The sequence below is a fragment of the Lissotriton helveticus genome, chromosome 1_1 (genome assembly GCF_964261635.1).
Source record: "Lissotriton helveticus chromosome 1_1, aLisHel1.1, whole genome shotgun sequence".
Lineage (NCBI taxonomy): Eukaryota > Metazoa > Chordata > Amphibia > Caudata > Salamandridae > Lissotriton > Lissotriton helveticus.
The window spans coordinates 99,694,331-99,838,509 of record NC_136057.1 but is presented as its reverse complement, the minus strand read 5'-3'; the positions used below and the strand labels follow the sequence as shown (position 1 = coordinate 99,838,509).

At 45.9% G+C, this 144,179-nt stretch overlaps 2 protein-coding genes across 2 annotated transcripts; both read right to left on the bottom strand.

Moving 5' to 3' along the window:
* Positions 1 to 25,042: 25,042 nt before the first annotated feature.
* LOC144758058 (uncharacterized) lies at positions 25,043 to 103,604 on the bottom strand. Its single transcript, XM_078646412.1, has 3 exons — positions 103,431 to 103,604; positions 79,056 to 80,610; positions 25,043 to 25,922 (listed from the first exon to the last, which is right to left on the bottom strand). The coding sequence occupies exons 2-3, from the start codon at positions 80,116 to 80,118 to the stop codon at positions 25,051 to 25,053; spliced, it is 1,935 nt and encodes a 644-aa protein (XP_078502538.1). The 5' UTR covers positions 80,119 to 80,610; positions 103,431 to 103,604; the 3' UTR covers positions 25,043 to 25,050.
* Positions 103,605 to 110,185: 6,581 nt separating this feature from the next.
* On the bottom strand, positions 110,186 to 129,914 carry LOC144757899 (uncharacterized). The gene is made up of 2 exons (XM_078646404.1): positions 129,647 to 129,914; positions 110,186 to 115,023 (listed from the first exon to the last, which is right to left on the bottom strand). Exon 2 carries the CDS (start codon positions 114,321 to 114,323, stop codon positions 112,905 to 112,907), a length of 1,419 nt encoding a protein of 472 aa, XP_078502530.1. The 5' UTR covers positions 114,324 to 115,023; positions 129,647 to 129,914; the 3' UTR covers positions 110,186 to 112,904.
* Positions 129,915 to 144,179: the final 14,265 nt, after the last annotated feature.

The window sequence follows — 144,179 nt, the reverse complement described above, 5'->3', positions numbered from 1 at the left end:
GATGATGAGGCTGCTGTCAGAGTGGAGGTGATTGATGAGGCTGCTGTCAGAGTGGAGGTGATTATGAGGCTGCTGTCAGAGTGGAGGTGATTATGAGGCTGCTGTCAGAGTGGAGGTGATCGATGAAGCTGCTGTCAGAGTGGAGGTGATTGATGAGGCTGCTGTCAGAGTGGAGGTGATTATGAGGCTGCTGTCAGAGTGGAGGTGATTGATGAGGCTGCTGTCCGAGTGGAGGCGATTGATGAGGCTGCAGTCAGAGTGGAGGTGATTGATGAGGCTGCTGTCAGAATGAGGCTGCTGTCAGAGTGGAGGTGATTGATGAGGCTGCTGTCAGAGTGGAAGTGATGATGAGGCTGCTGTCATGATGAGGCTGCTGTCAGAGTGGAGGTGATGATGAGGCTGCTGTTAGAAAGAGGCTGCTGTCAGAGTGGAGGTGATTGATGAGGCAGTTGTCAGAATGAGGCTGCTGTCAGAGTGGAGGTGATTGAGGCTGCTGTCAGAGTGGAGGTGATTGATGAGGCTGCTGTCAGAATGAGACTGCTGTCAGAGTGGAGGTGATGATGAGGCTGCTGTCAGAATGAGGCTGCTGTCAGAGTGGAGGTGATTTATGAGGCTGCTGTCAGAATGAGGCTGCTGTCAGAGTGGAGGTGATGATGAGGCTGCTGTCAGAATGAGGCTGCTGTCAGAGTAGAGGTGATTGAGGCTGCTGTCAGAGTGGAGGTGATTGATGAGGCTGCTGTCAGAATGAGGCTGCTGTCAGAGTGGAGGTGATTGATGAGGCTGCTGTCAGAATGAGGCTGCTGTCAGAGTGGAGGTGATTGATTAGGCTGCTGTCAGAGTGGAGGTGATTAATGAGGCTGCTGTCAGAATGAGGCTGCTGTCAGAGTGGAGGTGATTGATGAGGTTGCTGTCAGAGTGGAGGTGATTGATGAGGCTGCTGTCAGAGTGGAGGTGATTGATGAGGTGGTTGGTGAGGCTGCTGTCAGAGTGGAGGTGATGATGAGGCTGCTGTCAGAATGAGGCTGCTGTCAGAGTGGAGGTGATTGATGAGGCTGCTGTCAGAATGAGGCTGCTGTCAGAGTGGAGGTGATTGATTAGGCTGCTGTCAGAGTTGAGGTGATTAATGAGGCTGCTGTCAGAATGAGGCTGCTGTCAGAGTGGAGGTGATTGATGAGGCTGCTGTCAGAGTGGAGGTGATTGATGAGGCTGCTGTCAGAGTGGAGGTGATGATGAGGCTGCTGTTAGAATGAGGCTGCTGTCAGAGTGGAGGTGATTCATGAGGCTGCTGTCAGAATGAGGCTGCTGTCAGAGTGGAGGTGATTGATGAGGCTGCTGTCAGAATGAGGCTGCTGTCAGAGTGGAGGTGATTGAGGCTGCTGTCAGAGTGGAGGTGATTGATGAGGCTGCTGTCAGAATGAGGCTGCTGTCAGAGTGGAGGTGATTGAGGCTGCTGTCAGAGTGGAGGTGATTGATGAGGCTGCTGTCAGAATGAGGCTGCTGTCAGAGTGGAGGTGATGATGAGGCTGCTGTCCGAATGAGGCTCCTGTCAGAGTGGAGGCGATTGATGAAGCTGCTGTCAGAATGAGTCTGCTGTCAGAGTGGAGGTGATTGATTAGGCTGCTGTCAGAGTGGAGGTGATTGATGAGGCTGATGTCAGAGTGGAGGTGATGATAAGGCTGCTGTCAGAGTGGAGGTGATTGATGAGGCTGCTGTCAGAGTGGAGGTGATGATGAGGCTGCTGTTAGAATGAGGCTGCTGTCAGAGTGGAGGTGATTGATGAGGCAGCTGTCAGAATGAGGCTGCTGTCAGAGTGGAGGTGATTGATGAGGCTGCTGTCAGAATGAGGCTGCTGTCAGAGTGGAGGTGATTGATGACGCTGCTGTCAGAGTGGAGGTGATTGATGAGGCTGCTGTCAGAGTGGAGTTGATGATGAGGCTGCTGTCAGAGTGGAGGTGATTGATGAGGCTGCTGTCAGCCCTCGGGAGTCCCTGACCTCCCGACGTCAGCGACAGACACTGGCTGGATACTCACATTTAGCCGGGTTTTCAGTGAAATGTCTCTTGAGGTAATAGATATTGAAATATTATCAGATTTTCAGACCAAAGCTGCGGACTGTAGAAGTGTGCAATCAGGCTCTAGTCTCGCCGTCGGGTCAGCATCCTGTATTCTGGGTAAATCGCTTCATCTCCCCAAGCCTGCCAAGAATGAATGTGTCCTCGGGCAATGTAATGTAATGTAATGTAATGTAATGCAATGTAATGTAATGTAACTTGTGCTCATTTAAAGCCTTCAATACCTATGGGGAGAGTTCGGGCTAGATGAAACTGCAAATAAATCTATACTGTCTGTAAATTGGGGTTCTTTGTAATGATGCAGGGAGAACCAGTTACATGCATTTCTAATTGAAACACACTTGCTACCAGTAAAGATGGCCGGTGTGGTTGCTGTGTTTCAAAGGCGTCTGTGGCCTAGGGGCGGCCAAGCTTTGAGACTTTGGAACTAGGAACCAGTTTTGCATGATCCCGGGAACGACTCCACATCCTGTGATTCTAGGCAAATCACTCAATATCATTGCGCCTTACGTGTAGCGTCTGGTTCTATCATAAGGTGCTTTAATGCACATGTCAAATTTGCGCAATCAAATAAAGAATTTTAAAGAAACAGGCACTTGACTGGTTCTGAGTTTGAATAACTAAGGGGCACATCATTGAGGAAGAGCGGTAAACATCGCTAAGGGCACTTAGCGTGATTCTGTTTATCGCCGTCTAATGCTGAATTACATTGCGGCGTTAGCAGTGTATTATCAATGCTTTGCGAACAGGCGACGTTATTCCAGCGATAGACGGCAAGAAACAGAAACATCACCTGAAATCCAGCGATGATAATGAAGATGCTTGCTGATAGGTGTGGTCGTAACATGGCAATCCACCTCCCATTATCAGCATAGCTAAGTCGAAGTAAAAGCAGACTTAATATTCATGCGATAACCACGGTTAGCGTGTTTTTTACATCGCTGGGGCCGCATTGTTAATAATCCGAAGGTCTGCCTGCCACCTAAATCATGCAGACATTGTGAGGAACGCCCACTTTGCATGTCATTAGCGATAATAATCGCTGACATGCAAAATGGAGAGAAAACGGCTACTGCATGAAGGAAACAAGCGTTAGCGTGTCCTTGAAAATAGAGAGCTGTTTATGTCGCGGCTTTTAGGCCGAAATCGGCCGCTAAAGCGGCAAAAATGGACTTGTAAATGTGCCCCTTAGGTTTTATGAAAGAATGTGCTATATTTGGGATAGCGGCGTTTTTATTATACTAAAATGCTAACATTTGTTAAATATACTTCACAAGCCTACAATAAACATGTATTTCACAATTATAAACAATCTTATGGGAGGTTTAAAATTGTGTTCTTTCATGAGCTCCATTTTATAGATCAACATAAAAACTGCAGTGAGAGCTAACAATGAGAGTTTGTGGCCTTGTGGCCAACGCTGTTGACTTAGAAGCTGGGGAACCGGTTACGAGTCTTGGCAATGACGCAGAACGTCCGGTGATTCTGGGCAAACCCCTTATCTCCCCGTGCCTACTAAAATGAATGTGTGTCTTTATGTTACGTAACTGGTGAGCGTAGGCAGGGAACTGGCTGGGCAGCAGATTAGGACACTGGGTTCAGCCCAGCCATAAATTTAAGGAAGGAATTTGGCTGGGGTGGTTGGGTATTTAAGCACAAGCGCGGGTCACGACACCCTCTTAGTGAAGGCACCCCCCACCTGTTCGCCCCACCCGGATACCACAAACTTAGACCACACTGGTTTCACGTAATGGCAGAATTGAGGCCGCAGTTTATTAGGCGGTTTAAACTTACAAGCAATCCTTCCACATGCATTACTTCAATTCATTTGAAAGCCTGTGACCTCTGTACTATAGCCAGAAGCACTGGGCCCTACATTCAGTGCCGGCCATCATTCACTTCCCACCGGGTGACCTTTCACTTCCAGTGCAACCACCTTTTGTTCTGGGTAAGCTTCTACTTCCAACCCGACCGGGAGGCCTTTCACTTCCGGTAGGTACCACCATGCCTTTCCTTCCGGGTAAGCGCCTGCTTCCCACCTGACTGGGTGACCTTACATTTCCGGTGCCATGATGCCTCGCAACTTTTTCCAGGCCACAGGCTCCGCCCTTGACTATTTTCCTCCGGTTCAACCCCCCAAGGCCATTGCGGTAGGTTGCCAGTACCCCTTGGGTCTTGACTGCTTCCTGTTTGTGGCCTGTTCTTGTTCAGCAGATGCTAAGTTTAAGTAGGATCCCTTTGTAAGTACCGCCAAGCCTTTCTGGGAGCTTTTGCTCCCCTGCCATAACTGCTCCTCTATTCTTCTAATACACCTCCAACAGTTCGTATGAAATATTGCCCATATGTTCCGTAGAACATGTGGCATGAGGTTGTTTTCTCGTTGTAACTGACCACCGTATGGCTCCCTCCTTGGGATGGAGCCCTTCCAGGGACCTCCAGGGAATAATCTTAGAGTACCCCACTTTGTGTAATACTTGCTCCTTCCAAGTTCAGAAGTATTTCTTTATAACGAGAAAGAAGTTGCCCCTTCCTATAGATGGGAAGTTATTTCTACTGAAGTCGATGATCACAACATTAGCCTTTGTTGACTGGTTACGACACGTTTGAATCTTTAAGCAGTGCACCCTTGACCGTTGAAAAGCAATGCTGAATCCCCCCTTTATTGCCGCCAGCTCTGTCTGTAGCCCTGGAAAAGTCACAGTACTTGATCGCCCAACACCGCTCTGCACTCTGTGACGTCGAACAAAAACACAGCAATGGTGACTAATAATCTCTTAGGAATGGCTTTCATATACCGCTTAAGCATGACATGTTTTCATGACTTCTTGCACCGATGTCCACACCATGTTCCCCTTGAGCTTCTGGCATCCCATATTTCTTAGGATGTATTCTAGTTAAGGACTCCCGCCTGTTATTATCTGTACCCAGCCAGGAGCCTAACTGGGCAATGCTGGCCATCCACCTGTACGCTATATACAGTTCTTCAGTGTTACCTGCTAATTTGCCTGTGAGGGACGGAGGAGGCAGCCTGTGAGGGAGGGTGGAGGCAGCCTCTGAGGGACGGAGGAGGCAGCCTGTGAGGGAGGGAGGAGGCAGCCTGTGAGGGACGGAGGAGGCAGCCTGTGAGGGAAGGAGGCGGCAGCCTGTGAGGGAAGGAGGCGGCAGCCTGTGAGGAAGGGAGGAGGCAGCCTGTGAGGGAAGGAGGCGGCTGGCTGTGAGGGATGGAGAAGGCAGCCTGTGAGGGAGGGCGGAGGCAGCCTGTGAGGGAGGCCAGAGGCAGCCTGTGAGGGGCAGCCTGTGAGGAAGGGAGGAGGCAGCCTGTAAGGGAGGGCGGAGGCAGCCTGTGAGGGAAGGAGGCGGCTGGCTGTGAGGGACGGAGAAGGCAGCCTGTGAAGTAGGGCGGAGGCAGCCTGTGAGGGAGGGCGGAGGCAGCCTGTGAAGGAGGGTGGAGGCAGCCTGTGAGGGAGGGCGGAGGCAGCCTGTGAGGGAGGGCGTCTCAGAAAGGGTTTACCCGGTCTTGACAGGATGCAAAGACAAAATTCTAGTCATAGTCAGCCACAAAGGGTCATAGGCGTCGGTATAACGCCATCTGCGCCAGCTCTCCCGAGAGTTGCAACTCCTTTCATAAGGATGGACAACTTGACATCCTGACTATGCTGGCCAGTTGCGACAGATCCCCTCTGGGACAGGTTCGTTATTGGTCGCATCCATAATAGGTAGACATATTTTTGCTTGTGGTCACATCCTCTGGAATTAGGAGGGTCTTTCACGATGTCGATCCTTGACGGGCTGTTCAGGGATTCCTACTGGCTTTATCAATTTCTGGCCCATCATACTCCACAAATTCTAACATATAGCGTTCTGGAGGGCGTCTAGTGCTTGACACCTTCCTTCCCTTCATTCGCGGCTGTTCCGATGTCAGGCCTGATGGTTGATGATATATTTTCTCACAGGCCCCTTCAGCTCTCTAGTGCTCACCAAGTTGCTAAATAGGCGATTATTTTTCCAAGGGATCAAGGCATCTCATCTTTGTGTTAACGGGATTTATATATAGGTTTATCTTAACTCAGACATGGGCCTTGGCCTCACACCTTCCCGACGTCAGATTCCCTCTTCGGCTACATCATGTGCTGGACTATTCCAGGTATAACCTTGGTTCACTTGTGTCTCTTGGATTAGATTTCCAGGGTTCTCATTCCTAAGCGTATCAGTTACATATTGCACGCTCTAAATTAAAGAGCTACGAGGAGTCTTTTTCCGATGTTATCCATGCAAAGGGTTCCATTTGGGCTACTGCCAAAGTAGTGGCGCTTTAGCATCGTCAATCAAACAGCTTTTCCGACCTTTCAGTTATTCGGGTCCTTTACCGCACAGATTTCTTGACACATACTGCTCAGCATGCGCAATATCTCGGTTGCGAGATCTAGCGGCAAGTATAAGAATACAAGGTCACCTTCCTGGTGGACTTGGCCTGGACCTATGCCATTCCGACAAAATTCTCAGATTTAGGTCATTGCAGAATGCATCCCATAGCAAACAGGACAGTGATGGACTGGTACTTCGGGTATCTCCAGATGGAATTGGGTGGCAACTTCACCGAAAGACAGTCAGTAGTTGTATGCCTTTTTGGGTTCCTGCTCACAGAACGTTTGTGGCAGGACTGATTCGTCAGTTACAGACGTTCCGGTTGGAGGTCAGTACCATTAGAAAAGCATGTTGGTCATGTCTCACTAAAGTATTTCATCAAAATGAAGGAAGAGGAATAGGTGTCCTATCTGTTCCCCATAACTAGGTAAGTTTCATCAAAAAGGATAGGACACTTGTAACCACTTACTCCAAGAGATATATTGAAATATGATGGAAAAACCCTCATAAACGTTGTGTTTTACGAGAAGCGGTATATGTTGTTCTCCGCCCCACACAAACGTTATGGCAACAGTCATTGGGTTTTTGCATTCAGTATCTTGCCAGCCTCACCCGAGGCGATCTCTGGTTTTATCGTGGCAGTGTCCAGAGAAAGTTTGAGTGACCCCACTGAAGCTGAAAAAGTGAGTAAAATAGTTTCCAGGCGATACTGTATTTTATTCAAATCGCTGGTCCACTAATTAAAATGTAAGGGTATGCTCTGGGGATAATTAGGAATCCTTAGCATAGGTCATTAGGACAGAAAAAACGTCAACATGTTTCTGCTCTCTTGGCCCGTGGGTCTAAGAGCATTCGTCAGGACAACAATAAACACACACAGTTAAAAGTATATTGTCACTATTTTGTGACAATAGTGGGTCTATACAACATAATAGTCTTACCCATGTAGGTTCTGAATAGTCACCTAGAGGATTAGAAAGGAAAAAGGGGGGGGTGACAGGTGACATTTTAACAGTTTTCTGTTAAAAAACGTGGTCATTAAGAACATGCATTGTGTTTTTTCAAAAGTTATACGCTCATGTTAGAGACATATGCAAGTTTTAGGAAACAAAACAACATAAATGACATCATGGCGAGTTAAATCAAGGAGTGGTGTATCAGCGGTACGTAGTGCACAAAAAGCTAAATCATTTGTGACATTGTATAACTATTTTTAAATCATACCTCTATTTAGGGTGTACACAGAATGAACCTGGATAGGGAAAACGGAAGTATTATGAAAATACTACTCGTACCGAGTGTTTGGTGCTCAATTACCTCATGTGAGGTCTTACCTTTAGGTAATTGTTACCAGGTCCCGTCAGGGGGACTGAATTATGTTCCCCTCCGTTCCATAATATTTTTGGCGAATGGTGACGCAAATTTCGCGCCGATTATGCGGAAGCGATCTTTGCACTTCTCGCATGCAGGTCTCCATTTTGTATTTCCAGTACTCCTTGAGACGGCGGTGTCCCGTTCGGAGTTCCTCTCTTACCATTACTTTATTTCTGAGGCAGCAGCGCTCATGTAAATTGGGGCAGCTGTCCTTGATAATACACCAGGGAGCTGCAGCTTGCAGGTTAGTCGTGTGCCTTTAGATAGCACAGGGTCAGGGTTCGACACATGGCAATGCGGTAAGTACAGTTTTCCCCAGGTGGTATATTTCACACATTTATTGGTATGTACACCAAGCGTCAGCTCTGTGAGGACTGATTTTTTTGAATTGTGAATTGTTTATCAGATAATGTACTTGGATTTCAGTAGCGTTCACTTCACAGCGGCCATGTCGGCCGTTTCTGCGACTCTCTCTCGGATCGAGGCAAGTTGTTGAATCTGCGCTGGGTTTTTCTTTCGGTTTCTTGTTGGTAGCGTAAAATCCCAGACCAGAATAATTCTCTTGCTTTCCTATTTGAAAAGTGGCTAAATAATAATATGTCGATCAGAGATCAACTATTGTCAGGCTGTGTTACGAGGCCTTCCACCTCTAGGTGTTCCTACGGCGAGACTAGCCCTCGATTTACAGGTACAGTATCTACTCCAGGAAGTTTGCACTAAAAGTAATGGCAAGACTACATATGGTCAGGGTCTGGTCTCATGAAGTCTTCGAAATAATGCTGTTTATGTGTTTTTCTCCATACCTTAGGGTTTACAAGGATGTCCTCGGCTTTACTATCTGAGGTTTTTCGTATAACTGTTCATTTTACGGTTGATTATTACAGATACTTTTACATGTGTGTCTGAGGCTATTAGCCGGTCGTTGAGGGCAAATTTTTTTGCCAGGATATGGTATTCATGACCAAATGTTGAGACGCAGTCTGTTCGAAAGACCATAATTATCAATATTGTTTGATGATTTCCATTGTTCAAGACGTTTCTAATTCTACTGATTGATTTCTCAGTCTATATTTAAACAGTTTATTATGTACCGGTGGGAGATATGCCTGTAGTTGTGTGGATAAGCGTTAAACTAGCATAATCCGAAGCCTCCGGTCCTGTAATAGAATCAAAAATTAGCTAGCATTCACGCCAAGAATTTTCAATTCTATTAAGGACACGGAGGCGAGGATTATCCCACCCGGTTTTATTACTATATTGGTAATAATTGCCTACCCGCATGTACTTGATATTCTGTATCAGCAGAAGTTACGGGTTTTCCCTGTCTCATTCCTTTCAGGTTCAGGAAAAGAAGACGGAGCAGGTGTACTTCTGGTTTGGAAGAAGCAAACTTTCCAGTTTGAATATGGTTCTTCCACATTGGAGGATGATTATTGGGACTCATATTCCTTGGTTTTTGGACTGAAATTATTAATGTTGACTGTTAAGATTCAAGCAAAGAAAGAGGAGGAGAAACAGGATACAGTAGCTCTTATAGGGCTATACAGGATGTGATGTATGGACAAGCATCATGGAAAATATAGTTTTATTTGCATACAAAACGTTTTTCATTGGCTACTGTTAGTAGCAAATAAAAGAAAGAGAAGCATAATCCTCGCCTCCGTGTCCTTAATAGAATTGAAAATTCTTGGCGCGAATGCTAGCTAAGTTTTGATCCTGATTGTAGCCACGACATGCATCCCAATCTGTGACCAATAGCCAGGTGGGGAGAAGGTCAAGTGGCCCGCGTTGTGAATCTCAGGTAGTTCGATCGCAACGTAAGTTTATGTTAATTATGGCATGCCGCTATACGCAGTGAAGACGCCACAATACTTAGAGCGAAAATTAGGTGGGCGTCGCAGGAGAAAGGTATTGTGCGGACAGAGACGCTTTGAGTTAATTGCAGCGGTAAGAATCTTTCTACGTCTGGAGATGGGTTATCTAATTATATATGCTAGCGAAAGCAGTGGGAAAGCCCTTTAGTCAGTGTTATTATCGGACACAAACTTACTCAATGGCAGTCTGACAACACGATTAAAACTGGCAGGGCATCTGTGCAAATGGTTGCAACCATGGGAAACATAGGATTTAGGCTCCCTGTTGATATTGGCATCATAGACAAACTATGAGTGCAAACATTATGTTTTGTCTCTCAGATAAACATACATATGTGGTAGTGTGAATTGATAATGACGTGTCGGAGATAATTAGAATACAAACGTTGTGTGCGTTTTTTGCATGTATACGCACTAGTCCCAGCAAAAATATTTAGTCGTGTGGCGGCGCTTGCAGAGGTGCCGACACCTACTCTGTCACAAGACGCAGTGGACGAGCTTGACGCGGCCCTCACGACGGAGGAGGTGCAAGCGGCCATCAATATGATACATTCCGGGAAGGCACTGGGCCCTAACGGCATACCTATCGAATGGTACAAGGCAATGGCGGACACATTGAGCCCGCCTTTACTGCCATGTATGTGGATAGTCTGGACCGAGAGATCCTGCCCCTTGAGCAGCGGCAGGCGACCATTGTGGCGATCCCAAAGCCGGGTAAACCACCCACTGAATGCGGGTCGTACCGCCCCATCTCGCTCCTTAACGCTGAGGCCAAAATTTTGGCAAAACTGTTAGCCACACGGTTGCAGCCACACCTTGCTCAGCTGATTCACCCAGACCAATCGGGCTTAATGCCACACAGAAGTACGGCATTGAACCTCCGCAGGGTGCACGGAGCAGTGGCCCGGGCGCCCTTGCTTAAGGAGCCGGCGGCCATACTCTCTCTGGACGCCAGAATGGCGTTTGATATGGTGGAGTGGCGGTATCTTTTTGCGGTACTAGCGCATATGGGGTTTGGTCCCAAATTCATCTCCTGGATCAGACTTCTATATAATGCTCCGGTGGCGCGGGCAACAGCAAACGGGCATAGCTCCCGTGAGATCCCATTACATAGAGGGACGAGGCAGGGATGCCTGCTCTCACCGTTATTATTTTCTATAGTCTTAGAGCCTCTAGCCGCGATCCTTAGAACCACCCCATTGCTCAAAGGAATCAAATGGAGGGACGACTGGGAGGACAGAGTGTCCCTCTACGCCGATGATATGTTGATTTATCTGACAGACCCGGAAAAGGGCATTCCAGAACTCCTCGCGCTGTGTGAGAAACACGGACGAGCGTCTGGATATAAGATCAACTGGGCAAAATCTGTGATATATGAGCTGCGGGGGCCCCCACCGATCATTCCGAGCGAGTGCCAACTGGAGATAGCGGACACCTCATTTAAATATCTGGGGATACATATAACGTGTAACGCTGCTGATTTCTACGACAGGAATCTACTGCCACCCCTAAACAGACTGAGGAAGGATGTCGGACATTGGATGACCCTCCCTCTGACACTGCTGGGGAGGGCAGCTTTATATAAAATGATGGCATTGCCCCGACTCTTATACGTGCTTGAGAACGCACCGAGTCTGGTGCCGCCGCGCTATCTACAGAGAATCGCGGCGGTGGTGAATAGCTTGCTATGGGGGCAACGCCCGGCGCGCATAGCACATCTGAAACTCAACAGGAGCTGGTACGATGGGGGGATAGCATTGCCCAATATACAATTGTATTACTGGGCGTCACAACTTAAAGTTATTAACCAGTGGCTACATGCCCCACAGGACGATCCGGCCTACCTAGCAGACAGAACACAGCTGGGCACACACAGCTTACTGGCTCCACTATACCACAAGGGACTAGTAGGGACACTAATAGGTCCAACCAAACACACGGTAACACTGTGGCACAGGGCACAGAAGAGACTTCAATGGGAGGGAGTGATAACAAAAATGACACCTCTGTGGGACACCAGGGCATTGGGCCACTTGCGGCGTACCAAAGGCTTCACCCAATGGGATAATATAAGCCTCTCAATGGTGGGAGACCTATGGTCAAGAGATGGAGTGGTGCCGTTCGCGCAACTTCAACAGACCTACAGCCTGAGTCCTAACGAAACATACAGATATCTCCATATTAGGCATGCATTGCTAGCAGCAATACCAGCCGGAACTCAGATTGCAGAGTCATCTCCACTAGAAGATCGCTTGCTTACTGATTATATGCAAACAAACGCCACCTCCCTAACATACCGTAAACTCCTGAACAACTTGCCAGACCCCCTGGATAAACTGAGGGACACCTGGGTGGGCGAACTGGGGGACATGAGTGAATTGGAATGGAATGCGGCTCAGGCGTCACCGAGAGAGGCTGGCATTTCATCAAGGTTCAGACTAGTGCAGCTTAAGGTCCTGCATAGGGTATACTTCACTAGAACACTACTGCATAGATTACACAGGGCGGCCCACCCGTTATGTTTGAGAGGTTGTAATGAGGAAGGCTCATTTAAACATACACTCTGGGACTGCTCGATTATTACCATATATTGGCGTCAGATCTTTCGCACCATATCCCAAGCATTAGACAAGACGCTACTGCCCGACCCCCGCACATGCCTTCTACATATCTGGGGCCCTATAGACATGACACAACAGGATCGACAATGGGTCATTATAGGCCTAATGGTCGCCAAACGAGACATAGCACAGAAATGGGGGGCGGTGGAGGCCCCGACTTTGGCCCTGTGGTGCAGAAATATGGACATGCTGATGATGACTGAAAGAGCGGTATATAAACTAAGAGCCAACCCACGCAAGTGGAATAAAATCTGGACACCATGGAATAAATACCGGGGTGACCTGTGTGAACCCTTGTCAGAGGACGAAGCGGAAAGTTCAGACGAGGACGAAGGGTAGGGGGAAGAAATAGTAAATGGGGACACACTCCACAATGTCGCCGATAGACCAGCGACCGAGCCAGACATAGCCAGGGGGACAGGGGGGCCCTCGGTAGAGAGTGGGAAGGGTGGGATACCTACATTGGCCTTCAACAAGAACCTATATATTGCAAACGATACTATGTACAGGCTGTCATTCTACAGAGTCAAAAGTTGAGTTAAGTTTTGTTATTACCAAGAAAAAACATAAAAGTAGGATAAAATATGAATGTATGTTGTAAGCCAATATATCCATATGATCATTTTGCCTGAATTGCTGCCGGACCTCAGGTTGTCGGCTGAATAGCTGTGTAACTTACGTACAGTACCTGTTTCTACGACAAAGCAGCCGGCCTCAGGGTTGTAGGCTTATAGCTGTGTGTTATTGAAAATCCTTAATAAAGATCTTACGAACAAAAAAAACAACAAAAAAAATATTTAGTCGTTTCCCTTGAGGTAGCACCATTATAATTGTGATAACCATTATTTGGAAGATGCTGTGTACACCCATTTCATACCTGTTCCTTCGGTTTTCTTTGCCGCCTTACATCTGTCAGATCATATCCGGATCAAGAAAGGACACGTGTTATCATATATGCAAGTGGACAAGATGAGTCCTCTATATATACCAAGGAGGTCAGCATAACCCTGCTTAAAATAAAAGGAATATGTAGCAGATGTGAGAAGGATACAGGATTAGAGGTGAGGAAGTTAATAGGGTTCACTCATGTTTTTACAGTAACTATACAGATTTATTGAACCCTCTAACGTGATTCTCTATGCTGACATGAACATGTACACGTAGGAAGGAACCTGACAATATCGGGTAAGTGAGCATAATCCTGAGACTGTAATAACATAGATAAGTGAGAACCCAGGTATATATGCGAGTAATAAATAGGATAACATCATGTGTATTCTATTCTCAGGCTCAGGTCCTCTATACATGTGGATTCTTTTCGACCAACGGAGGTAGATATACATCTTTATTAGATGAAACCAGTTATAATTAAGATTGGCAATAAATAAAAAATAATAATAGAGCATAGATGAATAAAATAGAAAGTAATAAGTACTGATCAGGGCATGTGCTCCTGTTAATAGAAAGTACTTGACGTGAACAACAGAATTAATATAGGTTGTGTACTAGAGTTTAACTAAAATACTATTTGTTATGGTAAGATTTGCCGAGTATTATTAGAAAACAGTAAGATTCAACTATAAGGACAGGTTGTCCATGGGTCATGCACTAAGCATGAAAGAAGTGACACTACATAAGTGAGGTCAACTCCTTAGGGTGCCACAAAGCTTCAGAAGCCATTTTGATAGATGGAGTATTTAGAGGAGGAGAGCATAGAACTCTGATAATACAATACAGAAACCTAAATTTCATGATATCTATGTGTTTATACAATAAATGCACATCGATGATGTGTAGAGTGGATGTTGTTAAGTTTTCATGGAACACAGTAGTATTGGTCAGTGTTGGCGGCTCACTGTAAGGTTCTAACATTTGAATTGGCAGACTACATGGCCATAAGGGGAACAATACACCGTAAATTAGGCGTTGTTTAGTTATCATTGTACTTTGCACATTGACTTCAGGCCACAATTGTAATATTAAATACAGCAATGCTCTTTTTTTGTATTGTAGTAAACCACTGGTATGGAATAAAAGCCTGAGGAAGGCTCTGCCGAAACGCTTTGGTAGTTAACATCTGCAACCAGTGCATTCAGGAACCAACACAATTGTTATGGCATATTTGAGAAGTGTCAATTAAATCTTTTCAGACTGGCTTTGCCATTCTATTTCTAGACACTAGTATTTTTGAGGTGGCTATATACATTATAACATCAGGTGGTTAAAATGTATTTTTGAAATATGAATACAAAATTCTTTTATAAAATGAACAATTTATTATGTATGTATTTATGTATGTTTTCCTAATTAAATACATTTTTGATAAAAGAGTAAAATAAGTAAAATAAAAACAAGCCAAAATATTTTTCAAAAATAACATTAGCTTTGTTTGTATCATTTTGATTTGTGGTCCTAAGGTTTGAGTGCGAGACGTGTTATTTTTATGCACTGAGCCCGGTGCAAAATCTTCTTTCCAAATCAGAAGAAGAGCTCACCACTTTTCCCCTCCAACTACAGACCCATAAGTTTAGTTGGCGTTAGCCGGGTACTGTTGGATCGTCTCCAGACCTGCTTGGACGAATTTAAAATATTGAGCTCATTCCAAGCTGGCTTTAGGAAAAACACGTCCACTATAGACCAAATATTCAGGCTCTAACTCTTGTCCTGGAAAACAGTGACCATAGAGGCCTCTATCTGATCTTTGTGGACCTAAAATCCGCGTTCGATCTGGTACCACAAGATAAACTGTGGGCTGTCTTAAGTGATCTGGGAATGCAGTCCTATCTTTGCTATATGCTTAGGAGTTTGCACGAAGGCAAGTATGCCCAAATCAGGTCTAGCAAACACGGTGAACTTACCACTCCCATAGCTATAGATGGAGGGGTAAGACAGAGATGTGTGCTAGCACCCAACATTTTTTGTCTCTTTATAAATGCACTAGTAGATCCATTGAATGCGGGGAAGAATAATGATGCACCCCATACAGCGAACTACAAAGTACCTTCCATGATGTTTGCTGACGCCACTCTCCTGCTCTCAAAGTCACCGATGGGTATACAGATTCCTCGACAACTTCAAGGCTTTCTGTGACAGTAGAGGTCTTGTGATTAACTGCCAAAAGACCAAATATATGGTCTTTAATCCAACTAGCTCAACTTGCCCTAATCCCAGCTTGCATGGTATCCCACTGGATAGGGTCTCTGTATTTGAGTACCTTGGGGTCACTTTAACAGAAACAATATACTGGGGGGCCCTAATCGATAAAAGAAGTCTGAAGCTAGCGCAGAACACAGGAGGGTTGATGTATATATTCAGGAACTCCTTCCATAAACCACTTTTGGAAATCTATGACGTGAAAACAAGAGGCGCTGCAATGTACAGGATGAACTCTGGGGATACATATTAGCAAGAAACTCGTTAAAATTATCGCCCCATAGTTCTCTCAGAAATATCACCAAGTCCGAGAACACTTTTACCCGGCACTTATTTGGTATACCCCTCAGCTCTCCCATTACACCGCTTCGTTTGGACTTGGGGGTGAAGCCAATTGCAGACGAAATTGCCCTTAGACCCCTGATTTATTAGGGCCACACATGGGTAACCCCGGAACTGGCTGTGTATAGGGACGAGTTAAAGGAGATACTGGGCCTGCAGGGTGCAGGGAAACTACAGTGGCTAGCGTATGTCAGGAACTCATTTTTGGAGCTGGGCAGAGCTAGTTTATGGCATAACTCTGAGGAACCTTGTACTACAATTGCTAGAAAAGAATCGGTTTGGAGCTACAGGGAGGGCAAACTTGCCCGTTTACAGGGCTGCGCAGCAACAGGTTCACTAACAGTTGCGTTTCTGAGAATAAAAGACCAGTACATCTTAGAGTCTGTCCTGGATGAGATACAACCTGCGCTAGCAAGGAAACTGTATATTCAGTTTAGACATGAGGTTCTCCCGCTGCGCGCTTTCTCTACAAATGGGCATGTAAACTCTCTCCTGGTTGTCCGTCCTGTAACAATGCAGTGGAGTCAGAGCTGCATGTATTCTTTTTCTGCCATGCCTAAAGAAAATCCAGAAGCCGTTGGCTGATCCAAATATGTAGAAACCTCGGGACCAAACACTGTGAAGAGCTTTTAGATTGCTGAAATACAACACTTTATCCCCTATAGTATTTGCAGTGTCACGCTTCCTACTCTTTATGTGGTGTATGCGCACGTCGCTTCTGAAAATTAATGCACAAGATTAAGCTGACAAGACGCTCTTTTTCTATTTTTAATCGGGCTCCCTCTATCTTTCTTAAAGTAGTTTTTATATGTGATTTTAAAGAGTGCTTTTAAGGTTTTATTATTCTGAGATGTATCAGATCTATTTCTGTGTATTAACTGTATATTTTATTAATACGGCACTATGTATGTGTTGTACCTTGCTTATTTATTGGGGTGCGGGATAATAACTTGCAATAGGAATATAGGACCCTGGGGCTTTGAGTTTAGGCCCTGGTGGATGCTTGTATTATCATTTGTATGCACTTGCATTTTTATGGTCTAATGACTGCAATAAAGTATTTGGATTGAATTGAATATCAAGTCTTTCTACAAGTTCTGATCGTTTCACCATTTTTCTGGGTTTCTTGCCTGAAAATATTTTGCTCATAATAAAAATTTGCCATTGGATTGAATTTTATATTGAGCACTTCTTTGCTTTGATGGTAAGAAGCCTCATTCGCTTGTGGAATTTTCTTTATCAGTTGCTTCACTCCTCCACCTGCAAGGTTCTTGAGGTATTGGATTATCTTTTTGTTATCTACATCTTCCAGCGCATCAATGAAATCATCAAACGTTTCAATGCAGGCAGTCCACAATGTGCCAATATTTTGTTTCTTGGCTGTATGAAATGGAAGCGGTGGTTTTAGGAATGCATATGCTGTTCAGTGTAATGTGGGACTGCCGGATAAACTAATAATAAACATCGACGTTGGAGGTAGACGGATATGGAACCAAGATGATGAAAATCACACAAGTACCAGTCAAAATGACAATGTATGGTCGTGGTTACCAAACAACTTAAATGGAAACAAACATGAAAAGACTGACAAGCTTCCTTTTTGGCAACAGCTTCACTATCGTCTCGTGGAACATAGCGGGTTTAAACCTTGATAAAATATCTTGGTTGCTAGGTATCCAACCTTCAATAGTATACCTAGAGGAAACTTGGTTAGTCGATAATTTTGACCAAAAAAATCACTTTGTCTACAAAACTCCAGCAACAAGGAGCAGACGAGGACATGCAAAGGGAGGCCTGGCTATCCTGTTATCAGACGAATTAAGCTGGGACCTTGAAATAATTCACCTAACTAGCCCACAATGTCTTAACCTAAAGCACTTAGATAAAAATGCTCGTACTAAGTCACTATTTCTGTTTCACAAGTAATGTTCCTCCTGGGTTTGAACAAGATAGAATACTCTTAAACATATTCTCCAAATAAATATCACCCTAGGTTCAAATGAGAATGCACAGATACTCCTAACAGGTGATTTTAATGCAAAGATATCTAATTCTTTACTTGTTGCATTTCGGAATTCCGTCATGCTCCATCCCAGCGGTAGTTTTCGCAGACCATATCAAAACTAATAAAAGAGGGAAAATCATATTGGAACGAATCAATGAAATCTACAGGATAACTTTAAACGGGAAAACGAGAGGAGATGTGCCAGGTTCATATAAGCGGAAGGGTCCATCAGGGCGATCTAAACTGGACTATATTATCAGCAGTTATGACTTATTCAAGACGTGTTGCAGTTTATCTACTCAATTTGTCCAAAGCAGTGACCACGCAATACTTCGTCTAGAAACAGACCTCCGTCTTCAGCCAGTTTCTATACGGTCTCTATCACATAGTAGGGGAGAGGTATTAGTCAAACAAAAGCCAGCCTGAATATTTTGGAGCAGAGAGAATAAGAAGCAAATTAACAAAAAAAATAATAGGATAATTGAGTTCCTGTCGCTTCAGCAAACCAACAAGAGAGCCAATCCAACCTCCTAGTTTGAAAGCACTAAAATCTTGATATCGAGTACTATGCGGAGTAAGTCTCTTCCCATTAAAAATAGTCCCTTAAAATAGTAAAATTCCTTTCTGGGAAATTAAACAATTTACAAACTCCTCTCTCGCTAGGAAGGCCGAAATTTCCACCCTGAAGAAAAGACAAAAAAGGCTCTGCATGAAAGAAAATAGAAGAATGGACAGATACTGGGTAGACCTGCAAGAAGCAGTGCGACAAAAAAACACCAAGGCCTTCTGGGGCATAATTGCAGAAGCCAGTGTAAATAAAATATCCCTGACAGCAACTCCAGTCACACAAAAAGAATGGGTTGCTAACTTATCCAAACTGTATGGAAAAAACCTATCAACTATCGACATTGAAATCTCTATGGGATGGAACCTGCAGCAAGATCGATCAGCAGATAAAGTTGCCTACTGAACACCAAATTGCGGTATATATAAGGAAAGCGAGAGATACAGCAGCAATGGGACCAGGCAGGATCCCGGGGAAGGGCCTAAAGGAAAACATCGAAGGATAGAGTCAATTCTTGGCCCCTCGTTTTATGTACTGCTACCAAACTGTCCAAATTCCGAGCTCATCGACGGGCCGAATAGTGGTCCCTCTTCTGAAAAGAGGTTCCCATTTTCCCCCGAATAATTATTGCCAAATTGCCCTCCTAGATGCTACAGGGAAAATATTTGCGGCCAGCATTTTGGAACATCAGAACGACTGGGCCACAGCCAGGGGGGTAATTCCTATGGTCCAAGCCGACTTCTGTCAAAATCACTCTGAGATTGATAATATCGCTAGCATGAAAACTATTATTGATAAATATGTAGTTAGTAAAGCTCAGGTAGTCTACAGTTTATTTGTGGATTTATCTGCAGCTTTTGACAAGGTGGATAGGCCTTCCCTGTGGAGAAAAATGTTGAAGCTAGGTGTTCCTTATTTAGACTAATAGTAGCGCTTCAGACATCCACATGGTGTAAGGTACAAATGGGAGGAGATAAGGGTTTAAGTCAAGAGATTTCCATGCAAAACAGCCTTAAACAGGGATGTTTACTTACTCCCCTCCTCTTTTCACTATTTCTTAACGACTTACCTGATTTTGTCCCGGAGGTAAATAATTGTCTACCTCAATTAGAATCACAATAAATCCATCTTTTAATGTACACTGATGATGTGGTTATATTTGATTTAACCCCAATTGGGCTGCAGCGCAATATGAAGGCTCTTTTTAACTACACAGAGAAAATGTACATTTTTTTATAATCCGTTTTATTGATTTTGCGAAAAGACAATAAAAGAACATAAACCGCATAGCACCTTCAGCAGTGTAATAACAGATGATAAAAGGCAAGTAAAACAATATTATGGTGGTTTACATTGCCATATCTCCGCCCTCCGAATGATACATAAGGTAAGGCCCAGAATAGACGGGGAGTCTGATTATCCAACCATTCACCCCAAATTTTGCGATGTTTGGCCGGACATCCCCTGCCCTCATACCGTGGTTGTTCTTGTGTGGCGCACCCATCTACTCCTTTGCGCCATTTGGCTATGTTTGGCGGGACGGGATTCTTCCATGCCATTTGCAATGTCTCGTTTGGTCACCACAAGGGCGGTGCCTAAGAATAATTTGTCTGCTCTAGAACCGCCCAGTCCATCTGTGACTCCCAGTAGTATGTTCAAGGGGTTATGAGGGTCCGCTGATCCCAGCACCTCCATAAGTTCCGCTACCAGTGACTCCCAATAGGAAGCTATGAGGGGACAAGACCATACAAATATGGAAAAAATCTGCGGGTTCTGCCCCAACAGCGTGTACAGGATGCGTGTGGCATTAGGCCTGCCCGATGTAGGCGGGCAGGGGTAAGATAGGAGGTATGAAGGTAGTATAGCTGTACCAAGCGGAGCCTGGCTGAGACAGTGATGGTTTTGGGAGCCATCAAGGTGTCTCTCCAGTCATCGTCCTCCAGAGCACCTAGCCAGGACTCCCAACTAGACCTCAGCGGTTCGAGGGAGGTGGGGCAGTTGTTAGTTAAGGAACGATAAATGCGTGATACCCCCCTCCCTAAGTCCCCCATTGTGATTTGTGCTACTAAGGGGCTGTGTTCAATAAGCGACGTGCATGTTACTATGTGCATGCTGAGGGTGTGGTGGAGTTTTGAGTACTTATAAAACAGTGACGGGTGGAGTGAGTGTCTGACTTGAAGGTCCGAGAAGGAACGTACATGGTCACTGACCCAAACGTCGCAGAGTTGCGAAATACCAATAAGATCCCAGCACTGGAAACCCTCTGGGTTCCCCACTACTCGAAGCCATGTGCTTTGCCAGAGGGGTGTTTGCTGGGTCAGCCTATTCCCCCAGCTGGTATGGAGTAGGGAGTCACGCCAGGCCAGCTAACCTGCACGGGATACTGTGGGTTAGGTCCTGGGAATGGGTCCCCCGTACATCATAGTCTGGATTAGAGAGAGTCCCAGGTCTTTCAACTCGGTCCTGTAGCCAGGGTCAGACCAGCCACCATTAAACCAGTCGTGCAATATTAGGACTCCGGGTTGCTAGGTAATATAGGTACAAGTTTGTCGTACCCATGCCTCCATCAAAGGGTGGAATTTGGAAGCGAGAGAGGGCCATGCGTGGACACGAACCGTTCCAGAGGAACCTCGCAGTCAAGCTGTCTAAACCCCTGAACCAGCACCGGGTAATATGGAATGGGGTGTTTTGAATGATGTAGAGGAATCGGGGAAGAATCATCATTTTAAAAAGTGCCACCCTGTATAGTGGGTAAAGAGACAGGGCTTGCCACTTCTGGCGGTCTTTTTTTAATAGTGGGGTGATGTTAAGTGCTCAAGCCAGTTCAGAGAGCAGAGCAACCAAGATTCTTAAGTATTTCAATGATTGCCGTGTGATGGGGATGGTAAACTGCCAATCAAAGCATTATCTAGATAGATGTAGGGGCACCAGGGTTGATTTTGCAGAGTTCAAGCGTACGCCAGAGACTCGTTCGAAGATACGGAGTATCTGCAGTTATCTGGGGCCGGATTGGGCCGGCTCTGCGAGGAAGAGTAGGACATCTTCTACGTATAAAGCGATTTTGTCCTCATGAGAGCCTCCAGTCCTGGACCCGGTCATCAGCACGAATAAGCCTGGCCAGGGGTTCCATTGGCAGGGTGAAAAGGAGGGGCGAGAGAGGACATCCCTGCCTTGTCCCCCTCCTGATTGGGAATGCATCCGAGAGTGCTCCATTGACAAGCATTCTTGCGGTCGGTATGGAGTAAAAGACTTGAACTAGATGGCGGAAGTCCAGCCCCATGCACATCGTCCAGATATCGCCAGTTGACTGAATCAAAAGCTTTCTTGAAGTTGACTAGGAGAAGAGCCAGATCAGGGGTTAGCGACTGACGGTTGGCCAAGGCCAGATGGAGGCACCTAAGACAGTGTCTGGTACTCTGTGCCAGCATAAAGATACACTGGTCGGGTGGACCAGTTTGTTAAGGTATGGTCTGATACATTGAGCCAGGATGGTGGCATGAATTTTGACCTCTGTATTAATTAGGGATATGGGGCGGTAGTCGGTGCGGGCTGATGAGGGTGATTGGGTTTTGGGAATGATGACTATTGTGACCGTGTCGGTCTCCAAAGCGAAGGAGTCAGTTTCTACGGCCTCTGCATATAGGGCAGTAAGCTGTGGGACCAGTGTTGTGTTTCTATCTAGGACCCTAATTCGATATTTCCGATTTATGCCCTTATGTGGCTATAATAAATAATATCCTTATAGAGGCATTAGAATCATATCCATATTTAGTAATGGCCCTTGCAGTCCAAATACGGCAAGGCTACTCCCCTAGACTCCTAGAAAGTACAACGCGTTCTTTAAACAAACCAAGCCTCCAGCAGCCCGGGAAATCCCCCTGCTCTTGTTTTGATTTGCACAAGTTTCATAGGACCAAGAGGCGCTGGCCACCAATAATCATTCCAGAGGGCAGCCTTCTGTCCCACCAACAAGACCTCAGTTTTGCTCGCATTAAGTTGTAGACAATTTTCTGTCATCCATTGTGCCACTGCTGTCAAACCCTCTCTGAATCTGGTGGCTGCCACTGATGGTCCCTCAGCTAAGGTGATAACAAGCTGGGTATCATCCGCATAGGGCACCCTCGTAAGATCCCATCTTTTCGCTACGGCAGCCAAAGGCTGTACATACAGATTAAACAGAGAAAGGGCTCAATGCTAAGCCCTGTGGGACCCCCTGACCGATGGAATGGGATTGCGAAAGGAATGGAGGGGCTGATACACGGAAAGATCTCTCTGTTAGGAACAATCTGAACCATTCCAACTCCATACCGGTGATCCCTGCTGCCTCCAAACGATGGAGAAGGATGTCATGCGACACCGTATCAAAGGCCGCGCTGAGATCCAGCAGGATCAGCGCTGCACTTTGACCGGCATCCAAGATAGTGCGAAGATGTTCTGTGGTGGCTAGCAGGGCCGTTTCCATGCTATGGCCTGGCCGAAAACCGTTCTGAGATGGGTCCAGAATATTATGGCAGCTCAGGAACTGAGATAGGGTGTTATTGACATGGGTTTCTGCGATCTTGACCACCCAAGGGAGAAGTGAGATTGGTCTAAAATTCTCAGGTTTAGAGGGGTCTAACGTCGGCTTCTTGATACTAGGAGACACCCAGGCCTCTTTCCAGGCAACTGGAACTGTAGCCATGGAGAAGGATAGGTTCAATATTTGGCTAGCGGCTGACGGAGCACCGAAAATGATTCAATAAATTGGGGCGGCCTCATAGGGTCAGAGAGGGAGCCAGATTTTATTTTACCACCCAGTTTGGTAAATTCCTCCTCAGAGATCTCGGGGATTGCTGATAGCGTAGGCCGGACTCCTCTCTAACCGGTAAGGAAGTGGTGTCTAAGACCACATGCGGAAAGGATTGATAGATCTTTTGGACTTTTTCAAGTGTTGTGTGGATATAACACTCGGTGGGGCCACTTTGCTGCTCTTAAGCTCTTTAAAAATTTTAAATATACATTTTGTCGGATTCGGGCTTAAATTTCTTTCTTTCGCATAGAAAGCCGCACGTGCCGCACCAATAGTTTTATGATAAAGCTTGATTTTGGACATATAGATTGCTTTATCTTCCTCCATGTAATCCCTTCTCCATGCACGTTCTGCTTTCTTGCAAGCTTTTCTGAGGGTTCGCAGAGACTCATTGTACCAGGGGCTTGAGTTGGAAGAGCGCCCCATGGTCCATTTTGCGGGAATAAAGGTATCTAAGCCCTTTACTATCCAATCGCAGAGCGCGGTGTAAGCCCTCTCAGGATTCGCCATGTCTCCTAGGGGGTTAGCCAAGAGGAAGGTATGAAAAGCAACAAGTCTCAGTTTATGCCAAGGGCGTCTAAGGACCTTATTCTCAGTGTCAGGTCTAAAAGAATCTGAAATGGATATCCCTATTTCAATCAGGAAATGATCGGTCCATCCCATGGGCTTGGGCTTAGCTATGTTCACGGCTGGGATATTAGAGAAGACCGGGTCTAAAACGTGTCCGGGTATGTGTGTGGCTTCGGACACTAATTGTTCCAACTGCAACGCATCCAGGTCTTCTAGCAGAGTACGTATGACATTATCCTGCAGCATATCAAAATGAAGATTAAGATCGCCCAGGATCGTGAAAATAGCACTCGCCGTATTCACCAATGACTCAATAAATTGGGTGGCCGGCCCTGGGGAGCGGTAAATAAACAGTCCAGAGAAGGTGAAATGCGCACTAATTTCTACCCTAGAACGGGCACTTTCACATTCCTTGATATCATCCTTGGAGAAAGAGCAGGGGTACTGAGATTTATAAATAATTGCAATGCCCCCACCCCTGGCCTCCCGAATAATGGTGCTAATCGAATAGCCCAGGGGGAGGGTAAGATTGGGTATCGCTATCATGTCGTCCTTAAGCCATGTTTCACAAACAAAAAGAATATCCGGGGACTACTCAGAGATAATATCATGGATTTCCATGTGGTGCTTGACCAGAGATCTCACGTTAAGTTGATATATTTTAAGTTGGGCTAGATGGGCTCTTTTCGCTGATACTTAAGCGAGTCCAGGAGCGGGTGTGCTAAATCTGCAAGTAGAGCACTTCAAATCCGTTTCCCCCATCTGAGAGGTAAACTTACAGCAGTCCCCAGCACCTGGATTCAATGACAAGAGAGTCTCTCGTCCGTAGACAAAATAGTCATTAGGTTTTTGCCCAGCGGTTTTGGCGAGAGGCGACGTCCAGGCCCGGACGGGCGCAGACGGGCTTGCCTTTGGCGCGCCCGCTGCGCCATGCCAATGTGTAACATTTATAGAGGCGGAAAGGGGGTGGGACTGACAAACAACTAGTCCGGAATCGAAAATTCGTCCCAGAATGGCGGCTAGCCCTGCCTCGGTCCCGCGGCAGCGCCTAATCGGCTGCGAGGGCTCAGGGTCCGAAATGCGGTAAGTGGCAGGGGAAGTGTGCAAAGTACGGTCTTTTTTTTTAAAAACACTCAAAGGGGGAAAAGTGCAAAATACAATTTTAAAAACGCACTTTGATGCCATACATGGCCTTTCTTTCTGAGAAAAGAGCTTGGAAGACACTTTGCAGTGATAAGGTTTCTCTCCTGTGTGTTTGGTGTTACGAGACTTGACTTGATTTAAGCTCTTCTCGCACACAGTGCAGTGAAAAGGCTTTTCTCATGTGTGTGCGCTTTGATGCCGTACAAGGGATCCCTGATAAGCAAAGCGCTTGGAACACACAGTACAGTGGTGAGGCTTCTCTCCTGTGTGTACACTTTGATGCAGTACAAGGTGTTCCTTACGAGAAAAGTGTTTTGAACACTCAGTGCAGTGATAAAGCTTCTCTCTTGTGTGTACAATTTGATGACGTACAAGGGCCGACTTATCAGCAAAGCGCTTGGAACACAGAGTGCAGTGATAAGGCCTCTCTCCCGTGTGTGTTCTTTGATGCTGTACAAGGGTTGCCTTCTGAGAAAAGGTTTTGGAACACACAGTGCAGTGATAAGGTTTCTCCACTGTGTGTTTTCTTTGGTGCTGTAGTAGACTTGTCTTTTTACTGAAGCTCTTCTCACACAAGGTGCAGCGAAAAGGCTTTTCTCCTGTGTGTATGCGTTGATGCTGAAGAAGAGTTTTCTTTAGAGTGAAGCTCTTGGCACATACAGTACAGTGATGAGGCCTCTCTCCTGTGTGTACGCTTTGATGCTGTACACGGTTTTTCTTATGAGCAAAGCGCTTGGAACACTCTGTGCAGTGATAAGGCCTCTCTCTAGTGTGTGTTCTTTGATGCTGTAAAAAAGTTCCCTTTTGAGTGAAACACTTTTTACACGTTTCGCATGGATATGGCCTGAGGCTGGTGTGTCCTTTTTTGTGCCTCACAAGAAGTGTCTCATTGATAAATCCTTTGTCACACACATTACAAGCAAAGCGTCTCTCCCTCATGTGCATTCTGCGACGTTTCTTTAAGTAGATATTTTGAGTAAAATTCATCTCGCCTCCGGGACCTTTATGGATTTCTTTCCCATTCATACTTTCTAGATGTGATTGTTGTTCTGCAAAATAGAAAAAACATTGAAAATTACATGAAGAAAATATTTCTTGAAAAAGCTGCATTGGTATAATATGGAGAAGTGAACAGTTACAATTCAAGGGAAAAATGTATGTTCTAGGAAAAAGAGTCATACTTCACTTTGAGACACAAATGGAGGCTAGTCCTCCTACATAAAGTACGTTGACCTAGTCCTGCAGAAGGAGCATGCTGGGAATTCAAGTGATTCACAAGAACCACTGTTCGACACGGGCTTTCTGGTTGGCTAGGGTAGGCACCTAAGCCAGGCAGAATCCACCATTCTAGTCAGGGTAAGCCAGATACACACCTGAGATAATCTGCGCTCACCCTCTGGTAGCTTGGCGCAGAGCAGTCAGGCTAGTTTAAAGATGCAACGTGCAGAGCTTTTGTGCAACACACTCGTGCAGCAACACAGTGAGTAAACCACAAAAGAGAATCCACGCAGGAATAGGTGAAAATAAATTCTATATTGTAAATCAAACAAGACCAAAATGACATAAATCACACCGTTAGTGCAAATAATGCAGGTTTGACAGAGAAAAACACAAATTACGTGCCATGGCGTCTAATCAACACAACGTCATTGTTTTCTGTATTTAACCTTACAGATAAACAAATCTCTTTGGCACAAAAAGGAGCAGACTACACGGTGCTGAACATTGAAAAACTGGAAAGATTGCCATTGACAGTTTCTGAGAAGCCTGTCATTGAGTGGATAATCCATGGCACCATAACAATACCAGTGACGATTTTCCAATTTCAGTATTGCCTACAGCATATACCAGCGGGCCTGTATGAAAGGTTGGGTAAAGAATACATTAAGTTAACCTGGACTTTACCTTACACACACAAATGTTGGAATGGGGGAACAGAAGCATTCCTTAGTGCAGTGGTTCCCAAACTGTGCGCCGTTGGGAGTAGCCAGGGGCGCCGCGGCACGATGTGTGAAAGATAGCCTGTGGTTTTGCTAGGGAAGCTTCTATTATAGTTGTGAATGCTGGACAGTCTGCTGTGCATAAATTGAGGCTACTTGAAAGCACATCGTAAACGCGAAGTTGCGCTCTTGGGCCAAAGTGATTACAGATTACACAGGTGGCATTTGTAACACCCCCTGCGCTGCAGGCTGGGTGTTGAATAAGATTCACTTGCTGCTCTAACACCCAGCCGCCTGCAGCGCAGGGGGTGTTACAAATGCCACCTGTGTAATCTGTAATCACTTTGGCCCAAGAGCGCAACTTCGCGTTTACGACGTGCTTTCAAGTAGCCTCCATTTATACACAGCAGACTGTCCAGCATTATTGCTGCCCGTGTTTTGCTGCCCCTCTGAGGACCCTGCACAAACTACACAGGTTGGTTGCACATTAGAATAATACAAAAAAAAGGGGACATGAAAAACCTGTTACCGGCCAAGCCCCTGTAATAATGCTGGCTGCTGATCTGATCCCACTCTTTGTTCCTGTCCGCACCAGAATTTAAAAGACAGAAATTCCAGTGGGCAAACTCGCTTCAGCTGTGGAAATTAGCCGTATTGTAGCCTGGATTCTTTTTCCGGCCCCAGTCTGACCCTCAGCCAAGGCCAGGCACGAAGCATGTCACTATTATTGTAGTAAATAATGTAACCCAGTTTCCTTCTCAGCCTCAGTGAAAGCAATTCCCCCTTCTTCCCTCCATATATTTCTCCCTGTTAGTAACAAGAGTAAGGCCTCCAAAATAAAATTAGCATTTTCAATCCTTATCTCCCATCTCACACGGAGGCGCTGTCAGGAAGAGTATAATTTTGTTACAACAAATATCTAGATGGGCCCTTATTTAGAGGAAAAAAGAATATATGGGATATGCCTTATTTAGAATTCTTTCTTCAATTTATATTCACGCTTAAAGACTGATGGTACTTTTAATAATGGCTGTCACTTAGGATTTTTAGATATTAATTAGCCCTGCATAGCAGAAGGAAATGCTAAAGAATTTTGTAAAATTGAAATGATGAGGAACAGACTACTCTTAAAAAGCGCAGAGAAAAACATTTCCTTAATGAGGATCAGAGATTGATTTTAGATGCTCAACTCAAACTTTTCCTTGAGCAAGAGGATTCCAGTGTTACTAGAGTCCCCGATAGTGAGCAAGGCTGGGGTTAACAGTAGGAGCATGTCTCACACAAAACAGAATATACTAATTTAAGAAAAGATGTAGTAAGTAGCTGTTTGACTTGGAAGGAGCCCTGGCAAGGAGTGATTTTCATTTCACCTGAATACTTTTCTCCTCCTGTTACCCAGTATTTTGAAACACAAAGGAAATAAAAAAAAGTACTTTACACAGAACATGGGAATGCCCTCCACCTTCAGGATAGACTCGAGTCAGAAGCTTTTTAGGTGGCAAATAGAGGGATATGCATCAAAGGCACCTATAGAGCCAGGACAATATCAATGCTATAAGTTGCAGATTGAAGATGAAATGCTAAATATTGGTAAAGTAGACAGCTTGAGGTAATTACTAGAGAGGACCCATTTTTTACACTACAGACAGAGCATATGACCAGAGTGCAAGATGAGGGGGACATACCTGGTAGAAAATATCTTCAAAAAATCTTGGTGTTTCCTAAACCTCTTTCCTTATCAAAGCACTCCTACTGTGTGTGTTTGGGTGGCGCTACACTAAACAAGATTGAGAACATTTCGTGATCAACTTGTGATACACGTGACAGAGACCAGAGTCTGCAGTTCCTGACTGCTCTAATTCAGTGACCAGAGTCTGCAGTTCCTGACTGCTCTAATTCAGTGACCAGAGTCTACAGTTCCTGACTGCTCTAATTCAGTGACCAGAGTCTGCAGTTCCTGACTGCTCTAATTCAGTGACCAGAGTCTACAGTTCCTGACTGCTCTAATTCAGTGACCAGAGTCTGCAGTTCCTGACTGCTCTAGTTCTTGATGCACAGAGTCTGCAGTCCCTGACTGTTCTAGTTCAGTTACCAGAGTCTGCAGTCATCTGACTGCTCTACTTCTGTGACCAGAGTCTGATGTTTCTAACTGCTATAGTCTTGCAAGCACAGAGTCTGCATTCCCTGGCTATTCTAGTTCAGTGACCAGAGTCTGCAGTCACCTGACCTCTCTAGTTCTGTGACCAGAGTCTACACTCACATGACTGATCCAGCTCTTATGTCTGGACTCTTCATTATGTGTGGTTAAAAAAGGTTGTCAAGTCATGGAAACATATTTGGCAAATTAATATTGTATAATTTCTCACTTAACCAATTAAAGTTCTTATTAAACGACTTATCTTTTTATTTTGTTACACATATGATTGTAATACCTTCATCGGCTTCATCCCACTTAATTTCAGGGAGAAAATTGGAAGTACCACCGAGGTCGAGCTTGTATCCTACCACCGGTAAAAAAAAAAGTGACATGATGGGGAGCCACGACCAACTGCTAATTAGGTCAAGGGAGCCACAGGTCGAAAAAGTTTGGGAACCACTGCCTTAGTGGAAAAAATTGTAAGAACTCACTAAGTGGTACACTTTTGTGCAAAGGTATTATTTTACATGGGGCCTGCGAAGGTTCTGCAAATAACCTCTCATGCCACCTGCACGGAACTCCCTCCACAGTGATAGAACCACTTTTCAGACAGCTATCCAATGGCAGCTACGTTATGCTGAATGATCACAGCTGCTGTGGCATGTTGCCAGGAAAACCTTATCTCGTTAGTGTGTCATCCAGGGTTACTTGTTGTATGCAAGTATTGTATCCAAGGAGCAAGACAGACAGAGGGACGGCGTTATGGCCTTCACTGAATATCTCTTCTATACGAATTGATACTTTAAGCAGAATGAAAGCCATTCTTTTGCAAAAAACGGTGCCACTGACCTCGTCTAGAGAAATGTTTAACCTGCAAGTCGCAAGGACTTCGGTAGAGATACATGCCCTATTATCAACAAATTGTCCTACGCATTTTGCAGAAATGTTAAGCCAAATCTTAAACATGTCTGATACCAGCGGAATCGCACATGTATTTAAGACGGTCTTTTCGGGACTGTTAGAACCATTTGAAGCAGTCCTCGGCATTATTCCAAATTTCGTGCACTCTGTGTTCGGCGGACTACCTCTCATCTTGGGACTCGTAGCAGGAATTCTATTTTTATTTCTTCTGCTCCGATATGGCAAGTCCAGCCAACAGCGATACCCAGACATCAATGGAAGAAGCCCTTCGTGCAATAAGGTATCATGAGCGCATAACACAGATTCTTGGCTTGGCTCGTTTAAGAGATCTGAACACCACCTGGTTTCTTTCGTTCAGACTAATCTGGCAAGATTGCATCTTACCTGTTTTGCGTTGCCTGCTTTGCGGAGAGGAATGCGTGTTAGACATCTGTCTTACACTTCCATCAGTACTGCCATCGGATGTCGACGCCTTGCTAGGTCCTGTAACGGCTCATGCATCGTGTTGCCCCCAACGTCTGCCCATTCTAATGACGGCATTCATTGAGGTCTCACCCGTGAGTTTAACTGAGGGTGAGGTACGAGAAACTACAGACACACAGGTACCATCAACTACAGACATTGCTAATGCATCCACCGCTGACAGCAATGATCCACACCTATGCACATTTGATCTGCTTGATCAAGTGGTTCCACTTTCGCCTACTGTGGTAGACCGCTTCTTTGCCAGCCTCGATAATCTGATGTTTTCTCCTGACTCTGAGAATAACTTTTGATAAATTCACACAGCGTTCCCTGAACTCTGAAATTCGGCCTTCACTTTTCAAAACAAACCATCCGGCTTGTACACTTTTCTGCAATGCGATTTTGAACTTTTTCCAAATTAGAACTTTTTTGGCACAGAGTAACCTGCTTGAAGTAGAACTATTCATAGAGAACAAGGTTTCTTTATAGACTTCCTACTGACAATATTTGGCCTAGCCATCATAACAAAACGGTTTCAAATATTATGCTATGGAATGGTCTCGAAAAATTATTTCCTTTCTGTAAAGCTTAAGAAACATTTCATGAATGTATATTTTCATATTGCTTTGAGAATGTTAGAAGGTATGCTTCATTCTTAGCTCATACAGTGTACATAATTTTTTTGTAAACAAGCCTTTTCAAATGCAAATTTGTATTTTGGGTGGGATTGTAAACACTTACTTTAGATATGTTCAGTGCCTATAGGTTTTGCCTTATTGAACTTAAGATCGTGGAGTGGGTGTTGTAAACGAATCTAGGACCCTATTGTAATTTTCCCGATTCATGCCCTTATATAGGTATACTTTACCCTATCCTCATATAGGCATAGAAATCATAATCATATTTAGACTGAGCCTTGCAGCCCAAATACAGCATTCCACTAAGTTCCGAGAATCCACAACGATTTTTCGAAAAACCTGCCTTCAGCAGCTAGGATCTTCCCCCTGCTTGAATACTAAGTTATCCAAGAAATCCTGGAGTTTTCTAGGAATTGAGTCTTGAGTGACGTTATAAAGTCCTATCATACGTCAAACTCGGCACCTTCAAGGTATAAATATGCCTTCATTTGCACAGTAAAACACACAGTGGTTTTGGAGCAGATCGACTAACTACTTGCCCGACGCCCTGCAGCAGCGAGTGCCGCAGGAAACCGACCCTCCAGCTGACGCACTGAGAGACTCTGCCTTTTCTCCTGCTGAGAAATCCAGCTCCAGTGTTTCCGGCTTACCCTTGCGGGTATCTGGGAAATCGAGTCCAAAGAGAGAGATACAAGACCTCCTTCATTCTAAACCAAGGTACGGAGCTGATTAGACTCTTAGAGAATTCTTGATTAGACTCTTGGCAGATTCTCGGAGATTACTAAACTTAAACTACTCCTCACTTACTTCTTCCCTTGTGCTAGGCTTAGGTCAGGTACACCGGGGTAGGCGTATTTTAGAAGCACCAGTTGAGTACCTTTTAGCCATTCTTTTATCACTGTATGTATTTTATGCATTTTATATATTTTAAGCAACTTATGGCTTAGAAACCATATCATGCTTTTACAGTACTACTTTATAATACTGTTCATATTATATGCCTTGTACTTTATAACCAGCATTACTATTATAGCAGTACATTTCTCATGCTTGAGATAGAAGACTATTCAATAAATACCTTTTATTGAAAACGCCCGCCTCTCTACTTTCTCAGCAACTCTGGTGAAACTAAGCATGCATTGACTGAGTAAAATAGTTATCTATTGTTTCCGCGACTCTAGAGATACGTTTCATTCTGGGGAAACAAAGTTGTCATTGTTGGAGAGTAGGGTCTGCTATCCTATGGTCACCCCAAATTTTTGCTTCACTGGTTTCTGACTTAATGTGGCTGTAGGCCTGCTAATCAGACCCACAGCCTGCTGTTCTCTCTCTAAATTAATGCCAATGCACTCTAGGTGCATTACCAATTGGAACTGGTTCACCTTATAGGCCCCTGTAACAGTGTACCCTAGGTACCCAGGGCATAGGTGTATCCCAGGCCTACCAGGGGCTGCAGCATGTATTGTGCCACCCCTGGCCTGGCCTAAGTATTTGACACAACTGGCTGATCACTCAGCTGGGGTAAGTTGGTGTAATCACCTCTTACTTAGGTATAGTATATCTATATCTAGCATATATGGACACATGTTAACCTATGAGTCACTCCTATGGAAGGCCTCGACAATCCTGGAGGCAGAGTGCTTGGTTTCATGTGAGATGGTGCTCTGGCATGAACTGAGCCTGGCTGCAGCTTTCAGAACAACGTCCTTCAGCTGTTTCATGATATTGCCATACCATATACTCTTAAGTGCATTATGAACCTCGGGGTTAAATACTATCTTTGGTTTGGCTTTATCAAAACATGTCGAGTAAGGTGTCATACGAATTGGAATACTACCCACTCGCCAATTCTGGCGACGGGGGTAGCATTCCACCCTTCTAGAGGGACTTGACATGTACCTAACCTGAAACCCGGGTAAAGTTAAACACGAGCCTCAGCATCACAAAATGGTGCTGCCACCACAGACACAAGTCTGACCTCCTGCTGCTGGGAGTCCTTCCAGCTTGGGAGGCTTGGACAAAGGGTTTCCTGTCAGGGGAGGTGCTTGCACCACCCCAGACAGGATTTTGTGTAGTGGGTTAGGGAGGGCTGAATAGAATGAGACATGCCTGGGGCACACAAGGTGTCACTGTGCATATGCCAGTTCAAACCGGTGCTGGGGCTCTCCAGCCCCAGTCCTGGCGCGAAACTGGACAAAGGAAAGGGGGTGTAACTACCCTCCTTCCTGGTCCCACCCAGAGGAGGGACCTAGTAGATGATCCGGCCCCTAGATTTGGTTTAAGAGTAGGAGCTGTGTCCTAAGACTGCAGATCATCCTGAACTCGACTTGAAACTAAGAAGAAAACTGGACTTCGACATTCTGCTGCACGGAAGACTGAAGAGCATCTCCCTTGTGGCCAAGGAGTGACCACCCTGTGAATACAGGCACCATCCAGCAACTCGACGTCTGCTTTGCCACCACCTCCCGCCCGAGCCGGAGCCCAGAGCCCGACAAGACCTGAATTCCCAGACATCTCCAAGCCCGATCCACAGTCCCCGAAAAGAAGAGACCCGTGGAGGCATCGAGAGACGTGGGACCGGCCATCTTAAAAGACCCTCGAGAAGCTGACTGCGCAGCACCCGAGGCATCCTCAACGCTGTGCTTTGGCTTTTGAGAAGCCCCACCACCGAGCAGCATCTGCACCGAAGATCAGCCCCCCAGCATCTCCACAATCTGCGTGGGGCCCTTTTGCATTTTGCCACTCGACGGCTAGTGGCCATCTTGGCAACAAAATCTACAATCAACACCGCTGGTCTCGTTGCTCCAGACTGGCCCTTGCTCCTGTAAAAAGGAGCAGCCCCTCTGACCTTGCTGGTCAGAGTAAGAAGCTTGCATCGTTTCCTGGGTGGCTTGCATTAGCCAAGGCCTGTTTGCTCCAATCAAGAAGCCGACACCGCCATCAGCTAGAGCCGTCGTGGGACAGCTCGTGATCGACTCCTGGATGTCGCTGACCTCTTCGTGTCCACGTGGCTGCAGAGACAATCTTCACTTCTTCACCTGTTGGCACCCGACATCGCCTGGTTCCCTCCTGGTTCCACGGTAGTCACTGGCTAGTGACTTTGAACATTGTCCCCTCTGCTTTCAGGTCTTCACTTCTTCAGATCCACCCTTGGATCCACCGGAACTCTTCTCGACTGGCCGCCTGCAGCATCATCATCTTCAGGCTCCATTGAACTACACGACGAAACCTGACGCACTTTGAACCCTATGCACCCGCTTCCTGTGGGTGAGGTAACGCTGGCACTCCGGTGCTCCTGTTGAGAGAAACATCTCTAGTGTCTAGGTTTTAAGTTGTTAGGTTCTGGTCCATCCGGAAGGTTCCCTTTGCAGTAACTTTGTACTTTTTAAGCACCCATTGAAAGTCTATGGGCGCCCACGTGTAACTTCTAACACTGCACACGCACTCCGTGGGCCTCCTGGTCACTAACTCTTGTTAGCTCCTTGTAGTCCCAGCGATTCTGAAGGCCCTAGGCCTTACCACTGTTCGTATAGCGGTTCTTATACCACTATTTTAGTATATGGTTTTAGGGGCCACCAGGACCTATCCATATTGTGCAACTTTTGTATATTTAAACACTGTTTTGTTTTAACGCATTTTCTTCTGTGTTCATAAATAAGTATAGGGGATACTTGTAGTAAATAAATATATATATATTTTCAATATATATCTGTCTGGGGTCCTTTCATTTGGTATTCAAGGAGAGTGTACATGGTAAAACAGCGTGCTTCACATGCCTTTTCAGAGTTTTGCATAAGACTGTTTTGTCAATGCTACCCCTAGGATAGCTGGTCTATAAGGTTGACTTACAACCAATCATCATAAGGGTTGCTTGGCATGGTACAAGGTCATCACTAGAACTAGTGAGCATCATATACCAGGCCAACTTCTCACAGTCATGTTATACGATTGTCAGAAACTAATCCCTTCTTGTACTTTCGAGAAAGTTTCTAGTGACCTCTGAGCTAGCTGGCACACACAATTAAGTTTAATATATTCGGCAGAGACCTAGTTGACCGCAGTCCTACGTCTAAGCTGCAGTATATATTATTCCAATGCGCAGAGCCTATTGGGAATATATGAACTACACTACAGTTTCAATTGGTAAGATCCTTTATTTAGGTTGAGTCGAGAGAAAAACTCTGCGCCATTCAATTTAGTTATTATATCAGCAATGTGTGGACTGTGAGGTTTCTCTCGCTCAGTTGTCTTGTTGGCCTGACGCATGTCAACACTTATGCGTACAGCTCCTGCCCTGTCTCTTTTAGGCACTGTTACAATGGGAGAAAGCCATGGTGTCGGACCAATGGAGCATTCAATGATGTCATGTATAAATAAAAAATGGAGTTCCTTTTCAACAGCTTCTTGTAAGTGAAACGCAACTTGTCTATGTTTTTGATGAAAATTCTCATTTATGTGTAAACTTACTTTCATTGTTTGAGTTTTCCCGACCCATGAAATAATTAAGGAAATTGACTTACAATTTCATGAGGAGCATTCATAGTGTAGTTCACTGATATCAGTCCCATATCAGCAGCAATATGGAAACTCAGCAAACACTTGAAGCTGTTCCTTGAAGTACATGAATAGGCGCATTCACCACAGTTTTCTTAAGTTTCATTGCGGCTACAAATTTTTTATTTGACTTTTGAAGGGAGTTGATGCAGCCCATGAGTATACTTTAGTCTTTGAATTCGTAAGTTGTGGTACCGGACATAATTTGCGATAAATCTCCAGCAGCATAATATTTATCGACGCATAGCTGTCTTAATGTTGAATTGTCTTCATTTTGTTTTTTTACTCACATTCGACTAGCCCCATATGTGCATGCCTTTTTGAAGTAAACATCAATATTGCACAATTGTCATGGTCCCTTTCGTTGTAAACAGACGCGGAGGAATTCTTTCTCTGTGATTTAGACACGATTATCAACTTCATTTTGCGTCGATTTGCCTCAATTGGTGTGACCGCTTATGCTTGTGGGAGTACGTCGAATGTCACTGATGTAGCGTTTGGTCGGCCATTTTGTCTTCACGCTGCAACACTCTTACTTTTATCTTCGCGTTGCAAGTCGTCACGAAATGATTCGCTTTACCACAGTCTATGCATATCTGTCTAATGGCGGGACATTTACCTTCGTGTGGAAATGACAGTCCGTATCTGTAACATGTTTTGTTTTTCTGTGGAGACAGGACCTTGTGTCCCTCGGCCTTGTACCTTGGCTTACTTTTCGTGCTCATGACCGATGCACTTTGGGCACCTATGGCCTCCATGTCAGTCACTTGGCGATAAGTACGCTTGTCAGCGCAAGCAGCCTTGAGGACTTAATACAAGCTCAGTTTCCATCAGCATTCGTCGTTGAAATGCTTACGACAGACATCCATTGATCACTCTGAGGAGGGTAGCCTCCTCATCATAAATTAATTGAATTTACAGTGCTTTACCAAACATCCAGTCTTTCAACAAACTCATCAATGGTCTTATCTGGTCTCTGGATGAATATATATCTTTTATAATTCACATTTGGCACTGGCTTAAACTTGACATTAAAGGCCTTTTCGATTTGATCATATGTCTTTTCACCTTCTTGTAAATTATTTTTCCTGTTTTTTTTACTCCTTCATCGGCCATGTTTCTCAAGATAGTTGATACTCTTTTTCATCTATTGCATCTATGAACTCTTCAAAAATCTCTATCCATCCATCTATCGCCAATATTCAGTTTTTTTGCAATATCAAACACATTTGGCGGTTTTAAGAATGCAGTAGCCGTATATACATTGCAGGACAGTAATGGTCTCTCAGGTGCTTCCTGTGGAACTTGATCAGACAGATCTTCTCTAGCGCCTCGTGATGTGCTGGCTTCGGGGTCAGCCTTAATGACTTTTGTAGCTTGGATCTCGTCCTGGCTTTCCATCGGAGCTCTGTGTGTCATGGCTGTCTAAGGAGTTGTTATGGGCCCCTTATGCAGCAGCTTTGGTGGTGGGCCGCTTCGTCTGGGGAAACTCAGCAAACCCAACGCAACCCTCTTTCTGGGACTGCTCTCCAGCATGTTGAGAGACAATGATTTGTTGATGGTTTAGAGAAGGAGATAAGTATTTGTACACTACAAGTACATGAAAGCAGATAACACTGGTCGATTTTGTGCTTAAATGTTTCTTCACACACACCTGGTTAATCTCTGCTTCATAGCATGTGAATTTCAGTGTAATGTGTACTGAACTATTTCTGTGAGCTTTCCTTGTCCACCTTTAGTTTTCTTATTCCACATAGCGTAATCGTATTAATTTGCGTAATGGCGCCATATATTCTATTAGAAGCTGTTTCATCCAGTTCCTGTCCAGTGACATGTAGACTTTCATTGTCGCTGTCTTCATCTTTAAGCATTTTATGCAGGCTGGCACTGCGCTGAGACTCCACCAGTGCCAGCATCGATTCTGCACTTCAACTGAGGCACATGTGGCACACATGAGCAGTGTGCTTGACCACGGCAAACTCTCTGGAAGAGCGCTTTTAGTGTACTGGCTTCGTATCCCCTATCTTTTCACCAGTTATAGCTTCCTTCCAGCCCAGGTACTCACCAATAACCAAGCCACACATAGAGAGTAGTTGAACACATCTTGATTACACTGCGTGTACGTCAGAACTCAACGTTCTACACCGGCCTTTAACTCATCTCTCCAGCGCTTACGTCCTTACCGATGATATACCTTGGAAGTCACTCATGAAGGATCAATGCTACTACTGCAAGAATAAGCTTGTTAGTTGCACTGAAGAAAACAGCTACTGAATTTGGTAGACATTGCCCTCTCTACAGGGTCACCCCCAAACTGGTGCCTTCACCCTTCCTATTATTGCTGAATTTGTTTCTGTTGGCCTTAGGACACCCTCCTGTTCTACGCCACTGTGAACCCATGTGGTGCCCTTTGTAAAAGCTCTCAGGACCAACTAGGCTACCCCACTGGTACTTCCTACCTGCCCGCGGCCAGGACCAAGCCTTAGGCCACCCAGATGCCACTGGTCCTTGCCCATCCACAGAGTGGGGGGTAGTTACCCATGGCATATAGTACCCATTCTCCACTCTTCCCCTCATAAGGGCAGTTCTAGACAGCCACTGATCCTCCAGCCTAGGGTCCGCACCCTCAGACTTACCAGAAGTCATGGGTGAGGCTTTCCTCCCCCTACCTCTCCTCCTAGGGTTCAGCACTCTCATCCTTTGAGAGGCCCCCACAGAACACAACTCTCCCACCAGTTCAGGACCTCTCTCCAGCAACTGGTCTCCAAACCTAGGGTCTAAACCCTCAGGTTGCACCGGGGTCAGAGGCAAGGGCTCCCTCCCTCTGCACCCCGTTCCAGATTTCTGCACCCTCCCAACTGGAGCAGTACCCCTGAAAACCAAACTGGTCAAGACACTGGTTACAGATGTCCCTCTCTCCAGGTCAGGCAGATCCTGAACCTGTCCTCCCAACCCAGGGACCAACCCCTGCGGTTGAACACTTGCCTGGTAAGCCAGGACTTCTGGGGGCGCACACAGCCTCAACCCCATGAGGGTAACACATGACTCACGTGTCGTGTGAAAGTCTGCCTGGCGCAGATCTCCCGACCCCTGTTCATCTGACAGCATGCGAAGATCCGCCAGGACAGAAGTGGTGTCACCATTGCCATTCAATGGTGACTCAGTCCTTCTGGCTGGCCCCTGACCCACTGGTTTTTCCACTGGGGAACACATCCTCCTCCCACCCCTCAATCCGGACTTCTGCACCCTCCCAACTGGAGCGGTACTACCAGACACCAGAACCACTGGAGCTCCGTTTACAGATGCTCCAGGGTCTCCTAACACTAGGAGATCCCCCTCAAATGGCTTCCTAGTACAGCCTAGGCCCTCAACCTGGTGTTCCCTTAGGGAACCCTTCAGGCCCTGAGACTGGGTTTCGGGCACCTGGGGACACACAGTCCCACACTCACTCCTACTCCACTGAGACAGGACGAGAGCCCCTACACCCCTCCCACTACACTGGGACCTAGCTGGGCTACACTGAACCTCTTCCCTCACACAGGACGGGAAGATACCCAAGCCGCTACTTTTGGAATCACTCTCCAATGCTTTGGTAGAACTTCGGGCACTTATGTAGAAGTCTGCCTCCTGTGCAAGTTCCCAAGGATTAAAGGACTCGCACTCCAACAGGTGTTGGCACAACCCCGGCAAACAACGACTGAGCATGTGCTCTTTGATAACCATATTGATCAGTCCCTAAAAATCATGTTCTGGGCTAAACGTCACCCAATCAACCAGTGCATCATAACATTCTTCCGCAAACTCCCCCCAAATCTGGTGAGACAGTTTCTTACTGCCCCTGAACTTCAACCTGTACTCCTCTTCTTGGGAACAAGGTACTATACTTTGGGAACTGTGAATGGGACTTCCTACACTGAACTCCATATTTCTGCCGCCACTGGACCCCACTCTCACTGGTGAATCCAGAAAACCACAACTTCACTCAGGGTATAATCTACCCTCCAGAGCTAATTTCTCCCTGGCGAAGGCCCTCTCTGCCTCCGCCATCATCTCCTGCGCTAAGACCCTTTCGGTCTCTAGCTTTTTCTCCTCCACACCCAGCTGCGCGATCTCCTTGGCATGCTCTAACCTGAGCTTCTCCAAAGCTAGTTGATGCTCCCTTTCTTCCCTCCTATCTACCCACTCCTCTGGGAATAGGGAAAGGGATGGGGCACTGCCCCTGACACTGGACCCAGCTAGAGACTCCCTATCTATGGGGTCCTCACTATCTACTTGCGTCCCGGTCCTGTCATTTTCTTCCTCCTCTTCAAACTCCACAGGCCCCCCCTCAGACCCACCATCCTCTTGTCGGGCGGCCAGGGCCCTCATCTCCTCATTGTGCTCACGTTCCCATTCGTCCTTTTGCCATTGGATCAGGTTTTTCCGAAGTTTTGACGTGGTGTCTGACCCACTCACTGCTATGTCTCTCTCCTCACAGAACCCCACCAACTCCCACATACTGTATCTAACAGACCATAGAAATTAAAGGCAGACTCCATTTTGGCAGGACGCTCAGAGACACGAGCAACACAGGAGACCTAGGTGCAAGAGCTGCAACAGGGGTTCGTAATTCAAAAATGACACTTAGGAGAAAAAAATAAAATAAAACTCGTAAACAATAATCCCCAAACACGTGATTATCTAAATGCAGGGTTGTAGAGCAACCAGTTGTCGCTGTGGTACTTGCCAAATGCAAGTCCTATCCTCACAGCTGACCACCAATGTTAGAAATGGGATCTCTTGTTGGCTAAGGCTTGCGCCAAAGCCAATCTGTAAAGTGTTTGTGCAACACACACACACAGCAGCAACACCCTAGGCACACCACAAAAGGAACTCCAAACAATGTTATATAAAAAAATAGCCTTTGTATTGTCATAAACACATTCGAAACATAATTACATAATATACACTGTGCCAACTTGCACTAGGCAATATTCACAGGGGATTATATACAGGACCAGGCCAATCGGGCCCTGGTCATACCCATCAGAACAGGTAAGTAAAACACAAGTAATGAAACAACCAGTAACTACTGGTACCATAATGACCTCAGCATTATCACCTGTAATAAACACATTATGTCTGCATCACTTTGGGCATACACACATTACACTATCTCCTTAGGCATAAACACATTAGGATAGACCTCATACTCATAAATCACCTTAGGGCCTGGCGCCCTACAAACCTATTAGTCCCCCTGGCCAACTGGCCTTCTCAGGGGCTCTAATGCCCTATGTTCCAAATGTCAGGGCTGCTGCCAATGCAGCGGAATTCGCAGTGTGCAATTGCGCTGGGCAGAGGAGTGCATCTCACTCCTACCTCATTCAGAGATGCCCCCAAAGGAATTCTGGCCTAAACGTGGCAGCTTCCCTCTTCTTGCTGGGCAGCTGTAAAATCCAAAAAGATGGGCACTGGCACCCTCTGTCCCCCACTGGAACTCTAACAAAATAAATGGGCCCAAACGTTGCAGCTGCCTGCACTTCGCAGGGCAGCTGTGGGAATGCACCGGCAGTCCTGGCACTCACTGTGCCTCTGGCGCCCAAAACAATGCCCCTCAAGCAATGAGGACAGGCACTGTGCACATGGTAGTCCTGCCCTCGGACTCTGAAAATAAACTCTGACCCAAATGTTGCAGTTGCCCACTGTCACGCGGGGCAACTGTAACAAAATCTTGCCAACACGGGGAAGAGCACGGGAATCTCGTTGGAGATTAGACTGGAGAAGGGCCCAAAACGTTGCAGCTGCCCTCTTCTGCGGTGCAGCGGATAAAATGCTACAAGCACCGACAATGTGCCTCGAGCGGCACCAACACGGCCGTGCATTCAGCCCCCCCTCACTCACTGGGGTGCACTGGCAGAATTCTCTGGGTCCCATGGGTGGGGGCAGGCATTGACAACGTGCCTCGTCTCTCTCCCACCCCTGGCCCCCTCCTCACCTAGTCGGGCGGTATCTCGCTTCTTTTGGTCCAAGGAGCGCGAGGTAGGCTCCCGTCTGCTTCCTTTTTTCTTTTTCCACAGGAGCGCGGGGTAGGCTCCCACCTGCTTCCGGCTTCTTGCGGAGTGCCCCGCCCACAACCAGGCCGCTCTGCCTGGCTTCCGGGTCGCCACAGGCAGCGCAGGGGCCCCTCTTGTAGATCCTCTGTGTTCTCTGCGGCAGCCTCATGCGGGGGGCCAGAACCGGCGTCGTGGGCTCCCCCTTCGTTTTTTAAAAAAGTACTAATCCGTGGAAACAGCGGCAGTGCGAGGTGGGCACCCACTCTTTCAATCAAGATGATTGCAGGGTTGGCACCTGCCAGCAGCACACACAAATGCAAGGTGGGCTCCTGCTTCAATAAGGAGCTCAGGGGGGAATCTCACATGCCGGGATTCCCTTGCAGCCTCGCACTGCAGCAGGGCCTGCTCCTCTTTCCTTAGGCAACCCAAATACAGCACTCACAAGGCGCTAGGCCACAAAAGTCCTCAAAAAGGCAGAAATAAGAGAGTTCTTGGTGCTGGGGTGACCCCAGCAAAGTGCAGCGCGGCAGGCCAGCACGCAGCGGCGGTACCTCCTGGCAGAGTGTCCTCCCAGAACAAGCGTAACACTTCATGGGGTCACAGACCCTACATTTATAGGACAATTTCCCTTGTGTTACAGGATTGGGCTTGGGAAACAAGATGCAATTGGTTTTGGAGCTCCTCTTCCCTATTGTTAGGTGGGGGTTTAGTGATTAGACGCACCACAGGAGGCGGAGCCAGCATTGTGGAGGGAAGGCACAGCCCTATTCAGGTCCCAGGTGCAACTCCTCCCTCCCATCTGCATGCAGATCTCTCTATTCATTACTGGGCTGACTCACCCTGTCTCCTGGAGCCACCCACACCATCCAGCCCATGTCACTCACAAGCCAGACATGCAATTCAAATCAGGCAGGCAGGCACACAACAATGCCAACTTCTAAAAGTGGCATTTCTCCACCACTCACCATAAATCTGTGCACACCATTGCGCAGCATTTATTCTCACGGGTTCATACATACTAAACTCGACCCTGTACTCCTCTCATACCAGGAATTACCATGGACACACATATCCCCCATGCATTCCTATGGCAGGGCAGGCCAATCTCACTACAGCACTCAGAGAGCGCAGGCAGTCTACACTGGGCCACAGTGCTAAAGTGCACAGAGGTCTAAAATCAATACCACCATGTCAGAGCTTAAGGCAAAAAGTTCAGGGGTGAAATTGCCAAAAGGGCTAAGTCCAACACAGATGAAAAGTGGGTGGAGTCTAAGGAAGAGCGAGTGATGCACTCAGCTTTAAAGTTACAAAATAAACCTTAAACGGCACAGCTGAAGAGGCGAAAGGAGAGGGGGTTGTTTGTAGTGTTGCTTCTGGTATATGCAGCAGAAGGGAGGTAGGGTTGATGAAACAATAAGATAAAAATGTGAGTAGACTGACAGCAACATACTGGTTACCTTGGACTTCTGCGCATTATATACTAATATCTCCAAATCTGGGGATATTGCCGTCATACAGCATTTTTGGGAAATCGGAGACGCCATTCTACTTGAGTATTCTGGAATGCTAATAGATTTGATTACTGTTGTTTTGGCTAACAATGACTTTATCCGGGGAGTAGTATGATTTTACAGCAAGTTGCAATAACTTAGCATGGCCAGATTATCAGGCACAATCTGTTTTAGGATTTCACCCGATGCACTTGGCTCTTCACAGGGTATCCTTCAGGATCAAAACGGTGTTCTTCTTGTTCTATCTGCTGGTGGTGACTTAACAGCTGCATTTCTTATCCCTATGACATTGTTACAATTGTGTAAGATACTTTCTATATCCTATTGCAGCCTTGAAAAAGTCTCTATGACGAAACACGTGACGGCTGCCTGTCTGTAATGGATTTTACGTCTCCAACGCAAGAAAGGTGAATAATTGTGGAAACAATAAATCACAACAAACATCTCTGATCTTGCAGTAATTCTTTACGGGCCACAAGGCATGGCCATTGGACATCGCTGAGTGCTTCGGTATTCCTCTGCTCATTTGGAAGCGAGGTGTTGGCAGGATAGGCCTCTTTGACTTAACGAGGGGGAGCAGCTGTCACTTATCACAGTTGCACATCACAAAGGCTCTGCATGAGCACTCTCACAAAGGAGTTATCACTGGTCTTTTGTGACTCCAGACAAACTGGACCCAGGGCAAGGAGGAAGGGGATGCCTGACATGTCATGGTGGCGGAAGCCTCTAGAAACTCCTACTAGTGGGCGCCAGGTATAAATATTGGATTCCATACCGCAAAAGAATACGTGAGGTCCCATTGCCACCCACTGTCCCTTCTAATACTTCATGCCAGTAAAAACAACTCTCAACAAAGTCCCACAAAATTATAGTGTCAGAGACAATTTACATCAATGACACCTAGAGACCCCTCCTAACATATCTCACCGTTAAAACTCTCAACGAAGTTCCACAATGCTAAAGTGCAAGATGTTCTCTTGCGAGTATACTGTGTTTTTATATCTACACTGTTATTCTAAGCCTACATGGGGATTGTTTTGCCCATCTTATTCCAATATTATCTCGTGCATATACTGTTACCTCAAGTTGATGCGGCTTCCTATCCTACCATGTGCCTATAGCAGTGACCCATCCTTTGTGATGTCTACTAGTCTATGCTGATATTGATATACTACCTATGATGTGGGTGTATAACTTGCATATATGCCCTCGAATATAAAGGACGTTTCTGCAGACTGACCAATAAACTCCATCACAACCAACAGCTCCTAGATACCATGGCCACTAAGAACCCAGTGACATCTACAGGCCCTCTGGCGCTATCGGCATTCAAGGCCCCCTTTTCCTCAAAGGGATCCTACCAGATCGCCTTAGTGTTCTTTTTCACATGCCTCTGACACTTGCATCCCAATCTTCCAAAGAAGTGCCCACCAACCGTCCACTGAAGAGCCAATGTTACAATCAGGCAGCCATCTCAGCTGTCGGAGGCTGCCTCTTGACCACTATGCACACGTCTGAATGCTTCTCCTGAAGTCTAACTTTGGTTATCCCCAGAAACAACTTCTGAGTATCACTTCAACTTCAGGAGAGTGGAAAGATACGCACCCAACTCATTTCTGCAAAACCTCTCCAAACATGCTGCTAAAAAGTACAAACACAATATGCTTAAAGAACACCCAGAGACACTAATAACAGATATCTTCTACAATCCAACACACGGAAGTCTTAAAATGGACTTCATCTTCTACACTACGAAACCCGCCACAAGGAGAGAAAAAGTCATTCAACACCTTCATGTAACTAATGCTACCAATGTCCCTTATGGATCTAAATAAACTATATTCCTATCCCAGAACTTTAGTGGAGATAGCTCCATAACTATATACAGAAATGGGAACATCCTAACCCAAGCCACTGAACAAAATTATCTATTTTCCACTTTCCGCCTCTCTGTGCTGCCATGCCATTCGCTCCCACCACCACCCCTCCACCCTCTCCCATGCACGCCATCATCTACTAGCTGAACCTTCTACTCCCAAACCCCCTTGCACTGCCCCCACCTCTACCCCCCCTACAGCCTCTCTGATCCCCAGACGGACTGAAGCTTCTGTTTCGATACCAAAACTACTTGCCCCCTCTGCATGGCACACCTCCACTGCCCAGCTTGACTTATCTATCCCACCGGAATCCTCTCAGTCCTCCAACCACAGCAGGCTGGATACTACATTAGCCCAGGAGCGGCCTGTGCAGGTAAGAGCAGTGGGGGGCCGGGGGAATGCGACAGACGACGACAAGGGAAATTTAAATAAATCATTTCCTCCCTCGTTGTCGTCTATTGAATCCCTCCACCCGGCCCCACCGCTCTTACCTTCACGGGCCGCTCCTGCATTAGCCTCTGCCCTGAACTCTGCCGAGCTCCATCACACTCCACTTCCTACCACTGACCCAAACGCCACTCAACTGATCCCTACAACAGCCCAGCTTGAACTCTATTCTGGATGAAATCTCGTAAGAACGCAAAGATTACCTACTTCCTGCCCCAGCTTCACGCATCTATAGCGAACACTGATCCTGACACAAACATACACTCTGATCCCCTATCCTTTACCCATAGACAAACTATCCCCTATATCCATCACCAACTCAAACATAGATGTACCACGACTGAAATCACACAACGGGAAGCTGAAATGCTGAGTAACACGTATGACAATGTCCCGAGCAAGCCTTGTCGCTGCCAGATCCCGGTCATCCTTGGCACGAGTAGAACCCTGAACACAACTCGCCCTCCTAGGCGGCCTACTCAAATAACAACCATCCAACCCTGTCAGCCTGGTCCAAGATCACTACCTACGCGTTGCTGCATGTTACTAAACTGTCAGTCAGCAGTTAAGCATGCCACTCAAATAGCCGAAACCATCTTAGGACACAAAATTGACTTCCGCTTTCCAACTGAAACACGGCTGAATGACCACTCATCCTCTTTTATCAATTTCCTCAACCCACAGGGCTTCTCAATCATCCGTACGACCGCTAAGATCGTATTGCCGGTGGATTAACCATTATACACAACAAGCATTTGCAATGCAATAGGTCTCGCATTAGGAAAGTTTGAGCTATTGGTATTGTAAATGACACATTTTTTATTTATGTGTTGGTTTTGAATATAGCTAAATGAATAGCTTTGTCATTTACAATGCCAATAGTTTTAACTTTCACAAATGTGACACCTATAGCATTTGTAATGCAATATGTGTTGTATTTACGTGACTTAGGTGTATTGATATTACAAATAACAATGGCTTTTATTTTTTTTAATAATTAATACTTAAATAAAAGCTATTGTAATTTATAATAAGTTAAACGAAAGCAATGCCTATGGTAAACTTTAAAAAAAAAAATATAACTTAATTATAGAAAAGACACCACTAATTGTCCTTTCCTAACCTAGAATCATGGTCATAAAGAAATAAATCTCAATTGAATCAAAAACGCTTGTTTTCCTATATAAGCTAAAGTTACATTAATCACTCATAAAAGAAATATTAAAGCTGTTTATTATTTCTTAAAGCTTATTTTTTTCTTTTTAGTAACACATATTTTTACAAAAAACATATATACAAACACAAATATACACAATTTACCATAGGCATTGCTTTCGTTTAAGTTGCTTTACTCCCAGATGCCTTTGGGTTATTCGGGTCCCCCTGTGTGAGAAGTTGGCCTGATAGGTGATGTTTCCAATTCTGGAACCACCTATTATCAGACCAAACAATCCCTTATGGTGTCAGGTTGTAAGTCAACCTTGTTAGACAAGCTATCCTAGGGGTAGCATGGACTAAGCAGCCTAAAGGCTTAACTTAAGAGGTCGTGTTAAGCGAGCTGTTTTACCACATACAATCCTGTAATATCAAATGAAAGGACACCACACAAGTATATATTATAAAAATATATGTATTTATTACTAAAAACAATCCCCAGTATTCTTTATGAATAAAGGGGCACAAGCGTTAAATCAAAAGCACAGTTTAAACATACAAGTTGCAAAATTATGGATGAGGGCGGGTGGCCACTCAAACCATATACTAAACAAGTGGTATAAGAGATACCAATCGAACAGTGGTTAGGCCTAGGGCCTAGGGAATCGCTGGGAGCAGTCGGGACAAGCAATGCTGAAGTCGGGAGAGGCCCACGGGATTCGGGAGCAGTGCGGCAAGCGCACGCATGCACCAATGTTAACCAATGGTGCGTAAAAGTTGCAAAGTTAAAGTTTAAGGACACTTCCGCTGAACCTAGAGGAACAAAACTTAAGACACAGACCCTAGAGATGTGTACCAGTGTGGGAACACCGGCGGAGCAAAGTTACCTCACCCACAGGAAGCGGGTGCACAGGGTCGAAGTTGAGTCGGGTTTCGTCACGCAGGCTCTTGGTGCTTGAAGATGAAAGGGCTGCAGGCGGGGTGAAAGAGAAGTGTCCGGTGGAGTCCAAGGGTGGACTCGAGTCGAAAAGTACCTGAAAGCAGAGGGGACAGAGTCTGGGTCACTCAGCAGTGAGCAGTGACCAGGGTGGAACCAGGATGGAACCAGGCAATGTCGGGCGCAATCAGGTCGTTGTCGAGGAGCATCTACGACGTCCAGGAGCAGGTCACGATCTGTCCCACGCAGGCTCTCGCCGTCGGCTTCAGGATTGGAGCAAACAACACTTGGCAAAAGCAATCCACGCGGAACCGGGAGATTGCTTCTCACTCGAACCAGGAGGGTCAGAGTGGGGGCTCCTTTTCAGGAGAGCTGGTGCAGATCTGGAGCAACCAGATTCGCAGGTCAATTTCAAGTTTTCGTCGGCACCGGGGCCACTAACCGGCTGGCAAGTGACCGGGCCAACGCGTTGAGCCAAAAGTAGCAGAAGGGCCCCACGCAGCACTCGATGAGTGTAGAGGGGTGAGCTTCAGTGCAAGAGTGGCTCAGGGTTGGGGCTTCTCAAACCCCGGTGTACAGCTTCGAGGGTCACTCGTGGGCTGCACGGTCAGCGTCTCGTGGTCAATTCAAGATGGCGTGCCCCACGCTTCCGGTCGCCTCCACGGGTCTCAGCTCTGCAGGGACTGTGGATCGGGCTGTTGGAAAGCAGGCAAGCTTGATCTCGTCGATCTCTGTCGCTCGAGTTCCGGCGGGAACTGCAACAAAGTAGACGTCGAGGGCTGGATGGTGCCTGTTTGCACAGGGTGGTCACTCCTTGACCACAAGGGAGATTCTTCGGGCTTCTACGTCGAGTAGGATGTCGAAGGGTCCAGAGTTTTGTTTCTTATGTTTCATCAAGATAATCTGAAGTGCATTGGCACTGCTCCCAGTCTTATACTAATTTTGGGGGCTGGATTACCTGCTAGGTCCCCTCCTATGGGTGGGACCCAGGAAGTGGGTGGATACACCCCCTTCCTTTGATCCAGGCCGCCCTGGCACGAGGGCTGGAGTGCCCCAGAACCGGTTTGGCCGGATTATGCAAGGGGCAGCCTTGTGCGCCCCAAGCAGTGTCTGGTTTCTTTCAAACCTCCCTGCTACAATCCACTATCTCCTGTCTGGAGGGTGGTAACACCCCCCTGCGACAGGAAACCCTTTGTCCAGGCCCCATTTGGCTGAGTTTCGGTCAGCTGCAGGGGGTCAGACTCTTGTCTGTGGCAGAGGCATCCATTTTGTGGATCTAAGGTCCTTTTAGAAATTAACCGCATTTAAGTAAAGTAACATGTCTTACCCCTCTAGAGGGGTGGAATGCTATCCCCGTCGCCAGAACTGGCGAGGGGATAGTATTCCAAATCGTATGACACCTTACACGACATGTTTTGATAAAGCCAAACCAAAGTTGCTATATAACCGCGAGGATTATAAGGCACTTAAGAGTATATGGTATGGCATTATCCTGAAACAGCCTAGGGAGTTGTTCCCGGCAGCTGCAGACAGGCTCAGCTCATGCTAGAGCTCCATCTCACATTAAACCACGCACTCTACCTCCAGGATTGATGAGGCCTTCCATAGGAGTGGCTCACAGGTTTATATGTGTCCAGATATAGGTTTAGATATAGGTATACTATATCTAAGTAAGGGGTGATTACACCACCTTACCCCAGCTGAGTTATCAGCCAGTTGTGTCAATTTAAGAACCAGCCAGGGGTGGCAAAAGATATGCTGCGCCCCCTGGTAGGCCTTGGTGGCCCCTATGCCCTGGGCACCTATAGTGCATTATACAGGGGCTGACAAGGAGTCCATTTCCAATTGTGGTATGTACCTAGGGTACATGGAATCCATTTTACAGAGAGAGCAGATGGCCTGGGGCCCTGATTAGCAGGGAACCAGGTCAACTAAGTCAAAAAACCAGCTAAACACAGGCAAAAAATCTGGGGTAACCATAGTCAGGTAGCCACCTTCCTACACAACCCCCCCCCCAAACGAAAGGAGATAAGGCTATCCTTGGCCAGGTAAGCCTATATTGCCTGAGTGGCCATATAAGGAAGTACCTGCACTAGCATGGGTACCCCCTGTCTCATGGTCCACTAAGCAGTCCCTCACCCTTGGGGTATTAGAGGGTCTCCACCATAGGGAATCACTACCTTGGGTGTGTTTATGCAAAGTTAAAGGCTGGTTTGGATATGGAGTATTGAATAGGCTCTACTAATTTAGGGCTTAGCTTCCTCCCATTATCTTCCACCATGTGTGCCTTTCTTTCTTTAACTGAGTTGCACTGTGCTCTCAGGGTCAGCCTCTGGCTACCTAAAGCTGGAGGCTGGGTCCCTCTGTTTGGCTTGCTGGAGGGACAGTTCAGGTTTGGGCCCTTTGGGTCCCAGGTTCGGCTGTGCCCAACAGAATCCATCTGGGGGAGGTCCCTAACTGTTTTTAAGGGGGCTCCCTCTGGAGTTTTTAAAGTTTTCACCTCACTAGGGCTACTAGTTTTGGTGCACCTAATCTTTTGATGGGGGTGCTTTATTTGACAGGGGGCCCTCTGGGTCTCACTGTCCTTCTTGTCCTCTGCAGCCCTGGGCTGGCTAAGGCAAGGTAGAGAGGGGCAGGTTACCTGCTCCAGACTGGGTCCCACCTGAGAAGGGTCCACTGACATCAGAGGCTTTGTCAGGCTAGGCCTAACCACCTCTGGGGCAGTTCCTTCATCAGGGGTAAGATCAGTTCCCTGAGGAGGCTGATCCTTTCCTAAAGTCTGGTGAGGGGGAGATTTCTCGTCCTCCTCTGTGCTCTCAGTTTGTGTGGAGTTATCCATCATTTCAGGCTTCACAACACACATATCAGTTTGAGTTTGGGCTGTGGCCATCACAGCCCCACCAACCTTTTCAGGAGGAGACTCAGTTTGGGTTTCTGCTGTTATCATAACAGCTTTGCTATTCTGCTCAGGAAGAGCTTTTGCTAAAGATGGGGCAGAGAGTTTCTCAGCCCTACCAACCTTTTCAGGAAGGACATCTTGAATTGGGGCTGTAGCCATTACAGCCCCACTAACCTTTCCATTGGAATTTACCATTCTAGAATGGGTTTCCTGTTCAACCTCAGCCCAGGCTGAGATCTCCAAATCATTACCAAGTAGGCAGTCTACAGGCAAGTTTGATGACACTGCCACTCTCTTTGGGCCAATGACACCTCCCCAGCTGAGACTTACTACTGCCATGGGATGATTTGTTTGGATTCCATCAATGTTTGTAACCTGGTATGTGGCACCAGGTAAAAGTTGCTTAGAGGGGACTATGCCATCAGCCACCATGGTGATGCTAGCCCCTGTGTCTCTAAAAGCTTCAACTTTCAAACCATTGATGATGGGTTCTTGTCTATATTTGCTCAAAGTATTTGGGCAATCAGAGAAGTTGGCAAACCCCATGCCAGTCTCATAAACAAGATTATTTGGGGAGGGGGACCTGGATAGGCCAGGGTCCTCCTGGGCTCCAAAAGTAAACCCACCCAGATTCCTGGGTGTGCTCCCACTTCCTGGGGGATTACTGCTGACAGTAACAGGAGGTGTTGGAGCTGGCTTTGGAGGTATATTCTCTTTATTGTTATTCTTGGGACAACAGTTGTCTGTTTTGTAATGCCCAACCTGTTTACAGGCATAACAATAAGGCTTTTTCTCAGTTGAAGAAGTGTCTTGGGACCCACCCCCATTCTTGGAGTTTTGGGGCCCTGGGGAAGTCTTTTCTTTATTTTTATCCCCACCCTTATCTTGAGGCTTGGTAGACTCCTTCTTCTGGTTACTGTCCTGATTCTTAGGCCTAATCCTGGTTCTGACCCACTTGTCTGCCTTCTTTCCCAATTCTTGGGGAGAGGTCAGATCAGAGTCCACCAGGTGCTGGTGTAAGAGCTGGTTCTGACAATTACTTAGGATCTGCTCCCTCATAATCAAATTATACAATCCTGTAAAGTCATGTACTTTGCTGCCATGTAGCCAACCCTCCAGAGCCTTAGTAGCACAATCTACAAAATCAGTCCAGTCCTGTGTCTGTGTCTTCTGGGTGTCTCTGAACTTCAACCTGTACTGTTCAGTGGTTAAGCCAAACCCATCTATTAGGACACTCCTCAGGACTTTGTAATTGTTTGCATCCTCATGTCTGACAGTGAGGAGCTTATCTCTCCCTTTCTCTGAAAAGGAGTACCATAGGGTTGCTGCCCACTGTTCCTCAGGAACCTGCTGTACCATGCAGGCTCTCTCAAGAGCAGTTATCCACTTGTGGATGTCATCCCCTTCCTTGTAGGGGGGCACAATCTTTGTCAGGTTTCTACTATCATAGGACCTGGGTTTCTCTTTAGGAATATTGCTGCCACCAGTGCCATCTAAGCCACACAATTTCTGCTCTCTTGCCAAGGCAAGTCTAGCTTGAGCCAAGGCTACCTCCTCCCTCTCTATTTGGAGTTTGACAGCCCTCATTCTGGCCCTATGCTCTATCTTCTGAGAGGCAGTCATACCTCTCTGAGATTCTCTTGAGGCACTAGAAATATGAGAGTCCCCTGAGGGAGATCTCACTCTTCTGTTGCCTGGGAGAATGATATGGTTGGATCTGGGGAGGTGCTGGCCCTCTCCATTTCCCAGTAGGTCTAAGTTGGCCTGGTTAAGCCTGGCAACTAGGACCTGGCTACCTCTCTGATCCTGATCTTCTGGGTCCTCTACATCTGAGTCCTCCTCCTCCTCCTCTTCCTCCTCTTCTTCTTCCTCTGGAGTGGTATCAGTTACAGGGGGGTTCCCTCCATCTCCTGATTCTAAGGGAGCTTCATTTCCCTTCTCTAAGTCATCCTGCTCTAGAATGGCTATCAGGATACGACATGTGGGACTTCTGCCCCTTTTTAACCCTCTTGATATGCACAGGGCAATCAAGTCCTTTCTGGTTAACTTGTCATAGCTGGAAGTTGCCTTGGTAAGGGCAACTGTCACAGGAGCAGACCCTGAGGCTTTTCCTGTGTCAGACATGACTGCTAGTGAGGTATAAGTGGTGCACTTACCTACACTAAGTGTTTTCCTACTGTACCTTGCTAGTGAGTTGTAGTCAGGGTGTGCTAATCCCTTTAACCTACAACTACTAAGTTCAGTAGAACTTAATATGCTAAGCTTTTGATTTATATGTACCTAGAGGTACTTGATGTGATCTTTCAATTTGATAAACGATTGCAATGGTAAAACAACAGCAAGCTCAAATCCGCACCGCTGCTCACCAATGTGAGAAGTTGGCCTGATAGGTGATGTTTCCAATTCTGGAACCACCTATTATCAGACCAAACAATCCCTTATGGTGTCAGGTTGTAAGTCAACCTTGTTAGACAAGCTATCCTAGGGGTAGCATGGACTAAGCAGCCTTAAAGGCTTAACTTAAGAGGTCGTGTTAAGCGAGCTGTTTTACCACATACAATCCTGTAATATCAAATGAAAGGACACCACACAAGTATATATTATAAAAAATATATGTATTTATTACTAAAAACAATCCCCAGTATTCTTTATGAATAAAGGGGCACAAGCGTTAAATCAAAAGCACAGTTTAAACATACAAGTTGCACAATTATGGATGAGGGCGGGTGGCCACTCAAACCATATACTAAACAAGTGGTATAAGAGATACCAATCGAACAGTGGTTAGGCCTAGGGCCTAGGGAATCGCTGGGAGCAGTCGGGACAAGCAATGCTGAAGTCGGGAGAGGCCCACGGGATTCGGGAGCAGTGCGGAAAGCGCACGCATGCACCAATGTTAACCAATGGTGCGTAAAAGTTGCAAAGTTAAAGTTTAAGGACACTTCCGCTGAACCTAGAGGAACAAAACTTAAGACACAGACCCTAGAGATGTGTACCAGTGTGGGAACACCGGCGGAGCAAAGTTACCTCACCCACAGGAAGCGGATGCACAGGGTCGAAGTTGAGTCGGGTTTCGTCACGCAGGCTCTTGGTGCTTGAAGCTGAAAGGGCTGCAGGCGGGGTGAAAGAGAAGTGTCCGGTGGAGTCCAAGGGTGGACTCGAGTCGAAAAGTACCTGAAAGCAGAGGGGACAGAGTCTGGGTCACTCAGCAGTGACCAGGGTGGAACCAGGATGGAACCAGGCAATGTCGGGCGCAATCAGGTCGTTGTCGAGGAGCTTCTCTCCGCTGTCACGTGGGCTCTGGGGCATCTACGACGTCCAGGAGCAGGTCACGATCTGTTCCACACAGGTTCTCGCCGTCGGCGCTGTCGGCTTCAGGATTGGAGCAAACAACACTTGGCAAAAGCAATCCACGCAGAACCGGGAGATTGCTTCTCACTCGAACCAGGAGGGTCAGAGTGGGGGCTCCTTTTCAGGGGAGCTGGTGCAGATCTGGAGCAACCAGATTCGCAGGTCGATTTCAAGTTTTCGTCGGCACCGGGGCCACTAGCCGGCTGGCAAGTGACCGGGCCAACGTGTTGAGCCAAAAGTAGCAGAAGGGCCCCACGCAGGACTCGATGAGTGTAGAGGGGTGAGCTTCGGTGCAAGAGTGGCTCAGGGTTGGGGCTTCTCAAACCCCGGTGTACAGCTTCGAGGGTCACTCGTGGGCTGCACGGTCAGCGTCTCGTGGTCAATTCAAGATGGCGTGCCCCACGCTTCCGGTCGCCTCCACGGGTCTCAGCTCTGCAGGGACTGTGGATCGGGCTGTTGGAAAGCAGGCAAGCTTGATCTCGTCGATCTCTGTCGCTCGAGTTCCGGCGGGAACTGCAACAAAGTAGACGTTGAGGGCTGGATGGTGCCTGTTTGCACAGGGTGGTCACTCCTTGACCACAAGGGAGATTCTTCGGGCTTCTACGTCGAGTAGGATGTCGAAGGGTCCAGAGTTTCGTTTCTTATGTTTCATCAGGATAATCTGAGTGCATTGGCACTGCTCCCAGTCTTATACTAATTTTGGGGGCTGGATTACCTGCTAGGTCCCCTCCTATGGGTGGGACCCAGGAAGTGGGTGGATGCACCCCCTTCCTTTGATCCAGGCCGCCCTGGCACGAGGGCTGGAGTGCCCCAGAACCGGTTTGGCCGGATTATGCAAGGGGCAGCCTTGTGCGCCCCAAGCAGTGTCTGGTTTCTTTCAAACCTCCCTGCTACAATCCACTATCTCCTGTCTGGAGGGTGGTAACACCCCCCTGCGACAGGAAACCCTTTGTCCAGGCCCCATTTGGCTGAGTTTCGGTCAGCTGCAGGGAGTCAGACTCTTGTCTGTGGCAGAGGCATCCATTTTGTGGATCTAAGGTCCTTTTAGAAATTAACCGCATTTAAGTAAAGTAACATGTCTTACCCCTCTAGAGGGGTGGAATGCTATCCCCGTCGCCAGAACTGGCGAGGGGATAGTATTCCAAATCGTATGACACCTTACACGACATGTTTTGATAAAGCCAAACCAAAGTTGCTATATAACCGCGAGGATTATAAGGCACTTAAGAGTATATGGTATGGCATTATCCTGAAACAGCCTAGGGAGTTGTTCCCGGCAGCTGCAGACAGGCTCAGCTCATGCTAGAGCTCCATCTCACATTAAACCACGCACTCTGCCTCCAGGATTGATGAGGCCTTCCATAGGAGTGGCTCACAGGTTTATATGTGTCCAGATATAGGTGTAGATATAGGTATACTATATCTAAGTAAGGGGTGATTACACCACCTTACCCCAGCTGAGTGATCAGCCAGTTGTGTCAATTTAAGAACCAGCCAGGGGTGGCAAAAGATATGCTGCAGCCCCTGGTAGGCCTTGGTGGCCCCTATGCCCTGGGCACCTATAGTGCATTATACAGGGGCTGACAAGGAGTCCATTTCCAATTGTGGTATGTACCTAGGGTACATGGAATCCATTTTACAGAGAGAGCAGATGGCCTGGGGCCCTGATTAGCAGGGAACCAGGTCAACTAAGTCAAAAAACCAGCTAAACACAGGCAAAAAATCTGGGGTAACCATAGTCAGGTAGCCACCTTCCTACACCCTGTCTATAAATAGAATTATAATTTATAAAGGCAAACGCTTAAACTTTTGTAAATAACTTTTGTGAAGATTATGTTCAGTGTATTTTATTGTGACGAAAATCCAAGAACTAAAGTGAAATATTAACATATTTTTGTGACATTTGTAATAAAGCTTGAAACATTGAGAGAACATATTTGAACCAGTTGTTGTTGAATGGTTGCACAGATTGATGCTGTGGTGGCGCTAAGTGATGTTGTGGTGGTGACGAGTGATGCTGTGGTGGTGCTGAGTAATGCTGTGGTGATGCCATAGAGTGAGTGCGATAGATAGAGTGAGGGCGATAGATAGATAGAGGGAGGGCGATAGATAGATAGAGGGAGGGCTATAGATAGATGGAGAGCGATAGATATGTAGATATATAGATAGATCGATAGATAGATAGATAGATAGATAGATAGATAGATAGATAGATAGATAGATAGATAGATAGATAGATAGATAGATAGATAGATAGATAGATAGATAGATAGATAGATAGATAGATAGATAGATAGATAGATAGATAGATAGATAGATAGATAGATAGATAGACAGATAGAGTGAGGGCGATCGATAGATAGATAGAGTGATGGCGATAGATGGAGTGAGGCGATAGATAGATAGAGTAAGGGCGATAGATAGATAGAGTGAGGGCGATAGATAGATAGTGTGAGGGCGATAGATAGATAGAGTGAGGGTGATAGATAGATAGAGTGAGGGTGATAGATAGATAGAGTGAGGGTGATAGATAGATAGAGTGAGGGCGATAGATAGATAGATAGATAGATAGATAGATAGATAGATAGATAGATAGATAGATAGATAGATAGATAGATAGATAGATAGATAGATAGATAGATAGAGTGAGGGCGATAGATAGATAGAGTGAGGGCAATAGATGGATAGATAGATAGAGTGAGGGCAATAGATAGATAGAGTGAGGGCGACAGATAGTTAGAGTGAGGGCGATAGATAGATAAAGAGAGGGCGATAGATAGATAGAGTGAGGGCGATAGATAGATAGAGTGATGGCGATAGATAGAGTGAGCGCGATAGATAGATAGAGTGAGGGCAATAGATAGAGTGAGGGGGATAGATAGAGTGAGGGCAATAGATAGAGTGAGGGCGATAGATAGATAGAGTGAGGGCGATAGATAGATAGATAGATAGATAGATAGATAGATAGATAGATAGATAGATAGATAGATAGATAGAGTGAGGGCGATAGATAGATAGAGTGAGGGCAATAGATGGATAGATAGATAGAGTGAGGGCAATAGATAGATAGAGTGAGGGCGACAGATAGTTAGAGTGAGGGCGATAGATAGATAAAGAGAGGGCGATAGATAGATAGAGTGAGGGCGATAGATAGATAGAGTGATGGCGATAGATAGAGTGAGCGCGATAGATAGATAGAGTGAGGGCAATAGAGTGAGGGCAATAGATAGAGTGAGGGGGATAGATAGAGTGAGGGCAATAGATAGAGTGAGGGCGATAGATAGATAGAGTGAGGGCGATAGCTAGATAGATAGAGTGATGGCGATAGATAGAGTGAGGGCGATAGATAGATAGAGTGAGGGCGATAGATAGAGTGAGGGCAATAGATAGATAGAGTGAGGGCGTTAGATTGATAGAGTGAGGGCTATAGATAGATAGATAGATAGATAAATAGATAGAGTGAGGGCGATAGATAGATAGAGTGAGGGCGATAGATAGATAGAGTGAGGGCGATAGATAGATAGATAGATAGATAGATAGATAGATAGATAGATAGATAGATAGATAGATAGATAGATAGATAGATAGATAGAGTGAGGGCGATAGATAGAGTGAGGGCGATAGATAGAGTGAGGGCGATAGATAGATAGAGTGAGGGCGATAGATAGATAGAGTGAGGGCGATAGATAGATAGAGTGAGGGCGATAGATGGATAGATAGAGTGAGGGTGATAGATGGATAGAGTGAGGGCGATAGATAGAGTGAGGGCGATAGATAGAGTGAGGGCGACAGATAGTTAGAGTGAGGGCGACAGATAAATAGAGTGAGGGCGACAGATAGATAGAGTGAGGGCGACAGATAGATAGAGTGAGGGCGACAGATAGATAGAGTGAGGGCGATAGATAGAGTGAGGGCGATAGATAGAGTGAGGGCGTTAGATAGATTGAGTGAGGTGGCCTTGTGGTGGCTGTGGTGGTGGCTGTGGTGGTGGATATGGTGGTGGTGGACATGGTGGTGGTGGTGGATGTGGTGGTGGTGGACGTGGTGGTGGATGTGGTGGTGGTGGACGTGGTGGTGGACGTGGTGGTTGTGGGTGTGGTGGTGGTGGTGGGTGTGGTAGTGATGGACGTGGTGGTTGTGGACGTGGTGGAGGATGTGGTGTGGTGGAGGACATGGTGGTGGTGGACGTGGTGGTGGTGGACATAGTGGTGGTGGACGTAGTGGTGGTGGATGTGGTGGTGGTAAATGTGGTGGTGGTGAATGTGGTGGTGGACGTGGTGGTGGACGTGGTGGTGGTGGGTGTGGTGGTGGTGGATGTGGTGGTGGTGGACGTGGTGGTGGTGGAAGTGGTGGTGGTGGACGTGGTGGTGGAGGTGGTGGTGGGTGTGGTGGTGGTGGTGGATGTGGTGGTTGACATGGTGGTGGTGGTGGACATGGTGGACGCCGTGGTGGTGAATGTGATGGTGCCCAATATTCAGAGGGGACTGGCCCCTTCATGCAACAATAGTTGTGTTTACACAACAGAGCTGCCGGTTGCTCCGTCAGTTGTTGTCAAGGATTGTTTGGGTTTAGAAACCGGTTCTGCAGCACTTCAAACAAGTTGTGCCTTGTCATAAATTACAGCCAGGATGCTCCGTCTTCTTTTAATATTGCACTTGTATATAATTCCCGCAAACTATCAGATTTAATTAGAATTTGCCCGTGTGCGTCCCGGGAGACACCGGCTTAAATTAAGCCCCCTGCAGGGGCCTACATTACGCCCCTGGGTTGAGCGAGCCCCAACAGCTTTGCGTAGTACACACAGAAACAGAGAAAGGAGTTGTAATACACGGCTTGGCTGGAGGAGGACCGGAGAGGAACTGTTTTGAAAGAAAGGGACAGGCTGAGGGGCAAGAGGAACAGAGGGTGTCTCATGGCGTGGAGACAGGGAGTGCATGCTAAGGAAAGAAGGGGGTATAGAAAGGGGTTCATGGTGTGGAGGGGAGAGAGGAAGCGGAGGGCACACGTTTTTAAGATAAGGGCAAGCTGACAACAAAGAAGGCCAGGAGCAGACCCTGTGGGGTGGAGGAAGAGGGGAATGAAAAGCACCGGTTAGAGAGGAAACCCGCGCTGCGGTGGTTGCAGAAAGGGCAGGCTGTTGGGAAAGGGAATCTAAAATTTAGTGAGGTAGTGTGCTGAAAAGTTTAGTGTAGTGATGTTGAATGCTTCAAGTGAAACGTATGAGTCAATAAATCGAATCAGTGAAAGGCTTTTGAGGTGCACAAGGGCCCGACGAGAAGCGAGTCTCCATTGATATGCTTAAAGGTGTTGAAGAGGAGTGAATGAGATGTTATTAAGGTACGCAAGTTAAATAAAGGGGGATGAGCCAGGTCCAGTTGATATTACAGCCAGGGAGTGCACGAGATGGCACTGTAGAGAACCAACAATAAGTGCGTGCATTTTCACTCCTAATCACTCTCTGAAATGAATATGTTAGAGGGGTGATGAAGTGAGAGCTCATTCCCCAGCACTAGTGACTCCTTTCTCCCACAGCCATCCAACCTTACATTAAAGACGTGGTGTGTAGCAACGTGATCCTCAGGAGATTAGGAACAGCTTCACAGTAGTAGGCCCTGCTTAAGTGATGTGGAACTACAATTCAACTTAGACACCACATTACTATCAATGAAAAATGGCGTGTTGTGGCTAGTTGCGAGTCTCACATTCAAGCCCCGCAAGGGGGTGGAGAATACGTTTGTTATAGTGAACCTGCAGTAGCATCTACTATACGATTTAAGTTTAACTTTCTTTAGGTTTTAAAGTGTTAATGCAATTTGTGACTGTATTTTAAAGGTGTTCTGAGATGCACAGCTGCTAAGATGATTCACGTCATGTGTGGCATCCTCAACTTGTCCTGCGTTTGTAGCCAACATTACGTTTACTTCTGTGACATGCAGTTTTACCAGTAGACGGTGTGCGACAAATAGACATGTTGACAAAATCACAAATAGAAAGATATGCGAGTTTATACATTATTCGAGAAAAAGTGTGCAGTTTGCGCTCTCATACAATCATTGGAACAATGCCATGTCGTCCTTAACTGGTATGAGACAGTCTGATTCAAGAAAGGTTTTAATGACAGCGTAATGGCCAGAGCTGCTGACTTTGGCAAACCAGGCTCGAGCATGGGCGTTGAAACAACATAGTGTGATTCTGGGAAATTCACTTAATCTCCGTGTGCTGCCTACCAAAAATGAATGTGCAATGTAACGGGTGCTCATGTAAAGCGCTATAATTTGTGGTATATAAAATTGCGCAAAATAAAAATAAACAAGAGTAGCCTGCTACATTTTGGAAATAACAATTTAAGCGCAGCATCGGTGAAGCGTGTGCAGCAGTGATTTGAAAGTGAAAGCGCGGCATCCACATGAAAGGCTCTGCAGCAGGGAGAGAGAGGTGGGACGAACAGTTGGACTGTCCTGTGGCAAGAGGGCATCTGTTCACTGCAGCCGGCTGCCCCCTCCTCCCACAACAGTTTGTAGGAAAGCAGCATGGAGGAGGGGCGGGGGAGTTCACCTTAAACACCTCCACGACGCTTCTCATGAAAGCCTGCTTCCAAGTACTAATGAACACCACCTCATTGAGAGCCAGGGTTTAAAATAAATAAATAAATAAATAAATACAAAAAATAAAAAGAGAGCCAGGGCTCCTAATGCAACAGGACTCAGCAAAAGTACACAATTATTATTTTTCCCCAAGGGTTAGGAAGACAGATTTTGCCATTGGTGCGAGTGTCTGAGAACAGGAAACGCGCGCTCTGAGGCTGGGGGTGGGGGGCTGAAGCAAGAAGAGGCACTGGTCCCGAGGGGCTATTAGGAGTCTGCTAATAATCAAAGAGTCGACTAAGCCCCAGCGGGACCTGTTGAGGCAGGCGGGTGCCCCTCGAGGTTAGCCATTACAAAGTGCATGGTGTACATTTGTGCCATGTTGAGCGGGGAGACCTCCAGGAGTTAGGTCGGAGGTTAAACAGAGAAGCGTATGCTGCGAGGAGTGTGTTGTGGGGCTTTATTTTATTATAATAATAATAATTTTTTGTACAAGAAGTCACGGCTGCTGGATTACAGATGAATGACCAGCATAACTAAACGCTGTCACTTGTTTACCGAAAGACTACATATGGTTTTCATTTTACATTAACAACACGGGCGCAGAGCGGCCACAGCGCCTTCCAGCTGTGCTTTAATTGAAGTCTAACCAGCAAATCCTGCTCTGTTTGTGGCCTGCCTGCTTGCAGGGGGATATGTGGTAGTAGAGAGATGTGAAAGAGCCTGCGGATGGCGTGCCGGAGCTTGTGGTGGTGGGAGAGGTGGAATAGGCAGCGGGTGGAGGGTGAGATTTGTGGCACTGGGGAGAGGTGGAAGAGGCTGCAGGTGGCATGCTGGGGATTTGTGGTGGTGGAGAGAAGTAAAATAGGCTGCAGGAGCAGGGCAGCGAGCGAGGGGGAGGGAACGAGCATATGGCGAGCGCCGGGGGAGCAGCTTGGGAGTGCATTCCAATGAAGTCTTGTGCGAGGCGTGGGGGCGGGGGGGGGAGCAGGCCTATGGGGTGTGAGTGAGGCCAAGCGTGCGCCTGGCGAAGCTTCACGCTCCAGTAGACAACATGAATTGTGAGAAATCCGCGTGTTCAAGAGAGTTTGTTAAACCCAATAGTTCAGAGCTATAAATAGCTCGACCTAAAAAATATCTGTGCTTAACTCCATTCCTCAACATGAAATACCCTACCTTTGAATATGTAGGAGTTCAACTCTCGTCCAAAAGCCCCAACTCTATCAAAATTCATGTCATCTATCACCCTCCTGGTAAAAATGACAAATCTTTGAGGACTAAACATACCTATTAATGCAAAACTACCTTAAAGGCAGCGCAGACGTTCTACTAGGAGACCTGAATCTGCACTTGAACAATGCCGATGATCCAACAGTACAAGCCCTATCCACCCTCCTGGAAGCGAACGATCTCACCCAACACTGCAATAAACAAACTCATACCAAGGGCTCTATCCTTGTGTTGTATATGACTCTAGGACCCTAGTGTAATTTTCCCGATTCATGCCCATATATAGGTATAAATTACCCTATCCTTATATAGGCATAGAAATCATAACCATATTTAGATTTAGCCTATGCAGCCCAAATACGGCCTGGCTACTTCCACTAGTTCTGAGAATCCACAACGATTTCTTGGAAAAACCCGCCTTCAGCAGCTAGGGACTTCCCCTTGTTTGAATACTAATTTATCTAAGAAATCATGGAGTTTTCAAAGAACTTAGTCTTTGATGACTTTATTATGTCCAACCGTACGTCAAACTCGGCACCTTCAAGGTATAAATATGCCCACACTTGCCCAGACAAACACACGGTGGTTTGGAGCAGTTCGACTATCTACTTGCCCGACGCATCACGCCGCAGCAAGTGCCGAAGGAAGCCGACCCTCGAGCAGACGCACTGAGAGAAGCTGTCTTTTCTCTGGCCGAGAAATCCAGCTCCAGTGTTTCCAGGCTAACCTTGCGGGTTACTGGGAAATCGAGTCCTGAGAGAGAGATACAAGACCTCCTTCATTCTAAACCAAGATACGGAGCTGATTAGACCCTTAGAGAATTCTTGGAATAGATTCTTGGCAAAAAGAATACTGAAACTAAGCTACATCTCACTTACTTCTTCCCTTGTACTAGACCTAGGTTAGGTACACCGGGGTAGGCGTATTTTAGAAGAAACCAGTTGAGTACTTTTAGTCATTATTTATTAATGTATGTATTTTATGTTATTTTATATGGCTTAGAAACCATACCATGCTTTAACAGTACTACTTATTATATGTATTATATGCAGTGTACTTTATAACCAGTATTACGATTGTAGCAGTTCATTTCTTGTGCTTGAGAAAGAAGACTGTTCAATAAATACTTTTATTGAAAACGCCCGTCTCTCTATTTTCTCTGCACCTCTGGTGAAACGAAGCATGCATGATTGACTGAGTGAAATAACTATCTATTGTTTCCGTGACTCTAGAGACTGATTTCTTATTCTTGGGAAACAAAGTTGTCATGTTTATGCGGTTGTCAGAAACTAATCCCTTCTTGTTTATTCGAGAACGTTTCTGGTGACCTCTGAGCTAGCTGGCACTCACAATTAAGTCTAATATATTCGATAGAGACCTAGTCGACCTCAGTCCTACTATAGTATATGTTATTCCAATGCCCAGAGCCTATTGGGAATATAGGAACTACACTACATGGCGCCCAATGTTTTGTAAGGTGATAATTTAACGCTAGATACTAGAGTAACTCAGTCGTGGTTTTCCCACAGACCCCTTTTTCTCGTAAAATACTCCAATAGACGTCTGGAGTGGGTGAAAGGATATAATATCTGCCAAAACTGAGTAGGGCGAAAATCCTATGTATTAGTTTTTGGTTTGTTCAATGCTGAAGGATACAGTGTTCCAAAATATTGTGCATCTAATCGTTGTTTCCGTGAAACTTGCTCTGCAAACTTTAGGTCGGATAGTGACGAGGATTTGGATAGAGCAGCAGCAGCAGCTCAAGCAATTTTAGACGACACAAGTCTCCAACAAAATAACCCGGATGCTATATTGATCCCAGTAAATGTAAGAAAAACCATAACTTACAAACTAATAAATAATGGAGTATCATCGAGAGGTGGTAAAGTAATATTTGTCATAGAGGCACATGAATTTCGGCAGACAGAGGTATTCTAATCATGGATTCAGTTACCTGCAGCAAAAGCAGTAACACATGAGTTCCACTACTACAAAGTAGAGGAACCTCCAGCGGAATACGTTACTTACGAGGACTTTGAAATTCCATTAACTTACCAAGAACATCAGCTCTGGTTTAAAGGCACCCTACAACATCAAAATCACATTACCAGGCTCGGTCCACTAGGTAGACCAGGAGCAACATGGCCGGTACTAGCCAGCTATACACCACATCCTGACATTGAAAAAATGACAGGTCCAGAACTGTTAGCTCAGCTGAAAGAGTTAATCAATATACATAGACAATTGGTTCAATATGTCATGAGGACTTTAACAGTCCAGCCTGCTGTAAGGATTCCACAGCACGCCCCTCACCAGGGGAACACAAATAAAATTACACCACAGACCATACAATCAGTCATTGGTAAACTACCAGCAAAACGAGAACAAATTCCGTTCTGGTTAGCACTTATGGAGGACTGTGACACTTGGGGTACAGTCTTTGCTTCAATCTACACTAAAACACATGGTGTTCCATCTATGGCGGTAATACCAGACGTCCTAAGACAGATTCAAAATGAATACAGACCAGAACCTGCTTGAAATCTTGGTATGAAACTGCTAAAAGATTTCAAACAGGTCTCGGCTATACTATTAGCCTACATTAGAGGTGAAACAGCATCAGTGGCAATCCGCCAAAAGCTAAAAGAAACAGATATAGTAGAGCAACCATATGAACTTGCAAGAATTATTGAAAAATCACATGAAGAACTAGGTAGAGATAGTTTGGATGGGAAACCATTAAAACCCCAACTAACAGAAAATCCTGAAAAAGTTTTTATTAAAAACAATCTCACTACTCCTAAAAAGAAGTGGGAGAATAGTAAACAAACACTTCCTAAAGAGAAGCGTTCTCAGTCCAGAGGAAGATCTCCCCAACGGGGAGGTAAGTCTCCCCAACGGGAGCCCTCTGAAAAGAGGTATAACCTCAGAAATAGGGATAATTTGAGAAAACCTGATAGATATCAAGATACTGATACACGTTCCTCTCGTACCTTTCAAAATTCCTCACAGAAATCTGAAAGAAGAGGACAATCAGAACAGAAAGAAGAACGCGTGAAGTCCAAAGACGAACAGCACGTTCCAAAAAATAAGAAAACTCAATTCACCAAAAAGAAGGTAGCAAGTGTAAAGATAAGACATGCCGAGGATCTTGAGGACACAACTCAAGAACGGGGAATGGGCCCAGATAATGCTAGACAGCGCAGCAGAAGTAACCATAGCTCCGAGATCCTGAAGGATCATCTGGAGACAGTGGATTTGAATAAATGCATTCAAGTTGAAACTGCCGACACCCGGGTTAGTGTACCCCATAAGTTATATGAAGTAACACTCCGGATGGAGGGGGACAGTCTATTGCTTATCTGTTATTTTATGGCACATCTAATCTGCATTTTGGTCTTTCTTCTTTAGAAAAGTGCTTCAATGCCCTTCAGCAAAGTTTGTACTATATAAAACCACAAAAATAAACACATTCGGTATAATAAAGAGGAACCAGAAAAACCTCTTTTTGAAAAGTTTGTGCAAATTTGTAAAAAGATTCCAAAATTATTAGCAAAGAAATTATTGCTTTTCAAAAGAAACTCTTATAACCACAAACTACATGGGAGGGAAAGAAGGAAGAGCAGAAGAGAGATAGAGAGAGAGTGAGAGAGAGAGAAATAGAAATAGAAAGGAAGAAAGATAGAAAGAAAGAGAAAGAGAAACAGAGAAAGAGTGACAGAGAGAGAGAAGGAGAGAGAGACAGAGACAAAGATAGAGAGAACGAGAGAAGGATAGAAAGAAAGAGAAACAGAGAAAGAGAGGGAGAGAGAGAGAGACAGAGACACCATGGTTTAAGTAAGTTGCAAATAATTTTTCAAAATAAATTAAGATGTTAAAAGCAATCCCAATAAAACTTTACTGTAACCTTTGTATTTTTGATCCAAGACCACTAGACAGCGTTAATGACATCTTGGGGATATTCAGAAAGCATCAGTGGGAATACATTCCACAGATTCCTTACCATTGCATTTGTGGTTTGTAATTCACATCCGTCCCTCCTGCTGCCCAAACCTTGTTTACTGTATTCTTCCACAAACAAGCTTTCTGTTAAAAGGCCTTTAAATCTTGTTTTTATCTTGTCACATTTGCAGTGCATTCAAAGACAGAGGTCAAATGTCAAGCTCTCTCTTTGAGAAAGCTTGGTGTTTACTTTTCTTCCTATGACTTCAAAATGAGAGAATGTATGTGACAATTCTGATGAATATCCATACAAGAGGAGAAGGTGTAAGATTTTTTTCCTAGCACACAACAAAAAACAAGCACTGGCAAAGCCAATTGGTCTTGCCTTGCGAACTTACTGACTTTGCAAATGACTTTTAGCAGTGTCCCACACCATCAGTCGAAAAAGAAATATCCTACTGCATTTTGCCGGGTTAAAAAGATTGACACGTAGTTACTGAGGCCTACCCTTTGAATTTCAATCAAATGCGGTGGATATGATTAATGAAAATAGAATGCCGGGAACCGAGAGTTATTATTGTGCCATCAATAAGCTTTTCAGGTGCTGCACCTAAAAATGCAGATTTTACATTTTTTTCTGAACGCCGGGAAAGGGGACTATTAGTCTGATAAGAAGCTACAAATGGTTGCTCTCTGTTGCAGGGAATCCCAGCCCACAATCAGAGCCTGAGAAGTCTCTCCCCAGTGTGGGGATGTTATTTTTTAAAAGTAGTTTGGCCGCGCCGCCGATATTTGATTATTTTCCTCAAGATACCACTAGCAAAGCGCCTAATAATTTCCAAATCAGCCTACGGGCTAGCCGTCTTTCACGGTATTGGGTGTAAATGCCTGAGATGTCCTGCTGTTTTTCTGCTTCAATATGGCTACCACGCAGGCAGCATCGAGGGTGCTGGCATTGAAGGGCGTGAAGGTAATTTTTCAGCCCTCACACACCTTCTTCACAGCAGGCACCAGGTGTGTGTGGGGGGATCTCCCCGCACTCAAGTGTGTTATTTATTTATTAATTCAGTGTTTTATATAGCACAAACATGACCCAAATGGGTATCAGAGTGCTTCACAATTCTATAGCACTGTACTTCTGACATTTGGTTTGATTAGTCCTTTAAACAAACTACCAAGTATATATATTCACTTTTAAGTGGAAAGCATTTCTACTTTACAAATAATACATGTCCTAAACATTACTTGAGATCAACTTGCATTACAATAGTATGTGTCCTAAATATTACAACATGTGACATTTTAGAAATACATGTACTAAGAATACCTCAGTGGAGTGTACGTAGCAAACAGACTGGTTACAGAATTTATAGCTATTATCCTATACTGCTTTCGGGACGGAAACGTTGTACAGATGTGGCAGGGTCGCGTCATGATGCTGCTGGTGAGAGCTGCCAGAAGATGCTTCAATGGCACGGCCCTCTGTACACGCCAATGTCTCCTCCACCCCAAGCCGTCCTTCCAGTACCTTAGGTGCCAACTTTACAGTCGACAGTGAAGTTTCTGGTCGGCAGCAGTAGACATGAGCACTTTAGTTGAAACGGCTGCTACCATTATGCGAAGGGGAGGTGGTGAAGGTAAGAAAATGAAGTAATTTGCTTTTGTAAATAACAAGCAAGGAAAGGCAAACAGTGATGAGTGAGACGGTGAGGAACTGGCTCTCTTACTTTGAAGTCAGAGAAAGAACAGGCTTTTTAGGGGAAACATCATCTGACATTTGATCTCAGTCTGTGAATGAACAGCAAATGTGACGAGATGTGAACAAGAATTACAGCCTTTTACAAAAAAGCTTGGAGTGAGTGAAAAAAGTGCGCATATGAAGTGCTCTTAGACAAAGAAAAAAGAAAAAGTGCCTAAAGCAGTTGATAATATGGGACCATTGCAAGGACACAAGTAACGGGCGGTGCTCCGTGGGAAGGAACAAGCTACGAAAAGGAGGGACAAGTAGGAAAGATTAGCCATTTGGAAGCAAGGCTGTTTAAAGGAGATTCAAAGAAACAAATGAAAAGCAATGGGTGGGCAGTAAGCCCACAAAGTTAAGCGCTGTTGCGGCAAGACCTAAAAAAAAGAACTGTGCGGATGTTTCAGAATATATCAGAATTAGTACAAATGAAGCACATTTGTTTTGTACTACTGAAGTGTGGAGAAAAATATTTGAATATGATTGAAACACATTAATACACTAGGGGATGACATTTGCAAACATTATCATTTATGTGCAGTAAAACCATATGTCCGTGTAAATGTAATGATCATTTCAATTGAAAATGTGTTGTCTGTAATGGCAGTGCGCTACCACACCAAGAATACTCCACACTACGCCACTCAACTCCACACCACTCCACTCCAATCTATGCCACTCACCCCATGAAACAACACTCCACACCCCTCTACTCCACACCACTTACCCCACTCCAATCCACCCCACTCCACTCCAATCCACCCCACTCCACTCAAACGTACCCCAATCCATCCCACTCCAATTCACCCCATTCCAATCTATTTATTCCCAATTTACCCACCGCAATCTACCCCACTCTAACTCAATCTACCCCATTCCACTCCAATCTACTCTAATACACTCAATCTAACCCAATCTACCCGACTCCACCCCAATCTACCGCACTCCACTCAGATTTACCCCACTCTGCTCCAATATACCCCAGTCTGCCCCACTCTACTTCAATCTACCCCAACTCTAATCTACTCCAATCTAAATGACTTCCCCCCAATCTACCTCACTCTACTTCAGTCCAATTTACCCAACTCCATTTCAATGTATCCAACTGCAATCTATTCAACTCATCTACACTCCTACCACAATCTACCCACTCCAAACTACCACAATCTACCCAACTCTAATCTACCATAATCTACTGCACTCCACTGTAATCTACCCCACTCCACCCAATCTATCCCTCTCCATTTCATCCAATCTATCCCACTCAATCCAATCTACCCCACTCCATCCAAACCACCCCACTACAATCCACCCAATCTACCCCATTCCACTACACCCTAATCTACCCCACAACACTCCACTCCAATCTATCCAATTCCATTCCACCCCACTCTACCCAAACCTACCTCATTCCAGTTGAATCTAATCCACTCCACCCTACTCCAATCTACCCTACCCCACTCCATCTCAAACGTACCTATCCCAATCTACCCCATTCAATCTACCCTACTCAAATCTACTCCAATCAATTCCACCACACTCTACCCCACCCCAATCTACCCTACACCACTCTATATAACTCCACTCCATTCTACTCCAGTCCAATGTACCGCAATCCAAACTACCCCAATATATTGCACTCTAATCTACTCCACTCCAGTCTTCCCCACTCTACTCCAATCTACCTCATTCCACCCCACTCTTTCCCAATCTATCCCACTCCAATCCACCCCAATCCATCCTACTCCACCTCAATCTACTCCACTCAAATCTACCTCAATTCAATCTACCCCACTTGACTCCAATCTACCCCATTCCACTCTACCCCAATCTATCCCCCTTCTATCTACCTCACCCGATCATGTGCCACTAACTTTTAGCCATGCCGAACAGCAGTCACACTGGGGTACATAATGGCTAAAACTCGTTGCCAAAGCCAATAGCTTTCGGATAGGAGACTCCTATTTGTTTTGCCAATGCTTGTTTTCAGTGTTTTTTCCCCCCATCATAAACACACGCAACAGTTCCCTGCAGCCAACACCAAGCAGGCACAGCTGTTCAACTGTGCCTGGGCACAGCAGGGGATTCCCTAGAGGGCCTGGCTTATGTGTTTTTATTTTTTATTTTTAAGGGTTCTCGGACACTTTCTTGGGGTTCTCGGACCCTTGCAAACTTGTATATCCTTATTGGACATCGATAGGGTTTCAGACCGAACAGCAGGTCTCCGAACATCACAAATGTCTACCAGGGTACAAGGCCAATTACAGTGCCTGCGTAGACACCTGCCTAAGGTTTGTGGACCTCAAGGGTCATGATGTGGAATCCAACCTCTATTCAAAATCAGCAATTTCTTTCTACATTTTCACATTAGGCAGCCCCTGTGCCAGGGAGAGACAGGACGGCACCACGGCTCTTTATGGCTTCTTTAGTATTCTTACAGGATGCGGGGAACAAGTCTCTTCATCATGTAATGGTTCAAGATGTAGCCAGCCAATCAGGGAGCTTCAGGTCCGCAGACCCAACTTTGGGTTTACGTATCCGAAATGGACGATGGGAGAAAAAGCTCCCTCATCCAATCGGATCCAATATATTTTTACATTTGTGTCCGCGAGTCCAGATGCACGGACCATTCGTGGGCTAAAGCTCCAGCTAGCTCTATCTTAAATTACTAGTGGCTTAATTTGAGGACCACAAAAAAACACTGCATGAAACTAGCCATGCCAATCCCAAATAGTTTTGTGCAGATTCATTGAACTGTGCCAAATTTATTATATGTGTATATATATATAATTCTATTACGTGGGATTCTGTAATCCCCGTATGAAGGGCAGTCTCTAATTTCTTTATAATCAGGAATTTGTGATGCACCAAGTCAGTGATTATGAAGAAAAGACGTCAGAACTCAGCTTTTATAAGTTATTACAGTCGAGTCCTGAGGGCACAATGCCTGCTGCCAGCGCCAGCAGCTGATGTGAAAAGAAGGTCAAGTCACGAAGCATAATTGAAGCAGCTGTTTAAAGCAACAAACAGAACTTTGCTTTTATTACTTCTGCTGTATGTTACTAGTTTACTATGAGAAGCAGAGGGAATATGTTTATTTGTTTTCTTAGATAAAGAAAGGGTGGAATCTTTCTGCATGTTTCTGCACGTTTCGAGCTACTGCAGCTTTTTGTTTTAAATTGACTTTTATTGAACTGTTTCTAACATCTTTTTGCAACAAATATCTAACAGTTTTTAGGTCTCGCCTGTCGATGCGCATGCGCATCGAGCTTGCGAGCCTATTGCGGCTTAAACAACCTTTAACTAAGAAGCAAGGAATCGTGGCGATTCCTTGCAGTGCCCGTGACTTTTAAGCTCAATGCGCATGTGCATTGAGCTTAAAAGCGCGTGCACAGCCGCAATCGCCATCTGTTCCCTCACCCGCATTCCTCCGACACCTTTTGAAGTGAAGCTTAGCTTCACTTCAAAGGCCCCGGCTTCTTCACACCCACATGCCGCTCTCCCCGCTCCGCCCCCTCCCCTGCCCGCCTTGTGCATTTCTCCTACACCCCCTCCCCACAGCAATGCCCTCCGTCTGTTTTACAATCCACATGCCGCTCTCCCCGCTCCGCCCCCTCCCCTGCCCGCCTTGTGCATTTCTCCTACACCCCCTCGCCACAGCAATGCCCTCCGTCTGTTTTACAATTTCCCTCTCCATTTACTTACACAAATGGAAATGCGATAGGTCTCGCAATAGAATAGTTAGACATTTTTCTTGTTGTGTGCTATTTCTTTTGAACTATGTTAACTGAATCTTTATTCCTTCACTCTATACAGTCTGTCTGAAAGATCTTTGCCTACTAGTTCGATCAGACTCCCTTCAATGGGTTCGAGTGTTGCCAGTTTTATTCTCAGAAGTCCCGCTTGCTTATCCATTTAACTCCCATGACTGACTTTATTGGAAGTTCAAATAGCAAGCCTCAATGTCAGGGGTCTTTTGCGAGCCTATTGCCTCTCTCCATTTACTTACACAAATCGCGCCCGCCTTGTGCATTTCTCCTACACCCCCTCCCCACAGCAATGCCCTCCGTCTGTTTTACAATCCACATGCCGCTCTCCCCGCTCCGCCCCCTCCCCTGCCCGCCTTGTGCATTTCTCCTACACCCCCTCCCCACAGCAATGCTCTCCGTCTGTTTTACAATTTCCCTCTCCATTTAGTTACACAAATGGAAATGCGATAGGTCTCGCAATAGAATAGTTAGACATTTTTCTTGTTGTGTGCTATTTCGTTTGAACTATGTTAACTGAATCTTTATTCCTTCACTCTATACAGTCTGTCTGAAAGATCTTTGCCTACTAGTTCGATCAGACTCCCTTCAATGGGTTCGAGTGTTGCCAGTTTTATTCTCAGAAGTCCCGCTTGCTTATCCATTTAACTCCCATGACTGACTTTATTGGAAGTTCAAATAGCAAGCCTCAATGTCAGGGGTCTTTTGCGAGCCTATTGCCTCTCTCCATTTACTTACACAAATCGCGCAGATACCCCAAGCAGCAGTGCCCGCACTACCAATCCTTCTGTTATGCCACATCTCTCAGCTTACAGATTCCTTCGCTCTTTCTTTTACTCTCCACGTTTCTGCCTCTTTCACTCTCTCTTCCAACTCTCTCCCCCCTCTCCATTTACTTACACAAATCTCGCAGATACCCCAAGCAGCAGTGCCCGCACTACCAATCCTTCTGTTATGCCACATCTCTCAGCTTACATATTCCTTCGCTCTTTCTTTTACTCTCCACGTTTCTGCCTCTTTCACTCTCTCTTCCAACTCTCTCCCCCCTCTCCATTTACTTACACAAATCTCGCAGATACCCCAAGCAGCAGTGCCCGCACTACCAATCCTTCTGTTATGCCACATCTCTCAGCTTACATATTCCTTCGCTCTTTCTTTTACTCTCCACGTTTCTGCCTCTTTCACTGTCTTCCAACTCTCTCCCCCTCTCCATTTACTTACACAAATCTCGCAGATACCCCAAGCAGCAGTGCCCGCACTACCAATCCTTCTGTTATGCCACATCTCTCAGCTTACAGATTCGCACTTTCTTTTCCTCTCAACGTTTCTTCCTCTTTCACTCTCTCTTCCAACTCTCTCCCCCCTCTCCATCACATCCACTAACGCTCACACCTTCCAAGTCCACCTTCAAACTACACCCTATAACTACAATACCACCCTACAACTCTACCCTCCAAATATAACTCCACCCTCCAACTACACACATAAATAGCGTTAGGCAACATTTATTTTAATAAATAAAAATCGGATAACACACTTGGAGCTATTCAAAACTTAAAACAATGCAACGCAAGGACAGTGCATCAATTAGTACACAAAAATGCTGAAAGAGATTGTAAAATAAAACCATTTTTTAACATATAACATAAATGCACAAAAAATAGGGAAACATCTGAATACACAGCAAATACAACACGTTAAAAGTGGACAAAGCCATCAAAAGGACACCAATTCACAACATAAAGCACTTACTAAAGTAACGGAAAATAAACCATTAAACCATGCCGGAGTAATTCAAAAACACAAACAAAGTGCGTAATCACAAAAGCACGAGCCTTCACAGCCTAATTGCAATTCTGCAAAAAATAGAATAAAGTAGTCCACTCTAAGTAAGCAAAGGAATGTAAATAATTCATTAAGGTATGCGAAACAATAAGGGAAAGAAGATGTCTACAAGCAACAACTTAAGTACAATAATAAACGGTCTAATACAAAGACAAATGAATATAACAAATACACGTTCAAAAAATCATCACTCACAAGATGGATGAACTTCCACATTGTTAGTACATCTGGTTATAGACAGTGACCATAAACATGCAAAGGTACACGGAACAAAGCTTACTTAACAAGGACCAGAACATTTATAACTGGCTTCTCACTAAAACTTTCAGGAAAACATCCCATCAGTAAGGATTAAAATTGACTTTTACGCAACTAGAACACAATATTTACATACCCTAAATTAAAAATATCACGAACATTATTACATACAATTACAAAATAGCAGTTTGTAAAAAGTTTAAATTATACACATTAAATAACAGTACATCTTATTTATACATAAATATACTCGAAACTAAATAGCCCTTCTAAGTGCTAAAATCATTTCATGTACGTAAAATAACGAACAGCAGCTACAAAATAATTAAATTAGAGTTGTCGCTAACATATACATTATATATCAACAAGAAAAACACTTAATTAAATTTAATTTACATAAATAAATGACAATAATTACAATCGCTAACAAAAAAGTTCTATATCTATATAAACACACTCCTAATAATTAATTACTTTGTACATACTATGGATACTACATTTAATTAGATAACAAAACACTTACAAATAATATCTTACCTGTCAAACGACGCAGCAACACCACACCAACAAGCACACGCCTTCCGCGCCCGAAGTTTCTCGATCTTCTGGGCATTTCCACCGTTGACGTAAGCAAATCGGAACGCTACGTCAAAAACGTAGCGCTCCGATTGGCTAAAAATAAACGTCAATCAAAAACAATATTTAACAATACAAAAAAAAACTAGAACGCTAACGTAGTTAGCGTCAAGGACACGCATTGCGTCCTCCATTTTACAATTATTCACTTACATACGGGCGTCAACAGACACAAAACACACACATAACACAACACATATTACAAAACACACACATTTACATTACATACAAAATAACACAAGGCACTCACTCTCACTCACCCTCACTCACCCTCAACCCCTCACCTTCACTCACACTCAACCCCTCACCCTCAATCACACTTACTCTCACTCACCCTCACTCACCCTCAACCCCTCACCCTCACTCACCCTCAACACCTCACCCTCACTCACCCTCAACCCCTCACCCTCACTCACCCTCACCCTCCCTCAACCCCTCACCCTCACTCACCCTCAACCCCTCACCCTCACTCACCCTCACTCTCCCTCACTCACCCTCACTCACCCTCACTCACCCTCAACCCCTCAGCCTCACTCACCCTCACTCACCCTCAACCCCTCACCCTCAACCCCTCACCCTCAACCCCTCACCCTCACTCACCCTCACCCTCAACCCCTCACCCTCACTCACCCTCACTCTCCCTCACTCACCCTCACTCACCCTCACTCACCCTCACTCACCCTCAACCCCTCAGCCTCACTCACCCTCACCCTCCCTCAACCCTCACCCTCACTCACCCTCAATCCCTCACCCTCACCCACCCTCAACCCCTCACCCTCAACCCCTCACTCACCCTCACTCTTACTCACCCTCACTCACCCTCAACCCCTCACCCTCACCCACCATCACCCACCCTCAACCCCTCACCCTCACCCACCATCACCCACCCTCACCCTCACCCTCACTCACCCTCAACCCCTCACCCTCACCCTCACTCACCCTCAACCCCTCACCCTCACTCACCCTCAACCCCTCACCCTCACTCACCCTCACTCACCCTCACTCACCCTCAACCCCTCACCCTCACTCAACCTCACTCACCCTCACCCACCCTCACCCTCAACCCCTCACCCTCACTCACCCTCAACCCCTCACCCTCACCCTCACTCACCCTCAACCCCTCACCCTCAACACCTCACTCACCCTCACTCTCACTCACACTCAGTCACCCTCACTCACCCTCAACCCCTCACCCTCACTCACCCTCAATCACCCTCACCCTCACTCACCCTCACCCTCACTCACCCTCAACCCCTCACCCTCAATCACCCTCACCCTCAATCACCCTCAACCCCTCACCCTCACCCTCACTCACACTCAATCACCCTCACCCTCACTCACCCTCACCCTCACTCACCCTCAACCCCTCACCCTCAATCACCCTCAATCACCCTCAACCCTCACCCTCACTCACACTCACTCACCCTCACTCACCCTCACTCACCCTCACTCACCCTCACCCTCAACGCCTCACCCTCACTCACCCTCAACCCCTCACCCTCACTCACCCTCAAACCCTCACCCTCACCCTCACTCACCCTCAACCCTTCACCCTCAACCCCTCACTCACCCTCACTCTCACTCACCCTCACTCACCCTCAACCCCTCAGCCTCACCCTCACTCACCCTCACCCTCACTCACCCTCAACCCCTCACCCTCACTCACCCTCACCCTCACTCACCCTCACCCTCAACCACTCACATTCACTCACCCTCACCCTCACTCACCCTCAACTCCTCACCCACCCTCAACTCCTCACCCTCACTCACCCTCAACACCTCACCCTCACTCACCCTCAACCCCTCACCCTCACCCTCACTCACCCTCAACCCCTCACCCTCAACACCTCACTCACCCTCACTCTCACTCACACTCAGTCACCCTCACTCACCCTCAACCCCTCACCCTCACCCTCACTCACCCTCACTCACCCTCACCCTCACTCACCCTCACCCTCACTCACCCTCAACACCTCACCCTCAATCACCCTCACCCTCACTCACCCTCAACCCCTCACCCTCACTCACCCTCACCTTCACCCTTTCACCCTCAACCCCTCACCCTCACTCACCCTCAACCCCTCACCCACCCTCAATCCCTCACCCTCACTCACCATCAACCCCTCACCCTCACTCACCCTCACTCACCCTCACCCTCACTCACCCTCACTCACCCTCACCCTCACTCACCCTCACTCACCCTCACTCACCCTCACCCTCACTCACCCTCACCCTCACTCACCCTCAACGCCTCACCCTCACTCACCCTCAACCCCTCACCCTCACTCACCCTCAACCCCTCACCCTCACCCTCACTCACCCTCAACACTTCACCCTCAACCCCTCACTCACCCTCACTCTCACTCACCCTCTCACCCTCAACCCCTCAGCCTCATCCTCACTCACCCTCACCCTCACTTACCCTCAACCCCTCACCCTCACTCACCCTCACCCTCACTCACCCTCAACCCCTCACACTCACTCACCCTCACCCTCACTCACCCTCAACACCTCACCCTCAATCACCCTCACCCTCACTCACCCTCAACCCCTCACCCTCACTCACCCTCACCTTCACCCTTTCACCCTCAACCCCTCACCCTCACTCACCCTCAACCCCTCACCCACCCTCAATCCCTCACCCTCACTCACCCTCAACCCCTCACCCTCACTCACCCTCACTCACCCTCACTCACACTCACTCACCCTCACTCACCCTCACCCTCACTCACCCTCACTCACCCTCACCCTCACTCACCCTCACTCACCCTCACCCTCACTCACCCTCAACGCCTCACCCTCACTCACTCTCAACCCCTCACCCTCACTCACCCTCAACCCCTCACCCTCACCCTCACTCACCCTCAACACTTCACCCTCAACCCCTCACTCACCCTCACTCTCACTCACCCTCACTCACCCTCAACCCCTCAGCCTCATCCTCACTCACCCTCACCCTCACTAACCCTCAACCCCTCACCCTCACCCACCCTCAACCCCTCACACTCACTCACCCTCACCCTCCCTCACCCTCACTCACCCTCAACTCCTCACTCACCCTCAACACCTCACCCTCACCCTCACTCACCCTCAACCTCAACCCCTCACCCTCACTCACCCTCACCCTCACTCACCCTCAACCCCTCACCCTCAACACCTCACCCTCAACCCCTCACCCTCACTCACCCTCACAACACATATTGTGTTACAATAGGTGTCACATTTGCGAAAGATAAAACTATCTAGGGATGTAGCATAACGACCAGAGCTGCCATATAAGTAACGTAAATACAAAACATGTTGCATTCCAAATGCTATAGGTGTCACATTTGCAAAAGTTATAACTATTGGCATTGTAAATGACAAAGCCATCAATTTAGCAATTTTAACAACGAAAAAATAAATAAATTATGTCATTTACAAGACCAATAACTACAACTTTTCTAATGCGAGGCCTATTGCATTCCAACCCCACTCATCCACGCAACGCCACTCACACACGCAACGCCACTCACACACGCAACGCCACTCACACACGCAACGCCACTCACACACGCAACGCCACTCACACACGCTACGCCACTCACACACGCTACGCCACTCACACACGCAACGCCACTCACACACGCAACGCCACTCACACACGCAATGCCACTCACACACGCCACTCATCCACGCAACGCCACTCATCCACGCAACACCACTCATCCATTTGCAAAACGAAAAATGTCAAACTCTTCTATTGCGAGACCTATTGCATTTTCAATGCTTGTTATTTTTACTTTTGCACAAGAGGTTTAAAGTTCATTCTACATGTTTACAAACATGTTAGCTGCTGAATATGTAGGAGCTATGCACCAAGGTTTGTGGGAAAGGTGATGGTGTGACCATGTATTATTTTATTTTTTATTTATTTTTTATTGAATTTATATTGCGCACAGCTACCCGCAATGGGTTTCCCGGCGCCAGGGACAGACTGGAGAGAGAAATCAGGTAGCACTAAAAGTAATCACAAAGGAAGAAAAAGTTAAAACAAAAAAGTCTTCAACTTTTTTCGGAAGGCCAGAAGATTAGTTTCTGTTTTTAATGCCAATGGGAGGGCATTCCACATCTTTGGTCCAAGATATGCAAATGAACGGCCTCCCATTTTAGCCAGTCGAATTCTGGGGATCAGGAAATCGCCATTATTTGAAGACCTTAAGGAACGGCCAGGTAAATAAGGCTGAACAAGATTGTGCAGGTATGTGGGGGCAGAACCCTGACGGATCTTAAACAGAAAACACAGTGTTTTGAAGGTCACACGTTCAGAGATTCTCAACCAGTGTAGATCACGTAAGGCTTGCATTGCGGACGTTCTCCGTGGAACATTACGCAAGAGGCGAGCAGCTGAATTCTGTACCACTTGTAGTTTGTGGATTGTTGCTTTATCCGCTCCAAGATAAAGCACATTGCCATAGTCGATCCGTGACATCACGAGAGCCTGTACGACTGTTCTTCGGGTGGATTCGGGCAGCATCCATAAGATCTTCTGCAGCCATCGTAAGGTGTTAAAACAGACTGCAGCGACCTTAGTCACCTGCTGCCTCATCGAAAGTTTGTCGTCAAGCAAGATTCCGAGGTTACGAGCGACAGGCACGGGGGTAGGCAGAAACGGGATAAAGTACCACCTGGTGCATATAATAAGATTATTGCAAGTCACCTCAGAGTTCCATAACCTTTGTGTATCTGTCTATCATTAGGTGGTGTGCACTCCAGGAGAACCCTGCAGTGACAACAACATCCCTGGTCGGCCCTGCTGTTGAGGCCGAATACAGACTAGGATTATCATATCAGGAACTGGAGACGACTGCGTCTTACCCAATGTAACTGTGCAACTGGAAACACAGTTCCCTCTCCAGACTGCACATGTCTGCTATTCTCAATGAACACCACATCACTTGCATCCAGCTATTACGTGCGATTCTGGCCAGTAATTCCTCCCATGAATAGCGCTATTTCCAGTTCCTCAGCCTGGAATGGGGACGAACAAGGAACGAGAAGAGCTACTGGCCTATTTGTCTCATGCAGAGTCCCATAACCAGACCTGTTTCTGCACAGGAAGGATGCAGTCCTGTGTGGAACCAGAGGAGGAGAATGCAGGGAAACATCTGCACCCTGTGTACTCGTACTTTGGGAGTCAGAATCGCTCAGTGGGTTCTATCTAAACCATAATCCTCCCCTCAGAGACTTTCTAAGATCTGCCCATACGCATTTTGAAGAGGTTACATGTGTTAGAATGCACTCCAAGAGTCCATTTATAGTAAAACACATACCTGGGGTAGCTTCAAACAGCAATAAATGTGATTTTGTATTTCCTCTCTCCATTGCGTCTTCATCTGCACTATTTGTATCCAGTCCTAGGAATGATGGAGGCACACACTGACCCCGCTCCTTAGGACAGAGCAGTTTTGCCTTGCAGTTCTGATGTTGATGCTGTGATTCAGGGTGCAGTGGTTCGAGTATGTAGTTCTGATCTGAACCCTCTGCATCAGTACAGGGAGGTTCTAGCTTGTACTTTAGATCTGAACCATGTGCATCTGCACAGGTCTGTTCGAGCTCGTCGTTCTGATCTGGTTTCTGTGCTTCAGGAAGCACTGACTCTAGCTCTCGGTCCTGTGCCGCAGTGTGCAGTGGTTCTAGCTTGTAATTCTGATCTGAACCATGTGCATCAGTACATGCCGGGTCTAGATTGTCATGTTTGTCTGGTTCCTGTGCTTCAGGGTGCATAGATTCTAGCTCGTAGTTCCCATTTGGATCCAGCGCATAAGGATGTTCCTTCTTCAAGCATAGGTGTTGCTGTAGGCACTGGGTTTGTTGCGACCCCAAATCATCAACGGACAACATCCCAGACTCTAAGTGTTCATCTGATGACATCGCATCAGGTGACATGGGTTGTAGGCTGCGGTTCTCCATGGAATCTTGGAAATCAAAACACATCAATTCTTCCTCCAAGGGATCAGCAGGTCCGTTCCCATCTGGTAGCGTGGGTTGTATACGGTGGTTTTGCTGTGGTTCGTGTCCTTCAGGAAATAGCGGGTGTGGGCAGAGGTTCTGTTGCTGGTCCCAGTTATTAGTAGACAATGGGGATGGTTCTTGCTTCAGGGGCTCCTCTGGCTCCCACTCTTCTGGGAACGCCGTATGTACGCTCTGGTCTTGCTGTAGTGTCTGCCCATCTACAAATTCCAAGTGAAGACACAGCTTTGCCTCCTGTGATCTGCATGGAGGATCTGTCTGAGGGCACCGGGATAGAGGACAATCCTGCTGTACTCCATTTCTATCTGGAAACCCAGGCTGCAAGCACTGGTCCTGCTGTGGGTGATGTCGATCGGGAAACATTGGCTGTAGACAAAGGTTTGGCTCCTCTGGACGCCCTTGAACATTGGTCGGAGAAGAGAGCGTACAGTCCTGCTTTGGTGCATGCCCATCATAACACACTGTCTGAAGACACAAGCTCGGTTCCCCTGGCCTGTCCAGTTGAGGTGTCGCAGGAGACCGGCTAACAGCACAATCTCTAATGCTCGTCGGATTTTCTTAATCAGCCCAGCGACTCTAGAAGGTACGTCCTCCACAGTATTCATCAAGTTATCCAGTTTGGCTTCCAACTCCTCCAGCATGGATAGAAGGACAATGTGGGGCAGCTTCTCTGAAAGCAGTTCCATGTCCTGGTCCCTCTGAGCATCATTTCGGGATCTTGAAGTTGAGGTGTCATGAAGAGGTAAAGGTGGGACTGTGGCTCTTACGGATTCACGTGAACATTGCACTGTCACTTTCTTTCCTGGAGCCCGTCTTCTGCCCATTCTGGTAAATTGATGTTCAAGTCTCAAGTGTCTGCAGTGGAAAGGAAAAGAGAAAAGACAACACGTTATCACAGGACAGTTAGGTCAAAATACTCCAGATCAGAGAAAATTGCGAATTTTTAAAACCTGAAAAAAATGGAATCATTAAAGTTTCACAATACCCGCAACATAGTTCATATATTATGAAAGGCACGGATTTGAAATGTGTTTCCAACATTACGTCTGTTCCTTGGTCTGCTCAAATTGTACACTGTGCAACCAGAAAAAGGGAATGAAAAGTTTATAATACCCTGGCAGACAAGACTGCGCTATCATCCTCACTTGCACTGTACACCTCTCTTTTGCAGTATTCAGGTCAGTGACTGAAGCACGCGCCAACATACCAAACCTCTACAGGATCTACAAAACGCTTGTTATGTCATTGTATATATAGAGAGCATGTTCAACCTGGGGTTTTTTGGAACTGAATCAGAAATACATAAAAGAGGAGAAAACGAACCATAACGGGGAAGAATCTAGTCCGAATAGGCTTGTGGGCTGTCAGATTTCTGGATGAAAGGAACTTGTACCAAAGCTGCGTCCACCTGATCTGATCCTCTGTAATTTTGCAATAGCAAGTAAATTCAAGCGAGGAGATCTCTGCTTTTGAACGGGTGTATGCATTTCCACCTGGTTTGCAATGAAGTGAGGGGCTAGACCTCTCACCCCTTTAGGGCTGAGGCAGAGGGTCTCGGAGTGGATTTGTTATTTCAATATAGGTGTGGCGTGTGCCCACCTCTGAAGATGATGTAGTACACAAGCTGCGTCGCTGTGAATTATTTGCAGTCTATGAATGGTGATATTGGGTATTCTTACATATACTCTGTTGGCATAATGTGATCTAGATAGGACTGTGGCCACCGATATTGATTTTCTCGTCTAAAGTGGGAGGAGTGGGATTAGTTTCTGAAGTAGTTTCTGCACAAATCTGCATTAAGATCCTACTGCTCCAGCCTGCTGGTTCTTGCTAAGATTGCTATTGATTATCACTCAGAGACTTTTAGCTGTGGGCTTAGGCTCCAGTAACAATCTCATTTTTGTTGGAGGGTAAAGTTGGCTATAAACGTTGGTCTTATTCTTTCAAATTACAATCTCAGTTTGGTCAATATTCAGTTTTAGCTGATTCAACCTCACCAAGTAATCATTAAATTGCATCATATTTTGAGACTGGAGTGGTGAGGCTGACATTCCATTGATAAGAATTATCTGAGAGCTGGTGTATTTATAAAGCCTGGAACCTCTTGAAGATAGTTCTCTGACCAATAGTTTTTGCAGGTTAAGGGAGCAGAGGTATTACTCTATAATTCTTGGTTATATCCGGGACTTCTCCCTGGTTTTTCAGTATCGTGAGCTCTACAGAATTTTGAAACACACTTGGAACGATCGCTTGAGCTGCTGAATTGATGAAAACGCTCTGCAGGGGACTGCTCAAGACCTCGCTTTTCGACGGAGACACAGCAGCCTCAGCGTCCAGATACCATTAGGGGTGCACTTTACAAATGCTGATTGATTGATTGCTGAGGTCAGAGATTATATGACTGCTGGAGGGCACGGGTCAGTTGGTGACCCGGATTTTGACCGTGATCATAAATTCATGAAGCCTGTTTATTTCTTCAAACAAGGATAAGGTGGTTGAGTTCTTTCAGACTCGACTTCAGAAAAAAAAGACTTACATAAGAAAGTAAGAGATAAGGAGGAAAATAGGAAATGTAGGAAGCTGTACAATGAAGCTAGAAAAACTAGGACAAATGAAATGAAAGAGAAGGCTTGGGAGAACATTAAAGAAGCTTCAACGAGTAAAGACAGCTCCCTATTTTGCCTATTGACTTTTATATCATGCTGGAAAATGTAACCATGGCCACAAATGAAAGCAAGAGTGGCAAGGCCCCAGACCTGGATGGGGCACCAATTAATGTATTTAGGTCAATTCCGCAGCTGTGGTCCCCAATATTAACACAGGTTTTATGAGCATGCTGTGCAAAAGAATTTATAGATACATGGTGCGAATCGATCATTGTCCCACTTTTAGGAAGGGGGAATCGGGAAAATCGCGCCTGCTACCGCCCGATATCCTTATTAGAGTCACTTATGAAGGTAGCAGGAAGGATTGTTTTAGATCGGTTGCAAACACGGGCAGAAGAAAATAATATTTTAAGTGATGTACACTATGGTTTTAGATCTGGTTTAGGAATCAACGAGCAGGCTCTTAATCTTAGTATTTTAATTGGAAAGTACACTCAGGCTAAATCAGGGACATTTATTTGGCATTCGTCGACCTTACAGCCGCATTTGACTGCATTATACACAGAAAACTATGGGGCATTCTTAGTGATATCAAGGTCGACCCAACACTAATCCAGTTTATAAGAAAGGTATACCCTGGGGCAACAGCTATTGTTCGTTACGGACTTAAGGGAGAGTGTACCGCACTGTTCAAAGTGGAGAGGAGAGTCAGGCAAGGATGCGTTTTGGCACCACTCCTGTTCACTCTTTATACCAACGCATTGGAACAGGAGTAGGTGTCAAACGCTAGGGACCCGCCTTATGTAAATAAGCGCCCGATAGTCTCCCTTCTCTACACGGATGATGCGTTACTTATGGCACATACACAGATTGGTTTACATGGGGGTCTTACTTTTTATACTAGTGTTATGGACAACCTGGGTTTGAAAATTAATGCAAAGAAAAGCTTTATAATGACTTGTGGGAGAGGGAAACAAAAGTGTAGAAGCTTTCAAGCTTCAGGGAGCAGGGTGGAACCTATTAACTATTTTACATATCTGGGTGTCCTATTTAACCGTACAGGGTCTTGGGCTCAAGTGATCAAGCCTAGGAGCCTTTTGTTTATGAAGTCTACTGCGACCTTAATTAATTTTACAAAAAACTGGGCAAAAGGACGCCTGAAATTCTCCTGAAAATCTACCAGGCTAAATGCGTGAGCATAGCAACCTTTGGGACGGGAATATGGGGATTTCACGATTGTGCACCAATCCAACATGTCGAAAACGCTTTAAGATTTATATTGACAGTTCCCACCAGCACCCCAGTTTTTAACTGCCACAGCGAGTTAGGTGTATCATACATCTCAGACTTAATCAAGGTACAACCTGTGCTGCTCTGGCATAGAATTTAGACCTCCACCAGCACAGGCCTAAATAAGGAAATCCTAACTGACGAAATGAAATTAGACCATGCCAGCAAGATTACTTGGCTAAAATACGTTAAAAACTTTATGCAGGATATTGAGCATCCAGAATACTTTTGCCTACCTGAAGCAATGAATTCCATACATCGGAAGGAATTCAAAAATGCTTGTATGACTTTCCTGGAAGAGAACAAGTAAGCTCTGGAAATGAATAAACGTATGGTGGTTCAGCACCAAATAATTACTATAACGTATAACATCCAATCGTATCTATTGTGCTGTACAGGGGGATACCATGGGAACGTGTTAACATGTTTTAGATTTGGGACCTTCCATCGTTTGATTAATCACCCAGACATGAACAATTGGTCAAATGGAATAATGCCCGTGCCCCTGCGATAATATCTCTCCATAACCAACTATCCATATAATCCTATTCTGTAAATTTTACGTGAATGAACAACGTAGATGGATTATACCTCTATTAAAACAGGGGGGATGGAGACAATGCCGTCCAGCTCTTTTATATTTACAGATGTTGGATAACTATTATGGCATTGGAACAATGGTGGGTTTCCTAAAAAGCATACTGAGAGCAAGGAACATTTTAAATGTTAGGTGTCCGACAGAAAATATATGGGATGTGTTATTTTTCTGTTGACTAACCAGAAATAGCTACAGTAAATGAACTGTTTTATGAACTTGTACATATTTATGTTTACCATTGTATTTTTAGAAGTGAGATGAGATGTTTTTAATTGACTGCTTTTATGATTTTACATTTGCTGCTTGTGGATCAAGTTAAAAAAATCTACCGGAATACAAACGCTGATCAAATACTGATTGGACCATATACAAGGAGAGATGATTATATAGGATTGATTCAAATTATACGCCCAGATCCGATCTAAGGGATTTTGTTTTATGTGAGCTGAGCATGTAATGTGTTGGTGTAAACTCAACATTATTCACTCAGCAAATTCATTATCTTTAGGGACCGAGTTGAAGTCATCAATTCCAAAATTGAGAAAGGGAGCAGATCTACCCCTTCAGTTTGAGTAATTTGTTTCAGAGATGTGCGGATCCACTGGTGAATAATTGCTGCTATCTCACCTCCTTTCTCTGAGCTTGTTCTCTTTTGGTCATCCTTAGGTATGGCTTCTGGAGATCTGGAGTAGATTCCTCTGACAACCAGGTTTCAGTTAAGAACAGGATGTCCGGCTTAGGAGATTCTAATAATTTTAGTATTTCCACCTTATCTTTGCCTAGGGAGGTTGGGTTTAGTTAAGCCGCTTTTAACTACTCCTCAATCTGAGGATGTAGAAGAGTCTTATTGTTTTTTTGTCCGCAGTGAGGGCTGTTGAGTACCAGATTACTCTATATGTGTGGCTGGCATACACGCCATTTGCTTCAAAAGTTGAGACAAGCATGGGGGGATAATAAAATCTCTGCACCTGAAAGACAGTAGATCTCATGCTGAATATGCAACATTTTGAGTATACTACCCGACTCCTGGTCCGAGCGGATGTGGCTAGGCATGCCTGGGAGCAGACAGGCTTGTCTTTGGCAAAATGCTTGCAACACACACACAAAATGTTTGCAACACACACGCACACAAAATAAAATGGCTTTTTAAAAACTCCATTTAACTGTATACTCACAGATGTGACACAAACTCCAACTCTTCTTGTACAGCCTCACACCTCATTTATAAATGGATTAATGTAACACACCAGATTTCTCTCAAACACATCAAAAATCTTCAGTTCCACACAATGCTGCACAAAGACATACAATTACACAGGCATTCAGCTCTGCCATGCACACACATTTCATGAAACACAATTCATACACAGATTGTACCCCAGGCACAAAGACGTACACATTAGAAAGAAGCAAATGTTTTTATCAGACTGATCAGTCGCTTTCAGACTCATATATAATTTATCCACCCAAGACGACCAGTCACACAAACAAGCACATACACACACACACAAATCACTTCCATACATTTAGTCACGGAACATTAGGCTCATTTAAGCCATTCACAGCCATCACCTACTCCCAGAGATCTACACACAGGGCGGGCAGAAGGCGGGCACAGATCTGCACAATGACATGCAACACCCCAAATAATCACGGCTCACTCTTCACACAAAGTTCTTGCAGCCTCTTCAACAGAGCTGTGACATCCCAGAGTCTCTGAGGCAACACCCAATGTGGAATGCTGCTGAGGGAGTTGGAAGTAGAGAGGTGCGGCACACTCAAAATTTCTTTTTGTGTGTTGAGTTGAGTTGCTCAGGAATCGGGTTATATTCAGGGAGTTGGAAGGTGTCAGTATCTCAGGAGGAAGCAGATCTGTGGGTGGAGCATTCTGTACGGAAATAAACTCCTCCTTTCTATCACCACCATGGACATGCGATACTTCATATATTAACGACACGCGGAAATATGGAAAAATGTACAATGCTTAAATATCGCATTGTGAGAGTACTGAGGATCTGTGAATTTTATATTAAAAAAGCCACCGAAGCGGGTGATAACACAGAGAAACATTGTCACTTCTTCAAACACTCCACACATTGCATGTGCGCTGCACTTCACAGCACAAACACATCCTGTGGAGTGTGTAAGGATTACTTTATGTAGAGGATTTTGTACTGGAATGGTGTGTTCCCAGTATGAATCCTATGCTAGACAGCACACACACCTCTGTCCTACGGTGTAAAGGTTTTGCGTGGCTCTAGGTAGACTGTGTACTTGTGCTGGGGCAGTGAGCAGCATGGTACAAAAGGGGGTGGTGATGGACGGAGCATCTGAACCAATCAAACACTCACAGGCAGTCAACAGATCTGGGTTTAATCCATCACCGTTCTTTAGCTCACTCTGCCACCCTAGTTCAGACATGGCCATATGCAAATCAGTCTGACCCTGTGCCTCATGGGAACAGTCCAGCCTGAACTGCCAAGCCATGCCTTCCCTGGACCGGAAACAAGCTTCCGAGTGAGCAGCAGCGTGCAGTATTTCATAAATCTGGCTCAACGCTGCTTTCTCCCCCTCGCACATCATCATGCTCCAACTAATTGGTGCACTGTGTTGCACTAAAAAATAATAAATCTGCTCATTAGTGTGCATGCTTGGTCTGCTCAGCCTTAACCCTCACATTCTCTAGTACATGCTTGGTCTGCCCAGCCTCAAACCTCACATTCTCCTGTGCACGTGTGGTCTACCCAGCCTCAACTCTCACATTCTCTTGTGCATGCTTGGTCTGCCCAGCCCTAACCCTCACATTCTCTTGTACATGCTTGGTCTTCCTAGCTTCAACCCTCATATTCTCCTGTGCATGCGTGGTCTACGCAGCCTCAACCCTCACATTCTCTACTGCATGCTTGGTGTGCCCAGCCCTAACCCTGACATTCTCTTGTGCATGCGTGGTCTGCCCAGACTTAACCCTCCCATTCTCTTGTGCATGCTTGGTATGCCGAGCCTTAACCCTCACATTCTCCAGTGCATGCTTGGTCTGCCCAGGCTCAACCCTCACATTCTGTAGTGCATGCTTAGTGTGCTCAGCCCGAACCCTCACATTCTCTTGTGCATACGTGGTCTGCCCAGACTTAACCCTCACATTTTCTTGTGCATGCTTGGTCTGCCCAGCCTTAACCCTCACATTCTCCAGTGCATGCTTGGTCTGCCCAGGCTCAACCCTCACATTCTGTAGTGCATGCTTAGTGTGCTCAGCCCGAACCCTCACATTCTCCTGTGCATGCTTGGTCTGCCCAGACTTAACCCTCACATTTTCTTGTGCATGATTGGTCTGCCCAGCCTTAAACCTCACATCCTCTTTTGCATGTTTCATCTGCCTAGTCTTAACCCTCACATTCTCCAGCAGCTAGTGACAATTACAGTGAAATGAGTATGTTTTATCACTCTCTCCGTACTTCACCTCACCGTCCCGCTTAACATATCTATACTTCTCTATGTACCTCCACCCTCTCTTTTATCTCTGAAATCTTTAGCTCAGCTTCATCTACCTCACCTCTCATCCAATATATGTCACTCTTTTTACCCTTTGCATACCTCTCTCTCATGCCCTTGCCTCTCTTTCTTTAGTCTCTGTACCTACATCTATATCACTCTTAATCCCCGCTCTCTTACTCAACTCGCTCTACTTCATCCCTATCTCTGTACCACACTTATTTTGTTTCTCTATCACATCCCTGTTTCTCTCCTCCTTCCATTTCACTTCTCACTCAAACTCATCTCCAGCTCTACCTCACTTCCATCCTCTCTCCATGTCCTACTACATTGCCTCCCTCGCCTTCTCTCTCATCCCTTTCCATGCCTCACCATTCTCCTCTGCTCTCTAGCTCATTTCTCTCTGCCTCACCTCTCTCTGCCCCACCAACCCCTCACTCACTGAATATATTTTAGATTTAACTAATTATTAATTTACTACCTAATCTCTCCAACTCCCTTTCTCACCCTCTACCTCTGTTCCGTTTCCTTCACATCTCGAAATATCTTACTACTTGCTGGTTACCTCAATTGCTCTACCTCAACCATTAACTATTCTCTCTTTCTCTCTCCATCACTCGCTCTTTCACTCAAACACACATCATTCTCTGGACCTCCTTCTCCATTTCACCTCACCCCCTACATTTCAACTCTCTCTCTCAAACTTTATCTGTCCGGATCGCTCTACCTAACTGTCTCTTCCTCTTTAATTTTTCCACAACTCGATATCTCCATTTTAACATCAACTATCTTTCTCCAGTTCATATATGTTTTCAAATTCCTTGTTTTGCTCTACAGCGATTCCTCTTTCTACACTTCACCCCTCTCTACTCTTGTAACCTGAAATGTTGTGCTCTATCCCTTCTCATTTTGCACTCTCTATTGTGCATCGTCCACTTCTTGCTGCTTGTACCTCTCTCTAATTCACCTTTTATCTAGATTGCCTCTCTCTTCACCCCCCCTTTGAAAATTGTCCTCTTCTGCCTCTCTTCATTACCTTCTCCCTAAACTCTACCTATTTCTCTACCTCTCTTTCACATCTTCCTCTTTCTACCACTTTTCATCATTTCATCCGGTTACCTCACATTTTTCTATATACTTTTCCTCTCTCCACCTCCCATATCTTTCTACATAATTTCCGTCTCTCGCTTCCACCTCTACTTCATGTCTCTCGCTCTACTGTTCTCTTTAAGTCTCTGTACATCTCCAGTATTCTGGCCGGTCCCATTATCTTATTCAGCAGGGTCACAGGTAACTGTCTAGCTGGAGAGGTTTATACATATATGGAAGTGAAGATGGACAAGGCAGAGGAAGAGAAATAAAGGGATAGTTATTAGATGGGACTGTGAAAATCCTCAGAGCAGTGTTTTGATTTTTCGTTGTTGTAGCAGGAATGCCAATGGTGAAAGGGGCTATATTTACGGTAACACATTTTCTGCAACTAAAGCTACAATTTCAAGTGCTATATGCATATGTCTTTTTATTGTAATATTACGCACTGGTCCACTAAATGTAGCAGGTTTCCCTGCAATGGGAATAACAAGCTGGCTGGATATCCACTTAAAATGTTTTTGCAAGTAAAAGATCTAGACCCAAACTCAAAAATAAATATCTTTATCAATTTTTGTTCAAGCTTCTTTTGATAGTACTTGACTGGTGGACTATAGTCAGTTTGTGTTTTTCAATGCTTTTGCCGGCCCCGGGTTCTGAAGGTTTAACATGATTCAATCTTTTTTTAGCATCATAGGGACTTCAATTGAGCCTAAAAGTGGTAATAAATTCAAATGTATTCCAAATAGGGAGCCACAAATATGTGTTGCTCGGGGTTCTACAAACCCTTAATATCTCAATGAACTGTAAGTTATAGTTTCATATGCTAGTTTGAACAAGCATGGCCAACTGAATGCAAAACAACTGCCTCAAACTCAACGCAGTAAAAACAGAAGAACTGATTTGGGAACACCGACTCTTGGGTGGTTTGCTGAACTAGGACCCTCACCCACTCCTACGGACCATGCCCGGAACCTCTATATCATCCTGGCCAAACTCACCAAAAAAAAACACATCAACGCAGTCTCCTCCGCCTGCTACTTCACTCTTTGCACGCTCCGAGAGATCTTCAAATGTCCCACAATCAGCACCAGAAGCACCATCACTCAAGCCCTCGTTACTAGCCACCTGGACTACAGCAACACCCTATGCAGGAATTACCACTCACACCCTGAAGAGACTGCAAACCACACAGAACTCAGCGGCCAAGAATACCCACATTACCCCACACCTCAAGAAACTCCACTGGCTCCCCGTCCACAAAAGGTGTCAATTCAGGACGCTGACCCACAACTACAAAGCCCTGCAAAACCAAGGACCAGGGACCAGCATACGTCAACCACCACCTAAGGTTCCATCAACCCTTCAGACATCTGCGCTCCACCTCCCTGTCTCACACCGCTCCGCATCCGCCGAAGCAACCGTAGGGGACGCTCCTTCTCCTACCTCGCAGCGAAGTCCTGGAACAGCCTCCCCCTCCGGCCTCAACCTCCATTCAGGGAGGGACTCCAGACCTGCTTGTTCAACTGATTCACCCAAGCAGCATGGCTGCCAGTGCCTACATACCCTAGGGGATAATTAGCTGGGCGTTATAAATCTGCTTTAATAAAACCCTCACAATACTTTGGAGAACAAAGTTTGGAAAGCAAAGAGTTCAATGTATAGAGCTGTGAGCAAAAGAGCTTAGAAGTGTATTAAAAAAGGTGAAACTAATATTTTTCTGGTTCAGGTTCAAGAAACTTTATTCGATTGAATTTACAATCATAAATGTACATTGTAGAAAAATATTTACAACGATTTCTAAAAAGTTTCAGTGAAAGCAGAATTGACTAAGTAGTACAGTAAACATTAGATCAATCTTAAAAAGTCAACTATGCAGTGGTACCTTAAATAACAGTAAGAAAAGAGTTATATGCACAGAGACAGAAGAAAAAAATTACTATACAGAAGCTGCTATCTGGGAACGAATTTGCATGCAAGTCTTTAAAAAGCAAGCCACTGATTTGGCAACAAAAGGGGCATCTAAACGCTGTAGTGCCAAGAGAGCAGGTCTACATCTTCTCAGTCCTATTTGTCTTAGCAGTGGGACCAACCAACGTTTACGTGGGGTCTCATAAAAAGTACAAAATAAAATTATATGCAATGTAGACTGAGAGGAACAATTGTCGCAAGGACATTTACTCAGTTCACGGGACCAGTCAGAGGGCTCAGGGAACGAGACAAGACGATAAAATGAGTCAAAACGAAATCTAGTTAAAACATACCTATCGTAGTTTGACAAATAAAAAGACAGGTAGGGTTGAATGCCATACGAGGATTGAATCATCACTAAGTGTGTGGTTGTCTGTTTGCCAATTTCAGAACACATGCGTAGATCTCTTAGGTGGGACACACATAAGTTCTTTAGAGACTTTCTGGATATGGCCTTTAGTAAGTCAGGATTGGTAAAAAACAATGACCTATTCAAATCATTCAAAAAGTTAAAGACATAAAATAGCCAGGGAATCTTTTTCCAGTGGGTCAGTGACAGGCAGTCTGTTATTAGCGACCGAGTGAGGAAACACTGCTCCTTGGTCCATATACGGTGCCAGAGGAGGATCGGCTGGTACCTAATGGTGTCAGAAAGATAGTCCCAGCCGAGCTCTGTGTGGCTACCGTAATTGGAAGCGCTGCGGGGGAGAGCTAAGACATATTTCAGGAAATCATTTTCGATTACTTGAAGCTCGGCGATAGGAGCATAGCCCCATACACCTGCTCCATAGTTCGCCACACTCAAACATTTGGCTTGATAGATTTTCAAAATCACAGCCGGAGCGGGCTTGCCCAGCTTTCTTGAAAAAGAGGTCAGCGCAGATGTAGTGCGCTGAAACTGCAGTTTCTTACTGGAAATGGCAGGTTTCCAAGACATTTGGTCATCAATAAGGATTCCTAAATATGGATAGTTCCTAGCACTTTCCAACCTAATATTCTCGATGTAAAGGGGTTTGCATTTCTGGGTTTTCTTGCCAATATGCATTACAAAAGTCTTGGATTTATTTACTTTTAGGCCAAGAGAAAGCATATATTGGCAATACTTGTCCAGTTGTAGCTGGAGCTGATTGGGTGTCCTCGCTAAGATGACAGAGTCGTCAGCATATAATAATGCAGGAATTGGACGGGTACTTATGCAAGGGAGGTCCTTGTTGCCTGCCAACATCGCTTGTTCCAGTCCATTTGTGTAAATATTAAATAAAAATGGAGCAAGAACGCACCCCTGCCTGACGCCTTTTGTAATGCGGAATGAGTCCGATAGCTCTCCATTGGTGCCATATCTCACTCGTGCTTTGGCACCCGAGTAGAGCTCGCGGAGAAATTTCAAAATTGAAGGATCTACTCCCAAGTTACTCAGAATCTCCCACAGCTTGGAGTGGATTACGCAGTCAAATGCGGAACTTAAGTCCACATAGACCAGGTAGAGGTTACCGCCTTTGGCACAGACATATTTACCCAAAAGTAGTGATAGATTAAGAGCCTGTTCTACAGTACCCAATCCCTCTTGGAACCCGAACTGAAGGTCGGTAATGATCTTATTCTCCTTTGCCCAATCCTGGAGACGTTCCAGGATGAGTTTCCCAGCGACCTTGCCCAGCGAATCCAAGAGGGAAATTGGTCTATAGCAGGCTGGGTTATCGCGGTCTCCCTTTTTAAAGATGGGGAGAAGCACGGAGGTAGACCAAGAATCAATTAGGCCGACCTGGGAAGCTGCAGACATAACTTGCACGACTACTGGGGACCATAATTCTGGATTATTCACAAAAATGTCGAGTGGGACTCCATCTGGACCGGGAGCTTTCCCGGTCTTTGAGGAAGTCAATGCTGCGTTCACCTCCCCTAAATTGAAGTGAAGGTCGATGGGATAGATATTATCACTGGTGGAAGCTACATCCCCATATCTTGCGGTCTCAGTCATTAGAAGGGGATCCCCGAAGATCTGAGAGTAATGAGTTACCCATTTTTCTGCGGGAACTGCCACATCTAGATGGGAAAAAGCAGTGGCATCCGCTAAAAAAGGGGACTTGACTGTTCGCCAAAATAGTGTGCTGTCCTTAGACATTGTACTCTCGTGTAATTGGGCCCAGAGATTGTTTTTTATTTCCCGTTTTCGGACTTTTAGGGCCAACTTATATTGTCTTCTTAGTAGGGTAATTAAGGCTGTATCCCTATCTTGGCTATGGAGAGCTCGTTTTAATGCGCTAAGGGCTTTACGGCAGTGGGAATCAAACCACCCCCGGGTATCTCTGTCATGCTTCTTATGTTGGCGGGTAAGCTCCTGCCGTATGATTTCTAGAATCTTAACGAAACTAGACAGGATCAACTGGGGGGATGAAGTCACCCCTAGAACGTTGTATATTAAGGGAAGAGATTGTTGGATAATCCTACCAGTGACCTCGTTGGGGTTGATCTTCGACCATTTTATTGTATAGCCATTAGTTTTACCCATCTCTAGGGATTGCTGAGTTAAAAGACTGGGCTTAAAATGAGATAAAGGAACAGTATTAAATATGATGGTGATACTGTTGGGGTAGTGGTCACTGGAAGGATCTGAACCAGTTATAAAGTTTTTTAGTCTATTACCTAGAGTTTGCGAGCACAGGATATAGTCGATGGTAGACGACAATCCTCTTCCGTGAAAGTTTGACTTGAAATCAACGGCAGGATGCACTAATTCGTTCGCAAATTCAAGTTCTAATGAGAATAGACAATTATTTAGAGCAGACCCTATACTGGAGTGTGCAAAGTGGGTGATGGGGAAATCATGCTCATCTTGGAGGCCGCAAATACCTTTGTTGTAATTACTACATAGATAAGCATTAAAATCACCGCCCCACACAATATAACATGGTATCTGCGAATTTTTGGCTTTCTGATCGTGCAGAAATGAAGTAATTTCAGTAAGGGACTTTACACAGTCAAGAGGTGTTAAGTTATTATACATGTTGATAAAGTAATAGATGGAAGTTTTATCGGGGACTAACTTAAGAACTTGGAAAGTTGAGGACACTGGGTACACTTCAGTGATAGTAAATGAAATATGGTTAGAGATATAAATAGCGAGACCACCCTTGGGTCTTCCATGTGCAGATGGACTAGCAGACATATGGAACGTTTTAAAACCCTGGATGTGAATCGGCTCAATAGGCCAGGTTTCCTGGAGGCAAACTATGTTGTGCCTAATAACCAAGTCCGTCCAAGACTGAAGATGTATCTTGGATCTGAGGCCCGCTACGTTCCAGTAGATGACTGGGAAATCCCAAGTTGACAAAGGAGTGGGAGTTGTGGACGCTAGATTGACAGAGGGTAGTGGATCACAGGACTGAGGGGATAGGATAAGAGAGGAGGGGGTGATTTTTACATCACTGGAGGGTAATGTAATATTTTGTTGCCTCATGAATGGGTCTTTCAGAAGGGTTGAAACGACAGTGCTGGGATCGTGTTCCCGTGAAGTTGACGATTGCGTGAATAAGTTTGGCAGGGAGGTGTGGGGCTCGATGAAGGAGCCAGGCGGGGAGTACTGATTGAACCCTGCCAACAAAGTTTTTCTAGGGGAGAGATTAGAGTGAATCTGAGTGTTAATAGAGGGTTGGATGTCGACGAGGGGGACTGGTGGTCAGTCGACCATGTCCAAGCATTCATATCTGTTAGATAGTGGAGGTCCTCTCCAGTTGGTAAAGTGACCAGGGGCAGAATTGGGGAAACCGTACCCTGCCCAATGACCTCGGTCGTAGTCTCTATTCCCATCCCACTTGCCCACTCGCGTCCAACTCCAGGGAGGGCCAGCATTGTGTTGAGGTACCGGGGGGTAGAAATATGACAAATTGTGGGTAGCTATCCCTTCGGTGGAAGAGTGGTCTCCCCAGGAGCAGATATGCTCAACAGTATTAGGGTCAGCAAAGTTCACTATGACGCAGTCACCTTGAATGCTTTTGGGCTCAGTACCGAGCCATGGCACTCTGCGCACAGTGGTGACTCTGTTGTCCAAAAAAGGTGGTAAGGGTCTATTGTTGGACAACCAGTATATAACTTTGTTTTTTAATGACCAGATTGGTTCATTGTGGTTGGGGGGGAGTTCCGGGACGCCTGTCATAATAACTACATAGGGGGATGCCTCAGGCGGAAGATGAATGGGATGGTCCCTCCTCTTTCGATTTCTCGGGATGGTGTTAAATCCAACGGATTGATTGGGGAGGGTTGGGGCCGGGGCTGGGGTGGGGCGGACAGGAGGAGGAAAAGATTTTTGTTGATTAGACAGCTGATCCTTGGAGTTAGTCAGAGGTTGAGTTGATGAAGAATTAGATGGTTTGAGAGGGGCTTGGGGCTTATTTACGGCTGATGGCGGCTGTTTTTGTAAAGATTTCTGGGGGGCCTTTTGGATAGAGTTCGTATTGGAGGAATTCGATTTGGCCGCGCCAGGCTTAGTTGTTTTAATGTTGTTAGGGAGGGACTTCCCTTGGACTAAATTGGGATCTTTAATAGTACCCTTACTTGAAATCAGGGCTGAAGACAGTTGGGTTAGTTGGGATTGGACCTGTAAAAATAGGCTTTCGTTTCCTTCTAGCACAACTGTTAATCCATTAGAGTGATAATCTCCCCCAAACAAAAAATAAAAAATCAAGCACGTATTTGTGAAAATGAGTAAGAATCCCAAATGGACCTATTCTGGACCCTTTTACAATATGAAGGAGTTTAAAACCACACACTGAGACCAGATTGAATCTTTGATGTTCTATAACAAGGTCACAAAGTGAACCTATTGCTCAGTACACATCAAGTCCTGACTTTTAGCAAGGATACATAGCATTCTGGGACATGTAGTTTGGATTTAAGCACTGTTAGTATGAGTGCAAAAATATCATAATGGAATGTGCTGTTAATGAGCTATTACTAACTGAAGGGAGTCATATATAACAGTGGGCCATGTAGACTCACAATTATTAAACATCACACAACCAAGTGAGTTGGCACAAAATGATGAGTCCTCCACTCACAATAAGGCGCTGTCTGCCACCCCCTTGGGCTCTGAGTAAGGACAGCAATTAATTTAATCAAGACAAAATAGTGCAGATTGCCCATTTCATTACTGCCCGAAACAAAGCGGATGCAGAGGGTGCGCGTCAGCAAGGTTAAAGAGTGAACGATCCTGCATGAGACAGCAGATGAAACGTTGATGATTTACTGAGTATGATTGAATTAGCAGAACTAGAAAGTGCAGCGAAAGCTAGTAAAATTTGGACCAACATTAACAAGTGGGGTGGTGTAAGCACCATAGTATCGCCAAACACTGAGCAGTGCTGGCAGCCTGGGGCCCAAATCCTTGGAGCCACATCGACGGTACTGAACAAAGCCTAAGGACTGAAGCATAGTCTGGGGATGGGGGTCCGTCCCACCAGGACTGCAGGATAGTTGACCCATGGCATGAGACATCTGCAGACAGTGGCAAGGCTCAGTCTCCCACCCACAAGTCCTATATGATCATGCCTCTAGTTGAATAGAAAGAGAAACACCTGGTGGAACCGAAATAGAAGCACCTCAGGGACCCAAAAGAGAAGCACCTGGGGGAACAGAAAGAGATGCACTCAGGGGAACAGAAAGAGAAGCACCCGGGGGAACCCAAAGAGAAGCACATGGGGCAACCAAAAGAGAAGCACCCAGGGGGAACAGAAAGAGAAGGACATGGGGTAACCGAAAGAGAAGCACCCCAGGGAACCGAAAGAGAAGCACCCCGGGGAACCGAAAGAGAAGCACCCGGGGAACCAAAAGAGAAGCAACCTGGAGAACCGAAAGAGAAGCACCCAGGGAAACCAAAAGAGAAGAAAAGAGAAGCACCCGGGGAACCAAAAGAGAAGCACCCTGGGGAACCAAAAGAGAAGCACCCTGGGGAAACAAAAGAGAAGCACCAAGGGGAACCGAAAGAGAAACACCTGGGGAACTGAAAGAGATGCACTTGGGGGAACAGAACGAGAAGCACCCAGGGGAAATGAAAGAGAAGCACCTGGGGAACCAAAAGAGAAGCACCCGGGAAACCGAAAGAGAGGCACCTGGGGCAACCGAAAGAGAAGCAGCCCGGGGAACTGAAAGAGAAGCACCCCGGGTAACAAAAAGAGAAGAAAAGAGAAGCACCCAGTGGAACCGAAAGAGAAACACCTGGGGCAACCGAAAGAGAAGCACCCTGGGGAACCGAAAGAGAAGCACCCAGGGAAACCAAAAGAGAAGAGAAGAGAAGCACCCAGGGGAACCGAAAGAGAAGCACCCGGGAAACCGAAAGAGAAGCACCTGGGGCAACCAAAAGAGAAGCACCCCGGGGAACCAAAAGAGAAGCAACCTGGAGAAATGAAAGAGAAGCACCCAGGGAAATCGAAAGAGAAGAAAAGAGAAGCACCCGGGAAACCGAAAGAAAAGCACCTGCGGCAACCAAAAGAGAAGCAACCTGGGAAACCAAAAGAGAAGCACCCTGGGGAAACAAAAGAGACACACCGGGGGAACTGAAAGAGAAGCACCCAGGAAACAGAATGAGAAGCACCCAGGGGAACCGAAAGAGAAGCGCTTAGGGAAACCGAAAGAGAAGCAACTCGGGCAAAGGAAAGAGAAGCAACTGGGGCAACCAAAAGAGAAGCACCCTGGAAAACCAAATGAGAAGCACCCAAGGGAACACAAGAGAAGCACCCGGGGAAACCTAAAGAAAAGCACCCTGGGGAATCTAAAGAAAAGCACCCTGGGTAACCTAAAGAGAAGCAACCTGAGGAACCGTAAGAGAGGCACCCATGGAAACCTATGGAGAAGTGCCCTGGGGAACTGAGAGAGAAGAACTGTGGGAAACTGAAAGAGAAGCACCCAAGGGAACCGAAAGAAAGGCACCCCGGGGAACCGAAATTGAAGCACCCGGGGGAATCGAAAGAGAAGCACCCCGGGGAACCAAAAGAGAAGCACCTAGAGGAACAGAAAGAGAAGCACCCATGGGAACAGAAAAAGAAGCACCTTGGGGACCAAAAGAGAAGCAACTGGGGGAACAAAAAGAGAAGCACCCTGGAGAACCGAAAGAGAAGCAACCGGGGGAACAAAAAGAGAAGCACCCTGGAGAACCGAAAGAGAAGCACCCCGGGGAACCAAAAGAGAAGCAACCTGGGGAACAAAAAGAGAAGCACCCTGGAGAAACGAAAGAGAAGCACCCCGGGGAACCAAAAGAGTAGCACCCAGGGGAACAGAAAGAAAAGCACCCTGGGGAACCAAAAAAGAAGCAACTGGGGGAACAAAAAGAGAAGCACCCTGGAGAACTGAAAGAGAAGCACCCAGGGGAACTGAAAGAGAAGCACCTAGAGGAACAGAAAGAGAAGCTCCCAGGGGAACCGAAAGAGAAGTACCCAGGGGAACTGAAAGAGAAGCATCCTGGGGAACCAAAAGAGAAGCATCCTGGGGAACCAAAAGAGAAGCACCCGGGGGAACAAAAAGAGAAGCACCCTGGAGAACCAAAAGAGAAGCACCCCGGGGAACCAAAAGAGAAGCACCCAGGGGAACAGAAATAGAAGCACCCAGGGGAACCAAAAGAGAAGCACCCAGGGGAATAGAAAGAGAAGCACAGGGGGAACCGAAAGAGAAGCACCTTGGGGAACAGAAACAGATGCACTTTGGGGAACAGAAAGAGAAGCACCCGGGAGCACCAAAAGAGAAGCACCCAGGGGAACAGAAAGAGAAGCACCCGGGGGAACCGAAATAGAAGGAACTGGGTGAACCAAAAGAGAAGCACCCAGGCGAACCGAAACAGAAGCACCCAGGGGAGCCGAAAGAAAAGTTCCTGGGGGAACCAAAAGAGAAGCACCCCGGGGAAGCAAAAGAGAAGCACCCAGGGGAACAGAAAGAGAAGCACCCGGGGGAACCATAAGAGAAGAACCCAGGGGAATAGAAAGAGAAGCACCCGGGGGAACCAAAAAAGAAGCACCTGGGGGTACAGAAAGAGATGCACTTGGGGGAACAGAAAGAGAAGCACCCGGGGGAACCGAAAGAGAAGCACCCAGGGGAACAGAAAGAGAAGCACCCGGGGGAACCGAAAGAGAAGGAACTGGGTGAACCAAAAGAGAAGCACACAGGCGAACCGAAACAGAAGCACCCAGGGGAACCGAAAGAAAAGCTCCTGGGGGAACCGAAAGAGAAGCACCCAGGGGACCCAAAGGAGACGCACCCAGGGGACCCGAAAGAGAAGCACCCGGATGAAATTAAAGAGAAGCACCAGGGGGAAACGAAAGAGAAGCACCAGGGGGAAACGAAAGAGAAGCACCAGGGGGAATAGAAAGAGAAGCAGCCGGGGGAACCGAAAGAGAAGCACCTGGGGAAACAATAAGAGAAGCACTCGGGGGAACAGAAAGAGACGCACCCTGGGGACCAGAAAGAGAAGCACCCGGGGGAACCGAAAGAGAAGCAACTGGGTGAACCAAAAAAGAAGCACCCAGGCGAACCGAAACAGAAGCACCTAGAGGATCCGAAAGAAAGCTCCCGGAGAAACAAAGAGAGAAGCACCCTGGAGAACTGAAAGAGAAGCACACAGGGGAACTGAAAGAGAAGCACCTAGAGGAACAGAAAGAGAAGCTCCCAGGGGAACCGAAAGAGAAGTACCCAGGGGAACTGAAAGAGAAGCATCCTGGGGAACCAAAAGAGAAGCATCCTGGGGAACCAAAAGAGAAGCACCCGGGGGAACAAAAAGAGAAGCACCCTGGAGAACCAAAAGAGAAGCACCCCGGGGAAGCAAAAGAGAAGCACCCAGGGGAACAGAAAGAGAAGCACCCAGGGGAACCAAAAGAGAAGCACCCAGGGGAATAGAAAGAGAAGCACTGGGGGAACCGAAAGAGAAGCACCTTGGGGTACAGAAACAGATGCACTTTGGGGAACAGAAAGAGAAGCACCCGGGAGCACCAAAAGAGAAGCACCCAGGGGAACAGAAAGAGAAGCACCCGGGGGAACCGAAATAGAAGGAACTGGGTGAACCAAAAGAGAAGCACCCAGGCGAACCGAAACAGAAGCACCCAGGGGAGCCGAAAGAAAAGTTCCTGGGGGAACCAAAAGAGAAGCACCCCGGGGAAGCAAAAGAGAAGCACCCAGGGGAACAGAAAGAGAAGCACCCGGGGGAACCATAAGAGAAGCACCCAGGGGAATAGAAAGAGAAGCACCCGGGGGAACCGAAAAAGAAGCACCTGGGGGTACAGAAAGAGATGCACTTGGGGGAACAGAAAGAGAAGCACCCGGGGGAACCGAAAGAGAAGGAACTGGGTGAACCAAAAGAGAAGCACCCAGGCGAACCGAAACAGAAGCACCCAGGGGAACCGAAAGAAAAGCTCCTGGGGGAACCGAAAGAGAAGCACCCAGGGGACCCAAAGGAGACGCACCCAGGGGACCCAAAAGAGAAGCACCCGGATAAAATGAAAGAGAAGCACCAGGGGGAAACGAAAGAGAAGCACCAGGGGGAAATGAAAGAGAAGCACCAGGGGGAATAGAAAGAGAAGCACCCGGGGGAACCGAAAGAGAAGCACCTGGGGAAACAATAAGAGAAGCACTCGGGGGAACAGAAAGAGACGCACCCTGGGGACCAGAAAGAGAAGCACCCGGGGGAACCGAAAGAGAAGCAACTGGGTGAACCAAAAAATAAGCACCCATGCGAACCGAAACAGAAGCACCTAGAGGATCCGAAAGAAAGCTCCCGGAGGAACTGAAAGAGAAGCACCCAGAGGACCTGAAAGAGAAGCACCTCTGGGCACTGAAAGGAACCGAAAGAGAAGCATCCGGGGGACCCGAATGAGAAGCACCCAGGGAAATGAAAGAGAAGCACCCAGGGTAACCGAAAAAGAAGCACCCAGGGGAACCGAAAGAAAAGCACCCCAGGGAACCGAAAGAGAAGCACCCAGGGAAACAGAAAGAGAAGCATGCCAGCTCCCAACTTTTTCATGGTAGTGAAGGCCTCCCGCTGACAGAGGTGGGGGAACATACTGGGACCATGATGGATCCTCCAAGCCACATCCTGGAGCAGCGGAGATAGATGCGGGTGGAGCTGATGAACTATGTCCAGAGCAGACAAGACTGTGAAGGTGGGAGGGATGTGCCTAGAGTGATGAACTGGCTATTCCTCGCCTGGTTTGGTAAAACTGTAGAGTGCTGTCCGACCCAACTGTTCTGACCTGTGGCCCCCCTGATGTATGTTCAACCTCCGCCAGTGAGCCTTGGGAGGGACACCCCTTAATGAACGGAGGGAGGGGCAGCAGGAGGGGGACAGAGAGCCTTTGACCCCCATGATACTCCAAGGGCCGATAACCCCAAAGTAAATACCCCTTCAGATAGGGATACTATGAGAGCTGGCACTACATGAACTGCATTCACACTTCATAGATTGCACGATGAGTGTGAGAGGCTCATGCATGCACACTACCTCTAACGCCTAACTTACCCCGCTGTGGGTCATACAACTGTGTGAGCATTATATGCTGCCCCCTGCATCTGACCCCAAGTCATATGCACTTCACATCTGTATGAGCTCATGTGCTGCACCATGCAGTGTTACCGCTGCAGCAAACAAGGACTGCAGGAGGCCTGGTGCTGCCCCCTGCTTTGCTGCTGAACTCTCTGCACCCACTGGTTTTTGTTTTTTAGTTTTATATTGTGCCAACTAGGCCCTCCCCCTCCGCCTTCTTCTGCCTTGGGCCCCACCTCCCCCATCTCTGCCTCAGGCCGTCCTCATCGCTCTGCCCAGCCCCCCTCCCACCTACTCTGCCCCTACCCCCTCCACCCAGGACTCTCCCCCCTACTCTGCCCCGGGGCCTCCCCCCATTTGCATGGGCCCCTCCTCCCCCCTCTGCCCCGGCCCCTCCTACCTGGGCCCCTCCCCCCTCTGCCCCAGGCCTCTCCCACCTCTGCCCCGGGCCCTCCTCCCCCCTCTGCCCCAGCCCCTCATACCCCCTTCTGCCCCGGGCCCTTCCTCCCCCCTATGCCCAAGGACCTCCTACCTCCTCTTCCCAGGGCCCTCCTCCCCCCTCTTCTGCCCTGGCCCCTCCCCCCTCTTCTGTCCCAGCCCCTTGTCCCCCATCTCTGCCCCAGCCTACCTAAGTCTCACCCTCTTCCCTCCCCCTCTCCTTTGCCCTGGCCCCTCCCCCATTCTGCCCCAGCCCCTCTTCTGCCCCGGCTCCTCCTCCCTCCTCTGCCCAGGGCATTCCTCCCCCCTCTGCCCCAGCCCCTCCTCCCTGGGCCCCTCAGCCCCTCTGCCCCGGGCCTCTCCCACCTCTGCCCTGGGTCCTCCTTCCCCCTCTACCCTGGCCCCTCCTACCCCCTTCTGCCCCGGGCCCCTCATCTCCCTCTGCATAGGCCCCTCATCCCCCCTCTGTCCAAGGCCCTCCTCCCTCCTTTGCCCAGGGCCCTCCTCCCCCCTCTTCTGCCCTGGCCCCTCCCCCCTCTTCCGCCCTGGCTCCTCCCCCCTCTTCTGCTCCGGTACCACCTCCCTCCTCTTTCCCCCACCTCTGCCCAGGTCCACCCAAATTTCACCCTCTCTCCTCTGCCCTGGGCCCTCCTCCCCCCTCCCCCGTCCTCTGCCTCGGGCCCTGCTCCGCCCTCTTCTGCTCCAGCCCCTCCTCCCCTCTTTCCTGGGCCCTTCTCTCCCTCAGCCCTGGACCCTCCTCCTTCCTCTGCCCTGGCCCCTCCTCTTCCCTCTGCACTGGCCCCCTCCTCCCCCTCTTCTGCCCTGGCCCCTCCCCCTCTTCTGCCCTGGCCCCTTTCCCCCTCCCTCCTCTGCACCAGCCCCATCTCTGTTCAGCCCATCCTCCCCTCTCTGCTCTGGCCCCGCTCCCCCTTCTCTGCCCTAGCCCCCCTCCCCTGCCCCTGCCTCTGCCCCAGCGCCCCCTCCCCCCGCCTGCCCCTCACCTCCCTCCCACTCCTTTCTCCTCTGATCCAGCCCCTCCTCCCTCCTCTGCTCTGGGCTCCTCCCACCTCTGCCCTTGTCCCCTCTTCCCCCTCTGCCCCACGCCTCCTCCTTCCTCCCCCCTCCTTTGCCCCTCCTCCCAATTCTCCCCCTCCTCTGCCCTCTTCCTCCCCCTCATCTACCCCCTCCTCTATCCCCCTCCTCCCCTCTCCTCTGCCCTCCTTCTCCCCCTCCTCCCCCTCATCTGCCCCCCTCCTCTGTTCCGCCCTCCCTCGGGCCCTCCTCTCCTCACCTTCCTCTGCCCCTCCCCCCTCTGCTCCCTCCTCCTCCCTCTGCCCCTCCTCCCTCTACATCTGCCCCTCCCCCTCTGCCCCCTCCTCTTTTCCCCCTCCCCCTCTGGCCGCCTCCTCCCTCCTCCCCCCTCCTCGCCCCCTCCTCTCTCTCCTCCTCTGCCCCTCCCCCCTCTGCCCTCTCCTCTGCCCCCTCCTCGCCCCTCTACTCCCCTGCTCCCTGCACCTCTGCCAATCCCCCTCTGCCCCCTCCTCATTTCCCCCTCCCCCTCTATCCCCACTCCCCTTCCTCGCCCCCTCCTCGCCCCCTCCTCTCTCTCCTCCTCCTCTGCCCCTTCCCCCACTGCCCCCTTTCCTCTGTTCCCCCCTCCCTCGGGCCCTCCTCTCCTCACCTTCCTCTGCTGTAAGAAACTGAACAGTTTCACTTCCGGGTCAGCACGCGCTGCTTCTCCCTGGCCTGTGAGTGTAGTAATCACTCCAAGCTTGTTGAGATGTTTCAAGAGTATTTATTGTAGATCAAGAGTACATCAGTAATACAGCCCCACCAGGAGCAGCCAGCAAGGCGCTCAGACCTTCTCCAACTGCGGTTTTCATACAACAACATTCCATGTTACATCATCCTTACAGGGTTCCGCTGGTGGAGAGATGGATGATACAATCTACAAGATAGCAAAAATGTAATCCATGGGACATCATCCTTACAGGGTTCCACGGTGGAGAGATGGATGATACAAACTACAACATAGCTCAAATATAATCCATGGGACATCATCCTTACAGGGTTCCACTAGTGGAGAGATGGATGATACAACCTACAACATAGCTAAAATATAATCCATGTTACATCATCCTCCCAGGGTTCTGCTGGTGGAGAGATGGATGATACAAACTACAACATAGCTAAGATATAATCCATGTTACATCATCCGTACAGGGTTCCACTGGTGGAGAGATGGATGATACAAACTACAACATAGCTAAAATATAATCCATGTTCATCAATCTTACAGGGTTCTGCTGGTGGAGAGATGGATGATACAAACTACAACATAGCTAAGATATAATCCATGTTACATCATCCGTACAGGGTTCCACTGGTGGAGAGATGGATGATACAAACTACAACATAGCTAAAATATAATCCATGTTCATCATCCTTACAGGGTTCCGGTGGTGGAGAGATGGATGATACAAACTACAACATAACTAAAATGTAATCCATGTGACATCATCCTTACAGGATTCAGAAAAGGGGGTGGTGATGAACAGAGTGCCTGAATTAAGCAGACCACTCTTACCCAGTCCAAAAATCAGGGGTTGATCCATCACCGTTTTTTAGCTCACTGCACCATCCCAGCTCAGAACTTGGCTATATGCAAATTAGTCTGTTCCTGTCTCAGTGCATGACGGGAACAGGACAAACCAAACTACCAAGCCAATTCTTGTACTGGGAAGGAAACAAGCTTCCGGGGACCGGTTTCTGCCATTTCAGGCGTCGTCGGCCCGGCTTGCTTGAATCCTGATGGTGCAATGAGCAAGGGACTCACATCTGAGTATACCCTTCCACGCTTATGGTGGACAAAATGATTCAGAAAAGGGGGTGGTGATGAACAGAGTGCCTGAAATAAGCAGACCACTCTTACCCAGTCCAAAGATCAGGGTTTGATCCATCACCGTTTTTTAGCTCACTGCACCATCCCAGCTCAGAACTTGGCTATATGCAAATTAGTCTGTTCCTGTCCCAGTGCATGATGGGAACAGGGCAAACCAAACTACCAAGCCAATTCTTGTACTGGGAAGGAAACAAGCTTCCGGGGACCGGTTCCTGCCCGGTAGCTTGTCTCCTTTCTGGTGACATCATTCTTACAGGGCTCTGCTGGTGGAGAGATGGATGATACAATCTAAAGCTAAAATATAATTAGGGCTCCCGGTTTTATGGTATTTATTTTTTTGCTATTTCCGTCTGTATTTATCCATATTTATTTTTTGGCCATTTTATCTGTATTTATCCGCATTTATTTTTGCGACAAGCAAAAGACGACGCAACAGCTAGTATTTTTCCACATGTATTTAAATTGACAATGCATGCATGCGCCTGGTTGTTATTGGTCAACATTATGCATTCATCTGAAACCTTTACCTTTGTAGTACAAGCACTGTCTGCAGGAGATGGCAATTATCTTATCACCAATTGAGCATCCACGAGCGCTGATAAGGCACGGGCCGACTTGGCTACCTATAATGATTTATATCTTCTTTTGCCAGTGCCAGAACCCGGGCCCAAGTGAAATAAACTACATAATGCACGCGCCCCCAACCCAGTAAGGAGGCTGTAGGACATAAATCCCGGTGGTGACAGAGCGAGCCCCATGCTAAACGTTAGCTCTAACGTGGCTTTAAGTCAGCCTGATTGTTTTTATTGGATGCATATTAAACTAACCCATGGCTGCCAAGGTTTCAGATTGACATTTTCATGTCCGTGAAATTATGAGAGACATTTTTATAACTGAGTGGCTTTGTTACGAGCAAAATCAAGCAGGCACACTTATTATGCAACTCAAGAATGGTGCGGAGTTAAACCCTCCCCAGAAGGATGAAACAGCCAGCCCTTCTGAAACCTCAAACTAAACCTGATCCAGGGGCGCAATTAGAGTCAAATTTCGGGGAGGGAGGCAGGGAGGGGGGCTAATAAACATTTAGGGGGGTGGGGCAATAGGCAGAGTGGAGATGCAGGGGCTATAAGTAGGGGTGAAAAAACAACGAAGCCTCGTTGCCAAGTGAATGGTATTTTAAAGACCATTCACTCGGGTGCAGGTGCAATAAGCTCAAGACCTGTCTGTGTGTGTGCCCGGGAAGCTGTCCCAACCCAGACAGACACACACGACGGGGGGAGGGGGGCGGGGGGTTGGATTTGGGTTGAAGACATTTGAGCCCTATGGGTGTTGCGCGCCTGCTCTCACCCATATGGTTCTCCCTTCCCACCAGCTCCCTGTTGCTGCCCCCCTCATTTGTGGTATTTTTAAAAAAAATGCATTTATTTTCTTTGTCGAGGAAGAGGCAGTAAATTACTGCTGGTGCACCTTAAAAACACTTTTTTGCTGCTTTTATTTTCTTTTTTCAACCTATCCATCTTGGATTGGTAAATAAAGAAAATGGCACCGATGACATTATATATTCTAGCATGTGTAATGCAGCATGTGGGTGCCTACAAAATGATGCGGCTAGGTGAATGCTCTTTTATTTTTATTTTATTTTTTATTTTAGTGTATCATATATAGCGCACAGATACCCCAACGGGGTGTCCCGGCGCTTCTGTGTATTTGCTGGGTCTCACTCGTAGGAAATTTTAACAGAATAGGAATGTTTTCAGGGCCTTACGAAAAGGCAACTCCTCCTGAATCTGCCTGATGGAATTAGGCAGTTTGTTCCATTGATGGGAAGCACGAACCTGAAAGGTTTTTCCACCAGAACGTTCTTTTTTAAATCTCGGGGTACACAGCAAATTTTTTGAGCTCGATCGAAGATGTCTCGCATTGCTGTAGGGACAGAGACAAGAAGAAAGATCTACTGAGCCCTTTCCCTTGATTGCGCGATGTGCCAGGGTGAGTGCTTTGAATTCTGCCCTTTTTTGAACTGGCAGCCAGTGAAGCTTTCGTCGGTAAGGAGAAATATGCTCCCGAAGAGAGATACCGCAGACCAGCTGGACTGGAGCATTCTGGACTGTCTGTAACCGGTGGCAGAGGCCTGAAGCAAGGCCAAGGTACAGACTGTTGGCATAATCCAAGTGAGAAGTTATTAATACCTGGACAATAATTTTCCTGGTGTAGCTGGGAAGAAATGTAATACATTTTTTAATCATCCTGATTTTAGAAAGGCATGCAGCAGTCACTGTCTGGACTTGGTTTTGGAAGGAGAGGCTGGAATCCCATCTAACCCCCAAGTTTTTTACTGATTTCTTGGGAGAGGGGGGGTGCTCAAGTCATGAGGCCACCAGAGGTTTGAGTCCAATGGAGAGGATTGATGGAAAAAGAGGACTTCAGTTTTCCCAGCATTTAGACGAAGGAAGTTGTTGTGCATCCAGCCGGCGATGTTGCAAAGGCAATCTTTTAGTGGGTCAAAGGTGGTAAGGGTGGTGGTATCATAAGAAAATAAAAGCTGGATGTCATCAGCGTAAGAGGTTGCCTTAATTCCTGACTGAGCAATGAGCTCTGCCAGGGGGGAAAAATAAACATTAAACAGGAGGGGGCTCAATGAGGAGCCCTGTGGGACTCCCCATTTTAACGGCCGGCTTTCGGAGGTGTAGGGGGGGTAAACACCGCCTGAGTCCGATTGGATAGAAACGAGGACAACCAGTCCAAGGCTTTGCCTTGGATGCCTTTAGCCCGGAGACGGTTGAGTAGGACGGGGTGAGAGACGGTGTCGAATGCTGCCGATAAATCAAGCAGCACCAACACCGCTCTCGAACCCCCGTCCAACTTCCAACGCACAGAGTCAGCCATCTCTATAAGGGCCGACTCAGTGCTATGGCCTGATCTAAACCTGTGTTGTGACTTGTGAAAAAGACCATGGGTTTCAAAGAAGCCCGCTAATTGTTGGTGCACTAGTTTTTCAAGGACTTTAGCTGGAGCGGGCAGTAAGGAGATAGGCCTGTAATTGGCTGGTACATCTGGATCTGCATTTGGTTTTTTTATGATGGGAACTAATTGGGCATGTTTCCATGCCTCTGGGAATATACCTGTCTTAAGAGAGTCATTCCAAATGCAGTTAAGCATGGGGTTAAGAAGAGGGGCCAGTGCTTTGTATTGTTTGGCCGGCCAAGGGTCAGTTGGTGACCCTGATCTACATTTTTGTAGTTCTGCCAAAGATCGATCTAAGGTAATCGCCTCGAAGTCTGAGAAAACAGGAGCTGAATCTGGAGGGTCTACGGGTATATCATTGCCGTGCGGGCAGATGTTACAGGGGAAGGAGTCGTAAATAGAGGCAATTTTTTCCTCGAAGTAATCAGAAAGGCGGGTGCAAAGGGATTGTGATGCCGGGGATTGAAGTTTAAGGGCCATAGGATTTGTAAACGTTCTGACCGTGTTAAAGATTTCCCTAGCGGATCCTTGAGCTCTATTTATTTTCTCCTCCAGGTAAGTCCTTTTATGGTCGAGTATCTTCTTCCGATAATTTTTAAGCGCTATTTTATATTTTGTTTTACTATCTGGGGAGTACGAATGTCTCCATCGGCGCTACAGGAGTTTGCAGGCGGATTTACATTTGCGGAGTTCGGTTGAATACCAAGGTGCCGAAGGGGCAGAGCGAGAAGTTTTAATGGGCCTGATAGGGGCGATGGAGTCGATGGCAGAGATAACCCAGCTGTTAAAGTTGGCCAGCTTCGAGTCCAGATCAGGGGCAGCTACAGGAACAGTAGTTGAAAGAGGTGCCGCAAGGCTATCAGGAGAAATCTTGCTCCAATTACAACCAACTAACTTGGCCGGAACCCTAGGCTTCTCTTGGTGACAAAGAGAGAAAGAAAAAGGGACAAGAAAATGATCTGACCAGATCACAGGATAAGGTGTGCTAATAGAAATATCTGCCAAATTAGAGCAGATTAGATCGAGTGTGTGCCCGGCCTTATGAGTAGGGTAAGATACTAATTGATTTAATCCACCATCAATTAAGGTGGAAAGGAAATTAAGGGAGGTGGGGTCGGAGGTATCATCCACATGCAAATTAAAATCCCCGAGAAGTGTGAAATTTGCATAGCGAGAGCTGGCTTGGAGGACAAAATCCAAGAGAGCGGGAAGAGATGATACCTTGGATTTTGGGGGACGATATACTAATAGGCCTGAGCATGTAATATTAGGAGCAAATTTAATACAAAAAGGTAGTGCTTCAATGGATTCAATCTGGGTGTAAGGGAAGGAAGAGATGGTCCATTGTGATCTGTAAATTATAGCTACACCTCCACCATGGGTAGGACTTTGTCGATTGACACACAAGATTTTATAATCAGGGGGAATGGCTAGGCTTATGGCAGGGTTGGTTTCATCACGCAACCAAGTTTCCGTAAGAAAAAGAAGGTCCCAATTGTTGTCCATCAGAGATTGGGCTATATCCAAGGAATGTTTTACCAGTGACCGACAGTTGATTAAACCGGCTTTTATAGTAACGTTTTTCCCACCACGGGTAGATCCGGTAGGTAGCTGTCGGAGAGGGCAGTAACGTGGAGGGTTATCGGTATCATGTCCGGTACTACAGGGCCTGCATGCGTATAAGGAGGTAGCAAGGTCCGGAGGTATGAAATGTGAGAAGACGCATATTTTAGGCTGTACCCGAAGTAGTGTTTCTCTATCATAAGATAATCTAGAAGAGAGGCCGAGAATGGCAGAGTCCATGGCCACGGCCGCGTCATGGTCGCGGACGGGCGCAGACGGGCAGGACTCTGGTACGACTCCGGCGCAGTTCCGGCGCTTCCGCTGGTCATGTCCGCTGCGCGGAGCCATGCCCGTCTTCTTTTATACTAGCTACTCAAACGCGTGCAAACGCTTCCCCCACCCAAGATGGCCGCCACGATTTTCAGCCCGGCCGGGACCGAGTCACCTCAGCGCCAGAGTCGGGAGAGGCGGGTGGCGTTGGAATGCGGGGGGGTAAGTGAAACTTCAGCGCTTGTCGCTTCGATTTCGGCAAGATGAGAGGTACTAATCCAATTTAAAAGCTTAGTTAGTCAAGCAGGGGTACAATGCAGTTTTAAAAATGCTTAGTGATTCAAGCAGAAATAAAGTGCAGTTTCGAAAACAAAATAGTGAAAAATAAAGCAATGTTTTTCTTTTTTTTAAATTAGCTCAGAGCAATACAGCAGCCTCCCGGCTTCCGCCTCAGGAGGAAATACACAAACAACAGAATAAGCGTCTGACTCAGGGGGCTCCTTTTATACTAGCTACTCGAACGCGTGCAAACGCTTCCCCCACCCAAGATGGCCACCACGATTTTCAGCCCGGCCGGGACCGAGTCACCTCAGCGCCAGAGTCGGGAGAGGCGGGTGGCGTGGGAATGCAGGGGGGTAAGTGAAACTTCAGCGCTTGTCGCTTCGATTTCGGCAAGATGCGAGGTACTTGCGCATCCTCTCGCCAAGGTTCTATCTGTAAAAAACTTTACCAGCTCCACTGTGTTTATTACCACGGACAGATGTCGGCAAAACTCCTACTAATAGGCTCTGTTCCAGTCCGGCATGCCGGTTTGAGCATGCCAGACCGGAACAGAGCCCATTAGTCCCTTTTATTTTTTGTGTGAGTGATGCAAGAGAGGAATAGAGATCTAGACAAAATGTGTCTTTCTATTGCTTAATACACCGTAAATGTGAAACACTTTGGGGCTTAGGGTCTGGATAAAAAACAACATCAGGAAACAAACGCAAATTTAAAGCACATTATATTTATTCACTAAAAACTGTTTAAAAATGTAATTTCCGGAAGGGTCAAGGATGAGACTGATTATTGGGGTATGGTATCATGGGCTTTCTGAAATGGGATTCGTTACCGTTGTATTTCTGGGAGGTCGGGTGGTGATTGCTGTTTCCCCTGTTTAGTTTTACAATCGCTTTTAATAGAGTTGCGTGCTTTACTCTGGGGGATTCTTGGTTCTGGCGGGGGGAGGGGGGACTGGGGGCCCGTACTGAGATGCCCTCCACCACATTTACTACATTTAGTATTTAGTTAGATGGGGCGACAGGCACACTGCTAGTTGGGGATAGGCGCAAGCCATATGCAGGGGTGCAGGGTGGGGGAGGGGTGTTTGTCTTGTTAGTGTAGGTAGTTTTTATGTCTTTCAAATGCTGCAATATCCTGAAGGAGGGTGCCTTCCTAAATGGTTCTCCTGATCGATGGGTGGGCGGGACCTGGGGGTTGTGGTTTTTGCATGGTTCTACCAATGTATGGGCTTTTAATTGCTGTGAGCTGGCTGCGGTCGCCATTTTGTTCACTGATCATCTTCCTGAACTCTCCTGATTTTCGAAAGTGTTTCGAGTACGATAACACTGGTACCTATGGGTGGTGGACTTTGAATAATGTCGTTTAATCTGGGTTTGAAATTATTGCATTTATACGGCCGCACTACAATATTATTTCATGCTTCAGCTTCTACCCTGGGTTACCCATCCATTTATCGCCATGTGTATGTATATTTGTTATCCATTCCGTGAAGTAAGACACCTGTTGTTGATTTCTCCTGTGTTTTTATTGATAAAAAGAATTTAAAAAAAATGTAATTTCCAAGTTCAATATATCTGTTTAAAAATATTTACACTTTCAGCCATTTCCGAGTTTAGTTACAAACTGATAGTGGGAAAAACACATGATGTATAAAAACTGATACCAAAACCTTTTTACATTATTATATGTTTCTTGTTTTTAAATCAGGCCGTAGTCTTTTCATGTGAAAATTATTATAAGGGCCTGACATCACTTCTTGTGACGCACTACATGTGACGTCATTGTGATTTGCATATGATAATGGGCTCCTTCACTATTTTCCTTACTTGTGCCCTGTTTATTGGCATGACATGGGTCTATAGATATTAAAAATAAATATATAAATTCACAGGTATTCAGCCCGTTTTTTCTGGTGATGTCACACATTGACATGTATTCGGCTGCTTCTTCTATTTTTAGGTGAATAAAGATCACTTGCTGTTCCCCCCTTCCATTTCTCTTTTTATCCCCCCTTTCTTTGTTTCTCTCACTCTCTTTATCTCTCCCCCTCTCTATCTCCCACACACTCCTGTTAGCTTTAGCTTCATGAATGTCACTTTCACTTCCGGCATTCATACAACAAATCCTTCAGAACATGTGAGACCAAGGGACAATCAGTGTGGAAGATGAGTTGCTGGGAGTGCAACTGATTGTCCTGAAACATATATGCTTTTGATGTGAGATTTCACTATTTCACCACATTATTCAGAGTCTGCTGCTTACAGTTGCTTAATTCTGGTAAAAAGTAGAGTATGGCAAGTCACCAAATGAATAGAGAGAGGCAATCTTGAGAGGAGCCACGCGTCACACTGTGTTATAAGGCCTGAGGCACAAGCTGATCCATCAACCGATAACAGTGTGTAAAAGGTGCAGCAAACATTACTTAAAAACAAGGTATATGCTCTTTTATATCTAAAAATAGGTTATTTCTTGATCACCGTTGCTTCGCTTTAGTTCATTACATATACTGCAGTGGCATTTGTTAATAGTAATACATACATTTTACCAATGAAGCTTCCATCTCCAGAGCCCTGACAACATGTCCACTCTGGGTGTGTTTGGTTGATAGGGTTTATCACTAATCCGGCAAGTTAGCAGAAAATATCGTTGTTTGTCCCAGTATTGTTCAGTGTTGCTTTTACAGGTAGTGTGATCAGATGCAATTGAATGTTTTTCTTTGTATCGCTTCTTCACCAAATAAAAATCAACAATGTTTCTTTTCTTTTAATCCACATTGTGCTTGTCTTCCACTCTGTATCCTGGTACATCATGTCACTTTGCTATGTGTACGGAAGTGAACAATCACTGGAAACAAACACTTTTATAATTCTGCAAATACTGTTATCTGTTTTTCTTCTTCACTTCTATTCAGGTCTTCTATCATTGGTATTTCAATTTCATACATAATCTGAATTTGATATTTTTCCGTAATTCATTCCTCTCACAATAACTGCACCGTTCTGCTCTTGTCTATGTGCTTAGACGGGTCAATATTATTTTTGATGTTCTTAAGTTCTTTCCGGAATCTCTGCATCTCTAGGATTATTTCCATGTGAGTTAAAGGAAGGAGTGTATTCACTGAGGGCTGTGTGGGATCGAAAATTGACAAAAGCCCTTCTCACTTTCAGTGCCCTTCTATGTTTTCCCCCTGTGTGTTTGCTGATGACTTTGTAGCTCTGATCGGCGACTAAAGCTCTTCCCACATTCATTGCACTTGAGTGGCTTTCCCCCTGTGTGTGTTTGTTGATGTTTTCGTAGGTTTGATAACTGACTAAAGCTCTTCAAACATTCACAGCAATCATAAAGTTTATCCCCTGTGTGTGTTCGCTGATGTCTTTGAAGGTGTGATAACTGACTAAAGCACTTTGCACATTCACTGCACTTGAATGGTTTTTCCCCTGTGTGTGTTCGCTGATGTCTTTGAAGGTGTGATAACTGACTAAAGCACTTTGCACATTCACTGCACTTGAATGGTTTTTCCCCTGTGTGTGTTCGCTGATGGCTTTGAAGGTTTGATAAATGACTAAAGCTCTTCCCACATTCATTGCACTTGAATGGTTTTTCTCCTGTGTGAGTTCGCTGATGATACCTTAATGCTGTAGAGAAGCGAAAACTACTGTCACATTCAGTACAATTATAGCGTTTTCCCCCTGTGTGTATTTGCTGATGTCTTTGAAGGTGTGATATTTGACAAAAGCTCTTGACACATTCACTGCACTTGAATGGTTTTTCCCCTATGTGTGTTCGCTGATGATCCTTTAATACTGTAGAGAAGCGAAAACTACTGTCACATTCACTACAATGATAGGGTTTTTCCCCTGTGTGTGTTCGCTGATGTCTTTGAAGGTTTGATAACCAACTAAAGCTCTTCCCACATTCACTGCACTTGAATGATTTTTCCCCTGTGTGTGTTCGCTGATGACTTTGGAGGTTTGATGACTGACTAAAGCACTTCCCACATTCACTGCAATTGAATGGTTTTTCCCCTGGGTGTATTCGCTGATGTGTTTGAAGGCTTGATAACTGACTAAAGCACTTCCCACATTCACTGCACTTGAATGGCTTTTCCCCTGTGTGTGTTCGCTGGTGTCTTTGTAGTTCTGATAAGCTACTAAAGCACTTTGCACATTCACTGCACTTGAATGGTTTTTCCCTTGTGTGTATTCGCTGATGACTTTGAAGGCTTGATAAGTGACTAAAGCACTTTGCACATTCACTGCACTTGAATGGTTTTTCTCCTGTGTGAGTTTGCTGATGTGTTTGGAGGTTTGATAATCGACTAAAGCTCTTCCCACATTCACTGCACTTGAATGGCTTTTCCCCTGTGTGTGTTCGCTGATGACTTTGTAGTTCTGATAACCTACTAAAGCTCTTGACACATTCACTGCACTTGAATGGTTTTTGTCCTGTGAACGTGTGCTGATGAAGCTTGCGTAGTGATGACAAACTAAAGCTCTTGCTGCATGTGTATGATTCTTCTTTCTTGGTTAGTGTCTGTGGGTCGGGTATATATTTGTCTACATCCCATGGCTGCATTTCCTGATGGGCCGACATGGCTTATAAAGCACTTGTGTTTTTCTCACATTTTTTGCATGTTTTATTTCTGTTTTAACATAAAAATGCGATAGCCACCAAATATTTGCCACACTCCTAATACGTAGAAGGTGTCTTTTTAGGCGATTGTGCCTTTAGATTGGATTATGGCTATGCACGATTGCGGGTAAAGATGTATCTTCCTTCTGACCGGTGCAAATTAGGACAGTCTATTGTATTGTAGATATAAGAACTCCTCTTTCCTTTACCCGTCAGTTGTCCGGCTCCGCTCTGTTGTGCTCTTCTCTGGTTACTGTGGTTTGTCAGGAAAGAGTTTACAATTCTCCTAGAGCACAGAATGATGGCTGGTCATCATTTTATAAAATAGAGCACGGTGGTAATCACATCATACCGATCCGATGATCAAAGCTGGTGTTGGACACTTGTTTATACAGGAGGCGGTTTGTTATTGTTGTTGCCTTAATTTTCCTAAGGTCATTTCTTCGTCTTGTGGCATGGAGGTGCACAGCTTAGACTCTTCCAATCACTGACCTGCCCTTGATACTTCATCCGGGATCTGTCAGTTTGTGTGCAGGTTCCCCTGGCGCCGACTGTGCTGATGTTTTCCTGAATACTGTAGCTCAATATTTCTGCTATTATTGAAGATTTACAGCATTCCCTTCATTATTGATGGTCAGTTCACACATTCAAGGCTTGTTTTCTGTTGGATGTAAAGATATTTAAAATTACTAAATTGAAACATAATGGAATGAGAATTCACAATAGTTGTAAAAGACATTTTGGGGGAGATTTACCAAATCTCCACACAATGCAGCGCAGCCTCCCCCCGCGAGGCTGCGCTGCGTGGCGCAACAGGAAGGGAACAGGAGAGCACCATATTTTCAAAGATATGGCTCTCACCTTCCCTTTCCCTTGCTCCGGCACTGATTACAGCAACCCTGCGCCGTGCACACACCTTAGCACCAGAGCTCTAGGGTGTGTGTGTGTGAGCCCAGCATTGGTTTTGTACAGGAAGGAATCCCTTCCTGTACAAAATACTATGCCTAGACTCGAGGGAAAGCTTTTCCCACTTTGTATGCGTGTTGCACAGTGCAGCACGCATGCAAAGTCAGAAAAGGAAGGAGAAATAAAATCATTTCTCCTTCCTTGAGCCTAGATTAAAAGGGCGCAGTTTTCTCATGCTAAACCCAATCTATTGTATTTGGTAAATTGGATTTAGCATGAGAAACGTTGGGTGGTTGCACAGGAACACCAATCCACCACCCTTGGCAGGCCACCATGTAATGTAAGAAAAGGCAGTGCTTTACCAGTGTTCACAGAGTAACTTAGCAAAGTAAGGGCACTCACGGAGTACCCAAGTGCTAAGGGTATAGCTTAAGATAGACGCATATGGTCAAGATTTCATTTAAACAACAATAGATTTTAGAAAAAGAGATGGATCAGGTTGGGCTGCGAAATTTCCAGTAACTCTTTACGAAGTATACAACAAAAGTAACTCCATTCACACACTTCTTCTCGTTCCTTTCCTATTCACTTAAGATCATCTCAAATGCCAACTCCTGTCTTTACCTTGCTGTTCATAAGTCACCTTTGACACTTTCAACTGCTCCCTTGGTTCAAGCACTTCTGATTTCCTCTAACCTAGAAGATTGGAATATTATTGTGAGTTGAGGGGGGTTTCCTATCGCCATAACATCTGCCCATCTCCCTGAAATAACACAGGCCAGGCACGAGGAGAATCTGATGCAAGCAATGCAATAACACAGGCAAGGCACTAGAAGAATCTGACGCTCAAAATGCAATAACACAGACCAGGCACTAGGACAATCTGACCCTCAAAATGCAATAACACAGACCAGGCACTAGGAGAATCTGATGCAAACAATGCAATAACACAGGCCAGGCACCAGGAGACTCTGACGCTTAAAATGCAATAACACAGACCAGGCACTTGACGAATATGACGAAACAATACACTAACACAGGCCAGGCACCAAGAGAATCTGATGCAAACAATGCAATAACACAGGCCAGGCGCTAGAGGAATCATATGTAAACAATGCAATAACACAGGACAGGCACTAGGGTTGATGCAAACAATGCAATAACACAGGTAAGGCACTAGGACAATCTGATGCAGACAATGCAATGACACAGCCCAGGCACAACGAGAATCTGACACAAGCAATGGAATAACACATGCCAGGCACTAGAAGAATTTTATGCAAACAAAACACCGGCCAGGCACTAGGATTGATGCAAACAATGCAATAACACGGACCAGACACTAGAGGAACATTATGCAAACAATGCAATAGCACAGGCCAGGCACTAGAATAATCTGATGCAAACAATGCAATAACACAGTCCAGGCACTAAGAGTATCTGATGCAAACAATGCAATAACACCGGCCAGGCACTAGGATTGATGCAAACAATGCAATAACACAGGCCAGACATTAGAGGAATGTTATGCGAACAATGCAATAGCACAGGCCAGGCACTAGGAGAATCTGATGCAAACAGTACAAAAAAACAGGCCAGGCACGAGGAGAATCTGATGCAAACAATGCAATAATACAGTCCAGGCACTAGGAGAATCTCATGCAAACAATGCAATAACAAAGGCCAGGCACTAGAGTATCTGATGCAAACAATGCAATAACAAAGGCCAGGCATTTGGAGAATCTGACGCAAACAATGCAATAACATAGGCCACACACTAGGAGAATCTGATGCAAAAAATGCCATAACACAGGCCGGGCACTAGAGAAATCTTATGCAAACAATGTAATAACACAGGTCAGGCACTAGGAGAATCTGACACAAACAATGCAATAACACAGGCCAGGCACTAGGAGAATTTCATGCAAACAATGCAATAACACAGGCCAGGCACTAGGAGAATCTGATGCAAACAATGCAATAACACAGGCCAGGCACTAGGAGAATCTGATGCAAACAATGAAATAACACAGGTCAGGCACTAGGGTTGATGCAAAGAATGCAATAACACAGGCCAGGCACTAGGAGAATCCGATGCAGACAATGCCATAACATGGGCCAGGTACTGGGATTGACGCAAACAATGCACTAACACAGGCCAAGCACAAGAGGAATCTTATGCAAACAATGCAATAACACAGGCCAGGCACTAGGATTGATGCAAACAATACAATAACAAGGGCCAGGCTCTAGGTGAATCGGACGAAACAATGCAATAACACAGACCAGGCACTATGTGAATCTGATGCAATCAATGCAATAACACAGGCCAAGTAATAGGATTGATACAAACAATGCAATAACACAAGCCAAGTACTAGGGGAATCCGATGCAAACAATGCAAAAACAAAGGCCAGGCACTAGGATTGATGCAAACAATGCAATAACACAGGCCAGGCACTAGGAGAATCTGACGCTCAAAATGCAATAACACAGGCCTGGTATAGGAGAATAGGATGCAAACAATGCAATGACACAGCCCAGGCATAACGAGAATCTGACACAAACAATGGAATAACACATGCCAGGCACTACAAGAATCTGATGCAAACAATGCATTAACACAGGGCAGGCACTAGTAGAATCTGATGCAAACAAGGAAACAACACAGGCCAGGCACTAGGATTGATGCAAACAATACAATAACAAGGGCCAGGCACTAGGTGAGTCTGATGAAACATTGCAATAACACAGACCAGGCACTATGTGAATCTGATGAAAGCAATGCAATAACACAGGCCAAGTAATAGGAGTGATACAAACAATGCAATAACAAAGGGCAGGCACTAGGGTTGATGCAAACAATGCAATAACACAGGCTAGGCACTAGGAAAATCTGATGCAGACAGTGCCATAACACAGGCTAGGTACTGGGATTGAATCAAACAATGCAATAACACAGGCCAGACACTAGAGGAATCTTATGCAAACAATGCAATAACATAGGGCAGGCACTAGGAGAATTTTATGCAAACAATGCAATAACATGGGCCAGGTATTAGGCGAATCTGATGCAAACAATGCAATAACACAGGACAGGCTCTAGGAGAATGTTATGCAAACAATGCAATAACACAGGCCAGACACTAGAGGAATCTTATGCAAACAAGGCAATAACATAGGGCAGGCACTAGGAGAATTTTATGCAAACAATGCAATAACATGGGCCAGGTATTAGGCGAATCTGATGCAAACAATGCAATAACACAGGACAGGCTCTAGGAGAATCTGATGCAAACAATGCAATTACACAGGCCAGGCACGAGCATAATCTGATGCAAACAATGCAATAACACAGGACAGGCTCTAGGAGAATTTTATGCAAACAATGCAATAACACAGGGCAGGCACTAGGTGAATCTGATGCAAACAATGCAATAACACAGGCCAGGCACCAATGGGATTGCATCCAGTGAGTTACTAACAGAAAGTGTTCAGTGTCTAGCCGAAGGAAAAGTTCTATTCCGTTTGAAAGTTCTTTTGACAGGTGAGCATGTAATAGCTGCAGGATCCAGGGTACTGTGCGGACAAGAGGGAGGGTGGGCCAAGACTAGTTTCATATGGACTGAAGCATGGGCAAAATGAGCACTATTTCAAGGGAGTATTTAACATATAGTAAATCATGCAAAGTAAAAAAAATGATGGGCCAGGTATGGGATATTACGTACATAGTGGTGTCCAAGAGATTATAAACTTCCCTACAAGGTTCATCTGCTTTACAAAGAATTTGAATTCGAGGAGTGACTCTAAAAAGCAGTGGCAGGGCATGCAGTGAGAGGAGAGAATGCAGATTGTCACTAACGTTATGGAACAGTGCACAACTTTAGAGGCTACGTAGTTACAAGGGAGACACCCAAAATGGGCTCTGCACCTCACATGAATCCAGTACACGAAAGCGCCTTTACACACAGAGTAAACATCCTTGGTGGGTCCGAGGGGAGAAGGAGGGGCTCAGAACACAAACATAGAAGGAAGAGCTAGTAGGTGTTGTGGTTCCGTGAATTCTGGACCCGTGTCATAAACATCGTCGAATCATGACGATTTTGGTATCAGCAGACCGAGAATGACGAGATCTCGGAATCTATACACGTGGATAAAGGAGATTGGTCGTTGATGGGATGGTTTTGGGAACTGTTATCCGCCTGGGGATGGAAGATTCTGATGGTCATTGGGATGATCTTAGCCATCCTTTTCCTGTTCTGTCTTTGTGTACAGTGTGCTCCTGCTATATGTGGCCTCTGTGCTACATCGTGTGTAAGGAAACCTGTATCGAGGGACAAGCTAAGTAATAGGATGATGCTACAGCAACATCTCAATGACTTTATTAATATAGACCTGGACTCAGATTAGCGTGAGTGTAGGTTATTGCCTATGTAAGGGCAAAAGGAGGGTCTGTGGTTCCGTGAATTCTGGACCCGTGTCATAAACATCGTCGAATCATGACGATTTTGGTATCAGCAGACGAGAATGACGAGTATACTATATACGAGTATTTTCGTCATGTTCGAGTGACGAGATCACCGTGAAACCAGAGATTCCGTTCTGAACCCTTGGGTTCCATTTTGTGTACGGCAGCCATTTTGTGGTTGCCCTCACATAGGCCGATGAGTAAGGCCGAACAAGTCTTTGGGACACGTACACCTTTTAGCTGACTTCTGTGTGACCTGGGCAAGCTGACTCCACTGCCCGAAGCCAAACATGTTCAGCCAGTTCCTTTCCCAGTGGCCGATCGAGATTAGGATCAAGGCACAGCCTACCATAAACCCTTTATTGCACACAACTATGTCTAATCTTACACACACCTGTCTCTGCTCCGTTCTTTATGACCTGTTTTACGATGAGGAGGTGCCCGTTTTTATTAGGGGTCCAGCCGATTTATCTGATGAAGAACGTTAGGTCTTGCCGAGTAATTGATGGTGGGCTGGACGATGAAACGTGGGTTTGTTATGCAATACTTGATGGTGGGGTGGACAATAAAATGTGGGCTTGTCATGCAATGCTTTTATTGTACACATGGGATTGGTTTACTGTAAAGAAGGAATGTTTGCCTGAAGCGTAATATTTCGTATAAAAAGGGTTGACTGACTTTGTAAATTTGAGCAGTCTCCTACGAATATACAGCCACTGTACTTCGTGGATCTCTGTTACTGGTTGCAGCCAATAAATTTGTACTTTGACGTCACCAAGAAGTTGACGCGTTTCTGTAACTCTGAGACAGGAAAATCCGGAGATTTCAGGTGTTTTCCCCTGGCACAGCTGGGTCCATAAAAACCCGGTTCTCCATTTGGCCCCCACGTGGGGCGACTTCAACGGTACCGGTCCAAAGCCTGAAGATCGTGAGGAGCTTCGTGTGAAAATTCTGGAGGAAGGCCAGCCACTTCATCGACCCCTGTATGTCGTCGTGGTCCGAAAGTCTTTGCTGCGAGGTTCCCCGCTTTCCGACGTCTACGAAGGACTGCTGCCCTAACTGTCGCCCTGTCTTGAAACCTTAGACGATTTGTAGAGCGAGACGATAGACGGGTCTTCTGGTGACGTCATCGATACCTCAGTTAAGTATGAGTGGAGCGTCTCCCAGTCCTTAGTTTTGGTTCTTAGTTTTGGGTATCCCCTTGGGATCTTTGATGTGGAACTTGCAAGTACCAAAGCCGAAGAATTCGTGTATTCACGAGACTATCGGATTTCGATAATCCTTTGAAGTTTGAAGCTAGACTAGTGAGTGAAGATGCCTGGTCTTAGCAGACTTGGAAATTTGTTTTGTTGTGGTCGAAATAGGGACTCCCGATTAGAGGATTCGTGTCCGGTTCCTCCAATTGGAAGTCCAACCTATGAGCTTTACGTAAAGCATGGCGTGGGTCCTATCACGTATAATGAAGTATGGGTTAGGTACACAAGGAAAGATGGTGGCCTAAAGAGGCCCCAATATGGTAGTTTTGACACCGAAGTTCTAGATAATTTAGAGGTTAAACTCTTTAAGAAGAAAGAACGTCCGGCAATGTTTGACTCTTTCCGCCTATGGCGAAAGGAAGCCAAACAGAAGGAAATTAAATTAGCGAAGAGAAATAAGAGAGAAAGGGGTATCTCGATAATGCAAGCTGCCATGCAGTTTAAAGATAATGAAGAAGAACAGATGAGTGAGCAGTTGCACAGGCAACGTAAAATGGTGATCGATAAATGCTATCCAGCTTTGCCGCTTCTTCAGCAAGAGGCAGCGAAGGAACTTGAGAAAGACCCTTTAATGTCGCATTTGTTGAGTTCGCCACCCCCTTATGTGCAGAGTGCTACAGCACCTCCGCAACCTTTAGTTGTGCAACCTCCAGTTGTACAGCTTCCAGCTATTCCACAGCCAACAGCTTCTCTTCAGCTGGCTCCTACTCTTATGACGCAGCCTCCTCAAGGGCCGCCGACTTTGCTACATGCTTCGTCTATACTTCCTACGACTTTGCCTCCTGTATCGTCTACCCTTCCTGATTCTCCTTCTGATACTCCTTCTGTGTCTGTCTTGCCTCATCCTGTTTTTCCTCCTGCTCTTTTGTCGACTTCTCCTTCTGTTCGACAGAGAATGACTGATACTGTTGCTAGCCTTATATTTCCTCTCTTTGGGTCATCTGGTATGACCCCTAGTTCGGAGCATAAACAGTCACGTAGCCAACTGCAGAGAGAGAGAGAGAAATGTTTGATCGTATGGCGCGTAAATGGGTTACACGCCCTTTAGGATATGATGTGGAATCTGTTACGGATGTCTTCCGTCAATGGGAAGCACCGAAGCAGAGATATGTTTTCGACAAGATGTGTACTCTTCTCTGTGAAGAATGGGAAAATGGTGAGTTGGAACACGCTCCGCCTGAGTTGATCCGTGTACAGTCGGAGTTTGCGAAAGGTACGATAGTGGGTTCCGATGTTGAGAAAGCAGTTGCGACGTTGTTGTCGTTTAGGAATGAGAATCCTTCTCAGTCACTGTTTGAACCTGATTCTTCTGTTAGGAGAAAGGTGCGACAATTACCAATGAGAGAAGTTCCCCCAGTTTGGAGAGAAGGGGACCTGAACGCTAATCCAGCTGTTCCGCCACATTTTCAGCGTGTTTGGGTACATGTTCCATGGAAGCGAGCTAAAGTTCTGGCTCTTAAACAGACTTTACCTGATACCCGTAAAAATCCTGCAGGGTACTATAAGGAATTATCACAGACTGCAGATTCATGCATTATGAATTTAGGCGATATAGACATGTTGTTCGGGAATGTTGTACCACAGCCTTTATGGGGATTGATTCGTCATACAGATCATGCGCAAGAGTTAGGTGACTCATGGGCCAATATTAGTGCTGCAAATGATAGACAAGTTGGTGGTGCTAAACCTGAGCCTTTGGTAGCAGACCTCCCTGGTAAGATCGTTACTTACATGAAGACTTTAATGCCTGCGATGCGTGTGAATTGGTATAAATTGTCTGCATGTAAGCAGAAGAAAGAGGAAACCGTGTCTGATTTCTTCACCAGGTTTGAAGAGACGTTTATCGACCACAGTGGTCAAGATATGAGCACAGAAGGTGGCCAAAGGCTGTTTGTTGACAAGCTTGTGCATAATTTGCTTCCCGAATTATGTAAGAAATTGAAGGATTCTGAGAGTTCTTGGGCTGTTTCTTCATCAGCACAAATACTGGCTACTGCGCAGTATTATGAAAATAGAGATAAGGACGAGAAAGATAGAGCAGACAAGAAGACTAAAGAGTTGAAGACGAAGGTGCTTTTACAGCAAGCGTATCCGCCCCGTGATAATCAGCGTGATTATCAGCAGCCTCAGCAGTTTCAGAGAAACTCGCAAAGGTTAGAGTCTCCTCAACAGCGTTTTCTGGTAGGCCCCAATCAGTGTTCATATTGTAAGGAAGAGGGTAATTTCAAGTATAGTTGCCCTATTTTGTTACAGCGTATGAATGGTGTTTCTGGTGCAAGAGGTTGAGGTGTTCAACAAGCTCCTAGAGGTAGAGGATGTGGTGTGATTCCCCAGAACGCGCGTTCCTTTCCACCACAAAACTCGATGAATAGTTTTGATCAGCAGAATGGTGCATCTGGTAGGACGACTCAGTACTATGCTGACGACTACTATGTCGAAGGTGAGAATGTAGACGGTGATGATTGCTAGGACAGCCATGGACAAAGAGAGGGAGTTGTTTCAGTTCCAGTAGATCATGGTGGACCTTATGTTGAAGTGATTACATCAGGTGTGTCAGAGCCTTTTCTGTTGGATACTGGTGCTCCGAAGAGTTCTATTATGCACTCTAAACTCCCTGGCGCACCTTTGTCTGGCTTAACGAACGTTTCAGTAGGTTTTTCTGGCGCCCCAGTTAGAAACCCGATTTCTACTCATTTGTCCCTTTCTGTTGGAGCTCGTGAATTCGAAGCACCCCTTATTCTGACAACAGGTTGTGGTGAGAACTTGTTGGGATTGGATCTGTTGAAAAGATTGTATGCGACGCTGTATTGTTCTCCCTACAACTTACACTGGGTAAGAAAGTGGTCTCTCCGATGTATTTGTTGAAGGATAAACTTCCAACAGAATTTTCCTCTGTTCCTGATGTTCTTTGGGCAACTGGTCCTAACGATATAGGTCTCCTGGAGATACCGCCATATGTTGTGACGTTAAAAGCGAACGTTAAAATGCCACGCATTCCCCAATATAGGATCTCTAGCGATGGTGAAAGAGCGTTACTAGCGATCATTTATGATTTGATTGAGAAAGATGTAATTGAAGAAACAAGAGGTAACGTTTGCAATAGTCCTGTTCTGCCTGTTTTGAAACGTACTAACTCTTCTCAGCCACCTGTTTACAGGTTTGTGATTGATCTTAGAGAGGTGAATAAGATGGTTGTGCCACAGTTTCCAGTTGTTCCTGATATCACTGCTTTATTGACTAAGATTCCAGCCTCAGCGACTTTGTTCTCGGTGATTGACTTGAAGAATGCCTTCTTCAGCATACCGATTGCCGAGGAGAGTAGGGATATTTTTGGCTTCAGTTTAGGAGGCCGAAGCTTCCGGTTCAAACGCGCTCCTCAAGGCTATTGTGAGAGTCCGTCAATCTATAGTCAAGCTCTGAAAACACAACTTGATACGATTGTTTTACCTGATGGCGCTACTCTTCTTCAGTACGTCGACGACTTGTTAGTTGCCGCAGATACAGAGGAAATCTGTAAGAAAGCTACTTTGTCATTGCTACGTCATTTGTCTGATTTCCATCACAAAGTGTCTCTTTCGAAGTTACAGTATTGTCGACAAGAAGTGACCTACTCAGGTCATCTCTTATCGAAGGAGGGAAGAAGATTGACCCCAGAGAGAATTCAAGCGATTGCGACAATGAGTGTGCCAGTTACACAGAGAGAAGTGCGTGCTTTCCTGGGTATTACCATTTTAGTTACACAAGGGAACCCAAGGAAGCAATATGCTAGGGACCTTAGGGAATATATTTCTTACAGAACAGTGGTCCCTAGACAAGCACAATTTCTGAATGATAAATATAGACTAAATGAGTACTATATTCTTTGTCCAGCCGGACAGTTTTTATTTTAATTAATAAAAAGTTTCAACAATTTGAAAAAAATGACAGCAGGACACCAGCCGATGTCCGACTAACACACTAAGGAAAAGACAAACAAGAGTTTCAGGCAATATAAACAGTCTGTGTAGTACAATTCACAATCAGACAAAATTGGTTACACACTATTGTTGTTATACAGTAGCACAGTTCATACACATATAGTGTGACACAGTCGACGACGTTTCGAACCTATGACAACTTAAAGGTTCATCTTCAGGACATTACATCATATTGCAGACAATGGATAGCGAATTTTTCTTTGTTGTCTAAACCGTTGGTGGCGTTGACCTGTAAAGACACACTGAATCCCCTCCCGTGGTCCGAAGATTGTCAGAAAAGTTTTTCTGAATTGCGTGATGCGTTGTGTTCAGCTCCGGTGTTGGGTACCCCCGACTACAGTAAGCCCTTTACACTGTATGTCCACGAGAGAGAAGGATGTGCGTTGTCAGTGTTGACACAGTCTTTTGGGGACAAGCAGCGTCCATGTGCTTATTTCTCGTCGACTTTGGATCCAGTAGCTAGGGCATTGCCGAGTTGTTTGAGAGCCACAGCGGCAGCAGCTGTTTCTATTCGACAGTCTGCTGGTTTGGTGATGAATAATACATTGATTGTGATGGTTCCACATGCAGTGGATACTTTGCTAAACAGGACCAAGACACAGTACAATTTGTACTTTGACGTCACCAAGAAGTTGCCGCGTTTCTGTAACTCTGAGACAGGAGAATCCGAAGATTTCAGGTGTTTTCCCCTGGCACCGCTGGGTCCATAAAAACGCGGTTCTCCATTGTTCAGGGACACGTTACTGGAAACTGACTACTGTAGTTAGTAGTGTCATGGAGTGGTTGTGGGGACAGTAGTCCCCTACAACAAGCAGCTTTTGCTCCACGGGTAAAAGAAAAGGTCTCAACCTTCTTCTAACTTTTTCCATGAAATGAAAATATTGGTGGAAGGCATTTATAAATATGCTCAATACATCTTGCACATGCTGTAAAGAAAACTTGGGGAAAAGCAACAGGAGTATAACCCGTAGACCAGATTGAGATCTGGGTGTACATATGCATAAAACAATATCTAAATTGGATTCACTAGAGCGGGAGATATATTTGCATGTACAAGACATTACAAAGAACATGGATGACAAAGGAAGAGAGACTCAGATATTTCAGTTTTTAGAAGTGCATATAGCGTCATATATTTAAGGACATATTTTATACAAAACAGTCAAAAGCAGCACTGGAGGCATATAATGCGGTGGCAACCCAAGGGGGCTTTATGCACTAAGTGATAGTGAAACAAAGAGTGACGGCGTGAGGGACGCAAGGTGAAAAAACTGTTTATACAAAAATGATGGTTCGTCCTCAGTGAATGAGTAATTGATGTTAGATTAGGAACCAAAGAAGATGATGCGCCATGAGTCGCGCTGTATTGAGGGTCAGTCTTCGCCGAGACTGTTGTTTCGAGTTATGCTGCTAGGACTGGTTTACTGAAAAACAGCAACTTATGGAACATACAATTGGAAGAGGACATATAATTACGTCCGTTTTTGGATTAAGAAATAAATTATTGGATGTTCGATAGACTTACTTACATTATTACTGTACATGTCGCTGGTCATTCAAGAGCGGTTTTAACGGTGATTTGCCCTGAGGAAGTCCACGGCTTACACCACCAAGGACAAAACACGTATTGGAGGCTAAACCTTGTGCTTTGAAGAAATATTACAAAATAAAAAAGAAGAATGAGAAGATCAGCTTGTCTTTTAAGGACTCTTTATTGGGAACATAAGCTCAGGATATATTGTTTGTTTGGTTTAATCGAGGCCAGAAAAACCATTGTCCATGCATTAGTGACTCCCGACCTGGACTATGGGAATGCCCTCCTGATTGGGCTCAGTCAGAAGGGCTTACACCAACTGCAATGTGTGCAGAACGCCCCGCACGCCTTGTGCTCTGACTATCACGGACAACCTCCGCAAAAACTGCCTTGGTCAAACTCCACTGGCTTCCGGTTAGGGAGAGGATCAAATTTAAGACCCTTTGCTATGCTCATCGCATCGCTCAGGATAAAGGCCCTGAATATTTAAAAAATCTCCTTACTATACATCGCCCGACCCGTAACCTCAGGTCATCTGGCATGATGCTATTTGAAATCCCTTGAATTTTCAGGGCTAAAATGGGAGGAACCTCTTTTAGGTACTTAGCCTCCAAACACTGGAATGCGCTCCCGCTCCACTTGCGGATGGAGCCATCTGAACTGAGATTTCGGGGCAAACTGAAAACTCTCCTGTTTCCCAACACGTAACCTCTCCTGAGCTCTTTTTCTACAGCTGCCTTTGGATCTCTGTATTATTTTAGCAGTTAGCGCGGGGACACACAGTTTTGTGTAGCCAGGCGCTTTAAAAATGATTTATTATTTTATTATTATTATTTAATGGTATGGTTTTCCACGCCATTTGGTGAACGGTGGATGGCCGTTACCTTATCCTTTGAGCTTTAATTACGTGGATTCAACTTACTACTTCACAACTGTGCACAATTGTCACCCAGCCATCCTTTTCTTTGTGTAATATTATTCTCATAACAAAATGTACTTATTTCAAGTTTGGCTTGCATATTTTATAAGAAGGGGATAAAGCGACAACTGATAGACAACATTATAAAGCTTACCAACTTGTCTTATAAAGGTTACTGGTACTTTTAGAACAACACAAAGGTCGAGGAAAAGCAGAAGTATCAAAGTAGACAGTGTATCCGCAATGATGAACAATAAACCCTTATTAAACATAAGAACCGTCTCCAGGTTGGAGCGCCTAATCACAAAAGTTCTGCAAATACGGCGAACGACTACAGCGCATCAAACTGTGACTATGACTATGACATTGGTCTATCAAAACATTTGAATTCTGCGTTTGTTCTTCTCATTAGATGCTGATCCTGGAAGATATAGGTTGATGGGTTTCGGGCTTGTGCTTTATGCACGCTTTAGGACTTGGCGAACAAATGTTAAACATCGCACCATGTTGAGGAGGCCATTGGGGTTAGAGTGGGTCACATAAAATGGAGCGCTACAATAAAACAACTGTTCGAAGAAGTACTGGAGTTACCAGCTTCTCAAAAGGCATGTCCTCTGTTTAGATAGCTGTCCAGAGGGCCAGAGACCTGAGTGGGGCAATCAATGTAAGCAATGGCACGGAGCCGCCATGGCTAATTTGTAACTCAAGTCAGTTTGCTTGTGTGGTGGCGGCAAAGATTCGCAACATGCTGATATGGTTGGGTTGGGTTGCAAACACGTCCCACAAACTGGCATGTGGACACTCAATACGGGATCCTTGATGCCCGACAGCTCCTGACACCCAGCACCAAACAAGCAGGACTTGTATAGCATAGATGTGTGCACCCTGCCAGGATGTTCCAGTTGTGCTGGCATCACCGAGCTGCACTAGATGAGATGGGCAATGGAGCAGACCAATCAAGGGCACGACAAACCTAAATAATTATTTTTAAGATTACTGTGAGGGTGTTACCAGTACTTCTAGAATTCAGTTTTTTATGGAAACCTATAGTAAAGGTAAACACTAGCTACAGTATGATTGCGGTTACTAAAAATGTAACATCTGATAGCACTGTAAGCATTTACACACACAATCTCTTTGTAAATTATGTGCGACTGATCTTATACTCTGTACAGCCCATCCTATAATTTGTGTAGCGTATTTATATGTTGTTTAATTCTTTCTTTATACTATTGGCTTTCATATTCAAACTGCTGTCTCTCACAGGCAGGGACGTCATACCACTGTGAATGTACAAGTCACTATTCCCTAGAGCACCAACCAGGATTCAAAGTAGCGACCCTCCAGTTTGAAACGAAGACATCAGAAATTATAACACTAAGTAATTGACCATTTCATACAGAATAGTTTAAGTTGCATTATCTCTTTATTTTAGATGTGTATATTATATTACAATTCCTCCCACTTTGCCCTGATTGCCAGGACTCTCGTCCAGCTCAAAGTTCTGCTGCAGTATATTGTGATTTTGAAAATGAAGGTTAAAATAAATAAATGTAAATATCAGAGGCCAATTGTTTTAGGGGAAGACAACAATATAGACTGGCTGAGCCCTGCTTTTCATCCGATCCCCCACCTTGGCCAAAGCCTGTACACCCTTGCCTTGAGAGACGGTACTGCAAGTGACTCTGGTATCCTGATTTTATTTTGGCCTCAGCACAGAGAAGATACTCTGCATGACTAGGCCCAAAATTTACCCTAAGACCCAGAGCCTGGCTCAGGGGATGTAGACAGACACTAAAAGCACACTGTTGGTGGGGCAAAGACTACGGTCTGTGTCCCTGGCTACGTACAGTGAGTAGTGGTGGCAGCGTGCCATGTTCTTAGAGGTCACCAGCTGAACTTGTCATTTTACTTGTCAGAGGGTGGCCACAATGCCTACAAGGCATTGAGTAAAGTTCCATTCACGTGTCATGACCAGACCCTGCATTGGCGTCTCCGTTTGAATTTCGAGACGTGTATTTATAATATAAGGTAGCAGAGCTCTATATTGTTTACACATGTTTATGCATGTTGTTTGTTACCAGTTGCATCCATGTTCGATTACCCATCATCTAACATGGCAAAAGATGGGCAACAGTGTCAGCAATCCAGACGAGAAGGGTGTAACTGTCATTTGTTATTTGGACATTAACATGATCCCGCCCCCATTAATGGCGGCATTTACCTGGTCGGCGTGAATGGCGTTCATCTCTGATGCGTGGTGTCTGAGGATTTGAATCGCTGGCGACTGCCAATTTCATCTTTGAAGTTTATCTTGGTTCCCCAGACGGGCAGCGATCTTGGGAACGGTTGCAGGCATTGGTTACGGAGGAAGAGCGGGACTCTGCGCCGCTCGGGTGGAGCGTTCGGCGTGGTGCAGGCTGTGCATTCATCTGGATTGGGCTTGATTGCGGGCTCGGGCTCGATGAGGCACGTTTGCTCCCTCCGGTGGCTGGCTGTGAAAGCGGGGGGACAAGAAGCGGCAACCCTTTACAGTGAATCACAGTGTGTCTTTCTGGTTTGAAGCACATAGCAGAAAAGGAGAGAAAAAACGGGACTGGAGGTAACGAGGTGGGAGTAAGGCCCACGCCTGTTCCGTGCCTGGAGGCGCATAAGAACCACCGAGAGTCCCGGTGGAGCGGGGCTTCAATCTTTCAACCTACCCGTATCTCTGAGGAGGTTCCTGGCGGCTCTTTGTTGTTTTTGTTGCTCTTGGTGGCCCCTTGACGCTTGCTGTCTCACACGTTACTCTCCCCCCGCCGACGCTGCCTTCAAGATCCCAGCGCGGCCACAGAGAGGGGGGGACTACACCTCCCAGCACCCTCAGCATCAGGAAGACGCCCACACCCACGCCTGTTCCGCGCCCGTAGGCGCATAAGAACCACGAGAGTCCCCGCGTCGCGGGACGCGCTCGGGCTAAGCCCGGGCAATGGGCGGGCTATCTGTGGCCATCAGGGGCCAGAGTAGGCCAGGCCGGGCCAGTCCCCTAACATCTTTGGCAGGATTCTGGACTAAAGTATTGCCAAGTGAGACGTAAGACACTTATTGACTTGAATACCTTCTTCCTACATCTATTATAGTTGTTTATAGTGTGGCAGGGTTCTCTTGTCACCAATAGCAATTTGTTCTGCTCATGAACAAATCTAATCGCAAAGGGTGTGCAGGGGTAGGGGGTGTAGGGACATTGGATGCTTACCTCCAACGGGCTGAATCTTTTGTGGCTAAGGAGATAGAACTTGTGGAGAGGAGGTTATCACTGGATCCACTCAGACAAATTCCAAACCCGGTATTAACCATAGAATTAACCAGAGATATCCATGCCCCTCTTGAACCCTCACAGGCGTCATCTACCCCCCCCAGTGATGACCTGGTGTCAGTTCTACATACAACAAATACCACCTGCTCATCTGTACCCAGTCCCCCTCCTTCTCCTCCCATCACACGCACAAGGCAGCTACGGATTTTACCGGCTGCCAGAAGTAAAGATCCACCGGGGAAAAGAAAAGCGAATAGCGCTCTGAAAGGAAGCAGACAAAATGCAAAACAAGCTAGGAAAAAAAATTCCACACTTGGGCTTGGTAGTCAAACAGAAAATGTAATGAATCAGAAAACTCAACCCAAGACACAAGGAGGGAGTAGGCTTAATACACCTGTAGCAGATATAACTACGGGGGGTAATATGTCAGAGTTTATAGGGCATATGGAGGAAAAGCTTAGGGCACTCATTTATCCAGTTATGGAAAAACTAGATTTGATTGATCATAGACTTAATGTCTTAGAAAAACATGTTCTGAATGTGCACGCTTCAACGAATGGAACAAAATCAATAGAAGTATGTCCCGCCAGTGCCCCTACATCTATAGCCACTGGCTCGAGAGACTCTAATGTAGCTCCAGTTGCTCAAGCTCCAAACATATTACCTTCAGCTACAGGAGTTAATCAAGGAGCAAAGCCTGGTCCTAGGGGTCCTGAGGGGAGATTACACCGCATAGAAAATGTCTCTTCTGAAGAATCCTTTCTCCACCTCCCTCCGGAGGCATGCCCGTATTCTATTATCTTGGCAAATGTTCCTAAAACGTCTGATGGCAGGGAGGAACACTGGTCTACACTCAAAAATACAGTCCTCCACTTCTTGAGTAATAAAACAGTGTTAGGTGAACATCTCTTTAACAATTTTAAGATGGTGAGAAGGGTGGCATGGGTGGGAAAGACCAGGAAGGGCATGGAGAGAGACTGTGTAGTTGTGAGTTTTGGTTCCCCTGAATTGGTAGATCATATTCTGAGGCAGGCAGGATCATTTAGGATCCATCATGATTGCATTAATATACTACCACTGGGGTATTTTTATCCACCTAGTAACGTTGGAGCCAATAGTCAGAGAAATCATGCTATTCAGGCTGACCCCCCCACTAGTTTTGTCCCATCGAGTAACAGATTTGAGGTTTTCAGCTCACTGGACACAAATGATTGACTCCTATGCGTACAAGGCCAGGATCAGCGAAGAGACAGTGTAGCTAACCCTCATAGAGTGTGTTCATTCTCCGGTCCAGGCCTACAGGAAATAAATCCTCCTGTATTGACAGATAGAGTTCTATCTAGTAGATCTTCCAGTAATAACAGCTCGTTCCTAGAGGTTTTTTAATTGGGGGAAAGAGGAGGTGGAGGTCTTCTTGATGGTGGATCATATGGTCAGCATAAAAGGGATGCCGATCCTGAATTAACATCACTGATCTCGTGGAATGTGGCAGGGCTTAGAAGCAAGGCCACATCACTAGACTGGTTGACATTTCTTGACGGCAAGGATTTAATTCTGCTTCAGGAAACCTGGTTGAATGCACCAGAGTTCAGACCTGGATTTCTTAGCTTCCATGTTCCTGCTATTCCAAGTCTCCGTGGGAGAGCAAAGGGGGGACTTCTAACGTGGGTAAGACAAGATAGCAGATATAATGTAAATCAATTGGATTCTAAAAATAGCGATAAATTATTATTTCAAGTTCAGTGTCTTGAATCGAAGGATTTTTTTGTTTTTAATGTTTATTCAAGGGGAATGCATGGGGGAAAACCCTCAAACACTGTCGAAGAATTAGATGCACTCCTTGAGTTATATTGCAAGAAAGGTAACATTATAGTAACAGGCGATTTCAATTGCTGTTTTGAACCGTTGGACAGTAATTATGTAGATCTCACCATGAAGGAAGATTGTACATGGAATATCCCTCAGCTGACACTCTTGCCAATTAAAAAGGGGACAGAGGCGGCACTACAGTTAAAGGTCCTATGTGTTGGTCAAGGGCTACAAGCAATAAATGGTAGATCAGCTTCGGATAAACATGGGGCCTTTACTTTTAATAATGGTCTACGTAAAAGCCGCATTGATTACATATTCACTAATAAAGAGAATTGGCCCAATATCAAGGACATGGTGGTAGTAGAAAGGGTCGAATGTGACCACTATCCCCTACTCCTATCATTTAAGTTACTTAAATCATATTATCAGGAGGTTCCTCCTGACAGGGCCGATATTGTCCTATCAAATGACACCAGACGTATTGGATGGGCAAACTGTTTAGTGAATGAGGATAAGATAGCAGCAATGAGGGAACTAACAATCCAGGCGACAACTGATCTACAAAAATCTATCACTCAGGAGGAGGTGATGGCAAATGTCAATCCGATCCACACTAATTTTTGTAAACAACTTAGGGTTTTTTTTTTTACAAAAAAGGGTTCTACTAAACCTAATAGGCCAGTTAAAAAGGAAGACCAATGGTATGGGAAGTCTTGCAGGGTTGCGTATAATGTCCTGGCTGAGACAGTAAAAACAAAAAATAGAGATAGAGTTAAGAGTGCCCGTGCCCTCTACAAAAAAGCACAATATGACGCCAAACGTGCTTTGGATGAGGACTATTGGAGGGAGCTTTATTGTGCTAGCAAAGAACGTTCAATGTGTACCTTTTGGGATATGGTTAAGTGGGGTAGAGGGATCCAAAGGGGAGAACCAACAAACTATGTCTCGCCCAACCTCTGGATTTCCCATTGTGCGTCCCAGTTTGCATCCCAAGAAACGGCTAGTGAGACTAGCAATGATCTTACCCCCTCCAATCAGGATATAATCCCCTTACACTTCGAGAGAATTGAGGTGAGGAAAATATTGGATACCATCCCAAAGGGTAGAGCACCAGGACTGGACTCGGTTCCAGCCGATTTGTTTATGCACGATAAGGAGCTTTGGGCACCGTATATCCAATCTCTAGCAAATGGTATTGTCAATGGCTCACCCATACCGAATACCTGGAAGGGGGCCGAAATCATACCGATCTACAAAAAGGGGGAGCGCTCAGACCCAGGAAATTACAGGCCTATAAGTCTGATAGACTGCCTACAGAAGGTGGTTGCAAGGCTTGTTCTGCAGAGAATCCAAGGGTGGATAGAGGAGGAAGAAGTATTGTCACCTCACCAGGCAGGATTCCGCAGTCATACAAGCACAAAAGACCAAGTTTTTAGATTTCTTTTAATTTACTGGCGGGTGGTACTGTTGGGGGGGGGGGGGTACGCTCTTTGCGGCATTTGTCGACCTCAAATCAGCGTTCGACTTGGTGCCTCGAGTCAGAATGTGGGCAGTTCTAGAAGATCAGGGCATGCCACTTGACATCTTGTCCTTCCTAAAGAAACTACATGAGGATAATTTTGCTCAAGTTAGATGGAACCAATTGGGGAGTGTAACAGACAAGTTCCCTATAGCTAGGGGAGTAAGCCAAGGGTGCGTACTAGCCCCAACCCTTTTCTCATTATACATCAACAGGGTGATCAACTACTATGAACAGCATCCGACTGATGCACCCAAGTTGGATGGTAAGCTGATCCCCCTGTTGATGTTTGCAGACGATACTCTATTAATTTCAAAAACACAACAAGGCCTTCAAAAAGCCATTGATGTGTTCGAGGTATTCTGCAAAGACTACGGACTTGTAGTAAATGTGAGCAAGACCAAGTTTATGGTCCTTCACAAGTCCAAATATGTAAGAGGGAATTTGGTAATGAATGGGGTCAAACTAGAACAGACTCAGGTTTTTTCATACCTGGGCATAACCCTTGCATCTAAATTAGATTGGAAACCGCACATTACCCAGTTGGTTACAAAGCATGCACAGTTAGCAGGAGCCCTAACAAAAGAGCTACTTCTCTCCCACACAAGGCCATTAACGCCAGCACTTAAAATTTACGATGCAAAGATAGGCGCAGCAGTGCTCTATGGGGCGGAATTGTGGGGTTTCAGAAATCTCGCCCTTTTGACCAGGGCCCAAAATAAGTTTTTAAGTGGGATCCCAGGCCTTCCAGTATCGACCCCGTTAATTCCTCCTTTCTATGACCTAGGCTCCCAAAGCCTGGAGGATATGGCCCGTTATAGTCCAGTGGCATACTGGAGGAGATTGTGGGTTACCCCAGACCTCTCACAGTATGCTCAGGCATTCCTAGAAGTTAGAAATGCTGACAGGGCCCAAATAATTCCCTGGATGCGTGAGGTAAAGGCAACCTATTCCGCTATGGGTCTAGTCAGTTTATGGGAAGACCCAACAGCACATACTTTCCCACCCAGAAAAACTGTAAATTTGGTACATCTATTGGTCCGTCATTGACCGCGGATTTTTTGGAACTTAAACACTCAACTGCTCTCGAGGGTTATTGGGATTGTATTACTGTTCCTGGGGACAGAAAGAGATATCATCAATTTAGGGTGGGCACACTACCAATTAACTCCTTCGTTGCTAAATGGAGAGAAGGCTTTGACCCTAGTTGTCTTTTCTGTCCTTCTCAACAGGAAAGCATTGGGCATATTCTATTCATTTGTCCAGAATATAAAGCCCCTAGGCGGTCTTGGTTGAAACCCATTTGTTTGCAGTTGGGTCTCCAAACAGGTTGTGAGGCTTTAAGGATTTTTAAAACAAAAATACCTATGAGCCTGTGGTTATTGCAGTTGTAAAGTTTCTACACTAGATGTGGATAATCCGAGCACGTAAATCATGTATATCTTGAATATTTTAGACTTCTACTGTATTCCCTTTTTATTTATAGTTTTTTAAAATAATATTTTATTCTTAATGGAATGTGCATATAATTGAACGTAAAATGTATGATGCACTCCAATCGATGTATTTAAATTATATTTTAATCTTGTGGAACGGTTGAGAATTTGCAATAATTTCCTGATGCGATTTTCCAATCTGTGTTATGAAATCAACTATATTATATGCTTCCTTACTGGTCATTTATAATATTGTTAAATATTTTAATTCTGTCATTTATGATTCAATTCAATTCATGAAGCTTTATTCGGCACATATAAAATGACCATGAAAGCACGTAAGAAAAAAGGTCGTACATGAAATAAAAAATACATCAGATTTCAGGGTATGGAACAGCCAATATAATACATACATAATTGATTTAAAAACGCATACTTTTCCTAATATTAGTACAATGAATTAAAAACGTTGCAGTATAAAAACAGATACCGACAGATTGTAAGTTAAAAAAACCTCATTGCCTGATTAACTGTACGTATGCCATGTTTAACAAGCTTAGGTTTCAGATAGGCAGTACGCAAATTCATGTACAGTTTGCAAAACAATAGAAAGTGCAAAGTGCTCTGTTTAGACACGCCATCACACATACATGGCCCTAGTGGGTGTCTCTTAAGATTCGGCAGAGCCACTAGGTGATGTGCTGTTCCAAACTTCAGTCTGGTCAGCACAAACTTGTGGGATGGCCTTGTCACCCCTACCAAATAATTGGGAAAACCTCCATCAGTGATATAACTATTATAAAACATAACAGTTGATAAAGATCCATTGGCTAAGGTCCGTTTCCTAGCAGTATAAGCCAGGAATTTAGCTTTAACCACTTGGATGCTAATGACAAGGGTAACTCGTCATGGAGTGCCCATTCATTTCAATGGATATTACATTACAAATCTGCAAGAGCCTTAGCATCCAAGTGGGTTAAGCTCTGTTTTGGGAATCTGAGAAGCTGCACTGGGGTCGGTCAAGACATTTAAATTAAATATCTCGGAAAAACAAACAATGACATATTTTAGCCAGGGTATATTGAGATGTTTATCCAGCGAGATACAGTCCTCAATGATAGATCTGTTAAAAGCTTTTTCTTCCTGGAGCCAAATTGACCGCCAAATCATAAGTGGTCTCAGGGATAACAGATCAGTTAGGAAATTGATATTCAGTTCCCGGTGGATTAACTCAGTAGGGGCGGAGGTTGGTAAAGACAGGAGCTTTTTTTGAAAAATAATTTTCTTCCTGCTGCAGAGAATAGTCTCTTCTGTAACCCCATACACTTGACCCATAAAGAGCAATGGAAATACATCTTGCTTGGTGTATCTTAAGCATATCCCTGGTTCTCCGATCCCCCACCTTAGCAGCAAATCTAAAGACACCATGGGCACTTTTAGCCATTTTTATACGAATATTACTAAATTCATTGGACCATTTTCTATCTTTAGAGAAGGTTATACCAAGGTAGCAAAATGTACATACTTGTTGCACCTTGTCCTGATCTATAAAAAAAGGTGTTTAAAAATTTACTTTTAGCCCCAAATGTCATTGTGTGTGTTTTCCCCTTGTTAATGACCAATTTTCTGTCCTTAATAAAGTCAGAAAATCTATCCAATAGACGCTGTAAACCCAGAGGGGTTCTGGAGAGCAGAACAGCGTCGTCTGCATATAATAACACAGGAACAGGTACACCTTTAATCTGAGGGGCTTCCGCTTTGACATTTTTTAAAATTGCGTCGATACCGTTAATAAATAAGATAAAAAGTAGGGGGGCCAAAACACAGCCCTGTCTAATCCCTCTTCTTACATTAAATGTTGGGGTGCATTCACCTTTAACACCGTAATGCACAGATGTTTGTAATTTCCCGTACAGCCTTGCGAGGAAAAAGATGATACCCTCTGGTGCTCCTAACTGTAACAGGGTTGGCCACAAAATAGAGTGGTCAACCATGTCAAAAGCACTTCCTAAATCTGCAAAGCAGAGGTACAGCGATTCTTGTTTTGCTTCAGTGTATTTCCCGATCAATAAATCAAGGTTTATGCACTGGTCGAGTGTTCCCCGGCCCTTTCTAAATCCATACTGGCTGTCAGCAAGAATACCCTCTTGCTCGACCCATTCCTCTAACCTAACCAGCATGACTCTACTCATGATCTTAACTGAGGAGTCAAGGAGGGAAATGGGGCGGTAATTTTTCACATCGCATCGGCTGCCCTTTTTGTATATTGGGATAATGATAGATTCCCCCCATGATTTGGGTGCCTCAGTACATATTGCAAAAAGGGGGGTGGTGATGGACAGAGTATATGAGTTAATCAGAACACTCCTACCCAGTCAACAGATCAGGGCTTGATCCATCACCGTTTTTTAGCTCACTGCACCATCCCAGTTCAGAACCTGGCTATATGCAAATTAGTCTGTCCCTGGCCCAGTGCATCATGGGAACAGGACAGACCAAACTACCAAGCCAATTCTTCACTGGAAAGGAAACAAGCTTCCGGGGACCGGTTTCTTGCATTACAGCCGTCTTCGGCCCGGCTTGCTTGAATCCTGATGGTGCAGTGAGCAAGGGACTCATGTCTGAGCATACCCTTCCACACTCATGGTGGCCAAAATAATTTCAAAAAGGGGGGTGGTGATGGACAGAGTATCTGAGTTAATCAGAACACTCCTACCCAGTCAACAGATCAGGGCTTGATCCATCACAGTTTTTTAGCTCACTGCACCATCCCAGTTCAGAACCTGGCTATATGCAAATTAGTCTGTCCCTGGCCCAGTGCATCATGGGAACAGGGCAGACCAAACTACCAAGCCAATTCTTCACTGGAAAGGAAACAAGCTTCCGGGGACCGGTTTCTGGCATTACAGCCGTCTTCGGCCCGGCTTGCTTGAATCCTGATGGTGCAGTGAGCAAGGGACTCATGTCTGAGCATACCCTTCCACACTCATGGTGGCCAAAATAATTTCAAAAAGGGGGGTGGTGATGGACAGAGTATCTGAGTTAATCAGAACACTCCTACCCAGTCAACAGATCAGGGCTTGATCCATCACCGTTTTTTAGCTCACTGCACCATCCCAGTTCAGAACCTGGCTATATGCAAATTAGTCTGTCCCTGGCCCAGTGCATCATGGGAACAGGGCAGACCAAACTACCAAGCCAATTCTTCACTGGAAAGGAAACAAGCTTCCGGGGACCGGTTTCTGGCATTACCGCCGTCTTCGGCCCGGCTTGCTTGAATCCTGATGGTGCAGTGAGCAAGGGACTCATGTCTGAGCATACCCTTCCACACACATGGTGGCCAAAATAATTTCAAAAAGGGGGGTGGTGATGGACAGAGTATCTGACTTAATCAGAACATTCCTACCCAGTCAACAGATCAGGGCTTGATCCATCACCGTTTTTTTAGCTCACTGCACCATCCCAGTTCAGAACCTGGCTATATGTAAATTAGTCTGTCCCTGGCCCAGTGCATCATGGGAACAGGGCAGACCAAACTACCAAGCCAATTCTTCACTGGAAAGGAAACAAGCTTCCGGGGACCGGTTTCTGGCATTACAGCCGTCTTCGGCCCGGCTTGCTTGAATCCTGATGGTGCAGTGAGTAAGGGACTCATGTCTGAGCATACCCTTCCACACTCATGGTGGCCAAAATAATTTCAAAAAGGGGGGTGGTGATGGACAGAGTATCTGAGTTAATCAGAACACTCCTACCCAGTCAACAGATCAGGGCTTGATCCATCACCGTTTTTTAGCTCACTGCACCATCCCAGTTCAGAACCTGGCTACTAGTATGCCGGTTCTTAAAGGTAGGAATATTTTCGCCTTCTTCGCTTTTGGCGAAGCCCAGAACTTCCGGATCATAGCAGCCCATAAATGAGTTTAAAACCTCACCATAGTTGTTATGCCCAAAGTGCAAATCGTCAAATCCGGCATTATTTGTGAACCCACAGACTTTTTGGGTAGAGAATTCACATAATGTAGTGTTGAAATCACCGATCCATATAAAATCAAAAGAAACGTTTACTTCTAAAATTAAATTTTCAATTGCGCTTGCCAGGTCATATACTACTGTAACCCTTGACCTATCAAAGATATTGTTGTAATAGTTTAACAGTAGAATGTTACGTCCATGATTCTCAGATAACCAAAGAATCTGCACATGTGCTCCCACAGTTATATACCTCTTAACTATGATTGGGCGATTAATAGACACCAATTTCAACAGACCGCCTTTAGCTCTCCCTGGTCCAGTGCCCTGCGCCGGCAGATTGTAGGAGACAAACCCCTCAAAATGAATATCCTCCCGGCACCAAGTCTCTTGGAAACACATTATATCATAGGTATTAATCAAGTCCAACCACCCTAGGACATTCCCCTTCGATTTCAGCCCTGCAATATTCCAACTAGCAATTGTTATCCCTTTGCCACTTATCCCAGTACTATTAGAGTTACATTACTGTCTTCTTCCTCCCTTTGATTTCCGCTGGGTAGGACCCCAAGGTCGTTGGTCAGGTCTGGGACCACCCTTATCGGCTCAGCTACCATAGGGTTATCACTAGCCTCACTCACCAATGCATCTGAGACCACCCGTATCGGCTCAACTACCATAGGGTTATCATTAGCCTCACTCACCAATGCATCTGAGATCTCAAACAGGGGGGGCTCAGGAACCTGGGGAAGTCAATCATTAATATCCAAGCTATATAAAGCATGAAATTGATTTTGCAATGGGATATCCAGACCGGGCCGGTGTATAGATGGGAATTGCCTGGTATTGTTATTATCATTAGCGATGACTTTACTAAGGTGGCTATAAAATTAACCGAGTGGGCGGGCATTGACACTGTTGTCAGCAAACGGTAAGGATGCTGCTCTCAAGAAAACAGTAGCAGCGTGTTGCGGGTGTTTAAAGTTGATAATAACGTAGTCACCCCTGCTACTCTTTGTGGAGTTGCCGATCCAGTTGACCCTTCTAGTTGTTAAGATTTGGTCAGAATATGCAACTGGAAACCCACATTGCCTATGCAACCAGGAAACTGTTTTATGTTTTAAAGAGTCATGTGTTTCTTGTTGGGACTGGGACATGCATGGTTCAACAGGTGGCACATTAGTTAGGACAACCACGTAGGGGGCACAGTCTGGGGGAAGATTGATAAAGCGTCTTGTCTTCACTTCTGTCCACCCTTCTTTGTTCTCTGCTGTGGTCTTATTTACCTGACAAGTACTGGGTGGGCTATCTAATATGACTGGCTGTGTTTATGACTAAGCTCTGTTGGTGCCTAGCCTTGTCTTGGCGACGGAAGCCGCAGCCCGAGCAATCGAGCGCAGAGCCGACCTACAGCGCGTGGACGCCAGACGCCGGTTGCCGGAAAACAAACGGCACGAGAAGCGGCGTGTGATCCGCGGGGGGGGGGTACTGAGCCCCGGACATTTGGAGACGTGGGTCTCAGCCACCCCTCAGTCACCCTTCAGCCCCACAGCCCCGCGAAAAAAAGAGTAACGGGAGAGCTTGTACGGGCTTTGATAGGAGCCACGGACATTGATAGGAGCCACCTGCGTTGCCAGGACTCATCGGAGGCACGCTAGACAGTGGTTCTGCAGCCGGGTGGGGGGGTTACAGTTTGGGACGGCGAGACAACACTCGAGACAGCACTCGAGGAGCCAGGAGCCAAGGAATGAAGGTGCCATTTTGCACTTAGGCTACGAAATTCCGGGCTAATAATCGTCGTAATAAGAAGGGGATCAATTGCCCAGAACACAGGGAGAAGCAGGAAAGCCACCCTGGGAGAGGATAACAAGTGCGGCAAGGCAGGCTGGTGGACACAAGGCACAACAGAGGTAAGTGAAAGAATTAGCATATTTACAAGTCAATTTTGAACTGTGAACTGTGAAATTAATTAATTACGGCAGCATCGGAGATAAGTGTATTAAAAATCTAATAGATGGCCCCGAAAAGAAGGCAAAAATTGCGCAAAGACGAAAACCCAGGGAGGAGCGAGTTAATGGAGGGCTCAATGTCACTGGAAGAGAGCCAGGAAAACCAGGCCTCCGTCATGGACAACAGCAAGTGGCGACGCAAGAAAAGAAAAGTTAAAAGGGTAATTAAAAACGTCCCGCAAGCCAAAAATGATTGCACTACAACTTCTAAGCCGAAAGATAACACGGCAGTCTCCAAGACTATAAAGGACTTTGTAGGGAAACACTACAAATCTACAGAGCCAGTAATAAATTTGGAATATGAGGAAGATGAGGAGGAGAATGGCGCGGAGGTCAGAGAAAACACGGGGGTAGAGGAGGAGAATCAGATGAGAAAAGAAATGGGAGACTATTCCTAAGAAGAAATAGAGGAAGGAAGGGAGGACCCCATACTGATAAACCTCACCCTTCTGAGCCAGAATCTTCAAATAGCAGCACCTTGTCTTTCATCATCGCCAAAAATGTGTTCGCTGCAATCCTCAGAAAATGAAAATGAAAATGAAGGGCAAAAAGGAAATGAAAGTCAGAGCCCAAGCTTTGTCCGGGGAGGTGCGCCAGATCAAGCTCTGCAGCACCTAAATGGTAAAAAAAAAACAATCCAGCAGAACGCTCTAAGAACTGGAAGTCAAGCCAACCCAGAAAGAAATAACCCACAGGACTCGGTACTCTCTGTAACGCCCACATCCTCCTTGATGGAACTAATATTGATGTTACAGAAGACATTACAAGGAATTCTAGAAGTAACATTATCAAATAATGGAGTGTTGAAAGCTCAGAAACCGTTTTTAAAAAAGATTGAAGAGGAATTGGTGGTGATTAAGAGCCAAATGCCAAATATGTTAAGTCCAGTAGTTACCCCCCAGCCCATTGAAGAAAGCGTAGAGAATGAATCTGCGGAGACAGACGTGGTAAAACTAGTAGCTACCCCTCAGCCCATAGAACAAAGTATAGTGAATGAATCTGTAGAGGCATTAGATAATGTATAGATCTCCAGACGCCCAATGCTGATAAAAAGGCGTGGTGTGTATGTAGTGGCCCCCACAAGGAATAGGGTAGGCAAGAAGCGGGTCCCGAACATATCAACAAAGAGAAAAGGGAAGAAACTGGAGGGGGAGGCACAGTCAGGCCTAAATGCATCTGCTCCGACCTATGTACCGTTTGGACCCTCGCAATCGGAGATTAAAATAACAACGACCCCAATAGTACCGAGGAAAAGGCGGAGTAGTAAGGAGTTGAAGGAGAAATGCCCTAACAACCCACACTGTAAACCAGAAAGTAAAGATACCCTCAGGACAACCCGAAAGTGGCCAAAGAGTTGACAGCTCACAATCTCGAGAACCAGCAGGAGGGGAAAGTAAAGGGTTGCCCCCATGGAGATCAAAGGGCAGTCAGTTAAAACACGAAACTCCCAAGAAATTACTAGAGATGGATAACAATACATGGGGGTTTACCTGGAACAGATACAGGCGGTGCAAAGGGGAAAGATGGTTAGATAAACAAACCCCCTAAATAGGGCGCAGATTCTGACCGCATTCGCCAAATGCAGTAGCCTGAGTGAGATCAGCACAAACGATCTAAGGCAAGTAGGCTTTGTTGAAAATAAAAATGGTAAGGAAATAACAAAAGTGTCACTTCACTCAGACCTGGTAAAAATGGCAATTCTAAAAGCGACAAGTGAGATAACCCAAGTGGGAATAAGGGTAATACCAGAGAGGGAAGTAAAAGTCCTCTCAGGCAGTACTTTTTTTAAGTGCCACGCAGGTCTAGGGAAGAGACAAGTGAAGTTATTAAGAGATAACGAAGAAGACTGTAGCCGCATGAATATAATGATAAATAATACAGGAAATGATGCCTCATGGGATAACTGGACTCTAAGTAGAAGCTATGTGGGAGACCCCAACGAGAGATATACGGAGGAAGAGGCTGAAGAGGGTGGCTTAAGTGAGATAGAATAGAATGGGGGGGTGCCGCAATGTCTAAGTCTCTTAACATGGAATGTAAATGGCTTAGGCAATGAGCTAAAGCGAGAATATATAAAGGAAGTAGTAAACAAAGTGGAAATTGCCTGCCTACCAGAGACTTGGACATGCGACGAAACCCCACTCATCGAGGGATATCTACAATTGAGTCGTTCGGTCACGAGAAAAAGGTTTGGTCGCCCATCGGGGGGGGGGGGGGGGGTTAATGACTCTAGTCTCAACAAAAGTATTGAGAGAAGTAACATCGTTAAAAATGAAATGTAAATGGTTACAGGCTTGTAGACTAGAATTATTGACCTTGGAAATGAAATACAAAATGTTGACTGTGATAAATGTTTATATGCAGTGGTTTAATGCAGCAGAGTATGAGAGTGAGATGGGATATTTTAAAGAGGATGTCGACCTTTTATTAGAAAAATATGCATCGGATGTACTGATATTTATGGGGGATTTTAATCACAAGCTAAACCCAAAGAAGGCCGATCTCTGGAATAGAGAATTGTTAGATGTATATGGAATAAACCACGCTAGCTTTCCAGTATGTGAGCCCTCTAAACAGGAGACGGAATTAATAAATTTTCTAGGAGGTAGAGGTCTCCTATGTCTGAATGACAGAATGAAGACAGATTGCCCAGCAGGGAAGACCTTTAAAATAGGTTAACAGAATTGTCCAATTGATTACATGTTTATGCCAGCCTG

Excerpts from the sequence above, each read along its gene's own strand:
- LOC144757899 (XM_078646404.1), bottom strand. The coding sequence starts at position 114,323 with ATGTCGGCCCATCAGGAAATGCAGCCATGGGATGTAGACAAATATATA.
- LOC144758058 (XM_078646412.1), bottom strand. The coding sequence starts at position 80,118 with ATGTTTCCCGATCGACATCACCCACAGCAGGACCAGTGCTTGCAGCCT. Across the intron at positions 25,923-79,055 it reads GCTGTTTGAAGCTACCCCAG|AACAACAATCACATCTAGAA; the intron begins GTATGTGTTTTA and ends TCTATTTTGCAG.